The 144179-nt window shown below is 39.9% G+C and overlaps 1 protein-coding gene across 1 annotated transcript; it reads right to left on the bottom strand.

Annotated features, from left to right (window-relative positions):
- Positions 1 to 31960: 31960 nt before the first annotated feature.
- LOC136866917 (gastrula zinc finger protein XlCGF57.1) lies at positions 31961 to 104318 on the bottom strand. Its single transcript, XM_067144013.2, has 4 exons — positions 104281 to 104318; positions 100855 to 100972; positions 76018 to 76100; positions 31961 to 33201 (listed from the first exon to the last, which is right to left on the bottom strand). Exons 2-4 carry the CDS (start codon positions 100918 to 100920, stop codon positions 32544 to 32546), a joined length of 807 nt encoding a protein of 268 aa, XP_067000114.2. The 5' UTR covers positions 100921 to 100972; positions 104281 to 104318; the 3' UTR covers positions 31961 to 32543.
- Positions 104319 to 144179: the final 39861 nt, after the last annotated feature.

Genomic DNA, 144179 nt, shown 5'->3' with positions numbered 1-144179 from the left:
TGACCCATTATGTGAGTCGTGAGTGGAGGTTTGCTCCTGAAGCACTTGTAACATGAATGGATCACACCACGAACAACTGTCTTCCCACGTGGAATCCAAAATCTGTTACGCAAGGAAAACAATACAGCCTGAGGGCCGGAATGCAATAGCATCTCATGTTCATGTTTAACAATCAGTTTAGTAACAAAGTGTTTCGGAGGAAGAATGATGGGGTGTTTTTCATTGTATTCCAACTGAGAATTCATGAGTCGACCACCGACTCTCAACAACCCGTAATCATCGAGAAATGGATTCAAAGTTTTCAATGAGCTCGAAGAGGCAACTACATGATTAGACCTCAAGTCATGAAGTTCCTTTCCACACTCAATAGCTTGCATCAGACTTATTATTTTCATTTCACTAATCCTCAATTCTTCAGGGGTGAGTGGGCCAATGACACGAGCAACCTTAGTGGAGCGAACATTGGTAATAAATCTCAGAACATAGCTATAAACTCGCTTAAGTTTGAGAAAGGACAAAAACTTCTCTAACTCAGGTGGGTACCAGTGGCGAAGCTAGCTATATTACTTGGGGAGTCTAAGAATATTGTTCAAGCTTACCTTAAATTCTTTTATACAGCAAGTGTATGCGGCGCTCCTTTCTCTCTGCAAATGCATCAATGACACGGTCCCTGAAGCTCTGATTATTTGACAGTTCGTGCAATAGAGATTTCTCTATCGCAAGTGTACTTCAATTACATAGTCTACTGTTTGTCATTGAATTCCTCAGGAAGGTTTTTATGCGTTTTAGCGCACTCATACTTCTTTCACTCGAACATGTTGTCACTGGAAATGTGAGAACTAAACGAATCAAACGTGTTGTTTGTTCGTAAACCTTGTCCAGACCATTATCCAACATATACTATATTTTAGCAGTATTTGTGGAGGTAGATGTTTAGCTTCATCAAAGTACACATTCGCAAGTTCATTTGTCAGTTGTTCACTTTCGAAAAAAGGGTACATCTTCAGGAGTTGTTTCATTTTCATTGAGGGAAAACTTGTGTTGTAAGCCTTAAATTGATTCTCATCCAATAATTCTGCAAAATGGAAGTTTCCAAAGTCACAGAACCGTATTTCCATCTGTACCACGGTGGTATCAATTATTTCATATGCTAATGCTGTGAGGGTTGGCACTACAAATGATTCTGTTGCCGTTGCGGTATTGAGAGCTTTGCTGGTGTCTATGCATTCATTCACTGTTTCTTCATTTCTCAGATTTTTTAAGTTATTTATGGTTTGCTTTATCTCATGGTTGCAGATATTTACATTAGATGTGCATTTTGCTTGCAGCACCTTGAATAAATGATCCGTGTAGCAAAATATCTTGTTGAAGACGCACAACAGGAAGAGGAAATTAGGGTCATCTAATCTCTTAACCAGTCCCATAGCACCATTAACAGATTCGCCATCCCATTCTTCATCTTTATCAACAATGTGTGTAAGAGCTTCTTTCAAGTCCTTGAAATGGGATGCTATTGTTAGTGTTGCTCTGGAGTGGAAGTTCCAACGTGTCGTACATGCCGGGGGAAGTTTAAAGCCTTTATCTCTTAGGACTTGAGTTCTCTTTGATGACTTGCTGAAATATGTATGGAAGGCAGTCAAATCATAAGTAAAGAGACGCACTTTCTTTATAGCTTTTGCTCCATACAAGAGTACAAAATTAAGCTTATGTGCATACAAATGTATAAACATTGCATGTGGGCAAACTTGCTTTACGATAGTTTGAACACCCCTGTAGAACCCGCCATTATGGAAGCCCCGTCGTAAGTCTGACATATTAACTTCTTTTCTACGCCCCATTTTCGTAAGACATCCAATATTACGGCTGACAGTCCAGTGGCACTTTTATCTTTTGAGACGTCATAGAACCCCACAAACCTCTCGTGAACGTTATAACCAACACAATACCGAAATATAATGTTCATCTGATTCTGACAAGATATATCTAATGTTTCATCCGCCTGAACTGATACAAATTCACAAACAGAAATTTCTTTCTGAATCTCTTCATCCATCACTTGGAGTTACACAGTCAATAAGTTCATTCTGAATGTCACAAGTTCCTTTAAATCCTGAAGTTGCTCCCAGATGCTCTCTCATGAATTGTTCTTCTTGTGCTAGCAATTCCAAGGTCTCGAGGTAGTTACCTTTATTTACGGAGTCACTACTCTCGTCATACCCACGGAATGGAAGTTCTTGTTTTCCGAGAAAACACACCACTTGAACTAACCTGCCAAGAACCCATCTATTATGATTTACTAACTCATTATGCTTTAGAGCTGCAATACGAGCCGCTTCTGATATCGCATGATCTATTCTACTCCTGCCGAGAAGAACAAAACGCTCACTGTTCTGAATATGTCTTTTTGAAATCTGGTGTTTACGTGCTCTTCTATGAATTTTTTTAGGGTACTGATGCCACCCTCATTCCATTCACTATCACCTCCAAATAATATGCAAATGTAACAATAAAACTTACAATCTGTCACACTTGCTGTAAGCCATGTATAATCCTTATACCATTGGGACTGGAAAGTTCTTATTTGGTTTCCATCCTTTTTGCACAATTTTCAATAATGGCTGTGGCCGCTTGTCTTTCAGGGCACATTTTTCTTCGAAAGACAAAGAAGAAAATGGAGTTCGAAGCAAGTATGTAGTAAGATCATTACTTTCATTCATTATACACGGATTTAAAAAATACTGGCAACTCTTCACAAAAAACAGACCACTAATAATAAGTTGTAAACTTCACAGATCAACAGATCAGAACGCAAACATTAACTCGTAACTCGCGACTTGGAGACTAGACTCCCAGCTAGGTTTCAAAGCGAGCACTTACCGCTGCATGACGTCATACGTTGTCATAGCAACCAGTACAAGCCCCGCCCGCTAGCAGAAAGGTAAGAGTCTGGCTGAAGCCAGACTCAACGGCTAGGCTCAGTGCTCTGCGAGTACGCGGCAGATCGGAGAGCCGTGAAGTCTATTAAGTTTATTAGACATAATTTTCGTGCCTTATATCAATAATTTATTATTCGTATTTCGTCTGGGGAATCTGAGACTCTTAGATTCCCCCCAAGCTTCGCCACTGGTGGGTACATATTAACTAGCAAGACTCTCAAAGAGGGTTTCGATTCTGCATTCACAGCAGATGGAGTATTACTGGCAACAAAATCAGGGTACACGGGGGACAATTCGTGCAACCACGAGGGACCATGCCACCATACATCAAGAGAAAACATTTGTGAGGGTAAAACACCTCGAGACAAGTGGTCAGCTGGATTGCTGTGGGTGGGTACGTGTCTCCAATCTGAGACTGAAGTGAGGGATTGAATTTCAGCAACTCTATTAGCGACAAAGGTTTTCCAACAATTGGCGGGTTTCTGTAACCAACACAGAACTATCGTGCTGTCAGTCCAGCAGTATGTGGAGAAAGGAATGTGCAATTTCAGCGATTCAGTGACCTTACTCATTAGGGGAGAAAGCAACAGAGCAGCACAAAGCTCTAAACGGGCAATAGATTGCTGTTTTAATGGAGCAACTCTCGATTTAGAAGTCAACAGGATCACTGATACCTCATCATTATCAGATACTGTCCTAACATACACACAAACACCATAGGCAGCTTCTGAAGCGTCAGAAAAGCCATGGATTTCAATAACCTTATTCTTAGCAAAGGGCAGTACATTTCTTTGCACTCTGAGGTCATTAAGCAAGGGGAGCTCACTGTAGATAGCATTCCAAATTTCAATAATTTTAGATGAAGGTTCTAACACAAAATCCCAATCAATTTTCAACTGCCAAAGAGACTGCAGGATAAGTTTACACTTAACTACGGCACATCCTAACAATCCAAGGGGATCAAATATGGAAGCAATGATAGTGAGAATGCTTCTCTTAGTGACTTCCTTAGGTGCTTTCTTCAAGTTTATTTGAAACTGAAACTCATCACATTTAGGATGCCACACGATACCTAATGTTTTAATAGCTTCATCCTTAGTGAGGTTACAAGGTGACAACATTTCTTTATCCTCTACAGGGACATTGGCAAGAGCTTCTGGACAATTTGACGTCCATTTTCTAAGATGAAAATGTGCACTATCAAGCACAGAAGAGATTTCTGATTGAAGCTCCTTAGCTTCTTTAACTGAACTAGTACCTGTCAGCAGGTCGTCAACATAAAAACAAGAGCGAATTATCTCTGATGCAGTGGGGTGAGATTCCTTGTGTTCATCAGCAAGTTGAACTAGACATCTCGTGGCAAGAAAAGGGGCGGAACTTGTACCGTATGTGACAGTAGTAAGACGGTAGTCCTTGATTTCTTCATCAGTAGATTCACGCCAGACAATTTTCTGAAGATTTCTGTGGTCAGGATGAATTAGCACACATCTATACATCTTAGCAATGTCAGCCGTAAGAGCAACAAAATAGGTTCTGAACCTTAAAACAATGGACAGCAAGTCAGGCTGAATAGTAGGACCAACCATTAACATAGAATTCAATGCTATCCCATTTGATGATTCACAACTTCCGTCAAAAACAACTCTCAACTTGGTTGTAGTGCTAGAATCCTTGAGCACACAATGATGGGGCAAGTAAAAGCTTAAAGAGTTAGAGGTCTCTGGAGGTGCAATTTCCATGTGACCCATTTCACTGTATTCACGCATGAAATCTACATACTTCCTTTTCAAGTCTGGAAGCTTAGCAAACTTATTTTCCATCTGTTTGAGCCTTCTAACTGCATTATGCTTAGACTCAGCCACAGGTGGCACTTCAGCACGAATAGGAAGTTTGACAACAAACCTACCAGAATCATCTCTTTGAACACTATTCACAAAGTGTTCTTCACAAGCCCTTTCTTCAGGAGTAAGAACTGGTTGATGAAGTTCTTCAAGCTCCCAAAACCTTTGGAGTTTAGTGTCAATAGAATCAAGTTTTACAAGATTAGCACGACGAGCCTTGGCATTATTCTTAATGCATGACTCAGGGAAAGTGCCTGATAGCACCCAACCAAATTCGGTATCTAATAAGGCGGGATAACCCTTCTTATGCAAAATATTAGAAGACACAATTTCATAGTAGACATCAGCACCTAGCAAAATATCAATAGTAGAGGGCTGATTAAATGTCCTATCACTCAGAATAATATCATCAGGAATAACCCAATTGGAACAATCAATTTCCTGCGCAGGGAGTGGACTTGTGATTGTGTTCACGACTGCACAGTTCAACTTCAATGTATAATCTGATACATTTGAGAACAAAACAAGGTTACATGTGGAACTTACAGGAGACACATTCGAATTGCCTATACCAACAATAGGTAGACGACAAGACCTAGTACGAATACCAAGCTTCTTGACAAGATCGGAAGTCACAAAGGATAATTGACTCGCAGAGTCTAACAAAGCTTTAACTAGTATAATCTCTCCTGAGCTATTTTTTATTCCTACACACGCTGTGCTCAGCAAAACATTAGAACCTAGTCCTGAAACAACCTTCATGGCAGTGGGTGAAACAATTGCAGAACTTGTAGCATTCATATTATTATTGTTATTATTGGGACTTGTTTGTTCCTTGTGAACCAATAAGTTGTGGGGCCCATTACACTGGGAGCATTTGATTTGCTTACAATGTTTAGAAACATGAGAAGCGGAAAAACAAATATAACAAAGTTTATTTTCCCTCACAAACTTGCGACGGTGATCAATGTTTGTTTGTTTGAACTTTCTACAATCAGAAATGCTGTGATTATCAAGTTTGCAAAACCTACAATTCAAGGAAGTGCTATTGTTGGCAATGTGAAGGGCTTTTAGGTTGGATTTTAAGTCTCGTTTTTGCTCAATAACAGGTTTCTTGCATTCTGTTAACTCTAATGTTTGACATTTTCTTTCCAAGAAATCAATTAAATTATTTAGTGTGGGAATATCAGTAGAGGCAAATTTGTTTTCCCATTCACTTCTATGGTTGGACTTGATCTTACTTAGAATCAATTCCTGTAGCAAAATTTCATGTAGTGGAACCTGACCCTCTAAATTGTCAACAGCACTAAGATTAGATTTTATTTGGTTTATCAATTTGCGATATTCAACGGAAGATCCACTAGTACAATTATGGAGATTGAGCAAATGTTTTACGTGCTGTGAAACAATCAAGCGTTTGTTATTGTACCTTTCATCAATTAAATTCCAAGCAACAGTGAAATTATCAGCACATATGGATAGGTTATCTAACAAATCCCTGGGTTCGCCTTGAAGAGACGACAATAGGTAGTGTAGTCTTTGCACATTGTCAATGCGGGTATTGTTAATAACTAAGCTTTGAAAGGTGTTCCTGAAACTCAAATATTTTGTCAAATCTCCTTTAAAAACAGGCAATTCAATGGGCGGGAGCTTCAAGCTACAGTTGGACCGAGTAGAGTTATCAGAAATAATGGATGCATTGCTTGGACTTGTGGGTCTCTCAAATGAGCAAAGCAATTCTTGAATCCTAGCAACTATTGCATGATATCTGTTTTCAAATTCATCATGCTCTCCAAAGTGAGTTTCGCTAGATTTTGAGTCTAATTCACATTCTAGATACTCCCTAACAATGCTGAATTCCTTCCAAATTTCTGGCAGCCTATTTTGCCTAGAAATTAGTTCGTGATGGTTGATGTTATCTTGCTTTAAGTAATTTTCAAGGTGAGTTAATGACCTTTTAAGTAGACCACGTTTTTGAACAGCCTTTGCTTCGGATTCAAACACCATGATGAATGGTTCAGGTAATCAATTATTGACAAGATAACAATAGAAATCAATCTTACAACAATGGTGACTATACAAACAATAAGCCCTATATTCAGTGCACTGCATTCATTTTGCATTGTTGAAATGAGTGACAGTCATTGAATGGAACCAACAATGTAGGTAGATGAACAAAAGCATAAAATAACGTATAATAAACCACGTACGTTCTAAAATATACAAAATACACAAAGCGGCCCAACAAATTATTAGCACGAAATCGTATAATGCCCATGAGAAGTCAAGACAAATCTGTTATTCTATACACGGAAAGTGCTAGCAGTAGGGTTAGGATATCAGGCAGGATGTCCACCCTAGTCAAGATAGGAACACTAAAGACAAATGGAACAGACTTACAGTACATTGCGGTGCTGTATCATCAATCATCACTACCACTGGAAACACTCCTTGGCTGGAATCACATGCCCAAAGTGACTGGAAAGTCCAAAGGATGACGTCTGCGATGTAATGTTCACTGGAGTCCAAATTCCAAGTAGCATTTAACATCTCGAACATCAGGGTATCAGATAAAGGCTGGCGTAAACAGCTCACAAGAACAAATGCAATAAATAGCACGTGGTAACTTCCACAGATTGTTAACGTGCGATATCAAAGCAGTTCCAAAACAATGTAGACTTCGTTGAAATCTCAATATGACGAGTTCAAACATTCGCAGTAATTAGTATTGAGCACGATATTCTGGTGCTTTTGTACAATAACTGTTCACGATGCTTTTCGCGCCAAGCTCGTTGCTATGTTCAAACGGCGATTGCAGGCAGCAATTCATGACGATAACAATTTTTAGGTGACTAGCACAATGTTCAAAGTTCACAATGATTCTCATCGCGGCCCGGAAGGACCAAAATTTTATGTTGCGAACGACGAAACAACATATCGGCCGCACATAACAAAGTTCAGTTCCATAGGCGCACAAATACAATTTTGAAACAAATCAAATGGAGGACCAGACTGCCCCAAACGAGCAGACACAAACACATCACTCACAAGGTGATTCAAACATTTATTACACATGAATAAAACACTGCATATTTACACATTATGTACAACAAATTCGGAGGTACACCAAAACACGTGTACTGCTGCCGGTCGCCATGTTCAGTGTGTGTGTACAACAAAAACGCAGCAGCACATTGCCAACTGTTACAAAATGAAATGCGGCAGACGAGTACCAACACAAAAGCCGCAACAAATATAGTACGAATATATCTACCGGATCTAAGATTCGAGAAAACACATTTGCGCAGATAAAGAGTGCCTACAGTGTTGTTTGCAGTGTTGTAACGAATGTGGTAATAGGTTCCGTGAAAAAGACCAAAATGGATATACAATTTCTTAGACATTCTTATGTATACGCTGGAGAGTGGCCACACTCATTTGTTGAATGTTGAAGTGCGTTATTCTCACATATATTTTTCGGAAACACCTGTCCATCCATATTAGATGTCGCGATACCGTCGTATGTAATATGGGTAAAAGATTTCGTGAAAGGAGCACACCTAATGAGACATTCTTGTGGTGAACGTTCACATTTCAAACAAGGCTGCTCACTCATACTGTTGAGCGCCTACCAAATTGTAAAGAATTTGTAAATAAGTTCTTCAAAAATCTTATCTTCGTATACTCCTGGTCACATATATCCGAGAATGTTCACACCATTGTTCCGAGTGTGGTAAAAGCTTCAGTGAAAATCTAGTCCTGGAAACATGCGGTGAGTAAACACAAGTTACGGTCACGCTGTGGATATCAATGTGATGGCAAATTTTCGCAAGCGTGCAATTAAACTATCTTTTGCTCACTAGTACTGTGGAACAGGGACATTCTACTAAAGAAGTAGGTGAAAAGTTGTTATACTGTAGATCTCTGTCACAGTGTTGTAACGAATTTTGTGAAAGTTGTCACACACGTCTTTCACTGTAGTAAGTATAATGGTAAATGGTTCTTTATATAGACAACATCTGCTTACTCACTCTCGAGAATAACCGCTTGTTTGCAATAAGTGCTGTAGTAGGGTTTCATTGACACTAGCACTGCAGAACATTCGAACCATTTTAATAAGTGAATTAAAATATTTTCCCTAAAGTCTCATTTTCGGACAGACCTGGCAGCTCACTTTTGTTATGTATCACTGGTTGTTTGTTCCTTCTGTAAGTACACTCCAAATGTTTAGAGACTATTGGTAACGTCCATGTTGGTAAATGTTTGTTTCAACGTTACTTTAAGGAATTCTTAATCCTAAAAAGGATTTTATAGAACGGCTACACTCTTGTACACAACATACAGATATGTTTATGTCTGAAAAGTCATATTGTTTGAGGACTGTTCACCGTAGAATGGCCGGGCTTGGCCCCAAATACCCAGTAATATGACATTTTGCAATTTCACCAAAGCCTCAGGATTCAGAGGGCTGTCTTTCTGTGAACCTTCCTGTAATGGTGATAAGAATGCGATGCAGTTCGTGTATAATAGCTTTAATTGTTGGTCGTTTTCTAGCACTTGCGCAGAAAGCCAGTTGGTCTGTCAAGCACATCCCGACCGTTGACGTACCTAATTATATCCACCACGCTGACAAGGTTATTTCCCATGTTATTCAATGATGCATTTGATGAAGGAAAAGCTGAACCAGATTTTGTGATAACAAGTGGTCTTGAATCCAACAGCTAATTTACAGAAGGAGAACAAGAAGAAGACATCGGAGATGCAAATGTAGCTAATTCCAGTGTTACTGTGATTACAAAAGATTGAAATGCCGATAGTTATCCTCTAAGGAATGTGACCCGGTTGAAACTTCTCTAAGTTACCTGTTACATTTTTCTTACCATATTGAGGACCATTATGCCCATTTTTGGAAAATATTGTTAGATAGATATACTAAGTATATACACATTGTTTGCAGCACATTTTCATATCTGTGCGTGTATATAACGCTAAGTATTATTCTTCTGTTTCAGTGGATATTTTAAATGGAGTCGCCCTTCAGATATTTCAGGGTATTAATATTATGTCATTTCATTGTAAAATATAATTAGTGCAATATTAATCACTAAAGTGGTTTACGTGATTGTTTTTCTAGACCAATCCCTACCGTTCACTCTATTGTTCTAGGATTAAATCACTCTCGGCTAAGGCCCATCCATAGCGATTGTCACAATAGTAAATTTTCTCAGTGTTACAATCGTCGGTGTTATCACTCACGTGTCAAGTCGCACGTTTCTTGTGTACACAGTGCCACGTTTTTCTAACAGGTCCCTCCTTAAATAACAGCCGGGCTGAGTGGCTCAATAACATTATTGATAATATGAAATAACAATCTTATCTCTCTCTGGTGACGTGTCGCAGAGTTTTGATATGCCTGAAAGTTCGTCTCCCCAGTAAGTTCCTCTTAATGACTTTCTATCTACTTACAGTTGAGTATGGCTGGTTAAGTTTCCGATCTGTGGAAATATCTTGAAATGTGTAATTGTGTGAAGTCAGCAGTGGAAGTAGATGAATTTTTCAATGTTCCTGCCGCTCAGCAACGCTTCGACCTCGATGATTCTCAAAAATACTGTTATTTGCTCCATAAGAGTGATGCATTATGTGTTCTACAAACTGTGAATTTGTCTGAAATCTCTTAAATGTGTAGTCACCTGTATTGTTTGCAATTGTTAGGTGGCAGAAGGGCAAAAGCGGGCAACTCTAGTTTAAATTCAGGAATGGAAATAAGAGGAGAAAACATCTTTGAACTGTAGTAAACGAGAATACTGGAATTCATGTGAATGAAAGCAACACAAACGCGACGGGAACTTGAGGTAATAGAAATTGTAGGCATGGATATTATTATTTACTTACCACTAGGCGTACCCAATTCATGTATACTAGCAGTTACCATGGACGGACGTTTTGCATGTAATTTCTAGTTATTTGCTTTACGACGCACGGACACAGATAGGTCTTATAGAGATGATGGGATAGGAAAAGCCTAGGAAGTGGAAGGAAGCGGCCGTGGCCTTAATTAAGGTACAGCCCCAGCATTCGCCTTGTGTGAAAATGGGAAAACACGGAAAACCATCTTCAGGGCTGATGACAGTGGGACTCGAACCCACTATCTCCCGATTACTGGATACTGGCCGCACTTAAGTGACTGCAGCTATCGAGCTCGGTGCATGTAATTTCATGCCACATAAAATTTACATCATTTGCTCTCTGTAATTCGTGGTAACACATAATATCAGGAAGTAAAAAATAGTTCTCCTCAAGGAGCGCAAAGATATTTTCCAGTTTGTACTTGTTTACAAAGAAGTAATTCGGAATGTGTGGTGCAATGGATTTTTTATTACCTTCCTACCAGTTATATTATTTATTATTTCCCAAGCTGTGTTAAATTAAATTTAGAATCTCGAATAATTTCGTCACTGGCAATTATTTTCACATTTCCTTTCCATACAAAATGTTTAGATTTCTACCGCCCTTTCTCTTCAGAAATACCCTGCTTAGCTGTGCAATAAAACAGTTTCGTTTCTGGTTACTTGCAAGATGAGGAATGTAGCTTTTAATGGTAAGGATTCTTACTGAGTTGTTATGGGTTTTGTAATCCCTTAGTTTTTCTGGCCAGCATTTCTTTGAGGAGGAGCTTAAATTAATTTATATATTTCACTATTAAAATATTAGTGTGTTTCTGAGTTTCCTTCTTCCACTAAGATAATATTTTAAAGCGGTTAGTGTTACATGATAGTTGAAGGCAACGAACAACATGTGAAGTATATATTTTGTCTTCACTAGTTATTATATTTTCTAAAGTCCTTTCATGTCGGCTGAATATTATATAAATATATTATATAAATATAAAAATCGTGATTAGTAATATTTACACCGCAATAACTAACTGACACTCCTTTAGGCCATCCATCAACCTTAAGAGGCCATGAATTAACACAATTATATCCCAGGTAATTCGGAAGCTTTAACCCGCGGTCACTCGCGCATCGGCAAGTCCGCGATTACTCGCATTATTAGTTGGAACCAAACGTCTGCATTTCTCTTATGAAATAATTAAATACGTATGTTCCTTTTCGTTTTCATTTTATTTTAGTGTTTTTTATACTGATAATTAAAGATGTTTTATTGAATACGACATATAGCTAAACGTAAAGGTTACATTTATTTCAAATGAAAGAGCAGGTTATCAGCTTACCTACTAAATGACGTCTACAGTATATTTGTTTACTGTTAGGTTACTTTATCCTATCCTATTAATGTTATTTTCGGCACCTTCACACAAGCAACTTATAATTATTGCCAGGAAAATTCATGTGATCAACGTAATTTTCATCTAACAAGCAGCCAATAATTTGCAGTCTTTGACTTACAATCATATTGCCGATTATAACTGTACCGGGAGGTACACCTCAACCCCGCACATTTAACAGCAGCGCCTTAAAGAACGCTGTCTCTCATATAAATCTTGAAACAGCTACGGCACGAAATTGGGACATTGACCGGAAGATGTCACCATAGAATTATGGAGTAATTGTGTTATTAGTAGTATAATGGGACAGTTCGGGCGCCTCCTCCTCCGCCCGCGGCGCGGGAAATTTGAATACTGGCGGGAAATTTGAATTTTGGCGGGAGATTTGAATTTGTAAACAAAGCCACGTGCTTTTTGACAGCTGTCATCGACAACAACGCATCGCTAACCTCACTGCTGCCATCTTGACGGGCCTAAACGTCACTAGTGCCAACTTAACCTAACTAGCATGAGGTAAACAAAGCCACGTGTTTTTTGACAGCCACGTGCTTTTTGACAGACAACAACGCATCGCTAACCTCAGTACTGCCATCTTGACGGGCCTAAACCTCAGTAGTGCCAACTTAACCTCACTAGCATGAGGTAAACAAAGCGACGTATTTTTTGACAGCCACGTGCTTTTTGACAGATTTGTAAACAAAGCCACGTGCTTTTTGACAGCTGTCATCGACAACAACGCATCGCTAACCTCAGTACTGCCATCTTGACGGGAATAAACCTCGGTGGTACCAACTTAACCTCACTAGCTCGAGATAAACAAAGCCACGTGCTTTTTGACAGCCACGTGCTTTTTGACAGCTGTCATCCGCTATCTTTAAACTACAGAGCGCTGTGCTGCCCTCTTTCGTCACCTGTCATCGGCAGTGCTGTCATCTTGGCGGGCCTAAACCTTAGTGCTACCAACTTAACCTCACTAGCTCGAGATAAACAAATCCACGTGCAGCTGTCATCCGCCATCTTTGAGCACCGTGCTGCCCTCTTTAGCTACTTACCTTTGAAATGTGGTGGCGGATAATTTGAAAAATGCTTTTTGATAGCAGCCATCTTGCATCGCAAACCTCAGTGCTGCCCTCTTTAGCTAGATACCTGTGTTGGTAGACAATTCCACGTGACAGCAGCCATCTTTAATCAAGAGAGCACCGTGCTGCCCTCTATGTGGTGGCGGCAAATTGAAAAATTCCACGTGCTCTTGTTTGGAAACAAACTCACGTGCTTTTTTTCTGACAGCTACCATCCGCCATCTTTAATCTATAGAGCACAGTGCTGCCCTCTATGTGGTGGTGGAAAATTCCACGTGCTCTTGTTTGGAAACAAAGCTACGTGCAGCTGTCATCCGCCATCTTTAATCAACAGAGCACCGTGCTGCGGGCAATTTCATCACCTGTCATCCGCCATCTTTAATCCACAGAACACCGTGCTGCCCTCTTTATGGCTACTACCTTAAGCACGTAGTAGCGGGCAATTTGAAAAGTTCTGCTAGTTATCATCCACCATCTTTAATCAAGAGAGCACCGTGCTGCCATCTTTAGTTGAAATGTGGTGGTGGCAAATTGAAAAATTCCACGTGCTCTTGTTTGGAAACAAACTCACGTGCTTTTTTGACAGCTACCATCCGCCATCTTTAATCAACAGAGCATAGTGCTGCCCTCTATGTGGTGGTGGCAAATTCTACGTGCTCTTGTTTGGTAAACATAGCCACGTGCTTTTTTGACAGCTGTCATCCACCATCTTTAATCCAGAGAGCACCGTGCTGCCCTCTTTATCGTAGTAGATGTAAATTCGTCACCTGTCATCCGCAGTGCTGCCATCTTTAGCTAGATACCTTTGAAATGTGGTACGTCATCCGCCATCTTGCATCCGAAACCTCAGTGCTGCCTGGTAACGGCAAATTCCACGTGCTCTTGTTTGGACACAAAGCTTTTAATTCTACGTGCTTTACAAACTTATATGCTTTTCTGACAAACAATTCTGCTCTCGAGATACTTACCGAACTAGACGATACTATACTTACGAATCTGCTCATCACCTTCTTTCTTCTATGAGTAATAAACAAAAACTCTATCTTGCAAATAAGGAGCGGGAGGAAGGTAATACCTAACCTAAAATAAAAGAATATGCCAATTCTACATTATTTATTTACATCTTGTATGTACAAGTTTTATCTTGAATCGTTTTACCCTAGTGATGTTTGCGTACTTCTCGATGCAATTCTTGAATGTACAAGTTTAAACTTGCTGTACTACGCTCTCAGCGTACCTCTTTGTGATGTAAGACAGCGTAACGTAAGTACACACCTCTAGCATAATGTTTATGTAAAGTAGTACCTATCAATACTACTATGCCCCCAGGCTAGCGTGTTGGTAGAATTTGGAATGACAAACCGTTTACAATCATCGCTATTAAGGGCTACCTTACTAATTAAATGAGTGTACAACTGGTGCTTCTTGCTTCTAATGACAGACATTTGCTTATGCAAAACAGGTGGATTACTTTTAATGCAATTGTTATAGTTTTCAAAACTTAGCTGATTATGAACGACATTCTTTTTAACCCCCTTCAATCTCTTTATTTGTAATTCATGTAAGAGTTTTATGCAATATGACTTGGATTTAGTACCTACAAATGAATCGATAATATTCCCAGCACATTCATCTTTCATTTAACCTAGAACCTTTTTGTTCACTAGCGGTAGATGATATTGATTATCTGCAGGATAGTTACTTGTATCAAACCTACCCAAGTCCGGCTTTATACCATTGTAATAGTCATCAGTTTTGATTTGATAAATAAACGAATCGGTATCTGTGTAGAGCAATTGCGCATTATGCGCGTACTTCTTCATCATATAATCGTAATGGAATTCATACATGAGTGTTTTAGCCAATTCAAGTACTGCAAAGCCGACGTAGGTAGGTTTGTCATACTTAACCTTAACACGATTCATCTGTATAATAACTAAATTCTCATGTATGATGGTGCAGCTGTGGAAATTTGGTTTACTTATTAAATAGTTAGCACCATACCTTTTCTTAATATTATCCCAGTTTGTAATCAATTTTACATCAACGCGTTTGTCAACATTTTCCATAGTCTTACCAAACACACTGTTATTCATGAGCTTGTAGAAATCTTTTTCAAACTCGTTAACCGCATTCGTTCTTAAATTATTGTTCAGATCGATATATGGCTTTAGCCACGGTGACTGATTAAATTCTAGTACGCGGTGAATTTTGGATAACTTCAAACCATGCTGCAAACACTGTTTTAAATTTCGGTAATGAATGATATACTTAGATTTATCCCACAAATTAGCAATGAGCATTTTCGTCGTTGATGCAATGTACGGGGGCTTCATATTTTCAGGGCAGAACGGTAGGTCATTATGAGAAGTGTGTAACTCTTTAGGATACTGTAAGTCAACTTCGAGGAAATAGCCTTTATCAGCTTCATCACCTAGGGCGTGTAGCTGTAAAGCATCAATTTCGCACTGCGTCAGCCAGCGGAAACCACTCACCGGTAGATGCTGACTCATCGCCCACCCATACTGATTATTAGCATCGAGGTAAACGATATACCGAGATTCCTGACTGGAATCGAAACTCGGCATGTACTTATTATTAGCCCTCGAATACCGCCCGCTGCACTGACTCAGACCACCTCGAATTGATGATTTTATGAAGTGCACCATATCGATATCGGTCAGCAGTTCCAAATTCACATGCGTGTGTTTCAACATGGCATCCCAACTTAACCCAGGTGCAGTAAAATACTGACATGGGTCAAGGCTGTAGGTGTTCATGCAAACACAGCGAAAATTTTCAAAAACATCAGCTAACAAAAGTACATCTGTCTTTAAATATAAATCGGAGTATTCACCCAGCGTTTGAATGTGGAACTGCTCCCAGATATGTTGTGCATGTAAATAGTCATCATCACTAATATCTGCTGAATTCAGCGAGCTGTAAAAGGATTGTTTCGATGGTAAGGCACCTTCTTCGAGGCGGTCTAAGCAGTCGAGATATTCATAACAAAAAACACCCTTACGCCGAAGTAAATTAAACTGCGCTTCTTCGGGAAAAACGCGTCGAATTTCCGTAAATTGTTCAGACTGTAAATGACTAGAAAGTTTATCGAGGCTACTCGCCATAAAGCGAAACGAGTCAAGGAATCTCAGTTTTATAGAATGCTCAGCATCTACTTTTACAGACTTTGCAAACGCAATGTACCGCTCTTTATTCTGAGGGATTATATCTACTTTTTCATCTGAAGCTCCAAATTGTGAAATGATGAAATGAGAGTCGTAACCAGATAAGTTATGAAAAATTACAGGGATAAATTTAGGAACTCTATACTTAAGATTACAGCTATAATGAGCGGCACATCTGTAGAAACCAGTTAAATGATCATGATCAAAAACTTTAGGGTCATTTTCGGAAAATTCCCCATCACAAATGCTACACTTTGTAGCACTTTCATGATCATTTAACTGAATTTCGGTGAGTGGCTTCATAGGAATATTACTATTCAGAATACGACCGAGACGAACTGCATCACTTTCAAGTCTTTCTAAAAATACTTTAGCAGCATCATGTCCTCGATACAGCTCTAACTTGTTAAGCGTACTATCGTAACTACACTTGATGTAATACGCGAAGCTATACGGGACATGCATGTGCGTAGTATTAGTGAAAGAGTTGTCAGAATTAGGTGAGCATGTGTTGCATGGCGTGAGGATGGCTTCAAAGTCTGCATAAATCACGAACGGTACCCACATCTGCTTGTGAAAATTTGTAAATTTTAAAACATTATTGCCTGTAGTAGGTATCTCTGTACGTACATGATTGCAGTCATTCTTGGAATGCTTCGTTAACTGATCTTCAGTTCTAAAATACTGCAAGCATCCATCACATAACCACTTTTTACACCTTTCTTTGGATAACTGACTACCAACAAGTCTACTCAGATTTTTAATCCAGCAAAAGTGGCTATTCACACTGTTTTCAATATAGAGTAAATTAACATGAGTTCTCTTCTTATGACATGTATATGACATGTATAATACAGAGGACCTACTACAGACTTTTCTCTACACCATACACATTAATACTAATGTTATTTAGTTCCTCAAAGCGCTTAATATCCTTTATCTGCACAGGAAATTCTATACTATCGAAATTTAGCTGCGTTGAATAGTGTGGATACGATGATGTTCTATTCGCTACATTCCGTTTCACAGGATTTAAAGCTGACATCACCGCCCATGCAAAACATGCTTCGTCATTGTTTTGGATGTTTACAACAGCTTCTTTTCGCTGAATCCATGTCGGCAGCTCGATGTACGATGAACCTCGCATGGGATTGTACTTATTGATGTTAACTTCTAGATACATTATTTCAACTAAAGCCCACCCTGATTCCTTTTCCTGAAATTCCTCGCTCTTAGTTGAAATAATGTTAGAGACATCCCTAAGTACATCACCAAAATTAGTCGACTGACTTATGACAAAATTCTTCGTATTAAATGATTTAATGTCCGTTATTTCGGATTCATCCGTGCTTTTAATGTACAAGGCGAAAAGTTCAAAATTAACTTTAAATAAACTATGATTGGACAAAGATTTAGCAAGAAGCTGTTGTACATCCGGTTGAACGCAATTTAAAAAGTTTGAAGTGCTCTGAAACTTTTGACTGGTGCGAATTCGGTAACTAGCAATCCTACTTTTAAATGCTGTATTAATTTCCTCGATGTTTGCGTTACTACCACTTCTACATGCATTATTTTTACGTGCATTACTCCGTAAGTGTCCCTGAAAATGCGAAGATGGTACATCAGTGTTACAGTGCTCGCAGTGAATAGTTTGAAGTTCATGATTTTTTCTAGGTTTTTTACTACTAGTACTTTCTACAGCTACATCAGTAGCTGCACTCTTTTTCCCTACTACTACCTGAGGGCAAGTAGATATTTGATGTACCTCTGCTAAGTGAGCCTCGTATCGCACTACGTTAGCGAAATACACACTACAAACTTTACATAAAGCAGATGTTATGCTAGGGTGTTTTGATTTCATATGGCGCATGAAGTTATCACGCCTTGCAAACGTTACATTACATTCCTCGCAGCAGGGGAACATCTGAAAAGAGAACGACCGAAAGAGAATAGGTGAAAGTTTCAAGGTATAGAGGTTGGACATGGCTGTGAGTTAGGCCTATAGCATGAGGATTGAAGAGAACGACCAAAGTTACGATGTTCGGAAGAAACCAAGTTTCAGCCCGTTGAGGACAGACATAGCTATGTGTACGTGTTTGAAATTATACCACTTCTATAGTATGCGGATTGAAGAGAACAACTATTTATCAATAGCTTAAGGTTACGATGTTTTAGAAGAAACCAAGTTTCAGCTTGTTGAGGGCAGACATAGCTATGTGCACGTGTTTGAAATTATACCACGTCTATAGTATGAGGATTGAAGAGAACGACCAAAGTTACGATGTTTTAGTAGAAACCAAGTTTCAGCTTGTTGAGGGCAGACATAGCTATGTGCACGTGTTTGACATTATGCCGCGTCTATAGTATGAGGATTGAAGAGAACGACTATTTATCAATAGACTAAAGTTACGATGTTTTAGAAGAAACCAAGTTTCAGCCTGTTGAGGGCAGACATAGCTATGTGCGCGTGTTTGAAATTATACCACGACTATAGCGTGAGGATTAAAGAGAACAACTATTTATGATTAGCTTAAAGTTACGGTGTTTTAGACGAAACCAACTTTCAGCCTGTTGAGGACAGACATAGCTATGTGCGCGTGTTTGAAATTACACCTCGTCTATAGTATGCGGGTTGAAGAGAACAACTATTTATCAATAGACTAAAGTTACGATGTTTTAGAAGAAACCAACTTTCAGCCTGTTGAGGGCAGACATAGCTATGTGCGCATGTTTGAAATTATACCTCGTCTATAGTATGCAGGTTGAAGAGAACAACTATTTATCAATAGCTTAAAGTCACGATGTTTTAGAAGAAACCAAGTTTCAGCCCGTTGAGGACAGACATAGCTATGTGTACGTGTTTGAAATTATACCACGTCTATAGTATGAGGATTGAAGAGAACAACTATTTATGATTAGCTTAAAGTTACGATGTTTTAGAAAAAACCAAGTTTCAGCCTGTTGAGGATAGACATAGCTATGTGTGCGTGTTTGAAATTATACCACGTCTATAGTATGAGGATTGAAGAGAACAACTATTTATCAATTGCTTAAAGTTACGATGTTTTAGAAGAAACCAAGTATGAGGATTGAAGAGAACAACTATTTATCAATTGCTTAAAGTTACGATGTTTTAGAAGAAACCAAGTTTCAGCCTGTTCAGGACAGACATAGCTATGTGCGCGTGTTTGAAATTATACCACGTCTATAGTATGCGGGTTGAAGAGAACAACTATTTATCAATAGCTTAAAGTTACGATGTTTTAGAAGAAACCAATTTTCAGCCTGTTGAGGGCAGACATAGCTATGTGCGCGTGTTTGAAATTATACCTCGTCTATAGTATGTGGATTAAAGAGAACAACTACTTTTCAATAGACTAAAGTTACGAAGTTTTAGAAGAAACCAAGTTTCAGCCTGTTGAGGACAGACATAGCTATGTGCGCGTGTTTGAAATTATACCACGTCTATAGTATGCGGGTTGAAGAGAACAACTATTTATCAATAGCTTAAAGTTACGATGTTTTAGAAGAAACCAATTTTCAGCCTGTTGAGGGCAGACATAGCTATGTGCGCTTCGATGTTTTAGAAGAAACCAAGTTTCAGCCTGTTGAGGGCAGACATAGCTATGTGCACACCTCGTCTATAGTATGTAGATTAAAGAGAACAAGTATTTATCAATAGCTTAAAGTTACGATGTTTTAGAAGAAACCAAGTTTCAGCCTGTTGAGGGCAGACATAGCTATGTACGCACCTCGTCTATAGCGTGAGGATTAAAGAGAACAACTATTTATCAATAGACTAAAGTTACGATGTTTTAGAAGAAACCAAGTTTCAATGAATAGAGGTCAGACATACCTTAAAATCTTCGCGCTGCAAACTGTTACTCGGATAAATAAAATGCGTGCGTTCAAGCCTGAAACTCGAATGATAATATTCTGGTCGTACCTAAAAAGAAGAAACATATATGAATGTAGTGTGTAGGGGTACATCATCTAACCTAGTTATCTTTACAACTCAAAGTTCGAAAACATACCTTTAAAAAAATGCACGTGCTGCAGACTGTTACTGGGATGAATAAAATTGCGTACTTTCGAACGGTACCTAAAAAAGAACAAACATATATGAATGTAGATGTCTAGCGTAGAAGTTGCTTTGCAAATAAAAAAGTAACTAACAGTTCTACCTTACCTTAAGATAAAGGCTGAAGAATAATATTCACAGCAGACGGGAGATGTGTGTGTACGTAATAAACGCATACAGAGAACTGTGAGCACTTGGCGCAGACTGCAGCGACTAAATATGCTGCTTGTTACCAAGCGGATGTGATAATCGCTGACAACTGCGGTACAGTCGGAACGAAGTGTTTATGCAGCAAGAGCTCTCCCCCCTGCAGTCCCGCAGGCTGACGTATTCGAACCTCCTGTTGATGCCGAGGTGCCGGAATTTAAGAGTTCGAGCCTTGGAAAGTTAGCGCGCGATCCTCGACTTCTCGAGGGTACATCCGCGGTATTCCTTACCTGTAGGTATTGAGCTAAAGCTAGATCATGTAATGACGATCGCGCAGGCCCGCTCGCCTAGCATTTACGGCTTCTAGTTCGAACCCGCTATCTTCTGAAGTAGCGAGAATGATTGAAGAGTGATGAGGGTGATTCATTCGTCGGATGGAGGCGTTAAGCTATGTGCAGGCTTCTTCTAGTCAGGGTACGCGATTCAAATCCTGGCAACTTATGCCGTCGGGAAGGGCATCTAGCTAGATCATGTTATGACGATCGCGCAGGTCCCTCGCCTAGCATTTGCGGCTTCCAGTTCGAACCCGCTATCTTCCGAAGTAGCGAGAATGATTGAAGAGTGTTGAGTGTGATTCATTTGTCGGATGGAGGCGTTACGCTGTGCGCAGGCTTCGTCGGTAGGAGTAGGCTATGTCGGGATATCTAGTTATCGATTTAAAATCCTAGTCAGGAAGGGCAACCGGTCGTATAAAACTATAGTGTGAGGCGGGGTGTGCAAAAAAGCCAGCATTAAGTAAGGGCTGTTGATAGGGGGTGTTAAACCTTGTGCAGGCTCCTTCGAAAATGATTTTTGAGTACAAGACGTTGATGGTGATTCATTTGTCGGATGGAGATAATAAGCCTTGTGCTGGCTTCTTCAGTAGGAGTAGGCTATGTCGGAACATCGATTTAAAATCCTAGTCAGGAAGGGCAACCGGTTGTATAAAACTATGGCGTGAGGCGGGGTGTGCAAAAAAAAGCCAGCAATAAGTAAGGGCTGTTGATGGGGACGTTAAACCTTGTGCAGGCTCCTTCATCAGGAGAAGCCTACATGCCGGCACCGCGCAGGCTCTTTCGATAGGAGTGGGCACTGTGTGTGTTTTAACCTCTCCGTACAATCATGATAGTTTACGTTAGGAACTTACATAGGCTAAATGCTACACATTCCGTGGCAGAGCCGGGAATCGAACTCGGACCTCCGGGTGTAGCAGCTAATCACACTAACTACTACACTACAGAGGAGGAGTATTTCAGAATATTTTACAACCTTAATTAGTACTGTGTTTTAAGAGCTTACATGGGCTGAATGCTACTCAGCTAAGAAGACGTTCGGGAGTTACAAGTCGCTTATCAGCACACCGTGTTTTCGTTCAAGGTTACACAAGCCGGAAGATACGTGTACAATTTCAGCTAACACATGCATTCCACACTCGCTCAGAATGACTGTGCCGATACTTCAAGGACTGTAGAACAAACCCATAGCCTACAGTATGGATGCCTCTCACCCAGTAGTCTCGGGTTCGATTCTCTTGGGAATAAAAATGTGTTTAAATCGCATGAATTTGTTGAGTTGCCCTTCCTGACGCAAAACTAGCAGTATCTAACCTCTTACACTATAGTTTTCGATCGGTTGCCCTTCCTGACAACTCAGATTAAGAATCTGTTTTACAACTTCTAACACGGGAATCGGGGATATACAGCTAGATGCGCTTCTTAGATTTTAAATCATGAACTATTGTTTTACAACCGGATGCCCTTCCTGACGCAAAACTAAGATTTTAAATCGCAAGAATTTGTTGAGTTGCCCTTCCTAACGCAAAACTGGTAGTATCTAGCCTCTTACATCATACACTATGGTTTTCAACCGGTTGCCCTTCCTGACGTCAAAGAACTCGGATTAAGAATCTGTCGAGAATCGGGGGTTTTACAGCTAGATTTTTAATCGCTGTATCACGAACTATTGTTTCACAGCTGGATGCCCTTCCTGACTAAGATTTTAAATCGCAAGAATTTGTTGAGTTGCCCTTCCTGACGCAAAACTGGCAGTATCTAGCCTCTTACACTATGGTTTTCGACCGGTTGCCCTTCCTGACAACTCGGATTAAGAATCTGTCGACAATCGGGGGATTTACAGCTAGATGTACTTCTTAGATTGTAAATCACGAACTATTGTTTCACAGCCGGATGCCCTTCCTGACTAAGATTTTTAAATCGCAAGAATTTGTTGAGTTGTCCTTCTTGTTGCAAAACTGGGAGTATCTAGCCTCTTACACTACGGTTTTCGACCGGTTGCCCTTCCTGACGCTGAAAGACCAGGATTTAGCCAGTTACCCTTCCTGATGTAACAAGACTAGGACTGCACTTGGCTAGAAATAGCCACACGAAATTAGTATATAGAAAGAGAATTGCTGGGCGGATGACAGCTCTCAGAAAAGCATATAAGTTTGTAAAGCACGTGGAATTTACCGCCACCGGGGCAGCACTGTTCTCTCTGGATTAAAAGCTTTGTTTCCAAACAAGAGCACGTGGAATTTGCCGCCACCCGGCAGCACGGTGATTAAAGATGGCGGATGACAGCTGCACATGGGTTTGTAAAGCATGTGGAATTTACCGCCACATAGAGTGTAGCACTGAGGTTTGTGATGCAAGATGGCGGATGACGGCTGCACGTAGCTTTGTTTCCAAACAAGAGCACGTGGAATTTGCCGCCACCACATAGAGGGCAGCACTGTGCTCTATAGATTAAAGATGGCTGATGACAGCTGTCAGAAAAGCATATAAGTTTGTAAAGCACGTGGAATTTGCCGCCACCGGGGCAGCACTGTTCTCTCTGGATTAAAAGCTTTGTTTCCAAACAAGAGCACGTGGAATTTGCCGTCACCAGGCAGCACTGAGGTTTCGGATGCAAGATGGCGGATGACGTACCACATTTCAAAGGTATCTAGCTAAAGATGGCAGCACTGCGGATGACAGGTGACGAATTTACATCTACTACGATAAAGAGGGCAGCACGGTGCTCTCTGGATTAAAGATGGTGGATGACAGCTGTCAAAAAAGCACGTGGCTATGTTTACCAAACAAGAGCACGTAGAATTTGCCACCACCACATAGAGGGCAGCACTATGCTCTGTTGATTAAAGATGGCGGATGGTAGCTGTCAAAAAAGCACGTGAGTTTGTTTCCAAACAAGAGCACGTGGAATTTTTCAATTTGCCGCCACCACATTTCAACTAAAGATGGCAGCACGGTGCTCTCTTGATTAAAGATGGTGGATGATAACTAGCAGAACTTTTCAAATTGCCCGCTACTACGTGCTTAAGGTAGTAGCCATAAAGAGGGCAGCACGGTGTTCTGTGGATTAAAGATGGCGGATGACAGGTGATGAAATTGCCCGCAGCACGGTGCTCTGTTGATTAAAGATGGCGGATGACAGCTGCACGTAGCTTTGTTTCCAAACAAGAGCACGTGGAATTTTCCACCACCACATAGAGGGCAGCACTGTGCTCTATAGATTAAAGATGGCGGATGGTAGCTGTCAGAAAAAAAGCACGTGAGTTTGTTTCCAAACAAGAGCACGTGGAATTTTTCAATTTGCCGCCACCACATAGAGGGCAGCACGGTGCTCTCTTGATTAAAGATGGCTGCTGTCACGTGGAATTGTCTGCCACCACAGGTATCTAGCTAAAGAGGGCAGCACTGAGGTTTGCGATGCAAGATGGCTGCTATCAAAAAGCATTTTTCAAATTATCCGCCACCACATTTCAAAGGTAAGTAGCTAAAGAGGGCAGCACGGTGCTCAAAGATGGCGGATGACAGCTGCACGTGGATTTGTTTATCTCGAGCTAGTGAGGTTAACTTGGTAGCACTAAGGTTTAGGCCCACCAAGATGACAGCACTGCCGATGACAGGTGACGAAAGAGTGCAGCACAGCGCTCTGTAGTTTAAAGATAGCGGATGACAGATGTCAAAAAGCACGTGGCTGTCAAAAAGCACGTGGCTTTGTTTATCTCGAGCTAGTGAGGTTAAGTTGGTACCACCGAGGTTTATTCCCGTCAAGATGGCAGGACTGAGGTTAGCGATGCGTTGTTGTCGATGACAGCTGTCAAAAAGCACGTGGCTTATTTTACAAATCTGTCAAAAATCACGCGGCTGTCAAAAAACACGTGGCTTTGTTTACCTCATGCTAGTGAGGTTAAGTTGGCACTACTGAGGTTTAGGCCCGTCGAGATTGCAGTACTGAGGTTAGCGATGCGTTGTTGTCTGTCAAAAAGCACGTGGCTGTCAAAAAACACGTGGCTTTGTTTACCTCATGCTAGTTAGGTTAAGCTGGCACTAGTGAGGTTTAGGCCCGTCAAGATGGCAGCAGTGAGGTTAGCGATGCGTTGTTGTCGATGACAGCTGTCAAAAAGCACGTGGCTTTGTTTACAAATTCAATTCTCCCGCCAAAATTCAAATCTCCCGCCAACATTCAAATTTCCCGCCAGAATTCAAATTTCCCGCGCCGCGGGCGGAGGAGGAGGCGCCCGAACTGTCCCATTATACTACTGTTATTGTGATGTTGCCTAAACTGTCTGTATTTATTGGTCTTGTTGTGGTTTACGTCAAGAATTTTGAACTTTTTTCCATAGATGTCATCACAAAAATTTGAGGTAATGCACTGTGGTGCAAGGCAAAAGAATTAATTATTTAAAGAAGTTTTGTGTCATAATGTTTTCTCAACTACTATAACATTAATTTAGTTTGTTATTTCAAGGTTTGCAACGCTTCTTTCACATTCCGCCAGTTTTTGAATCTGGACAATCACTAATTTTCTGTAAATATTTTTCAGCCAATCACTGGCTTGTTGTAGGTTTTTGGTTTACCCAATAAAAATGAGAGGGTGTGTCCGGATTTAGTCCAGAATCCTCTAGAACTGTCCCCTCGGGTATGAGCTGCGGCCTTTTCGGGCTACCTTGTGTTTCGATTGCCAAATTTCTGAGAGTCTTTGCCAGGCAGTTCACCAGCCAAGGTAATGGCCACCAGTCATATCTCTCCGTAGCTACTTCCGCAGGCTTACACGAGGGAAGGTTCGAATTTCTAACTATGTAACCACCTGTTTTCTAAAATGCAAATTTTCATTCGGCTAATGTAAAATTTCATACTGTAAATCCGGGATAGAGAGTGCGTTACCCTCTCGAGTTCCTCTTCAACTTAGAATGAGGTGACTACGATTTTGTAACTGTGTCTCTTTTCTGTTAAGCGTTTAATTAACCTTCATTCTAGTCACCTCAGTAGCTTGGGATTAGCCTTTGCTTCACCGGGCCGAGAGCCCAATTAGGGTTTTATATTCAATTTTCTAGGAGCGCAAGGGTACGGCTCCACTCACTTTGTGTTCGGGCCAGTAATTTAACCTGCTTTTTCTTTTCCACGAAGGCCCAGTAATTTTGGTACTAGTTACCCCTGTGTACTAAATTGTAAAATGGCAAGTTGGGCCTAGAGAGGCCGTAAATTTGTAATATTTTGTAAGAAATTGGGAACGCAGTCTCTATGGAGAGCATGTATGCTCTTTTCTGAGATTGCTTAATATTGAGGGGTGTCTTTGGAAGGCCGTATTTGTAACCTTTGGAGCAAGGTGCTCTTGTTTTGGGATATTTCTCCTTGTCTATGTAAACGCTAATTGGCGATATTGTAAAGTTGGAAATTAGGGGGTTGGAGCCCAAATAGGTTAAATTCCCTATTCTTGGGTTTTCCAATTCTTGTATCAAGATTGTTATTGTACCTGATCTTTCTTTTCTTCGCCTAGTGAAGAAGCTTGTTCATTTAAAAATTTGAAAAGAAATATAACCTTCATTTTAAAGTTTTAAGTTAATCTTTGATATAGTAGATAGATCCCTTCCACCCAACACCTTCTTTCACCTCCCTTTGCTGCACGAAAACATGGTAACAAGTAGTAGCAGAGCGTGGTTGAAGGGTATTAAGCCCTTTTTGACGGCTAATCATAGGATCAATTTGGAACTCTAAGAATTTTCTCGGTTGCTGCAAATTTTTCAAAATTATAAATTTTTTGTCAACATGTCTGGACCTCGCGAAGTCCTCGCTCCCGGGTACTTGCGCAAGGAGGAATTGATCTATGATTTACTAAGTAGAAAGGTCCAATCTGGAGGCACGGTTGTGGCAGATATTACAAAACTTAAAGAATCCTTAAAACTTCCTATTTTTATCCCGGTCTTTGGGGAAAAAGAAATTGATGAGGCTCTATCCACTATCACAGACAGTACCATCGGGCTAGCGTCTGTAGTTAGTTTTTTGAAGTGAGCGATCCATTTGCTAACCAACTTAAGAGAGTACAGGCTAGACTGTTTCATTTTTCTAACAGAGCTTGGGACTTATTGTCCCGCAAATTAAAAGAGGATCATGCCAAGGAGGCTAGTAATCTGGTTGAACATCTCTCAGATATTGTTGACTATTGTTGACTGGGTCAGCTGCTCCCAAAACCTACCAAGTCCCTTTGATAAACTTGACTACTGAGGAGGATTCTAGTAAAGCTTTACAAAGTAGGAAATCTGTGGCAACTCAGCAAACCTCTGCCCCATTGGAAACTGAGTCTGATCATCGTAGACAAACTCCACCTTTCTTTTTAAATAATGCTCTGTTAGAGATCTCTCATCCTTCTATGCCGGCACCAGTTATGTCACCCGGTTTCAGTAGTCTGCCTCATCCATTGGCTATGTTGCTGGATATATCAAAATTTTTAGTCAATTCAACTAATGAAGTTTCTAAGGTTCTTAGTTGAATTTCAAACTCACGCCCTAGTGTTTTTTCTCTCTCTCTCATTATCAAATACTTCAAATTATGTATCCATATTCCGTAGGAGTCCTTTCAGAAAAATAGTTAAACCTATAGCCGATAGATCATCCACGCCTACCTCCTGGCAAATTTTATTCCGGCTAGAGCAGTGTCATCTATGATACAAATGTTTTATTTCAGAGTACAGCGATTGGATGAGAACTTTGCAGACTTCATCCAAGATATAAAATTTTACACCAGGGTGTTCGTCCTTCATTTTTCTCAAGACCGAACAGTGCAAACTCCGCCCTGTTTCGCGTCTCGTCCTCAAACCTTTTCAGAGTTAGAGGCTATGGCTGTACGAGTTGCGGAGGAGCCCCCTGTAATCGGCCTCCACCTCGCCCAACTTTCACCACCCGCAAATGTTATGCTTGTGGAACATCTTCGAGATACATGCCCAGTGATAAAATCGAGTGGAATAAGGAATAGAGCAGGGTCATCTCACGGATGTGGCTCATTTACTCACCTCGCCAAGAATTGCACTAATGTACATAGCACCCTCTCCTGCTCAACCTCTGTGAACTCGGATAATAGGAAATGACTAGTGTCATCGGTTGAGTCAGTGTGTTCACCTTCGAGAGGCTTAGCCCCTGTTGAACCCAACAAAAGCTCTGGTAAGTGTGAAATTATTTCTAATTTATCATTTGAAGGCCCCAGAGAATGCCTCAGAATTGCAGCAGGGACACCGGCATTTGTACCATTCCTTAAAATTGAAGTGAACAATGAACCCATCACCGCTCCATTAGACTCAAGGAGTGTGTGGTCCATAATTTCGCAAGAATGGTACTCTAAATTAAAACTGTTTGTAAGTTTCCGGACTATAGTTCATCTTCTGTTAAATGTGTTTCGGCTAACTCATATCCATTAGAAATTTTAGGTTTCATTTTTGTTAAATTCGTGTTTCGGAGTTTACTTGGAAGATGAAGTTATTTGTTGCTAAACACTTGTCCTGCCCTGTAATATTGAGGGCCGATTTCATGTCTTATACTGGTCTGCTGCTCGACATTCAGAGCAAGACTTGCGCCTTCAAATTTGCTAGTAACTATAACATCCCCCGTCTAAAAAGTAATTCTGCATCATGTTCATCTGTTTCGCCTACCCAGGATGAGATGTTGTTAGATCTTAGACATCTACGAGAGGAGCACGCTGAAAGTATTCGTAAGTTGTGTCAGTCCTTCCCTGATGTATTTTCTGATACTCTTGGTATTACTGACCTTATCGAATATAAGATTGAGGTTACGGATTCGATTCCAGTTATTTTTCCGCCTTATAGACTGTCCCCACCCAGAATGAAGGTTGTTCTTACGGAAATCATCAACCAGATGTTAAAGGATGGAATAATTCGACCTTCTAAGTCGGCGTATTCATCGGCGATTTTTCTTGTGCCGAAACCGCTAGGTGGCTTCAGGCCTGTGATTGATTACAGGGCTTTGAACCGTAAGGTGGTGTTACAATCTGTGCCCCTTCCTGATCTTCACTCTTGTTTTTCATGGTTTCGGAAAGCCAAGTTCTTCACCATACCTGATATTAATCAGGCGTTCAACCAGATCCCTCTAGCTGAAGAATCGGAACATCTAACGGCTATTGCCACGGATTGGAACTTGTATGAGTACAACTGCGTGCTTTTCGTGCTCCCCACGGGTGCAGCTGTGAATACTAGATTGCTAAATAGGGTTTTCTCGGACATCAAATTTGAGTACCTGTATCACTACCTCGATGATGTCGTGGTAATTTCTGAAACATTTGAAGAACACCTAGATCATCAAAAGTAAGTATTCAATCGCTTTCGTAAGGCACGGTTGACTGTCAAATTACCTCAGGTAGCTTTTGCTAAGACCTTCCATGTCGTTCTCAGGGCATACTGTATCGCCCGATGGTGTTCCCATCGATCATTCCAGAACACAGGCTATCCGTGATTTCAAGCCTCCTAAGGACAACAAAGGCATTGCCAGGTTTATAGGCATGGTGAATTTCTTCAGGAAATGTATTCATAACTTCGCTAACAGAGCGGCGCCCTTGAACTTACTCCGCAGAAAATGTGTCAAATCTGAATGGGGGCCGTCCCAGCAAGCCCGTTTTGAAAATCTGATATTAGCACTTTGTAACGTCCCTGTATTTGCTATGCTAGAATTCTCTAAGAAAAGGGCGGAGTTTCTAAGAGGGAGGGAGGGGGAGGGGAAGGGCGATATAGGCGGGACTATAATCAGGTGGGCGCGGAGGGCGGTAGGGGTAATACTTGAGCGTGTTATGTATTGTTTTGTTTAGAAACTCCGCCCTTCTCTGCACTCGTGCAGATCCGCCTTTACCTTCAGTTAGTCCGTTGGTTCCTCTCTGACACATCTAATACTGGCTTGGCATCCGAGGTGAGTCTCCTACCCTTTTATTAATAATATACATTCCTGGCTTACGTAATTCTAAATTCGCGGATTATATTTTCTTATAGGTTCCGTCTTGGTTCAAGATCTTTCTCGAACAACCTATGTAGTTGCAACGCAAAGCACAAGAATCTCTTCAATATCATCACAACAGAACTGCACTTAATCCAAAATGCTCTATCAACTAATATGATATAAACATATAAAATTAGAGTACAAAAACTTATACATAGAATCTACCAACGGACATCCTATATGCCAACATCAAGGTGCAGTGACATCCAATCTATTAAGTCCAAGCTCAAGCCACATTCGAATACTTTCTAGATTTTACTGTACATACTTTTATGTAGAAACACTCATAACTAAGCATGTGTCTACTTCTTTTATAATGTTAAACATGGCTACAAAGCCTTCATAAACATAACCCTACTGTTCAACAGACAAATATGACACTAAAAGCTGATTATTATACTTCACTTTCAATACTTTCTCCTTTTTTAACCAAAATACTAAGGTGTACACCTTATAAAAAAATATTTTATCACACTGACTGTCAGCTTATATATGTACATACTTTTAATTATATTCATGTTTATATTCAATACTATTAATGTAATATTACTGTAGGAGTCACGATTAATGTAATATATCTTTGTATAGTTGTCCTGGCTGATGATGACATCAAACATTGTCGAAACCGGTACCAAATGTAAATAAACGTGTGGTTTTAAATGTAAACCTTCACGTAACATATTGTATTGAAAAGGTGGATATTAACTTTCCCATTTCTCTATTGTGAATCTTGATTCAATACGGAACTTGAAGAATGAAATTCTTAATGTTAAATCATTCGTGGATGAAGAGCAGACAGACAATACTTTATCGTGTTTCATCATCATCAGTCATCGGCACTGACACAGGCAAAATACTCGATCTGCAAGTGGTGAAAAAGTTCGGACGATTTTGTGCCATTAGAAAAATGTGACAGTGTACAAAATTAGACGAAATGGCGAAGTGAACGCAGAAATGGGTGCAGTGCAAATTACTCAGGTTCCAGTGGTGGAATGAAACCCGATGAGATTAATCATATTTTTAATAGAAGTGTTGAAAAATATTGGTCATTAATGTGAAATACCTTAGTCATGGTGACTCAAGTTCGTTCAAAACTGTCTTAGAACGTAAAACTTATCGCCCATATTGTAAGATCGAAATATTAGAATGTCTTGGGCATGTTCAGAAGAGAATAGGCGATGACTTTAAAATTGAAGAAGGGACTCAGGGGTAAAAAAACGTTACAATAACAAGCCTCTGGGGAGCTAATAGGATTACTGATAAAAAATACATACTTTCCAGGTATATTATGGACAGGGCATAAGAGGGAACTCTAGAAACGTTAAGGACATGCAAAGAGTTGCCTGGGCCATTAACATCTACAGTCAATTGACCAAAATCCTATTCATAACCTATGTAATATTTCATGGTGCAAATTCAAACAAGCTAAGCAAGATGGCACTACTTATTCCCACAAGCATATTCTACCTGAAGCTTTCATGAATGTAGAAAACCTACTTTTATTGTTCTGGCCAATCCATATTTGTTAGAGAAGTGTGTGCATGGCAGAACACAGAATCCTAATGAAAGTTATTCAAAAGAGAAGTCCCAAAACTGTATTTGTCTCTTGAGATGTGGTGAAAATAGTAGCATAAGATGCAAGTTTAGTGCTCAACAATGGAAACGCGAGGAGGATAGGGACTTTGAAGAGAATGGGACTGCAGCCAGAAGCTTTCGCAGTAACAATAACAAAACGACAGAGATGACAGGCAAATTGCTACAGTTGAATACACAATGATGAAATAAGAAACGAAGAGGCATTGAAGGAGAAAGTGAAGGAGAAAACAACTGGAGGATGTAGAGGAAATTCAGAAATATGGTCAATGTCTGCATCAACTAATTAGACGAACGGAAAGACAATATGAACAATCTCAAATCTTTGATTCAATTTCTACGTAACTTACATTTTTGGAAGATTGATCTACCTTTCATACTACATATTTCAAGATAAAAGAATGGAACCTGCTATGCTTCCATTATTATAAATTACTTCCCGGAAATAAAACATTTTAGAGAAAATATTTCGGATTGTATTGGGTAACAACTCAGGATATTTATTCCAAATTTAGTCCGTCAAATTGGACTTGCTCTAAAAAATAAAAGTAAATAACATATCAAACCTTCATTCTAATCTCCAAATTATTCTTCAAATGTTATGTGCCAAATTTGGTAACTTAGATTTTTGTGGTTTCCTAAACAGGGTATATGTTTCAGAGTTCAAATATTCCAAGCATAGGAACAATTTAAGAGATCACCATAAAAATTAACAAACATATGCCCAGAACACTGATGTCCATGCATATCAAATTCTATAACAATATTTTGAAACTCAGGCAGTTAAAATAATCGATGTAATGAAGTGCAATTTTGCACACGTCCGCCCTTAATCACAGGATTTTGCATGTTCATGAGCATGTGTTGCCAGTCAAAGAATAAACCTCGTAGCAAGCTCAATACCGCATTGGTCAATATATATCGACGCTCTAAATATGTTTAAGCACGTGTTGGCGAAGCTTATACTTTCGATAAAACGTCTTAGCACATTGAGCACAGGCAAAAGCTTTGTATGAGTGAGCAGGTGTTTTTGAAGTGTACATTCTGAGAGAGATTCCTGCCACATTGAGGACATCAATGACGACGAACATGAGTACGATTGTGTTTCCGCAGGGTCGATTTTCGAGCGAATTTCTTATCACATTGCTCACAGGAGTATTGTCTATCTCCAGTATGGATGGTGAGGTGGTCCTGTAGGACAGCTTTGTTAGAAAATTTACGACCACAGTGGTCACAAGAAAATTGACGTTCACCAGTGTGGGTAGGTAGGTGTCGGATAATTTGGGACCTTGTTGAAAACTTCCGAGCACATTGGTCACAGGAATAGGGACGCTCTCCGGTATGCGTCAGCATATGCACTTGGAGGTGCGACTTCAATATGAAACGCTTACTGCACTGAACACAGAAATGGGAGCGCTCACCGGTATGTGTAAGAATGTGTTTCGTAAGGCTCGACTTATGGGAAAACTTCTTATTACATTGTTTACAGGAATGTCGTCGGTCCCAGGTGTGGATAAGGAGGTGTTCCTGAAGTCCATGTTTGGTAATAAAGTCACTGCTGCATATATCACAGGAATACCGACGCTCACCAGTATGTTTAAGAAGGTGTCGTCCTAGACCAGACTTGGTAGAATACTTCTTACCGCATTGAATACAGGAATTAGGACGCTCGCTAGTATGTGTAAACATGTGTTGTCGAGGAAGTCTCTTATTCGGAGCGACGTTCTCAAGTCTAAAAAAAAAATACAGAAAAAAAAAGTTATTACGTTTTCCAAGTAAGATAACTAAATCAAACACAGTAAGCTGAAGCAAACGCTATGTATGTACCAGTTTTTTCATTTCATATTAAAAGGTATTCATATTACAAGGTAATAAATAAGACACCAAATATCAATAATTTCAGATAAATGCCCCAACAGATAATCCATAATAACTTTCATTTGCGAAAGCGGATGTATTACTTCCCAAATAACCACAGCACATACGAGCAAATCAAGAGAGTTCAGAATGGTAGCAATGACTGTGGGAATGCTACTCTTAGTGATTTCCTTCCATGCTTTATTCTGATTTATTTGTAACTGAAACTCATCACATTTAGGGTGCAAACAATACCTAATGTTTTAATAGCTATATCATCAGTGATGCTAGAAGTTGACATGATTTCCCTATCATCTACAGGATATTGGCAAGGGCTTCTGGACAATTTGATATCCACTTTCTGAGATGCACAGGTACCATGAAGCACAGAACAAAGTTCTGAGTTAGCTCCTTAACTTCTTCAACTGAGCTAGTACCAGTCAATGTGTCATCAATGTAAAAGGAAGAGGATGCATGTTGAGCTAGAAATCTCATAGCAAGAAAGGGGGCAGAACTTATAACAATAGTAACAATGATCGCACAATCAGAGAATTCATGCCACACAATTATCAGACGACTCCTGCTGTCGGGATGTATTAACCCTGCAGTGCCCACACGCGGACTCATAGTCCGCACGCTGTTATTTTTATCTGTAAAGATGTCAAAAACGGTACCTTTATAATAATAAACATGTTATAATATAATTTATGTGCAACAGCTTTATATGTATTGAAAAGGTGGATTCCATTATACTAAATTACTTTTGTGATTCTCAGTTCAATACGGAACGGCCACGAAGTTCTTAACTTTAGATGACACAGCTTACGAGGCAAAATCAAGGGCCCATCATTACATGGGACTTAAAATCAAGGTCGCAATATTGGGCAAGGATAGAGATTTTCTAAAGCAGTGTGTAATACACAATTAACACCAAATTTCCTCAAAACTAACGCAAAAAACATCGGAATAGTCCCCAACATACAAAGACTCAAATTAAAGTAAACAAAATCTGTCTAAAAATGAAATTAAATTTTGTATAAGAAGAAAACCTAGTTCTTAATAACCGACTTTACGCGACTCACCTTGAAGGATCTTGCTTGCTGAAAGGCGCTCAATGGATCTGTCTCAGACCCAAGTTAATAACAGATTATTTGAGGTCTTATCTATGAAACAGCTTACGGTACCTTCGAGAGGAAACTTAGTACACTCAAAAATAACTTAGCATTTAATCACGACATTGCAAGAGTAACCAAAAAATTCTCGATCCCTCACAACCTCATTGATCACTTTCATCCCCCGGTAGTTAACTTATCAAAAACACAACCAAATGATTTAGAAAACGCAATCCTTGCAAAAGACTCTAAACACAACTGGCCTAATTTTAATAAAGTGAACATAGCTTCCAACTTAGTCACAGAATCAGAAGTCATCATTAAGAACATGCCTCTAGATTTATAAGAGGAAGTAAGACTAGACGTAAAAAGGAAATTGAGTAAAATACACACCTCCGAAAATGAAATGACAACCCCTAATAATAATAATAATAATAATAGAAGTTCTTTCGTTGAACGGGAATAGGTCCTTAAGCTTAAAAAGAAAATTAAGGATAAAAGTCTCATCACTAAAGCGGACACAGGGAATACAACTGTCATTATGGACAAAGACGGGTACATGAATGAAACAAGATACTTTAATTATAGCTCCTTTATTATAGTGAAGAAAGATCCTACCCAGCAAATTCAACGTCATTTAAAACAAAACCTAAAAAACTTCTCGTCTCTTTTCACTGATCAGGAAAAAGCAAAACATTGCAAAGTAAATCCAGGTCTGCCCACTGCCAATGCATTCCCTAAGATCCACAAGGCCGGTACCCCCATCAGCCCAGTTATTAACTGTAGGCCTAGCCCACTTTATAAACTTTCTCAGTTCATTCAGAAATTCTTAAAGAATAACTACAGGTTTATGTCAAATCTGTAAACAACACTATAGATCTGATCAGGAAATTAGATAACTTTGAAATACAACCTGATTATTGCATCCACTCGTTCGACATTACTAATATGTGTCCAAGTACTAACCCCAAAAAATTAATTCCCATCATTGAAGAAAATCTAAATACACACAGTTCCCTAAGCAAACTTGAGATACAAGACTTCATGAATGTCCTGATATTAGTCAATAATAACTTGTTTATCTCTGACAGCATCATATATCAACAGCATGGACTAGAATGGGGTCACCGGCCTCGAGGATCTTAGCGGAAGTATGTCCAGATTTCTTAAACATACAATAATTGACAACAATGACACTTTTTCTAATATTCTATTTTGGTCTAGATACGTCGATGATACTTTGATAATAGTAGACGATAGGACTACTAGTGCTACCTCTACTCTTGACAATCTCAATAATATAGATCCAGATATTAAATTCACCTTCGAGTCGGAATCCAACACACAAATTAACTTCCTAGACCTCACGATAAGCAGGCTCCCACCCTCCCTAACATGCAGTATATATAGAAAACCCACACAATCTGCTACAACCATAAGAAAGGACTCTACACACCCTCACACACGAAAATGCGCTCCTTATAACAGCATGGTCAACCACGCATTTAAAATACCAATGACAAAAAACAAACTTAAAGAAAAAATTAGACACCATCCGTTCCATTGCCAAATTCAATGGATATAACGACTGTTTCATATAAAGAATAATTAAAAAATTCAAGCATCGACTAAATACGTTAGAAAAAGAAAAACCCAACCCTGACACATATTCTACGTTCACTTCCAACGAATACATTTACAGTGTCACCAACATCTTTAAGAAGCATAATGTCAACATATCCTTTCGTACCAACATTAGGAATATTGAAATAATACACAACTATAAAACATTCTCGAGGTCAGGGGTATACTGGTTTAGCTGCAATAACTGCAATTCCACGTACATACGACAGACCGGACGAAATTTCAAAATTAGGTACACTGAACATGCCAATGCCATTAAATAAATAGGTTTTCGGCAGTGGGCCAACATATGCATGACGCGAAACATATTTTTACCACCATAGAACAAGACTTGGAGATTCTCAGAACATTAGGAAAAGGCCCTCTCCTAGATGTCACCGCAAATTGCTTCATACACCTTGATCAGTTTTTCAAACCCTATTTAAACTTAGATGAAATTTCTAAGCAACCCAAGGTTCTCTACTACTTGCTTATTACGGTTCTTAAAGACGTTAAGTTTACGAAAAAGCATTAGATCTTCCACGCATTACATAACACATTACGTTGCTGTCCGCACTGCATAGCCCTCAAGACCCATCCCCAACACCTCGCACGCAGGCGTTTCCTCTCCAAGTCCCTCCCTTCAATTCCTCCCCTCTGCCAACTGCCTCTATCCACAAACCTGCTCCAGTTGTCAACTCCTTTCCATAGAGTAAACTTCGTGACACGCTGCTGCAATGTGAGTTCCTTCCTATACCTTTGCTTCATTTGACTTGCTCTATACAGAACTCCACATTAAAATCAAGCTCTCCGTTTTCTCTAGGCTCCAGATCTGCGTGTACTGAGGAAATTCGCTCCTACATAGCATCCTAGGACCCACATGTACACCAAAAACCGCCTTCCGACGCACAGAGTATATCTTTAAAATAAGAAAACCATGACACCAACAGTGCTCAGATTTTTCCTCAGTGCCATAATTTTCTATCAATAAGATACTTATCAAGATCCTAACGTGTTCATAAAGTTTAATCATACCAAAGCACAACTTACAGAAAGTGCCTCAACTCATGTACCAAAATAATACACGACTATTAAGCCACCAACGCTTATATCCTCCGATATTTTATATGAACTATTTTAAATGTGTCATTATAAGAATTTGAACTAGCATGTGTGTATTGTTGCTATACGTGAATTTATTCTCTTGCTTGGTTTTACGTAAGGCTGATGATGACATTGTAAACATGTCAAGACCGGTACCTTTATAATAATAATAATGTTGTAATATAATTTAAGTGCAACAGATTTTGTTTTGTACGTAAATCACTCACTTGATTAAATAACAACATTTATTACACTTACGACACTTATATAACACATTATAATACTGAGTATTGATGGGCAGATGCCCTCGATAACAGTCAGTCACATGTTCCCGTGTCCTCCCGCTCGAGGCACCCAAGCATAACAGTCTCTCATCCGCTTCCATCCACACGACTTCCGGCTGAGGGCCATCAAAATAAGGGTGCTGCTCAAGGTAACTACACTGTTAGGTAGGCTACTCCGGACGTTGAAGCTCCCATTGGCTGGAGCGCTATGACGTCACGCGGTATGAACGACAGCGAGTAAGATACACAGTCGCTGTACAGCAAGCCTGTCAATTCTCGCGCCTGTGAAACATCTTCCGAATCTTTCATCATATAATAATCTGGTTTACTCCGATTCGATAAGTAACGGTATTTCCAATAGATTTAAAAACAAGATGTGTGAAAATGCGTTAAATTTTATTACATGCTGAGTAGGCAGAACATCAACTATCAAATAAAATATTGCCATGCAACTCAAAATGATTAATTCCTTTCCTGATGAAGTAAACATTTAGATCAAATGGCGTAGGAAAATATGCATCATGTGTCTGTTAGGTCATTAGCCCAAAGGCTGGTTGGATCCTGAAATAGCACCACCAAAGGTTATGCGGTTATAAGGAAACCCCAAAACCAATGGCAGCAACAAAATGAGGCGTACTGGGCAAGATGAGGAGTGAGGTAGTTTGCCATTGCTTTCCTCACTGGGTAATTAATTTGATTCCGTGTGGCTATTTCTAGCCGAGTGCAGCCCTTGGAAGGCAGACCCTCCGATGAGGGTGGGCGGCATCTGCCATGTGTAGGTAACTGCGTGTTATTGTGATGGAGGATAGTGTTATGTGTGGTCTGTGAGTTGCAGGGATGTTGGGGACAGCACAAACACCCAGCCCCCGGGCCATTGGAATTAACCAATGAAGGTTAAAATCCCCGACCCGGCCGGGAATCGAACCTGGGACCCTCTGAACCGAAGGCCAGTACCCTGACCATTCAGCCAACGAGTCGGACACCTCACTGGGTAAGAAAGTACTATTGCAGCACGACCGACCCTATGAGCAGCACCTTTCATAACACTCAGATGTACTAGTCATGCTCTGAATGTCATCACTCAGCACTACCCATACCCCAGCAACTTCCATATTGTCACAGCCATGGATGTTGACGGGGTCTTCGGTGGAAGCTACACTTTACTCTGGCCTGTGCCAATAGATGGATGCAAAAGTACTGCATCCATCAAGAAATGATAGCAGGCAGATATGCATCATATCGACATCTTTATAGAATTATATTTAAGTATTAAACTTACGTGTCAGGAGACTTAATTAGTTGATGAACCAGCCCAAATCTTAGCCTTCTTACTGGCATATTTTTTCAGTGCTAACTCCTTACTCTTTGCATTTAAATGCCGTATCCTAATAAATGTCCTGGTCCTTACGTAGAGACAAATTATTTTGTAATGGAATACTGGAAATTTTGACTTAATAATAGAAATAAGAGTTTTCATTACGTTTTTGCATCTGGATACAATCTGACCGTGAAACACACCAAATGTAATTCCGAACTGGGCTATGTTTTTCAACCACTGATGACTGGGATGTGTGAGGCCCCCTTTTGAAATAACCGAGATCCAGTTAAATTTTCATTCATCATTTATATCTGACACCTTTTTACCGTACGACTTGTAATAATGGAGATATTGAAGAGTTTATTACAAAGTGTATCAACAACCAAACATTGCTGACGAGGAAGTATTGTTAGTAGCAAACTAACTGGCTATGATGGTTGTTGTCGGAATTGTCTTTATAATATGCAAAATAATAATAACGTTATTTGTGTTACATCTCACTAACAACACTTACGGTTTTCTGAGACTCGAGGTGCCGTAATTTTGTCGCACGGGAGTTCTTTTACCTGCCGACATTTATAGCACCACACACGTTTCCATAGTATGTTGACTGCATTTTCATCAGTACAGTGGTTCTACTTCAGATACTGACAACACGAACACGTAGTGGACTACTATAATATTATTATGTGCTAATAGCCGGGCTGAGTAGCAACTCAGATGGTAGAGCGCTGGCCTTCTTAGCCCAACTAGGTAGGTTCGATCCTGTCTCATTCCGATAGTGAAGGTGCTCAAATTCATAGTTAGTGGGACGTAAAATCCAATAACATTAACATTATTATGTGCTAATAACATATATTTCTGAATATATTTCGAAGCTCGTGAAATAATACAGTATCCCTGATCCGATATACCGTAAATACGAAGAGACAAAATGGTCGAACGGTCGGTCACTTGCTTTCTTGGCTTACGCTGCCTGAACCGTCAAGGATAGACCCCAAGTGTAAGCGTACGAAATGTAGAGCATATAAACCTCTACAAAAATGTCCGCGATGGTATATACCTATTTCCAACCGGTTGCCGTGTAGAAGCGATTTTATGCTAGAGTCCGAGGTAAAATAATTTAGCTCCTTAAAATTAAATAAATATTTCGATATTATCCTCGAATTCCTCATCGAAATAAGTTGTTTGACCTCCTCGAGTATTTTATAAGGATTGCAATAACCTTGTCAGGACATTATTTGCATGAATGGTTCAGAAGTTATGACCATTTTAGACTGTAGAAGTAACACGTGTTAGCAGGACGGGCGAGTGCTGTTTTCACATCCCATGACGTCACGCAGAAAGCGGCCAGGGAGAGAAACAAGTGAGCGCGATGCGGGAAGACAACCCCCTGGGTGCTATCTGTCCTAAAGTGGTAGCGAGTAACTTAGTGGTCTAGCCTTAGCTAGGCCGGAACATGCTCCCCACCATTGAATCACCGTGATTCAACCGAATTAAATTGTATGATATGAGAGTTCAGTTCACAGGCACTGAGTTCATGTTCAGTAACCAAATGAGTTGATTATTCAACAAAGCATACATATAAACATAGGCAAACAGCAACACAACACTGTTAACAGAAGGTACTAAGTAGGTTGACTGTGTCCTCAACCATTATTATGCACTATGAATTAAGCACACTATAAGTTTCGCAGTTCAAATCACACACAACACCATAATTACACTCTGAAATAAACAAAGAAAAATTATTCACATGAAACACATTATGTTTTAGCCACAACGATCCTGGTTAGTGTTCAATAGGTAATGGAATTAACTTCTGAACGGGTCGTTTAAAAAGACCACTGGTTGTTCTGATAGTAGCCACTCGTGCAAGTCCATCCTTCCCAGGGTGAACAGTCTCCACTACAGCCATCTTCCAACAGAGAGGAGGAAGAATGTCCTCCTTCAGAAGAACAACTGTTCCAGTAGCTACGTTCTCCTTGGGACAGGTCCATTTCTTCCTCTCCTGCAGTGAGTTCAGGTAATCGGCAGACCACCTCTTCCACAACTGTTGCTGCATTGACTGGATACGTTGCCATTGAGACAATCTGTCGATGGGCAGGTCAGTAATGTCAGGATCAGGAATGGTTGTAAGGGGACATCATTTAGGAAGTGAGCAGGTGATAAATAATTAAGGTCACTGGGGTCATTGGATAAGGCAGATAGGGGGCGAGAATTAAGACAGGCTTCTGTCTGTGCAGTAAGGGTACATAGCTCCTCAAATGTCAGTAGAGCATTACCCGCAACTCTTCTCAAGTGGTACTTCATGGACTTGACAGCTGCTTCTCACAATCCGCCAAAGTGTGGAGAGCTGGGAAGTATAAAGTGCCACTTGATGCCTTCCATCGCTAATGAATTCCTTACCTCGTCACAAAGGCTGGTTGGAAGGAATAGTTTTCGAAGATCCTGCATTCTTCTGTTGGCATTAATGAAGTTAGTCCCATTATCACTATAGATGATGGAGTATTTCCCACGTCGAGCTATGAATCTCCTCAGGGCTGCCATAAAGGCATCAGTAGAGAGGTCACTCACCACCTCCAGGTGAAGAGCCTTGGTAGCCAGACAGATGAACAACGCAATGTAGCTCTTCGTTGTCTGTTTGCTTCTCACATTTCCCCTCTTGACGAAGAAAGGACCAGCATAATCAGTTCCTACATTAAGAAATGGGCGACACTGTTGCACTCTGGTAACAGGGAGCTGTCCCATCAGCTGTTCACCTATTGACGCCTTGAATCTAAAACAGGTCAGGCACTCGGAGCGGTTTTACAATAAAGGCTGTCAGTTCCCTCTTAGCAGTGATAGTGTGCAGTTGAGTGGACAGTCGCTGTGACGAGGTAGCGTGGACGGTATTGAGTAGTGATTCTACGAGTGTAATTCGTACGTTATGGGGGAGCAAAGTGGTGGTGCGGAGTCTCCTGATCCTTCAACCCTCACAGTTGCTCGGGAAGAGACAGTTCAAATGGATCAGGATGAGGATGATAGTTCAAGTGAGAATAGTGGTACAGTGAGTAAATCGAATACAGCAAATGCGGCTGTGAATAAGGAGACTGACGCTTCGATTTCGAAGACTGAGTCGCAGGAACTTTACCCCAGTACTCATTATGGACCCTTCATTATTTTTGTGGAGTCCACAGCAACAGGCCATGTCGGTAACATGCATCCTATGACCTTGGGTAGAATTTTCTATGAGAAAAATATTCCAGGAATAAAATCAGTGGCCCGCAAGGGACGAAATAGGGTACACATAGAATTTGTTTATGCCGTACAGGCAAATTCATTTTTGAAACACCCTTTATTAGTTGAGCTTAAGCTACGGGCATACATACCGAGCTCTAATGTATTGCGGGTAGGAGTTATCAGGGGAGCAGAGAAGACCTTGAACGAGGATGCTATATTAAAGCAATTAAAGTCTACTGCTGCTATAAAATCTGTAAAGCATTTGAACCGTAGAATTGTTAACGAGGAAGGAACTCAGTATGTCCCTACTGGATCTATAAAAGTGGTTTTTCGTGCGCAGAAACTTCCACAGTACGTGTCATTATATCAGGTGCATTCAGAGGTAGAGCCAAATGTTTTTGCTCCCATCCTCTGTAAAAAATGCCAATGGTACGGTCACGTTGATAAGCATTGCAGAGCGACAAGTCCAAGGTGTGGGAAATGTGCATTGCACCATACTACGGCGAACTGTATGGAAACTTTCCTGCAATGCGTGCATTGTCGTGGCACCCATTCAACTGGAAATGTTGACTGTCCAGCTCACCAACAGAAAGTCCACATTAAAAAGATCATGAGCAATCAGAACTTATCGTTCAAGGACGCTATACAGAAAGTTCAACCTAGTGAATATAATGTAGTAGACAATTCCCAAAATTTTCCCCCTTTAACTGGGGAGGAGCAGACTCCTACACAGTCGAATCCCCGTAAGAGAAAATTTACACAAGTAATTTTAAAATCACCGAGACCAGTACCAGCCCCAGGATATGATAAGGATGGTTATCAAAATTTGGTTCGAGAGATTCCCCGCATGGAGATGGCAGCTTCAAGAGTTACACCTGTTTCCAATGGCGCAAGCCGGCGGATGGAGGCACCTTTGGACGAACCTGTTGCCACGAGTAGCGCCTCAATGGCGCAACCGCTTTCGTCATTTCATAGGCAAAGAGAGTATCTTCAAAGTGGTTTTTATCAATCTATTCAGCAATTGGTGCAATTATTGGGTGATCACCCCGCGTTAGCTCATAATGTATTCCAGTTAAGGGACAAGGTTTGCAGTTTCATTCAATTCTATGATCAGAATCACTCAATGGAACGCTAGAAGTCTCATGAACAAGCGTCATGAGCTATTTAAATTAATACAGGAAACAGTACCTCACTTTTTAGCCATACAAGAAACTTGGTTTAATCTTGAGACTCGCATTGCGTATCATAATTACAAAGTTTTACGTAATGATGGACCCGGTTACGGTGGGGTTGCCTTTTTGGTCCACTCGTCCGTGACATATAGCATTCATTCGAATATTCAGGCCATACGCCATACATATGTTATAGGATTATATTATATGCATATTTTACTTGTGAATATCTACTGTCCTCCTGAAGTTTCCATTAATGAGAGACAATGGAACCAATTCTTTCAACAATTTACTACCGAACCATATGTTTTTATTTTTGGGGATTTTAATCTTCATCACACACTGTGGGGAGGAAATTTGGATACACTTCAAGGTACACAGTTCCTTAGTGCAGTAAATAACCATGCCCTTGCTATTTTGAATGATGGCTCTCCTACGCGTTTGACTGCGCCTTCTGTCCCTCCTAGCGCAGTAAATTTAACATTGTGTAAGCGAAATATGGTGTCTATCACTACATGGCATACGTTGAGTGATACTTATTCCAGTGATCATTTCCCTATTGTTATTTCTTATGGTGTAGGCAGACCCATTTCTCCACCGCAGCACACTTTTCAAAATAACATGATTCGATCTTTGAGGAGATTTAAACCGCAAATATATACCGCTTACATTGAGGATGCGTTACAAAAAATACCGGAAAATATTTTTTCATATCAAACTTTACTGCAGATTTTAACAGATTATATTAATCTTCACCACCCCATCATCGTTTCACCCCCTTTATCTTCTATTAAACCTGTGCGTGTTAAGTGGTGGGATGAGGAATGTCATTTGCTGATTCAAACCCGCAAAGTACTTTTTCGACAATATAGGCAGCAAGCAACACCTGAAAATTACTTCCGGCTCAAACGACACATAGCACAAACTCGCAGAATTTTCCACCAAAAACGTCGTGTCACTTGGAGGGAGTTTATATCGTCCTTCACGCGTCAGGTTCCAATTGCAGACTTGTGGAATGCCATCAGGGCAATCACAAGAGTTACGCAGCACTCCCCTGCCAAGACCATCCCAGGTCAAGTATTATCAGATTTTCTTGTTAGAGAGACGCCAGATTTTGTTGTACCACAGTATGTTCATTCACAAGACGCACGTTTTTCCGTATTGCTACAACCCTGCGATTATCAGGAATTAGAGGCAGTACTCCAATCGTGCTCAAATTCCTCCCCAGGTCCAGATAATGTATCATATCAAATGCTCAAATTATTACCTATTAGAGCAAAGAAGACATTATTAAACAGGTATAATGATATTTTTCGCAATTATAGTACACCGGTTAGTTCGAATGATTTTTTTCTGATTCCCATTCTTAAAAATAAGCAGTTACCCACTGAGGTTAGTAATTATCGCGGTATAGTACTCGGTTCGTGCCTCCGTATAAAGTCCTTCTAAAGATCTTACTTCGAAGAATCATATGGGTATTAGAATACTATAACTTGACGCCTCGATATCAATACGCAGTACATCTGATGCATTTAATAGTTTTGTTATCGATTTGCTATTAGCTCGTCATAGAAAACATAGTACCATAGCGGTTTTCCTTGATATTCAACGGGCTTATGATTCCGTACCTTTGAACATATTATGGGAAAAACTTGCAACTCTTAAGATTCCTGAGGGATTTATCATCATTCTCAGACAACTTCTGACTTATCGAACTTCTTTTTCTTCTTCTTCTTCTTTTCTAGCCTATTTCAATCCACTGCTGGATATAGGCCTCTTCCACGTGCTTCCATCGTCTTCGGTCTTGAGCCACTTGGAACCAGCGTGTTCCAGCCAACAGCTTTATGTCGTCGAGCCATCTCTTCAGGGGTCTTCCAATGCCTCTCTTGTGTCCCCATGATCTCCAGTGAACAATCCTAGAGGTCCACCTGTTGTAGTCTTGTCGAGCTACGTGTCCTACCCATTGCCATTTTAGTTTTGCTACTATCTCTAGGATGTCTGTTACATTAGTTCTTCTCCTGATGTCCTCTGAACGGATCTTATCCCTAAGGCTGATCCCTAGCATCTGTCGCTCCATGGCTCGTTGTGTTCGCTGAAGCTTGCGAGCACTTTCCTTCGTCAGAGTCATCGTTTCCAGACCGTAAGTTGTAACTGGCAGCACGCACGTGTTATAAACCTTGGTCTTCAGGTTAATTGGAACATCCTTGTTAGTGAGGATGAATCTTAGTTTTCGGAATGCACTCCAACTCATACCTATTCTGCGAGGAATTTCTGCACGTTGGTTGTCTTTTCCAAGTTTTATCTTGTGTCCAAGATAGATGTACTCATCGACAGCTTCTATATATTGGTTTCCCGTTTTAAGTGGTCGACTCTCTGGGCTTAGTATTTTCGTTTTATTAATGTTCATTTCCAAACCAATCTTAGCAGAATCAGTTTTTAATTCTTGGATCATGCTTTCTAGCTCATCTAGATTTTCACTTATGAGCACAATGTCATCGGCAAAACGCAGGTGGTTCAAATATACCCCGTTGATTTTTATTCCTTTATTATCCCAATGAAGGGTTTTGAATACATCTTCCAAGGCAAGGGTAAACAGCTTTGGAGAGATTGTGTCACCTTGTCGAACTCCTTTGCCAACTGGGATTTTATTGGTGATGAGGTCTTCGTCCACTCTGACTACCATTGTTGCTTGATCATAAATGTTTTCCAGAAGCTTTATATACCTTGAGTTTATCATGGCATTTTGAAGTGCCTTCATGATTGCCCAGATCTCCACTGAGTCAAAAGCTTTTTTATAATCAATGAAGGCCAGATGAATCTTGATGTTGTACTCAGTGGTTTTCTCCAGAAGAAGACGAATAGTCTGGATGTGTTCAACAGTTGAGAAGCCTTTACGAAATCCCGCTTGCTCGGCAGGTTGATAAAAATCCAGTTCTCTTGTGAGGCGGTTGGTTACAATTTTAGTCAGGAGCTTATAAAGGTGTGATAACAAACTCACAGGACGATAGTTCTCTAAATTTTCCTTATCACCTTTCTTGAAGAGAAGTATCACTTCAGCATTTTTCCAATTTTCTGGTATTCTTCCAGAGTTAATACACTTGTTCATGAGTATTCTCACGGCTTCTAGCAGATCTCTTCCACCTAATTTCAGCATTTCATTCGTTATTTTATCCTCCCCAGGGGATTTTTTATTCCTTAGTTGTTTAAGAGCACTTTCAATCTCAGCAGTGGTTACTTCCGGTGTTACTTCATGTGTATAATTCTGGGCTAGTTGTTCATCACTGGATGGTTTATTAATGGTTGATGTATACAGCTTGTAGTAGAAATCTCTAATAACTTCAGTAATCGTTTGCCTATCTGTGACTATTTCTCCATTTTGGTTCTTAAGTTTTGTAATTTTTGGTCTTCCTGTAGACATGCTGTTCTTTAAAATCTTCATGTTTTTATTTTCTTCAATTGTCTGTATGATCATGTTATTATTAAATTTCCTTAGATCTTTTCTTATTTCCTTGCGAATGGTCTTGTTAAGATTTTTGTATTCTGCTGTATCCCTGTCCATTGTCTTCCTGTCCTTAATGAGCTGCATGGTACTGAGTGAAAGTCGGCTCTTCTTATTAGTTTTCTTCAATGGGATCTCCTTTGCTGCATTTTGAATACTGACTGTAATTTTCTCATTAAGTTCGTTCACGTCCAAGTATTTCAAATCTTCTGTTGGGTTAAGTTTTTTGGTAAGAGCTTGTTGAAATGATGATTGATGTGTTTCTAAGTCCTCTACACTTGGAAAAGTGTACCCCCTTGTCATTTTGGACCGCTCAAGTTTGAGGTCAAATGTAAAGGTTGCTCGAACTAGCCTATGGTCGCTTCCTGTATCAAATCTATTGAGAACAGTAACATCTGTACAATATTTCTTCTTGTTGGTCAGGATAAAATCTATCTCATTCTTGGTTTGTCCATCGGGGCTCTTCCATGTCCATTTTCGTTGGATGGGCTTTTTAAAGAAAGTATTCATGCAATAGAGATTTTCGGCTGTGAGATATTCTAGCAATCTTTCTCCTCTTTCGTTTCGATCGCCTAGTCCATATGTACCAATGTTCTCTGGGTCTCCGATTTCCTTTTGACCCACTTTTGCATTGAAGTCTCCAATGATGATACAGAGTTGTGTCTTTTCTGAATTTTTCGCTTTGGTGATATCTTCATACAGCTGTTCCACTGCCTCTTCGTCAGAAGTACTCGTTGGAGCATAGACATGTATGACTTGTATGGAGAATTTACTATTCAATTTGAGGACGATATATATCACTCTGAAAGAGACACAAATCATCTTGTGTATGAATTCTTTGATATTTTTATTGACAAGAATAGCAACCCCATGTGTAGAAGCATCCCCGTTATTACGTAAGATGACATGACCTGATGGAAGGGTCTCAGCTTTTTCTCCTTGAAGGCGAGTCTCACAAATACCCAGAATATCCCATTTTATGTCATGCAGTTCTTGTTCTAGCCTTTCAAGGTCTTCAGCTAGTCTCATAGTTCTTATGTTGTATGTGGCTATTCTTACTTTTTTAGTCGTTCTTTTCGAATTTGTGCCTCCCCCAGAATCCTTGAGGCAGACTGACGTATTGTCAGTGTGAGATTCTGAGTCTTTCACTCTACTCACCTGGGGTAGTTTCGTTTGAAAATTCGAAGTCATAGGAGTTTATGGAAGGTGTTCGGCAATAAAACACCACGCTTGCCAGACGTGTTGGTGAGTTGTGATTCAGCCGCCCCTAACATGGGGAACAGACGCTGTCGGGGTACCGCCACTAACATGTGGAACCGTCGTGCCCTTTGTGTGTTGTACACGTATTAATCCCCATGTACAGGGCTGCCTCTTCCAACATCTCCGCCGTACCTCAGATTTAAATCGTCACATTATTCAATCCAGCCCCGGCAGGTAAGTAATGGGTTACCACAGGGCGATATTCTGAGTGGTGTTCTTTTCGCTCTTTTCATGAAAGATTTCGAAACGGTCATTCTGCGTCATGCTCGACTACAGGCGTATGCTGACGATTTTTTGCTTTATTATACACATGAAAATATACAGCTCTGTAGACAACATTAGTTTCACGCTTCATGAAGCTAGAACATGGTTAGAGGCCCATGGGTTAAATCTTTGCATAGCGAAATGTCGAGCGATGATATTTACACATCACCGAACCTATGACCGATCACCACTTTCCTTTGATCAGTATGAAATCCCCGTGGTTAGTCACCATAAATATCTTGGGTTATTTATCGATCAGAAACTTACATGGAAACATCATTTTTTATATTTGCGTTCGAAAAGCGAACGGTATATTCAGGTAATACAAGCTGTAACCCGTAGGCAATGGGGGGCAGATCCAGTTGTGGTGCTATCCTTGTACAAAACCACTTTTAGATCGATACTGGACTACGGATGACATATTTTTGACTTGGCATCGTATACTAACTTGAATACTCTTAACATTTGTCAATATAAAGCAATAGGCTCCTGTATTGCAGCTTTAAAGTCCACACCTACCAATGCACTTTTAGTCGAATCCTGCGAAGCTCCCTTACATGTGCGTAGAAAAATACTTGCTACGCAATATTTACTTAAAAAATTTTCTTTAACAAGTCATCCTTTAATTCCGAAGTTACAGTTACTCTCAGAGTATTATTCCTTACGGCGTCAGGGTTTACGAAGATTGCCAGTTCTGTTTCATGCTTTTACTACATTGAAGTCGAAACAGTGTACCTTAATACACAGTGTTAATTTAATGCCCTATACCTTACCCTATCCGGTTTCTTATTATAAGCCTCAAATAATATGGCCTATACGTAATGGCTCCACTAACGTTACTTGTTTGCAGGTGACCGAGATTTGTCCTGTTAAAAGAGTGAAACTTTCCAATATTCCACGAAGCATAAACATTTTTACAGATGGAGCAAAGAACATTAATGGAGTTGGGTCCGCTTATTATATACCTTCTCTAAATGTTAAAGAACAATATGGTTTGCCTAGTGATTGTTCGATTTTTAAGGCGGAGCTATTCGCTATACAGCAGGCTTTACCTTTTTGTTCAGCGACAGGGATATACGCGAGTTACAATCTTTACGGATTCGCTGAGTGCATTACAATCTTTGGTTTCGTATGAGTTATCCTATAATTGGTATGTATACAATGTCAAGAGTCTCCTTTATATGCTTGACAACTTCGGTATTTACATAACTTTAGTATGGGTACCAGGTCATCTGGGTATCGTAGGCAATGAAAACGTAGATTGTCTTGCAAAACAAGCTTCTCGTCTTCCTGTTCCGAATACTAACAATATCGTTCCTGCTTCTGATTATGTAGTTGTTATCCGACAAGATGGACGTCAAGAATGGCAGAATTACTGGAGACAAACTGCACAAGTCAAAGGTAACTTCTATTATCATTTACAACCAACACTTTTAGTTAAACCATGGTTTATACGAGGATCATATTCTAGACGCCATATTATTAACATCATTCGGTTACGGTTTAATCATGCCCTTACTCCACAATATAGATCTCGTTTCCATTTAACGCAGGATACAAACTGTTCGTGTGGTACAAATATTATTAATGGCCACTCCAACCACATTTTATTTGAATGTTCCTTATATGCCAACCCCTGTAAAAAACTTATGACTAATCTCAAGCGACTCAAGCAGGTCTTTCCAACCAGTGTTTCTTGTTTGCTCTGTAATCCTACAGTCGAGATTATTAGAGTGCTAAATTTGTTTCTAGATGAAGCCAATATCGTGTTATAATTCTGTCCACAATATATGGTGAGATTTTCTCATGCTTTTGATGGTTCCATTTGAGTGATTCCTCATATCATTAGTGTATTACTTGAGGGTGCTATTTTGGATTATCAGAGTGTGTGAAACTTTAGAAGAAGTGTGATTGCAAGACTGGAAGTTTCCCGTATGAGAACAGTCTGCTCTAGCAAACTAGGGTTATTATGTGATATAGTGAAGAATAGTGTTTTGTGTTTTCTACTTGCAAGATCAAGCATCAATTATTGAACTGAAGTTTTCATTTATACTAGTGTTTTTACATGAGTAAGGGAGTATTGACTGGGTGAAATGTCGTAGACACAGCCCATAAGCATCAGCAAGCAAGCAAGCAAGCAAGCAGGTCAGGCACTTGTGGATGACTCTTCAAACAACTGCCCTAGCCGTGGGAATCCAGATTCTTTCTCTTAATGATGCAATTACTAATTGAGCACCTGCATGTAAAAGCCTAATGTGTTCTGTCATCAAAGCAAGATTTGTGAGAGCATGCTGGGGAGGAAGGATAAGCTGGTGCATAGTGTCATAAGGTAGTTTTGAATGTACTAGTCTTCCTCCTACCCTTAGCATTCCCTTATCATCTAAGAAAGGATGTAAATCTGCAATTGTACTCTTCCTTGAAATGCAGCATTTAGAGTTGAGACTGGCTACCTCTTGAGCATAACACACTTGTTGTCCAATTTTGATACAGGAGTGCAAGGCCATCTGCAGCTCTTGTGCACTTAATATCCCTAACGTCTTGTCTTGAGGATTGGCACTATTGTGAATAAATCGCCAACAATATGCAGTAACTCGAGTCAGTCGGGACAGTGACGAGTACTTCAGCATAAGTTCATCCCCATTTGTACCTATCAACATGACTACAGGAAGTGTGCTACGTGACTCAGGTAGTTCCTCTTCTGCATGGGCCGAGATTGTGTCTGGCCATGATTCAGTGGGCTCAGTTAACCAGGATGGTCCATGCCACCACAGGTTCATATCTTGTAGTTGTCCTGGACCAGCACCTCTGGATATTAAATCTGCTGGATTGCAACTGGTAAGAACGTGTCTCCATTCTGCCTTGTGAGAATATTCTTGAATTGAAGAGACTCGGTTGGCCACAAATGTTATCCAGCGAGTAGCAGGAGATGCGACTCAGGCTAAGACAATGGTGGAGTCCGTCCACAGGTACAACTTGCTCACTGGCAGAGACAAAGCTGGAAGGGTATTGTTTGGGAAATTTTTACCTTTTCTTGTAAATATTTGTGTTGGTACATATATCAAACAGTTGAATGTTAATAAATATGGTGTTCGAAGATACATTCCTAACATTGGTCCTCCGGCCTGGATGTGGATTTCAACGGCAAACTCCATGAACCTGGCAAGTTTTGGTATTTACAAGGTATCAAAGGATATAATCTAATGAAATACTATTACTTACTGCATCAATTTCGTGAAACATGTTGATTTTTGTGTGTTTTCAACGCATTGCCTTGGACATTTCGATTACGACATCTACCGCAGTGTTTACAAACTAACTTGTGCCAAAGAGAATAAGCGACCTGTACAAAACAACGGATTGCACATCGTTATAATGACAAGTAGCGTCATCTAGTGTGACATATGAGAACTATTATCCATGGCACGGAAATTCTACACGGTTACATTCGTGCCACATGATTTAGAAGGCGGAAATTAGACGGAATTGACACGTCGTAAAGACGACACCAATCATTCGTATTAATCTCTACAAATGCAATATGGATCCCGATACAAAGAGAGCTCTAATGAAGAAAAGATCCGTTCTTAAAGCCGGTTTAACACGCATACAAAGCTTTGTGAGCTCAGAACTTGATACGGCAGACGCAACCTTAATCGAAGTAAAACTGAATAGGCTACTTTCTCTTAAGGAAGATTTCAAATACATTCAAACTGAACTCGAGCTAAATGATGACGAAAATATCGATTCACATATCGATTACCACCAGGAATTCGAAAATAATAGCGATCTTCTGGAAGCTAAGCTTAGAAAGGCTATCATTTCCCAGACTTCACATTTAGCTGACGAAGTACGTTCTCTTTCAACCAATGATGTAGCAAGGCAAATAAAATTACCAGAAATCAAGCTCCCTACATTTGACGGTACATTAACAACTTGGCTTCACTTCAGGGACACCTTTCAGAACCTGATAGTTAATAACAATGATCTGTCAAATGTTGAGAAGTTTCATTACATGTTATCCTCGCTTAAAGGTGAAGCCAAGGATGCTATTAGGAATATTGGCATTTCAGACTCCAATTTTACTGTAGCTTATGACCTTCTCGTAAGCAGGTATCACTCGCCAAAATTAATAGCTGCTGAATATATTAAACAGATCCTAGAATCACCGGGTAAAGTATGTTCAACCGAAACAGAGATACGCCAACTCGTAAATAAATTCCGAGGTAGCATTGATGCGCTGAACGCACTAGATGCTAAGATAAGCATTCTAGATCTTCTCCTAAATGAGCTCCTACTATCGCGAGTGGATAAGAAATTGAGACTAGAGTTCGAAAATAAACATTCTCATCTCGAAGCTGTAGAGTTTAAAGAACTTGTTAAGTTCTTGGAGAGACGTTGTCAGACATTGCAACTTTGTGCCTCCAACCCCTCTCCCAGTCTATCGCAAAACCATCAGACAAGTTCAAGGTCAAAAATCGCAGCTCAACAGTCATACATTACAACGTCAAGACAATGTTGCATCTGTTCAGATGAACATCAGCTTTATAGGTGCCCAGATTTTCTTAAATTAGATTGTGATGAAAGGTTCAAAGTAGTAAAGGATAAAAATCTATGCAGCAATTGCCTGAGCTCATCCCACACTTGGAAGGCATGTACATCAAAAACATCATGTAGATCATGTAACAAATATCACCACACGTTGTTGCATCATGAGAATGACCATATATCATCTCCTGCAAATCAAAACAACAATCCACAACAATCATCTTATCATTCTCTGAGAAGCACATCCAAGAATCAGATACTTCTGAGTACGGCTTTAGTAAAGATCAAGGACGGTCAGGGAAGATTCCATTTAATTCGTGCCATACTCGACAATGGTTCGCAGAGTAACTTTATATCCGAACACATGGTGCAACAACTGAGACTGAAAAAGAAAAAGACCAGCGCCATAACACTGCAAGCTTTTGGTGAACTCACATCCCAAGCAAACACAGCAGTGAATATTGAGGTTCACTCAACAATCAACGATTATCACTTCAACATGGAATGTATTGTTCTTCCCAGAATAACTGGCAATATACCTGTCTCACATATCAATTGCAAGGACTGGAACATTCCACAAGACATCACTCTCGCTGATCCTGACTTTCACATCCCTCGGGCTACCAATTTACTAATTGGCGCACAATTTTTCTTACAGCTCCTGCAACCCGGAAGAAAAAGCCGACAAGGGTACCCATGCCTACAGAACACACAGCTAGGATGGATTCTCAGCGGAGAATATTCACAACTCAATCGAGAAAGGGAAGAGGAGACACCAACCAAATCGCTCTTTATCAGATCTGACCTCAACTTAGAAATACAAATTCAGAAGTTCTGGAGCCTCGAGGAAGTGAACCATGTTACACACTCACCTGAAGAGAAGGAATGTGAAGCCCATTTCAAGGACACCACAAGAAGAGATGAAACTGGGAGATTCATCGTAGAGCTACCCCTTAAGAGAGAGTTGCAACTTGGAAACTCAATGCAGACTGCCAGCCGACGTTTTCATCTATTAGAACGGAAACTACAAACTCAAGACGACCTTCGTAAAAATTACATCACCTTCATGAGAGAGTACCAGACCCTTGGACACATGACGGAACTTCCGTCAGAACCCGTTGAAGGAGAAAGATATTATATGCCTCATCACGCTGTTGTCAAGCATTCTAGCAGCACTACTAAAACAAGAGTCGTATTTGATGGATCAGCAAGGACTGACAACGGTACTGCCTTAAATGATATCTTAATGGTAGGACCTACAATTCAAGAAGATCTTTGCTCAATAGTTATGAGATTCAGCACTCACAACATTGCTTTCACCGCTGATATTGAAAAGATGTACCGCCAGATAATGGTTCATCCTAAACATCGACACTTACAGTGCATCCTATGGAGAGAACATCCTCAAGATAATCTAAAACCTTATGCTCTTAACACTGTCACATATGGCACGTCTGCAGCATCGTTCCTGTCCACAAGATGTCTCCAGCAATTAGCACTTGAAGAAGCGTCCGAATTCCCGAGAGCGGCCGCGATCCTCAAACGTGACTTCTATGTTGACGACTGTCTTTCTGGAGCAGATACTTTAGAAGAAGCCTTGGAGCTGCGAATCGAGTTACAACAGCTTCTCAGTCGTGCAGGGTTTCCTTTGCGAAAATGGTGTTCCAATAGCCCTGAATTACTGAACTCCATCCCAGAAAGCTTACGAGAAACTAAGCACTCGTTAACTGACAACGTTAGTGACATGGTAAAGACATTAGGGTTGACTTGGCATCCATCCACGGACAAGTTTCAAATAAACTGTAACGCAAATTTTCAAGAATTAATGGGTGATACGACGTTCACAAAGAGAATGGTGCTCTCAACGATATCCTCAATTTTCGACCCACTTGGATTTATAAGCCCTGTAGTAATCAGCTTCAAGGTTTTCATGCAACGTCTCTGGCAGGAAAGGTCAGGATGGGATGACCCTTTACCAGTAAGCTTACTTGATATTTGGTTGAAATTATATGATCAGATCCCCACGCTTAATAGCATCAAGGTCCCAAGGTGTGTTCTCGCTGAAGGGAAAATCAAGTCCATAGACATCCATGGTTTCTGCGATGCTTCACATCACGCTTATGGCGCCTGTATTTACGTGAGGTCTGTGAACAACAATGGTGACGTTCTTATCAGATTGTTATGCGCAAAATCGAGAGTCGCACCTTTAAAGCAAGTCTCAATTCCCCGACTAGAATTGTGTGGTGCCTTACTGCTCTCCCATCTCCTGAAGAAAACACTTGCCTCTCTACAACTGCCATTCACTAAGATACAGCTTTGGACTGACTCGACAATTGTACTAGCATGGTTAAATGCGTGCCCCACTAAATGGAAGACGTTCGTAGCAAATAGGGCTGCAGAAATTCAAGAAATTGCTCCCTCGAATCACTGGTCTCATGTTAAATCACAGGATAACCCAGCAGATCTTGTCTCGCGAGGCATTGAACCAACAGACATGAAGAACAACATGCTGTGGTGGCACGGTCCAGCCTGGCTATGCTTAGACCCCTCAGCTTGGCCGAAACAAGAAACTATCTCCGACCCTAACAAGATACCAGACAAAAGACTTGTTATTGTGCAACATAACGACTCATTTCTAAACACATTCTCTTCGTTAAACCGACTACTCAGGACGATTAGCTATTGCCTCAGATTTGCTTCAAACTGCAGGAGAAACCCCGATGATCGCGACATGTCCCCGTTAAGGCCTCAAGAAATAAGTAATGCCCTCAATGTATGTATCAAGATTGTTCAAGCAATATCCTATCGCGAAGAAATTCATTGCCTCGAGCAAGGAAAGAACATTCACTCAGCTAGCAAAATTAGGAATTTAAGCCCGACTCTGGACCAACATGGCTTTCTTCGTGTTGGTGGAAGACTGTACAATGCATCATCCATCTCTTACGAAGCTAAACATCAACTTATATTACCTCCCAAGCATCACCTCACGAAACTTATTATTTTAAGTGAACATCAAAGATTACTCCACGCTGGACCCCAACTTCTGATATCATCATTACGTGGGAGATATTGGATTTCAAGAATTCGACAAGTCGTTAAAGGGTGCATTCATTCATGCTTGCCATGCTACAAATTAAAATTGACAACAAATCAACAGAAGATGGGAAATCTTCCCAAAGAAAGAATCACCCCTGCAAGACCATTCCTGAACGTGGGGGTAGACTATGCAGGTCCATTTCTTATAAGAATTGGAACACTGAGAAGCAAACGAACGGGCAAGGCCTACGTCGCCATCTTCACTTGCCTTGCCACAAGAGCTGTACATTTGGAAGTTGTCTCAGACCTTACAACGGATGCATTCATGGCCGCACTGCGACGTTTCACGTCACGCAGAGGATGTCCATCAAATATCTATAGCGACAATGGCACTAACTTCGTTGGTGCTGCAAAGGAGCTGAAAGAACTGCAAGAATTTCTCCAAGATTCTGATCAAAACAGAAATATTGTCGAAGCTGCAACCACAAAGGGGATCGCCTGGCATTTCATCCCTCCATCAGCACCGCATTTCGGCGGAGTTTGGGAGTCCATGGTGAAATCTTTCAAGTACCATCTGCGAAGAACTATGGGTAGCACGGTGCTTACCTTTGAAGAACTAACTACCCTTTCTTCCCAAATAGAGGCCTGCTTGAATTCTCGTCCTCTAACAAGACTCAGCGATGATCCTACAGACTTATCTTGTTTAACCCCATCTCATTTCCTAATTGGGGAACAAATTACTGCACTTCCTGATCATGACCTTGTTCACTGTTCCATAAACAGACTTTCCAGATGGCAACATCTTCAAAAGATGACCCAGGACTTCTGGAAACAATGGCATAAGGAATATATTAACACTCTGCAGCAGCGCCACAAGTGGACTGAGAAACATCCTAATCTTCGAATTGGAGATCTCGTGTTCATCAAAGATGACAACCTACAACCTCTGCAATGGCGAATGGGCATAATAGAGTCTGTTCATCCTGGTGAAGACAACCTCGTACGGGTCGCCACTGTGAGAACAAACTCCGGTATCATAAAACGACCCATCAAGAAGTTGTGTGTTTTGCCTGAGAATGAGAAAGAATACTAAAAGTTTCGAGTTACTCAGTGATGTGATTTATACATTTATGAACTCCCTGACTATCTGTGTTATGTGTTTATTCCTGAAGTGAATTATCTTTCTTCTTCCCTTCTTAAAAGGCCAGTGCCTTTTGGTGGCCGGTATGTTTGGGAAATTTTTACCTTTTCTTGTAAATATTTGTGTTGGTACATATATCAAACAGTTGAATGTTAATAAATATGGTGTTCGAAGATACATTCCTAACAGGTCTTGTGGAGTAGTCGGGCAAGTAGTAGCGCTCCACACGGTTCAAGTCTTGGTACTGTCAGTTTCTTCACCGGTGCTACTCTGGATTTAGAATATAATAATCTGACACAGGTCTGTTCTCCTTTGTCGACAGACCGTACATAAAGACAAGCCCCATAAGCTTGTTCTGAAGCATCCGGAAAAACGTGAATTTGTACATCAACAGGGGGTCCCTTACATGTGACTAACCGCTCAATATAAAATTATCTTACTGCCTGTGGCTTAAAGTGAACTTCCTCCCATTTTCTGACTAGTTGAGATGGTAGTCTGTCATCCCAGTTCAGATTGACTAGCCACAGTTTCTGCATAAAAATCTTGTAAGAAATTACCAAAGGACTGACCAACCCAAGTGGATCAAATATTGATGCAATAGCAGATAAGACGTTTCTTTTAGTTACACGAGTATCAGCTTGATAGGGACTGTCTCAATACAGATTGCAACAAATGAGAAAATGATCAGTTACTGGATGCCATAATAGGCCTAAAGATTTCATGCTAGTGCCTTCATCAAGACTTAAAGGCAGTTGGGTTTCCCTGTCCTCTTCTGAAACTGCTTCTAGTAATGCTGGGTGGTTTGAACACCATTTCCTGAGGTGAAATCCTCCACTCTCTAGTAAATTAATAATTTCAGACTGCAACTGAAGAGCATCCTAGATATCGTCACAGCCGCTTAATAAATAGTCAACATAAAAATCTCTGCGAACAACTTGTACTGCTCTCGGAACCTCGATTCTTCATCTTCAGCAAGTTGCTGCAGGTATCTGGTAGCTAGTAAGGGTGCTGATGCTGAACCATACGTTACAGTTGTCAGTCCATAGTGAGAGGGTGGGTCCCTAGGCGATTCCCTCCAGATAATCCGCTGAAGTTTCCTATCATCTGCATGAACCATGACTTGCCGATACATTTTAGCAATATCTGCGATGAAGGCAAAGGTATGCATTCTGAATCTTAGAATGATAGAGTAAAGATCCTGTTGTATTGTCATTCCAACCATTAATATATCATTCAATGAAATATTGTTAGAAGTTTTAGAAGATGCATCAAATACAACCCTAGTTTTGGTAGTCGAGCTACTAAGCTTAAAAACTGTATGATGGGGTAGATAATAGCTTCCACCTTCATTCCCTGAGTAGATGTATCCACCTTAACCATATGCCCCATCGCCTCATACTCGCGAAGAAAGTTAGAGCACTCGTGCTTAAGTGAGGGCTGCCTGCTGAAACGCCGTTCTAATTGAGTTAGTCTTGACATGGCATGATTGAAGGAGTTTCCCAGAACCTCAGGTTTCTGCTTGAGGGGTAAGCGAACTATGAATCTACCTGTAGCATCCCTAGTAGTATTCTCTGTAAAATGTTCTCCAATGGCTCTCTCTTCTCTTGTCATGACTCGTGACGTAAGCTCTTCTATTTCCCAGAACCATTGTAGTTGGGTGTCTAACCTGTCCTCTGACTTCCAGAAACACGTAATTAGATAAGATGTTTCACTTCCCTATGATGGTAGTGTCCAGCAATAATCAATCCTAGTTCAGTGTCTTGAAGAACAGGATAATCTGGTGATGGAGTTCTGCGCCCAGGTTTCAGTAATGAAAAGAAATGTCCTGCACCTATTAACAATTCAGTGTCACCTGGCTGGAAGAACTTGGGGTCAGCAAGCTTCAAGTCAGTGGGCAAGTTCCAGTGCTCATGCTGAATGTAACTACTGGGCATGTTACCTGTGATAAGTGGAAAGACAGAGCAAGTCATACTCACAGTGAAGTTACTTACAGTGGATTGCAATTCTAACTGAACACTGTACCTTGATTGAGAAATGGAATCATTTATGCTGCTGATTGGTATGGGATTCTCCATTTTCTTAAGGCCTAATCGCTGTGCTAGACTTTCAGTGCAAAGATTAACCTGGCTGCCACTGTCAAGAAGTGCCCGGCAGACCTGCATTTTCCCCCTAGAATCTAGTACCTTGACCATGGAAGTGGACAGCAGAAGCCCTACAGGGTCTCTTGTATTGCAGTATGTGTGAGAGGAGTTGGAAGCAGTTTGATGGGCTGTACCTCCCTCTCTACCTGATGGATTATGTAATGAGGTGTGATGCTTCCTACTAAATAATTTACAACCACGTGATTTGCACTGTTTGGCAGAATGCTCTCTGCGCAAACAGTTAAAACATAAGTCCATTTCCTTAACAGTTCTTTGTCTATCTTCCACACTGAGAGCTGCAAACTCTTCACATTTAAATATCGGGCGATTACCATGACAGCAGGGACACTTTATGAGACTGGTAGTGGTGTAAGTGTATTGTGGTTGAGTATCCCCTTGAGGTTTAGGCGTATTTCTGTCAGCTTGTTGTCTGTGCAATGGTGCAGTGACCTAGGGAAGTTCTCCAGAGCTTGCCGTTTGTGCTCAACAAATGACAGCAAGTCATCAAGTGATGGAACCCGAGTGTCTGCCTGTGATAAATCCCAATCTCGTCTAGCACAAGCATCAAGTCCTTGAGCATACAGCTGAGTCAAAATAACTTCATGCAATGAAATGTTAAGTTCTACGGCCTTGAGTGCATTGAATGACTATTATAAGTGTTAGAGTACCTTAACAGTTCTGTGGATGTTTCACTGCAGACTGATTTTAAAGTTAAGAGTGCCTTAACATGAGTAGCTGATATTAGTTTCTTGTTCTCAAATCTGTCCTTCAATATTTTCCACGCTACCTCATAATTTGCCTCTGTGATGGGTAAGTTTTGAATTAATTGGCTGGCTGGGCCCTTGAGAACAGATGCTAAGTAGTGAAATTTCTTGACACTTGGCAGATTACTGTTGTTATAGATCATAACTTGAAAACTGTCTGCGAATGAGAGCCAGTTTTCGTATTCTCCATCGAAATGTGGAATGTTAATAGCCGGCAACTTTAAACTTGCGACACTGGTGACCTGAGTTCTTTCTGAATCTACCGTGTCGCGTGATGCCTCTACAAGGTTCGCTATTATGTTACTCATTTCGCCCTTTACCTTGTAGTATTTGGTTGTGAATTCGGCACGCGCTTGATCATGAGCTTGCTCGTCTCCAACGTCTCCTAATTCTAATTTTGGCTGCACGTCATCAAACTTCGACATTAATGCACTCATGTCTTCGTACCGTAGTTTAATTTCACGCGAATTCGAATGTTGTTGAGCGATGAAATTCTCGAAGAAAGTTTCCGAGCGGGTAAGTTGCGCGTTAAATCGCGACCTCTGCTTAAGAAGCTTTTGCCTTGTTGAGGATTCCATGATGGAGGGGGTTAGACAAGAACAAGGAGCAAAAAGAGTAGTGACCTGCCTTCTCAGTTTCGTTTACCTCTGGCGCTGGAACATCGAACCCGGGACTGCCAGATGATGTCAAAGTGAGTATTTCAATGTGACTGTTGAAACTAGTCGTCCATACTACATGCCACGCTGCTTTCAGGAGGTCCTCATGGTGTAGATCATCCGGCCCGGTATTTGGACCATGTTTTGTACGTAAATCACTCACTTGATTAAATAACAACATTTATTACACTTACGACACTTATATAACACATTATAATACTGAGTATTGATAACAGTCAGTCACATGTTCCGGTGTCCTCCCGCTTGAGGCACCCAAGCATAACAGCCTCTCATCCCCTTCCATCCACACCACTTCCGGCTGAGGGCCTTCAAAATAAAAACACACTGAAGGGTGCTGCTATCTGTCCTAAAGTGGTAGCGCGCAACTAGTTGGTCTAGCCATAGCTAGGCCGGAACAGCTTTATATGTGGATTCCATTATATTAAATTACTTTTGTGATTCTCAGTTCAATACGGAACGGCCATGAATTCTTAACTTTAGACAATCTGTTCGTCTCTAGATTCGACTATGGAGTGGCATGACAACGCAACGACAAGTGACAACATAACAACATCAACAGAAAATCAACAGAGAGCACCATCAGTAAGACATCTACCACCTGCAGGAAAACCATCTTCCATGGTGTCTGGATAGTCTACACCACCATCACCACCATGAGGAAAACACTTTGCAATGGAGGAGTACACAGGAAATCAGGCTAGGAGATTGGAAGGCAGTGATTCTCTAAGACCAAATCATTGCAAGTAGTTGGCCATTGCTCCAGAGGAATAACTCCCACTTGCATCAACTGGCAGTACATACACACCACTGTCAGTCAGTCATCTCTCAACATCAGAGAGTTCCCTTTACCAGCTGCGAACTGCCTGTCGGGATTTATGCTATAAATATCAGGAGCTAAGCAGAGGCTGCAAAAACACAGCAACAAACACCGATCTTACTACCACATTATAGGTACGAAGTTGAGAAATCCGAACCCGGAAATCAATCTACAATATTAACACCAAGCTTCAGCTCAACGCCACATGAGAAATTCAGTGGAGCAATGTAGACCACACCATGACAACTTCCACAGTCCTAAGCAATAAAAGAGGACTGGCGCACTATGGACACATCTTGGCTCATCAATGCAGCGCAACCATCCACCATCGCGCCTAGCATCCGCCTAGTCAGTGGTGGCATATGAGGTTGGTAGCAGCTACATGGAGGACGTTATCGCTTGATGCTTGTTGTTTAAAATGGGTCTTACATCGAAGGTCATCGGCCCGAGGATGTTATCGCTGCCCATCTTCAGCTAAAGGGACACCAAATAGTCCAGGCCATTCAGATTCAAAATTGCAATGGACACACCTCGCTGATGCGTATTCTGTCCCGAAATCATTCGTTGAGGGATGGTGAGCTGATCTATGCGAAGCGACATGATGTGGAGACCACAGCGCAGACACTGCGATCGCTGCCCATTCTATGATCGTCCTACTATTGGATTCTTGAAAACACATCTGCGATTTTTAGTGGTCAGCGCACCTCAAGTGCTTGATCACTCAACGGCAAGGCTTTCAGCAAAGCTCATCCATCTTTCTCAGTTAAATGCAAGGATAAACCTCAAACTTCTTCCACTCAACCAGAAAAAGTGTTACCTATCACCCTCATTGACCTTCCTTCCCCCCCCTCCCTTTTCACTCTTCCCTCTCCTTCAAATGAGAACATTCTGAAAATCAGCAGCATGGTGCTCCGGAATATTCTCCCATTCCAATGTGCTGATGTTCTGTATCAGATCCAGCTAGTTGCGCAACTGATCTTCCACACAAACTTGGACGGATCATTCTCAGGGACAATGATGCAGTGTGAATTCTTTTCACTTGATCCAATCCACTACTGTAGTAAACGTGCGTTCCTTGAGGACCAAGCGACCACTGCCCAATAGATGTCACAGCAGTTAGTCTTCATAAATCAATCCATTCTCAAAAACATCATCATTCTTTAAATTAATACCTATCTGAAAACATAAAAACAGAAGAGACGATTGGAAATCAAATAACAGCTTTAGCTATTCCCCACCTCACAAATTTGTAGAATATATAGATTGTAAATACAGTACTTACATCATTATCACAGGTATTTACATTACATCATATACACAACAACTTCAAGCTATTTATGATCAACTATTACATGATATCTGGGGTGTTGACACACGCTTCCCTTCCCGTAGCAACCCTACATCAAGTACGACCCCTGAATTTTTTCATCCTCAGCCCTAACCTAGCAACGAACAGTGACATCACCATGCTACCCTCAATGGAAAATCACCATGTCCCTGCCCTACTGAAAATGAAAACCCACAACCTGTTTTCCAGTCAGTGACCAGGTCAGGGATGTAATGAATGAATCATATATATGCTATTATTATGATGGGGTCGCTACTCCCAAAGTGATATATTAATGAATGATAGATGCTACGAAATGAGAATGAAGAGTGTTGCTGGAATGAAAGATGACAGGGAAAACCTGAGTACCCAGAGAAAAACCTGTCCCGCCTCTGCTTTGTCCAGCAGAAATCTCACATGGAATGACCGGGATTTGAACCATGGTATCAAGCGGTGAGAGGCCGATGCGCTGCCGTCTGAGCCACGGGTGCTCCCTCCCTGCCCTACTAACCATAACAAATGTAATAACAAACCCATACCAACATAACATCGTCCCCCAACAGTCATACGGTATACATGAACCAACTGTGCAGCATACAGATAAACAATATCAGATATAATACGCAATACTGAACCACCTACTCAGTCGCCAAAATTACAAGATGAAGTTAAGAAATTAGAATCCCCACTACCTATTGTTGACCGACTCCATATTCCTTGCCACACCTCCCATCCATCAAAATCTCCCCTCCTCCCTAACCACTCCAGTTATTGAAATATTCTCATCCTGTGACCAAAATATTCTCCACAAACATAGAAATACCCTTAGACATGCTTGATCATTCACCAAAGGCTCTTAAAAGAAAAGCCTGGGTAAATATTTGCACTGACCTTTATAACATAACTGGCACTAACAAATACAGAACCAAATTAAAACAACTGACAAACATAAAGCAATCCTACCCCTATAATCCAATAATACATAACAAGTCTGCACTCAGTGATAATAAAACAAAAATGGATATTTTGGCATTATTCTCCATACTGGATTCTTCCCTCTACACCCCCACCCCATTGGGTGCATGCCAACTACCATCTCAATTAAATTCATATTGACCCATAAGTCTTCTAACAGTGTGTTCTAAAATCTTAGAAATAATCTTCGCTCACTGTATATATATCTACCTCACCTCCCTCCTTTTCACACCTCAGTCACAAGCTGGTTTCTGTCCACAGCACTCCATTCATGACAAGGTCTTTCATATCTCTGCATCCCTCACAAAATACTTACCTATGAAAACATGTGCAGCCTTTACCAGTCTAATATTGATAAGGCCTTTCAACAGACTGATATATAAACTCCAACACCTTCCAGTTCCTATGATAATCACCCGTTTCCTAACAAAAACCAATATCCATAACACATTTCCAATTAAAGCAGGAGTACCACAGGTAGCCCATTGTCACCACTTTGGTATGCCCTGTTTTGTATCAATATTATTCAACCTAAATCCTCACCTTGATTGTGTCAGTTTGCTGTACACATAAAAATACAGGTTGTGAAATCCAATAACAGATCCTTGTAATCCTGTCACCAAACCAATTTGAATGAACATGAAAAATGGCTCAATCTCTGACAAATCAAAATTAATGTAAGCAAAACAATTTATCATTTTCCTGATCATATGATGATGCTTGTTGTTTTAAGGGGCCTAACATCGAAGGTCATCGGCCCCTTCCTGATCATAAATGTAGATGTTTTCCTACTAACAAACTCTACTTCACACTAAATAATAATCATCTCCTTGCTGAAATCACCATTCTTACCTACCTGGGCATAATGTTGCAAAATAATTTACAATGGAATGTACATTTGGACCAAATTTATAAAAAGGCATCCCACAGGATGCACCTCCTTTGCTGGCTGTTAGGTCAAACCCGGGGATTAAAAGCCATACAAAACATTAAAATGTACAAATCCTTAGTTCGACCTGTTACCACATACACCTCATTATAGTGGATCTCCGCCTCCCTTATCCACTACTTAAGACATATTAAAGATTTACCAACTAGCTTAACAACTCAGACAAGAAACTAGACTCAAAGTAATCAACAAATTTTATATATTCCATAATGTCCTTTCCCATCTACACTCTATTTGCTTTCTCTATTTACAAAATATAGTTTCCCGCAACTCAAATCACCTTTTAGAAACACTTAGCCTTTCGCCCCTTAGCCTTTCTTACAAACCAACCAACACCTACTACCAAGCACCTCTTCTCACCTCTGAGTCAGCCCATAGATAAATTTAACCCCTTCAGTGGCACGCCCGAGAAATTCTCGGGTGGCGCACACCTGCCCATAACGTCACCGCCCGAGAAATTCTCGTTTAGCTGCAGTGTTCATTTCGCGATCGCCCAATAATTTCTCGGGTACTCTAATCGTTTGGGAAAATGTTTTCAAGTATTCTCAACAGATGGCGGGAGGATTTCCAGCTGTATTCACGTAGTGTCTGGCTTAAAATATGCCTTATCTTCTCTACTTTACATATACAACCTCTGGCCAGCTGACGAGGTAAACAGAAATGGCGAGCGCGAAACGGAAGAGAAGTTTGTCTGAAGACAAAATAAGGAACTACATCAAAGATGAATCACTAAGTGACATTAGTATTTCTGATAGTAGCTATAATGATTCTATTGATTCTTCAGATGATGACCTTAGTAATTCTAGTGAAAGTGAAGAAGATATTACGTCAGACGCTAAGGTGATGGTAGATGTTGAATATACATTCGATAAGCCTGGGGATAGTGTGTGAACTAATTTTATTCAATTTACGGGAAATCCTGGTGTGAGGCTTAGCTTATTACCAGAGGTGAGTGCGATTGACTGTTATGAACTGATTCCAACAGATGAAGTTGTAAATTTGACAGTGACCAAAAAAAATTCGTTGGCCCTATGCTAAAAGTGCATTGAAAACCTTGTAAATAAATCTCCGCACGGAAGGGTACAGTTTTGGAAAAAAGAAGCTCTTACAAAATTTGGCAATTTATTGCGTTAGTATTGCTGATGGGAATAATACAAAAGCCTGAAATAAAAATGCATTGCTCACAGGACAGTATAGGCCCTACTCAAAACACCAATATTTTATGAAACTATATCACAGGCCTACTCTAAGAAGTGTAAATAGAGTGTAAAGTAAGTTTTTATTAACCTTGAATAATATATGAATGTGTTCCCTTAATAATTGTTACTCATTCCTTGCTTCCTAAAAATAAATAAATTCCTCCGAAAAAACCTCACTTTTCTGGCACAGGAGGTCTGCCAAAACCCGCCACCGAAGGGGTTAAACTCAAAATGGATTTATGGACAACTGCAGATCGCACATCCCTGGGCGTGGTTCTTCTTGTTATTCTTCCTTTCCTCAGAAATTATTACAACTTGGCTTATTCATGTAGAGAAAAATTGGGTAATAATTGCATGTCATCAAATGTATACGTAAATTTAAAATATTTATAAATCTGTATAAGTAAACATACAAAATAAATATATTTAATATTGTTTCACTTCAGGAAAAACAATGTTTACTGTTATACCTGAAGTGATTCAACGAGAAAGACTCTTGTATTCCTATCAATGTGTTTTACAGGAGCAGAAAAAGTCTTAAAATTTACTTCCATAAAATGTGTGAAATTAGCACACAATCATATCAAAAACAAATATTTGTAAATGTAATCGGATAAAGAGTCCATATGTTGGACTGATGGTCTGCTCCCCTAGTGGGAAGAAAGAAATAACTATTAAACTAAAAAGATTGGTTCATCTCTCTTTGCCTCTCTCTGTCATTAAGAAAATATCTACCAAGAAACAACAAACTCTGGGTTATATTTGCAAGGAATGTGGAAGAGCCTTCCTCTTAGGGTACAACGAGAGACATCATGAGACGTCGTGTAGTAAAGTTTTTCGGTGAAATCACTGTAAAAGTCTGTTCTAGAACCCTTCCAATGCCAAACATCATGAAGGAGTTGTAGTATAGCTTCAACGAGAAAAAAGTTTAAATGTATTTTAGCAGATAATTTATTTGTGAACAGTAAACCATTGCAAAATATTTCAAACTCTACATCATTGCCTAGATTTACAAGTTCTGTTCCTACACTCTCATCTCATGAGGAAGAGAAGCAAGATAAAGAAAAGGAAAAAAATCCTAATGGTTTTTTCCATTAGAGTTTTTAATTCTACTTCATTGTGTAAGACTTCTACATGTTCTATCGCAGCTCAAACATCTAAAGAACACGAACAGCAAGATGAGGTACAAAATGAAGAAGGCAATGAAATAAAATGAGACCAAGAGGATCTCAACACCTTTTTACCAACAAAGCAGGTTAAATACAATTTTCAACATATTAACTATCTGCATGTAGTCTGAAATGTTAACAACAAGCCTCTGTTACCATATGTATGTGTAAGATCACAACCTACTTTTAGAACGCTTTTAATTGCTAAGAGCCGATCAAGATTGTCATTACACAAGGTATGAGGCAGAAATTCTAGAAATAGGGCAAGAATTACATTGTGTGGGTAGTAATATGACAAATTTCGCACAATGCGCATTTAGTTCTTACAGAAACTTGTCAAAGAGTTTTGTCTCTTGTTGCTCCGTATAATTTACACTTTCTGTTATCGTCCGGGTCATGGAATTTATCTGTTAGGCATATCCATGATGGAAACCGTGTACGGCATATCTTGTCAATGCATGACGTAGATCATATCTGGCTTGTGTCCATTCCCTATATATCATCACATCCGTTGAATAAAACTCTGGCCATATCTCTTGTCTCTTCTTATTGAGTTCCTGCAGTACATCCAAGTAGGCTTTGGTAGCGGGTAGAAGCAGGTCGAGGCGGAGGTCTTCAATGAAAAATTGCTCTCTTGCTAGTACATATGTAAGTCAGGCTAACGTGTACTTTGACAGACACAGTGCTCTTTTGAGGAAGTTGGCTTTGACCTTTTCTATGTCTTCGAAATTTTTCTTCTTCCAGTCCATATGTTATGATGGGAGCAATTTTTAAGCGAAACAGTGTGGTAGCTGTGGGCAAGGATAGTTGTCTTAGGTTCTTTATGCTATTAACTGCCGTCTTTGCTGCGATGGTTCTTTCTTTTATGTGAAGGTCATAGACATCTCCACTCGTCTGAAGTGTGATTCCTAAGTATTTGAAATGCGGTACGTTCTTCATCGGAATATTCATATACATGATGACGTCATTTGCTGATAGTCTGCCTCCTCTTCTGAATGTCATTTTTACAGTTTTGCTACTATTTATAGTAAGCTCATTCTTTTCTGCCCATGTTGTAAGTTTGCTGATGAAGGCTGTTCGAATGTTTTCCAAGTTGTGTGATACAATGACCATGTCGTCTGCGTAAGCGTAGATTTTCACATTTTCTGTGTCTATTTCTTTAGGTACTTCTGTGGTGGCAATTATGAAAAGTAGAGGACTCAAGGGATCGCCTTGTAGAACTCCATTTGTTTGATTCATAGGGTCTGTTATGGATACTCTATTGTCTATTACTATTTGATTGTTTGACAGGATATTTTGTTTCAATCTTGTTTCTTGGTTCTTTCCAACTATTCTTTCTACTTTCTCCATTATAAGTTTTCTATTTAACAAGTCAAAGGCTTTTGTGAAGTCTATAAATATTGCATGAAGTTTCCCTCTTGGTAGTTCCAACGCTGTTTCTATGTCTTTCTGCAAGCAACTTACTGCTTGGATTCTGGATTTCTGTCTGGTGAAACCAAATTGTTGTTCAGGGATTGCGTGAGATGTCATTTTGCAAACTCTTTTGGTCAGGAGGCCTGTCAGAATTTTCAGTGGAGAGCATTCCAGAGCTATCCCTTGTAGGAGTTCGGGTCTCTGGAATCCCCTTTTCCTTTGTATAATACCTTCAATGTAGATATCCTCCATTTATCCGGGATTTTCCCTTGTCGCAGACATTCATCGAAGAGCTCTGTCCATGTTTTCATGAGTTCTGGTGCTTTTTTCTTTTAGATGCTCATAAAAAATATCATCTGGTCTGCATGCCTTACCATTCTTTGAGTCGGTGATTTGTTTCCGTACTTCGTCTATTGAAAATGGAACCACTGACTCTACTTCTTCTTCTTGGTCTTCTTTTGCTGGACGTGTTTTTCTGTCCTGAAGGACCTTCCTGAAGGGTTCTTCACAAGTTTCGAGTGGGAGGTCCCCAGGGAAATAGGGTTGCTTCGGCATTAAGGCCTTGTACCATTGTGTTCGGCTTTTTGGATGAGTTTCTTTTCTTCTTCTGCCTGGTAGTAGTTTTTATGCTTGTTTAGTGTTTGTTTGTAGCATCTTCTGGCCTTATAATATTCCTCTAAGTCCTCTTGTGTTTGTGAGGATCATGCTTTATGAAGTGCTTTTAATGCGTCTTCTCTTGCCTTGTAGCACTCTTGGTTGAACCAAGGTTTTGCCCTCCTTTGTTTTCTATCTTTCTTTACTACTGCATGCATTAACTGTTCTTCGATTATGTTTAATGCTTTGTTTAATTTTCCTTCCATGATTTCTCTCGATGCCAGGATCATCATTTCCGTGTTTAGTTTGTCTTTATCGATTTCTCACGATAGAATGTTTGTTTTCTTGCACGTTTTCCCTTGGAGCGTGTTTCCCACATTTATGATGGTATGTATTGGTAGATGTTTTCTTGCTGGGATGTCTCTTTCGGATCTCCTGATAGGTCTTGTCGCTATTTGTGAATACTAAGTCAATAGTGCTGGTTCCATTTGGACTGAGGTAAGTTTTTTCTTTTCTGTCGTTCAGCAGCATTGGACCTTCCTTTTCTAAGTGGCTAATCATGATCTTCATCTTTTGTGTTGGTGTATCTATCCTGCAGTTTAAGTCTCCCATTATAATCAAGGTATCTGTTTCTTTTGTCAACCTAAGGGCATAAGTGATCTCTTCTAGTATTTCATCTGCTTTGTATTCTGGTTGGAAATATAATTCATAACTGTACATAATTTGGTTTTTACTAACAGAATATTTTTTGAGTTGAGCAATATCTGAAAAGGGGACAGTTTTGGTTTTATCAACATAGTTATGCCTCCTGTAAGTCTTCCTCTTTCTCCTTGACTGGCATATGAGTGAATGGAGTAGAAATTTTCTATACTCCATTGAGTTGTCAGGAACGTTTCTGTGAGTGATATTAAGTCGTATGCTTCAAATGCATTTTCTGGTATCATGTTTACTGCGTTCTTCAAACCTGCTATATTCCACAATAGTGTCTTTATTGTGCCTCTTCCTCCTATATGTTTATAATTGAATGCCTGTTCTCTGTCTTGAGAAACGAAAAGGCCTAACGACGACTCCTTTCGGCCAGAATGTCAGGTCTTCTGTTATTTTGTGATGTTTAAAGTCTATTCCAACCTTGAAGGCTTTGTTTCTTCTCATAATACTTAGTTCTTCGGCTTCTATTTCATCATCTATTCCACTTTTTGGCAAGAACTCTTTCACTTTTACTAGAATTGTAGAATTGTCTAACCTACCTATGTATAGCCATGCTCGTTTCACGGCAGCCTGCAGCTCGGCTCCTTCGTCAGGTGTTTCTTTCGACCCAATTGTAACCTTTTTCTTCGCTGATGATGTATTTTTTCTTATTGCCTGAACATATGATATTTTGTTTTCCTTTTCTTCTTCTTCTTCTTCACTTTCTTCCTCTTCATTTTCTTCAAGCTGTTTCCCCAAGTCATTCCGTACTTTCCCTAGTTCTCCCGTTCTTATTACATTGAGTCTATCCTCTTTAGATTCTTCATTTTTTGTTCCTTTCTATTTTTGTGCATGCTTTTGTTGCTGCCAGTTGAAGTTGTGTGTCCAAGAGTAGTTGCATTTTCTACAACATATTTTCGTTAATCATGTTTATTTTTTCATTTAATACTTCACACATTTCAGTATTTGCGGTTGTAGCGTCTCTCATTTCCTTGATGAAGTTCGTGTGTTCTGGTGGTGCTGAGTTGATTCCGTATGTTTCTAGCATATGACGGCAGTTGCTACACATCCATAGCAAGGAGCCTTTCTTCCCTTTTAATGCATTAAATTCAGTGGTTGTTATATTTGTGCAATCTCTATGGTACCATTGATTGCATCCTCCATCACACCCAACTGCACTGTCTGTGCTGTTGAAAACTTTGCCACATTTTTTGCACAACGATCCGTCTTCTTTTGTTTTGTTCATGTTTGCGGATTTATTTCACCTTTACTCCTTGATGAGAAGCGTATATCACAAAGCCGCGGGATTCACGTGTATTTACTTACTAATGTCGTTCTCGGATATTTTGTTTCTTTGACAAGATGGCGTCTACAAAATATACTTAGCGAATGACATCAAATTCACTCATAAATTCTATATCCGACTATTCCTAAGCTGGATTTCACACACTCACTAACTATAGCAATTAATGACACATGTAAACACTTATGTGTTTACACTGTGATGTATTTTGCCACCAAAACACCCTATTTCTATACTCCACGTAGTTTCTTGCATTCACTTTTTCTTTTATTACTGAGTAATAGCTTTTACAGTACAGTCAGTACAGTACCTTCCTAAACCTATGGTTTTCTCCATAGCATATAGTACATTTTAATGCTGCAGACTCTTCAATAACCTCAGTCTCTTTGGGTGTTAACTCGAACTCTATCTAAAGAGCAAGACTCAAGCCTGGCCTGGGTAATGCAAGAGAGACACCCTAAATAGTAGGCTAGATAAAATGGTAGTTTTGGGGGGAAAATAAAATTTAATTCTTGTATAACAGCATCAGTAGTCATTCTATTGGAAATTGCTACATAACTAAAGGTGTAAAACATAACATTTGAAATCATTTTTGTCCGAACATGAGTTTTTGAGTTTTCATAGAGCCTATATTAAAGCAGATAGTCATGAATTTAAACTTTTACTAAGTTATAAGAAAATAACTGTATAAAATGTTTAAAAACTTGCAATGCATATCTCATTAATCCATGCTTATTAGTCACTGCTCATTAGCCCACACTCAGTAGTAGCTGCTCAGAAGCCCCTGCTCAATTTCACCCTGATAATTTGCTATTGCTTTTTAGCCCCTGCTCATTAAAAAATTGCTCCTTGCTCAATGGCAACTATTCATTGCTGATAACCTTGCAGTTTTTAACAGGCTTGCCTCTCACCTAGGCAGTTGTTCAAACTTGGAATTTGGATGGGAGTTTATAATGTATTTAGAATTAGATGACATCTTCCCAGTCTATGCAGTTTTTCAAAACTCAAAAAGCTAGTGCTCTGCCACCTGACCTACTCAGCCTAAGTTAGTCTACAAAGACATGAAATGCTATGTTTCCACATCACCTCTGTCTTGTGATTCTTAGATCAGCCCTTTTGGCTAATGACAGTGAAGGTTTCAAGACCCAAACGGCTAGCGCTCAGCTCCTTGAGCTAATCAACCTATGTTAGTCTACACAGACTTGAAAGCTATCTTTCAACACATTTCTATTAGTTCTGAACCCAAAGCTTTAATCTCTATGTGAGGTAAATGTGATGGTATGCAATTAGAAGTCTGTAAAGTTCAAATCTATAAGCCCAAGAGTTAAAATCAACAAGTGAGTGACTCCATGGTCGCTCAGCTCTAAGACACTGAGATAAGCTTCATTATGTTCATATAAGCAATTCAAATGTGTTAGGCATTATACCACCTCCCTAGTCCCATACAAAAATATTTAGTCACCATCTTGTATAGAACTACAAGTTCAGCTCCACATCCATCAGGTTGCTTTTCATTATGCCCCTATAATTATTAAACCTTACACCAACTCCCTATTACCATTAGTAAAATGTGTAGCCACCCCTTTGTTCCAAGTTCTTGTGGCTGCATTCCAATGTTGTGCCCCTACGAGTAAAAAAATTGTATTAAGCCTTTCACCATCTCCCAAGTCCTACACAAGTACAATGTGTAACCTCAATCTTCTTTTAAGTGCAGCTCTGAGTCCCCAAGATCACCCTCTAATGTTAATGCCTCCATGATTTAATTATATGTATTAAGCCTTACACCATGACCATAGTCTCAATAGTACAATGTGTAGCCACCATTTTGTTGCAAGGTCAGCTCTGAAGGAGCTAATGCTTCTCCACATTGCACTAAGATAACTGGAGGTATGTTGTTCAGGTCATTAGCAGCATGTGGTCAAGTATTTTGAAGGCCGATAATTACCTCGAACTCTGTGAAGTTTGGAGAGGGAGAGTGATAATGGCCGAGCTGTGTTTGGGTACATATTTTTACTTTTCCCTGGCTCATTATTGCCCTTTTTAAATTTCTCATGGAACGTTGAGGCAATGGACTTAGGGGAGACGACTATTGTCATTCGAGTAGAATGCACTTTGTGCTGATTTGCCATGTTTGCTATTAAGGTTTTAACACACGACTCTGCTGTTGTTACTTATCTGGTTTATGTAGTTTTTGTATGCTTTGTGGATGATTTTCTTGGTCATATTCCTCACGCATTTATCTCTGTCTCACATAAGAGTGCTTGTATCCTGTTTCCGTTTGCTGTAAAGCATATTATTTTTGTTGCATATCATTTTGACTATTCATTTTGTGATCTATGGAGAGTTTTTCTTGGTAAAAATGGATAGATGGCTTCTTAGAAATTATGAAAGCAGTTCCCAGCCAGCTTTTTTATAGTAACAGACTTCTCTATTAACTTTTCTTTTACTGGTGGTTTCTTATATTTTATAGTAGCTGTAACTGCTAGGTGTTCGGAGAAACAGGGGATTACTTGTGTCTTCAGTACTGAGGATGGAAAGTTAGTCAGGACAAGATTATTTTGTTATACGATTTGGTACAGTAATTAATTGTTCAAGGAACACGTCATAGAATCCTAAAACGAAAGTTGCTGCTAAGGACTGATGGGAATAGGCAGAATGTTGGGGGCGACCATACTGCCAGAACATTTCCAAGATAAAATCACCAGCCTTCTAGATAATTTTGAATCAATGTTGTATATTTTGTACAGAGCTTAGAGACAGTAGTAGTTCCTCACTGATGTCACCAGGGGATTTCGGAGTTCAGTACATGGAACTCAAAAAAGAACTTGTTTTCAGCACACGTGAATTCCACCCAAACAAATTCTGCCTTTCTTTCCAGCTGCTCAAAACGCACAGGAGGAAAGCAGGTTTCATGGCAATAAGTGTTCCTCCCCGTGAGGTTTCCTAACTACTGTGTATGACTGAAGTACGATTTCTTTGTCATAGAGTGATGAATTTAGCCAGGATTCAGTAACACACACAACTTGTGGGTCTAAAGCAGCGAGAGTGGCCAGAGCTGCTTGTTTATGCTTCACATATTTCAGGCTGTAAAACACAGTAACTGTCCTGTTACCTGCAGTCCAAGATTCTGAGTTGATAACATCACTATTTCCACTGCTTGATGTCATGTTAAAAAATTATTCTTACATGGAGGAAAACTACATTTCCAACCTGTCAATGTCTGTACCCCCGAGTTAATTTTCCATAGGACAGACTGCACATGTTCTCTGAACTGGTGACCGACAAAATGTACACATCACAAATAGCTGACTCACATGACCTTCAGAATTACACACGTTACACAGGCATTTAAATGAGACTTCTGAGTTTGGTCCTGGGATCCACTCCACATATCCACTAAGAGCAACTGAACACATCACAAGGTTGAATTATGATACGGGCAGTTTGGCAACCTTGCTCCCTCTGCACCCCTACCCATCAGACGTCCTTTACCTACTCCTGCGGCGGACTGTAGACATTCACTTCCACAGCACGCCCTAGAATTAATTACACATTCAGATACTCATAATAAGTGTGTATTAATTTCTAAATATAATTCTCTTTTTGTTAAGGAGTACTTTCATACTATTCCTACGGATGTTAATACACATTTTACCATTAAGAACACTACACAAACTCAGAAAACACTACAGAGCTGCTTTCCCCCATTTTGAACTATTTTCTGGTTATTTTGTTGTGATGAGCTGCAGATTTTTAATATTCAAGAATAACACTTGCAAAACCAAACATTACATTCCCTCACTTTCATCCAACACACCCAGACAAGAGGCAGTGTTGCCAACAACTGTATCCCAAAATATACTTCCTAGCTGCCTCAACACTGAGGATGCTGAGGCCAACCTGTCGCTTTCAATCAAGCACCACTTAGTTTCTCTTTTATTCATTTAATTTAATCCTAACAGGATGCATTTCTCAAATAGGTTGCTTACCTGTTACGCATGACCATATTTCAGTGTTATTGATTTGATGCTTCTTGGAATATTGTGATGAGTGAGTGAGTGGTATTTTGCATATCTACCATACATTGCCCATGATCGCCAGATTTTGCAAAAAAATCAGCTACTACTTAGAAGGTCAGATGTGAGAACAATGATTGTGAAAGAGCAACAGGAGGCCAAGTTAAATGTCACAGAGGAATAAATACTCAATATTCAGACAATTAAATACCTCCAAACTGCATAGAGCAGTGTTTATAATGAGGTGAAAGAGGTGAAGAAGAATAAACAAAATACAGATGTTGGAATATAACACACCTGCCTATGAGGATCACTGCTGGTCTTTCAGCCACTGGATCCCAAGAAAGATTTTCAAAGGTCAGAATAAATTCTGAGTATGGAAACAACTTGAGTATAACATGACATGGTCATCTAACTGCAAATAATCTCAGACCTTGCAATATAAAAATGATTCCAGGCAGGTGTATGATGTTATTTGTCCATCCAAAACAATTTAATAAAAATATGGACCTGAAAACACAAAGATAAAAGTCTACATGTCATCGTAGGAGCTCTGAAAGTTAACAAGCTACAGTAGATATATGGATATCACAGAACGAAGATGTTTGCTACGTGTCACTAATGAGTGCCTAATTCAAGGCAGCTTGATTCACTGGACTGGTCACGTTTCAGGAAATGCCAACAGCAAAGTCATGGTCAAACATCAACACCATTACAATATGGAGAACAGAACTGGGATGGTAATATTAATAATCATTGTGCTGGCTCAGATACTGAGTGGTGCAATCTAGGCAGCCTGCTGGTCACTAGATACTATGGGCTGAGTTATTTTAATTTTGTGGAAATTTCTCATGAGCCGTGATCGAATCAACAAGTTCAAAACATGTGTGAGGCACAGGTGACTGAATTTGAGAATGACCTGGTTGGACCTGTGCTCGCTTTGAACTCATGATATTGGGATATGGAAGTCCTCACTCAACCACTTGTGTCTGCAGAGGGAGGTACTGAACATATAAATAGCAAATTCCATATTTTCAAGGGTTAGGGGAGTAAAATCTAATTAAGCTAAATCGTACTTACTTGTCTTCTTCTTTGCAACAGGCGACCAGCTGATGAACTATGCATTCATCCACGGATATTTCATCCTTAATATTGGTAGAAGGCTGGAAGGAACAAATACGCTCAGCAAAGTAACAAATGTAGAGTAAACAGATAATTAGAGAAAACATTTATAAATGGACATGACATAGCTAACAAAATAAATTTCATAGTTGCACAACAATAATAATATTGATTCATTCTCCCACTGTAAAAAGGAAACAAACAAACAAGTGTCAAGTCAAAATTATTTGAAGGACAGGAACAAGGAAGGAACTCATAATAGGACAGAGAGGAGAGCACTGGAAATGGGAGCAAAAGAAGAAGAAAAACTTGAAGGACAAGGATAATCTCCACATCTCTTGTCTTCTCTTCTTACAACATCCTGTCAGTGTGTTCTTCCTGATATGTGTTCTTAAATGACCATTCATGTGTTTGTTTCTAGGTTCCCATAGATGACTCTTATTGTCAAATATACATTGCATCTTAACCTGCCTACTATGTCCAAGTACGGTAAACAAATAGTCAGTTGTTGGACTTTACACTGACTCTAGACAATATGAAGGCTTTTTCAATATAGACTTACATTTACATTCAGATTTTAAAGGCCCTGTTTTGTAGGGATAGCGAGTACACCACATTCCTAGAAGACGAGTGTTGATTCTCTGACAAGTCAGGGATTATTACCAGACTCGGACGGTTAGTTGATGGTCCAGTCAGACTACATCAGAACAATGAAGGTGATAATTGATAGAGAAGTGAAGTCCTTAGTCTAAAAAGCCAAGAATAATGGCCCAGAAAATTTGTTGAGCTCATTGCACATCGACTTATAAAGTGCAGGCTATCAGGCTGAACAGAGGTCGCTCAGCAGGGTAACACTCATCAGAGCTGTAGCTCTGGGTTTTGGTTTGGTCTTTCAGGAACTCTGTTTAGAGAGTTAAAAACTACCTAATATGTTCCCTAGACATGATGAGAACAGCCTAACAATTTGAAAAATTATCATTCAACTGACATAGCCTACACTTGACTTGGTATGCGATGTTGAATTAATTTTATCTCCCGGATTTTTTAAAAGAGAGAAACCTTACATTTTGCTTACTCAGAAGTAAACTTTGATTGTTCTAACAAAGGTGAAAGGATTCAATTTAGTCAACTGTCACTGAGTATTTTACCAATAGAGCAATGGTCAAATAAATTCATCAATCTAAGCCTTACTAATGAAAGTTGAATCAGCATAACTAATGTCGTATATTTTGAAGCTAACAAGCAGCAAAAGACAAGAAAATCCCAATGTTTTGTGTAACAAATGCCACAAGAAGAAATCAAGGATCTGAAACCACCCTGGAATCTCTCAAAGCTCAATCCTTCTCAGATGAGTCTCATCAGGATCGGCTGCATATATGGATATGCCACATAGCACATGTAGCGTTATATTGACTTTACTGTAAAATTTTATACTGGAAAGGCAACCCCATTTGTTCACAACAACAACACTTCAACCAACAATTTATATTAACTTCATGAGAAAACACACGCTTGCAACGGGCAATTCTCCAGATATACCCATAAAATAACTTCAATGGATTATATATACTAAGATAAAGTAGGCCACAGGTGGATAAAAACAGAAATGATGTTTAATTAGCTCTAGAAAATGAAGGCAAACTGAAGTATGGGAGATAAGACGGTTGGAACATTAATAGTGACAACACTGCTGCAGAGACGCCATGTAATGGAATCTAATAATGTCCTTGAGAGCACACGTTAGTTACATACCTACCTTACCTCAGAGCATACCTTCTCACATCACGTGCATGCAAACTGGCATAATGAACACAGCCTCGGGTCAGCTGGCAATCTAACACAGTGTTGTCACAATGTTTTTGAAACAGGAACAATGGAATTGGATAAAGATTTAATGTGCCAGAGATCGTAGAGCATGACAGTGTCACTAAGGTCTTCAAGAAGCTTGCGGGGAATTTGCATTGCCTTACAGGACAGTGGCAGGGCGGGTAAAAGCCTTCAACGATGGATGCCAATATGCGACAGACGTGCATCAGCCAGGTCATCCTAGTGTCAGTGAAGGAGAAGTGCATGTTAAAGGACAATGGTCAATGTCATATGATATGTGAGATGGCCCGAGACACTGGATTAGTGAATGCTACTGTGCTTCATATTTGAAGGAACACCTCGGCATGAGAAAATTTCCATCACAATGGGTTAGGCTTTCTTATGCCATATCATTACGCTGGATGAGACCTGGACTAAACTGTATGAGCCACAGCTGAAATTCTGACCAGACCAATGGCATCATTACGGGACACCACAAGGATTGAGAGTTCCTGAGAACCCCAGCCATGTGAAAGTTTGATTTTCTCATATATGACCGCGATAGTTTTATTCTAATACACTACCTTCCTCCACAGCATACTGCCAATGCATATTACCCATCATTTTCCACGACAATGTTCGGCCACATACAGTGCAAACCGTGGCTGAATTGTTCGGTCGATGGGGCTGGGAATTGCTGTACCATCCACTATAATCCACGGATATATGCCCTTGTGATCGACTTGATTCACAAGATGAAGGAACCACTTCGGGGTCTTTGCTCCAGATCTGTTTCAGAGATTTATCAGGTAGTAAACCGCTCCATTCAACTATCAACACAACAGGTGCTGCAATAGACATCCTATATGAGTTCTGCATCACTGGTAACAGGATGTAGACAATGCTGGTGACTACTCTGAAGGACAGTAAATCTTGATATAACATTGATCCCTTTGTAAGGTTGTTACTATTAAAACCTCCTATACGTCCAAAAACTTTCTATTTATAACTTGCTTCATGGTGCACCAAAATAGATAGGTCTTAGATGGGATAGGAGAGGACTAGGAGTGGGAAGGAAGCAGCCTTAGTGTTAATTAATGTATAGTTCCAGCATTTGCCTGGTTTAAAATGGGAAACAATAGAAAACCATCTTCGGCAGAATGGCTGAAAGAGAAGTGCAAGGATGTTCAAGGGTTTGTGGTCCTAGGAAAAGTAGGAATTCCATACAGGAGAATCATGGAAGCCTCTGGAGAAAGGAAAACTAGGTAAGAAGGGGAACCGATGAGTGATACGATAGTGCCGATGGATTGGATATGGAGAAACATAGTCAACAGTCTGCTGATAATCCTCTGGAACTGCAGTCAAAGGATCAGGCTCATTTCATATATACATCATTCCCACTGTATCCAAGCAAATCCCCTCCACAAGAGCACAGATGGAAAACAACATCTACGGAAGAAGACAAAGCAGAAATATGGCAGAAACATATCCAACAGTAGCATCAAGGTAAAGAAGTAGATGAAAGTGTTCTGAAACAGCAGGAGGCTGTTGATGCTGATGAACTGGGAGTCCCAATTTCGAGGTCAGAATCTGGCGAAGTTATGAGAGACCTACGTATGAACAAGGCACCAGTAATTGATGACACCCTCAGAATTACTGACTACCTTAAAAGAATGGAAAATTCTAAATTCCAATGAAGGTAATTAGATATTTTTCACCAATAGAGCATGTCAAAAACATATCAGATGTAAGGCTTTTCAGGCGTTTGCTCTATTAACCAGCGTTTTGTCTTAGGTCTGACACTAGACTCATCAGAGTGGGATGTGTCAGACCCTCCCACTGACGCTGGGTGTTACCCACATCCCACTCTGATGAGTCCAGTGTCAGACCTAAGACAAAATGCTGGTTAATAGAGCAAACGCCTGAAAAGCCTTATATCTGATATGTTTTTTACCTTAAAAGAAATCAGAATGGCGAGATTATTCCATTTAGTGTGCAAAATTCATGAGAAGTTCCATCTGATTTTTGGCAGAATGATGTTATACCTATTCCCACAAAAGCCGGTGCTGACAAGTGGGAAAACTATTCCACCATTAGTTTAGTATGTAAAGACAATTTTAAACCGAGTTGGAGGACATCAATTTGGCTTCAGAAGAAATCCAAGATGCCTCGCAGGGAGGAGTATTTAGTTGTTGTTCTCGGCGTCGAAAAGTTCCAATCCTACCTTGAGTATCGTCATTTCTGGATCGACAATGATAATTAGATATTATCACAGAGGAGCGCTAATGTCAAAAAGTTAGAGAGAATGGCTCGATGGATTCTTCGCTTGTCCGCCTATAAATTTACCACGGTTTATGTGAGAGGAAATTACAATGTTGTGGCTGGGTGGCTGATTGTCACGCATGTTTGATGGTGTGGAAGTACAGGACAATAGCAATGAACATAGTCCTGATTGCAAATTTTCGATCAATGTTCTTCAACTAGGCATCTTTTGAGATAAAGGGAGGTCTCATGAATCATAAGTGTCCCCGAAACAAGTCTGCAAAAGTGTTTAATCCCCGTGATATGAGACCTATGACTTTAAATTACTACCATGATTCATGCTTTGGTGCCCACCTTGGCCAATTTAATACTTTTCACAAAACTGCCTGAAATTGTTATTGGCCAAATTTAAAGAAGGATGTCTTTGAATACGTCAGAAGTTGTGACATTTGTCAAAACTATAAACTTGTTCGAAATAGTCAAGTTGGTTTCCACAACCACCAACATTGCAAACTCTCCTGGGGGAAAATTATTTATCGACTTCATTGGCCCAATAAACAGATCCCAGGACGGGAATATTGGTATACTATCTGTCGTCGATGCCTTCTCGAAATTCTTTTGCCTATTTCCAGTCCAGAAAATTAACTCCAATGTAAGTTATCTAAGCACATTTTCGCAATTTCTCGCCCTCCCTTTAGTGTAAGACAACGCCTCTGTTTTACTTGTTTTAGTTTCCAGAATATGTGCTTCATATGGGGCTTCACAAGTACACATACACTGTTCATAGAGCAAGAAAGGGCAGTCAATATTGTTGATCGGAACAAGGTATTTGAGATTCTGAAGGTGATTGGTATCAGATACTGAGCAAGAAGCTGCACAAAAATCAGTCTGCTGTGATATGAATTGAAGACTTTGAGGAAGCAGCAGCATTCCATAAGGGAGTGAGGCAAGGCTGCAGGTTCCCCTCCATTTGAATATTCATATAGAAGAGGTGGTTAAGGAAATCAAAGAGGAATTTGGAAGGGGAATTACAACCCAAGGAGAGGGAATCAAAAGCCTGAAGTTTGCTGATGATATTGTTATTTTATCTCAGTCTGCAGAAGATCTGGAGAAACTGCTGAATGGTATAGACAGAGTCATGGAGAAGGAGTACAAGACGAAAATAAACAAAATTCATATCAAAAGTAATGGAGTGAAGAACGAGTCCACTGATGCAGGTAATGTTAGATTAAGAAATTAACTTTTAATGGAAGTAGATGAATATTGTTACTTGGGTAGTAAATTAACTAAGGACAGCAGAAGTAAGGAGGACATAAATTGCGGACTGCAGACTAGCACAAGCAAGGAAAGCCCTTCATCAGAAAAGAAATTTGCACTCCATGAACATTGATAAACAAATTACTTAAGTGTTCTTGAGAACTTTTGTCCGGAGCATGGCATTGTATGGAAGTAAAAAATGGACAATAACTATCTCAGGAAAAGAGAGGGCAAAGGCTTTTGAAATGTAGTGTTAAAGATGAATGCTGAAGGTGAGATGTTAGATCGAATCACAAATGATTAGTTACAGATTTAAATTGGTGGACCAGAAAGTTCTATTGCCGCATGTTTGACCCTGTGAGTAACACTTTTATAAATCTCAGATGCTCGAGTCGTGCTCGGAATGTCATTACTCAGCACCACTCATACCTCAGCAGCTTCCATATTGTCACAACAATGGTATTAAAATGGGACTTTGGCACAACCTACAGTTTGCTCTGTAAAGAAGGATTAATGTATTGTCCAGTCTTTAGGCCATTCAATTGTTATCCAAACTTTATTGCATATTGAACATAAGACACATATGGCACTGTTTCCTTTCACTTTCAGCATTTCCCTTAAGATATTATCGATAACAGTGGGTTTGTTGTTTTTCAGATGTTTGATGGCGCCTTTGTTTTCACTGCATAGGATATAAGGTTCCATGTTATACTTTCCACAAAGTTCCTGTTCTTTGATGTTATCCAACATCTGTTTCCAATTTAGTCACATCCTTGTTTACTGCATATTTATTGTTAATTTAATTATGTAAAGCACTTCTTGGCCTTATAATTAGGCAAAAAATCCCTGATTCAGAGGAATGTTTACTCGTGAATATCCCTCATGAACTTCGCGACTACAGTGATTATTATTATTATTGTTATTATTAACAGTTGAAAACTGTAGGTTGGTACTGGTGCATATGCAAGGGAATTCATGGGATTATTGTATCTCGTACGTTAGGATGACTACTTGAGTCCTGCGTGGTGACCTAGATTCGTAGTCACTTGAGGCGTGCATGGTCTGATCTTTGTCCCACAAGAGGGAGAACGTTTTTAAGTACAACTGCTTGTACTTGCTTCCCTCTCTAATTACGCGCAATGAGCCTTCAGGCGTGCGAGCCAACAGAGAGCCACTCATGTCCCGATACGGGTGAAAAGTGCTAGTTTGGACACAATTTGTCGTAGACTCGCGCGGAAAATGGCATATTTCATCTGGGTATCATGACACGCTCTTGAGGATGTTATGAATGGTCACAATATATTAGGCTATTTTTTCAAACACATCTTTAAATTTAGTTGTATACGAGTAGGTTTAACAATACAAAATTTCGTAGTAAATGAGTCAGTTTCAGTTTTAAGTCTTCATTATCAATTTTCAGAAAATTTCCATGTTGAGTATCCTTAAAATAATGACAAATAAGAGACCTTCATGAGTGGAGTAATGTCCTGTTTAAAAGCTAACAGATATTTTTGAAGAGTTAAACAATTGTATAATATGATACCTACCAAAATAACACTGATCGATCATGAAAATGTACAAACTAATTTAGAAATAATATGCTTATAATAAACAAACCAATTCTCAATAATTAAGAACTTCACAATTTATCACTGTTATATTTCTTAAAATCTGTACCAGCAAATACAGCTCGACATATCTCCCGTTGTATGTGAGTGCTCAGCCTGAATGCAGGGAGGATCCTCAATAGCTCTACCATCAGCTGCCACAGAGAGGTACATGTCACTTAGGAGGCAAACACTGCTTTCTTCTCGTAGCCAGACAGTGCTGTTACATACCAGTCTCTCATGTTTATTGAAATGTGCGCATGGACCAACCATATGAATATCACTTTCATACCCTTTCCTACAGGATCTGGCTGTATTATGAATGGTGTTACTAGCACTGCTTATATCTCAGTTACTTTCATATTGTCAGAGACAAGGACGAGACTGAGACACAAAATACAAGTGACAAACTTGTTCAGGGCCAATCAAGAAGACGTTGGACACTTGGTATCTAACTAGAGGTGGATTAGGGCAGGCCACCTCATATGAAATTTGGAAAGGAAGTCACCAAGGACAAAAGCCCTTAAACGACATGAACCATACAAACAATTATTGTTACGAGTCATCTGAACCAGAACTAACTACAATATCACAGAGGGGCTGTATGCCTGACATCAGCGCTCCTTGTAAAGGCAGGAGAACATACGGTCAGCTGATAGCGATACTTCAATTTGCTTTATGTCACACCAATACATATAGGTATTTTGGCCATGATGGAATAGGAAAGGTCTAGAAGTGGAGATGGCCTTAATTAAGGTACAGTGAAAATGGGAAACCATGGAAAACCATCTTCAGGGTTGCCAACAGTGGGGGTTTGAGCCCACCATCTCCAGAATACAAGTTCACAGCTGCGCGACCCTAACAGCATGGCCACTTGCTCAATACAGGGATAATGTACAATAAGAAATATTCAATACTACAAAGTTGTCAAGTTATTAGTACATCACATATTTATTTGATCTCATTATTGGGACCGAATCCAGCAACTATACGTGCCATCATCAGCCTAACAAAATTGTTACAATGCATTCTGAAAACTATACTAACATAATTTTAAAATTTATGTCTGTACAACTTGTTCTTAAACTACACTTTTGTATTGGACCAAAAATGAAATTCTTGACATTAAACAGGGATAATGTGTATGGTGTATTAAAAAGCAAAAGGTTAGACTGTTGTCTCAAGAACGCCAACCCTATGTTCAGCATAAGCCTGGACTAATCAGTGTAACCAATCCAAGGATACATTTTAACTAAGTGTTTTGGAAAACTGACATAGCTTTTGTAATTCCTGTTCATGAATAAACCCATTTTAATGTTTATACAGAGAAAGTACTGTGAGACAAAGTAATCATTAAATTGATTCTGGCTGTGATTTCCTTTCTAAAGACAAGGAATTAACTCAACAATGGGTTGTGAGGATGAAAAGAGACAAATTGCATCCCACCCAACTGAGTCACTTATGCTCTGCACATTTCAAAGATAAGTACATGTATGAATTGACCGGTGGCGATTACTGCCAAATGCAGTACTAACCATATTTAATTTTCCCTCTCATTTGCAAACAAAGAAAAAAGAGTGCCCACTGCCAGTAAAACATAACCAAGAAAACCCATGCAAATGAATGAGGAACATCCTGTTAAAGTATATAAAGTGAGGACCATTCAATAATTCCACATTATTTATTCCTAATCACTTGTTACTCCTATTTATCATGCAATATAAAATTGTAATGACTTGGATGACATTGTTTTAAACTTATTTTATTTTTAACATTTAAATCACCAAACCAGAACTACAGGTTTTCTCCAAGCCCTAAGAATGTAAAGCAACAAATAGTGCAGGTTACCAGGAAAATAAAACAGCCGAAGTAATGGCAGAGCAAAGAAAGAGAAACAGGTGGAGAGTCTTCCATCAGCTAGAAATAATTGAAGGCCTTAACAAGAAAATGATTCAGGTCTGAATATTTTGGGTAGCTATTTCCAAGAGGTGATCAAAGACTTTGTCAGGCTTCAGGCTACCCAAGCTGTGCATGAATATCCCCAGTACCCCTATTGTTACCTCAGGAAATTGTTTACACCACAATATCTTCAAAATATTTGCCACTGGGCAACATCTATTGATGGCAGTCAAGGTTTTACAGAGGAGAGTTTTTAAAAGAAAGGAAAAACTTACGGCTATTTCAGAACCAATCCTTGGAACTTAGATGTTTGCTGAAATGCCTGTTAAGAAATACTTGGTGCAGGACAATTAACAGTTTTGTGTCTATGTTGACTTAGGTCAGGGATATTCAGACACTGGTGAGTATGAAGTGGCCAAGGAAGCATTAGACTTTATGGAGAAAGCACCGAAGAGGAGCTCAAAAATACCAGTGGGTGGAGGTCTCAAAGAAGTAAAATTTGGTGAAAGTGTATCTGAGAAAAGTGCAGGAGACAAGTACTAAAGAGCTGTGATGGGATTGGGACTAACAGCCTTAGGAATGAAGTTTGTTGGTCTGAACTCCCAGTGTTCTTTTCCTCATCCAGCAGACTCTGAGCAAAAGGCATTAGCTTTCCTTGGTGCTGCTCACAATATAAAACTTGCAGCAAATCTGCTAACCGAAAAGCAGGTTTTTTGTAGATGGTAGTGATCCCGACCAAGCAAATATTACTTATGTTCAATAAATGGAAAAACATGGTACTATTCCAGGAAGTGAAAGGCCTGCACACTGGTTACAGATTACGGAAAAATACACTGAAGAAAATGGAAATTGCAATAACCAGAAGGAGTAGTGCTACATTGCTGCAATTGAACATGCAGGACGAGTATTCGGTTGTGATACGATGATTACTCTTTCAGGTCCCTCTGGCCGCAAGTTTAGACAACAATCAATACAGGATGTGCCTACCATGAGCTACAATACATTGATGAATTTGTCGAGGCATGGAGCTAACAAGGCCTTGGGTCGCTTCCTGAGGAATTGTGGCCCATGCTTGCTCCACTGCACGGGTAAGTTGTTGCAGAGTTGTGGGTGGCTGAGAAAAGTTGGCCAGTTGTTGACCCATCATGTCCCACACATGCTCAATAGGACTGAGGTCCGGGGATCTGGTGGGCCATTCTAAGGTTGTGATGTCGTGGAGAGCTTCTCTGGAGATGCATGCAGTGTGAACCCGGGTATTGTCCTGCTGAAACATCCCACTAGCAATGTTCGCCATCATAGGGACAACCACTGGATTGAGTACCCTATCAACGTACTGTCGAGCAGTCATAGTGCCCTCAACAAGTAATAATTGTGATTTCACATTAAAGCCAATAGCTCTCCAGACCATAATGCTTGGTGTTGGCCCTGTGTGCCTCTCAACAATAAGATCCGGACGGCCCCTCTCCCCGGTACGTTGGCGCACACGATTCTGGCGATCACTGCAAGCAAGACAGAAGCGCGATTCATCACTAAAGACGACCCTATGCCATTCGTCGACTCACGTCGATCTTTCTCGTCACCAGGCCAGCCTTACATGTCGCTGTTGTGGGGTCAATGGAACACCTTCTGCAGGGACACGGGCTCGTAAGCCAGCTGCACGCAGGCGATTACCAACTGTTTGTTCTGTAACGTGGGGTGCCACAGCTGCTCGAATTTGCGCTGCTGTTGCATGGGGTTCCATCCGGGCCATCCGAATGATGCGACGATCCTCTCTCACAGTTGTATGTCCCGCTGGGCCTGTGCCAGGTCTACGTGTGTGGGTACCTTCATTTGACCACTGCTGCCATACATGTTGTACCGTAGATGCCTGTCGGCCAGCACGTGCAGCGACAGTCCTTAGCGATAATCCAGCCTCACTGAGCCCAATTATCCGAGCCCTCTCAAACGGCGACAGTTGTTGATAGCGTGCTCTTCTCTGTCGTCGAGGCATGTTTGACGGGGAACACTTTACTGCACAGACTGCAAGTTAACTACACTACACCAGAGTCCGTACACTGGGGTTGATTCATCCGTGACCTATCACCTGCGGAGACCTGTAGCAACAATCCAATGGGTCTGAAACTTTGATCGTTTACATACCTACATGGCATCGTTTCATATCTTGAAAATCAACACAATGACCAATGCCTTCATGGTGTTGCAATTTCCATTTTCTTAAGTGTAAGTTAGAGTGAGTGAGTCAGAAGATATACGTTTCGTTAGGTACATAAACTTTCAGTAATTCTGTAGCTAATACCCTTAAATTCTGCATAGATCTGTCTGTGTCTGGAAGTGTTTACTAATTGTGAAAGTACCATTCAGTTTGCCATGTTCTTAAATCCTTCATTTATTTTATAAATTCATGCCATCCTAAGGTTAAGCGAACTAAGGCTACAAAGAGATATTCCAACAAGGCCAAAATCTGTACTGATATTGAAAATGCATAAGTTTTCGTAATAATATTAGGCTAACTGATGGTTCATCCCTCTGTAACTGTAAGAAAATAACTTCCATGAAAGGTATAATTTCTTATTTGTTAAGAGTGCAAGGTCTTGCAGAAACATATGACTGGAGAGAGGATTCCGTTATAAAGTACCTGCTCAAATGGTGGTTAAGCCAGGATCAGCTGGAATAATTCTACTCGTGGATGAGGAACAGAGAGGGAAATAAAATGCTGCTAAATTCAAAACTGCATACAGGAAGTGTTTCTCTGGTCAGATCGACCTATTTTGTAATTCTAATATTTTTTCAAAAGATGCTGTTTTATTGAACCCTGATCTTGTACAGACAATTCCACAAGAAATTTGTTTTATTAGACTTGATCAAGATTATGTCACCAATTATGAAGTATTTCTTTATATAGTAAATATATTGATTATATCGCACGCAGTGTGGTAAATCAATAGCTAGGCACTTCCTTAATGGGTCTGTCTGATCAAAAATCACCATCACTGAGGTGATCTAAAAGTGAACCAACACTCAAATCAGATAGCATTTTTGTTATCATGTAATAAAGGCAATAAAGAGATGACTGTATGTAAGGATGCATTTAGTATTTTGTACCGCATGAAGTAGAGAGGAATCTTCTGGATCACTCCAGGACATTCTGCCAAAGGGGCAAACACGAACACTGCGCTAATGCAATTGTTATTCATGAGCACTTAAGAAATGTTCTGTTAAAGGAATACATACATACATCTTCATTATAGACTGTTATTCCTTTCAGTATTCAGTCTGCAAGCCTCTGTGAATTTACTAATCACCAAAACAATCCCCTATTTCTAACTAGTACTATATCTCTTTTTAAATCATTAGAACTGAGTCTAATCATCACCACCTTGGTCTCCCTGTATTCATCTTGCCCTGCATGACGAACTCCATCATTCTCATAGGTAACCTATCATTCTACATCCATCTAACACGAACCCATCATCGATGCAGTTCATGCATACAGCTACGTCTACTGAGTTCAATCATAACTTAGCCTTTACCTTATCATATAGAGTATCCTCCTGCCGTTGTTCTGACCTGCTTTTACTAGCAATCATTCTCCCTACATTCCTGTCTGACTTCTAACTTGTAAATGAGATATCCTGAGTCCACCCAGATTTAACTCCTGTAAAGCAAAGTTGGTCTGAGAAAACACCAATGTAAGGATTGTTTCATCTGGGAGCTGACTTTCTACGTCCAGAATCCTGTTGATTGCAACTGTGAACTCACTTCATTAGCTTGATTCAAATTCACTTACTATATTACCAGCCTGGGAGTACACACATCCTAAATATTTGAAATCATCTATCTGTTCCAAACTCTGTACCACCAATCTGACATTCTATTCTCTTGGATTTCTTATCTATATGAATTTGATCTTAGAAAGGCTAATATTCATACCATACTAATTGCCCCTATTTTGAAGTTCCATGATAGTAGACGGCAGGCTTTTGGCAAAATTTGCCATTAAGATTAATTTGTCAGCATATGCCGCATTGCTTATGAAATTTTCACCTTACTGAATTCCTCCCTACAACTTTATAGCTTATAGCATATGATCCATGTAAACTATGAGCAATAAAGATTTTTCAAAATTCTGGTGCATACTGAAAAATCTGATACTGACAGCGCCTTTGCGGTCATCCAAGTTCCTCTCATCCGCTTATCTCACCCTTCCTTCCAAGATGCCGGTGAACACCTTGACTGGTATACTGATCATTGAGATACCTCGATAACTGTTGCATCCTTCCTCTTTGCTTGCTTGTAGGTAAGTGCAATTCCAGCTTTCAACCAATCTGAAGGTACCTTACTAACACTCCATGATAATCTTATTTTATGAAGCCATTTCAACCCTTCCCTCCCACTATACTTCATCATTTCAAATCTAATTTCATCTATTCTTGCTGCTTTACGACAATGGAGATTATATACCATCTTTTCCACTTCCTTAAGAGTAATTTCAGCAACATCTTGACACAAGAGTTGAGAAACAATAGGGATTACAAGTAATATATGACACAGGGATGTTTCAGAAAAAAGACTGAGAAACAATTTGAAGAATATGATGATGTACTGCAAGAATGGGCTAAGATGGTATTGTTGAAAAAACACATCATGAAGGGGCTAGAGGTTAATGCCACATTCTACCTAATTGGGGAGTATTTAAGGACATTGAAACTATGTGAATTAGACCCATATTTGATGCATCCAGTAAAAGGAAGAGGGAGTTGTCACAGAATGACTGTATGAACAAAGGTCTGAACTTAACCAAACTTATTCCCTCTATTCTGTTTAGTTTTAGAAAGAGGCCGGTGGGTGTGATCTCGGACATAAGATGGGCATCCCTACAAGAGTCAGTAAAGAGGGTTGATTGATTTCTGTGGTGGGAAGATCATACTCATAAGAGCTTCAAGGTCTTTCGTCGTTGCCAAGTGGATGGGAGAGTACCATGCTTTTTCCCAGTACAGAAGACTCAGCCTCTCCAGTACTGAGGCTGCTAGGTCTTGTCATGAAAAACAGGAAAATTCATAACAAACCTGTAACAAGATGAAGTATTCTATCTGTCAAGGCGTCTTTGTCGCCATTGGTTTCTCCTGTCCTGAGACTGAAGGTTCTGTTGCAAGACAGTTGGGAGCAGATAATATGTTGGGACATAGAGGTACTACTAGAGCCTCCATGGCTCAGACGGCAGCGCATCGGCCTCTCACCGCTGGATACCGTGGTTCAAATCCCGGTCACTCCATGTGAGATTTGTGCTGGACAAAGCGGAGGCGGGACAGGTTTTTCTCCGGGCACTCCGGTTTTCCCTATCATCTTTCATTCCAGCAACACTCTCCATTCTCATTTCACAGCATCTATCATTCATTAATAAATCACTTTGGGAGTGGTGACCCCATCGTACTAACAGCCTATATCTGCTTCATTCATTACATCCCGGACCTGGTCAAGGACTGGAAAACAGGTTGTAGGTTTTCATAGAGGTACTACTAGAAACAAAAGACATCTTCATGAAGTGAAATGAACAATTACCTTGATTATTATCTTGTATTGCTATAACGAGACAATTTACTTTGGCTGACTGTAAGGAAGTCTTAATAACTTCCTACATTCTGTGATGCCAGTAAATACGCTTATGCTGCAGTTGTAGCAAGCATCACAATGAAATCAGTCTGCAGCTAATATTCACAAAAAGGAGGGTAGCACCATTTAAGGGAACTAGAAAAGCACAACTAGAATTACTTTCCTGCTGTATTGGAGTTTTAATCTTAACCACTGAAAAAGACAGTCTCAGGCTTGTTGAAGTGCAATGCTATTTTTGGACACTGCATTGATATGGATAAAGAAGGGTGTCTTTGCACGAAAGAGACTGAAGGAAATATTGACTTCTCCAACAGAGCAGAGTGGCAGCATTTACGACGAAGAATTTATCCAGCTAATTTGCCTTCATGAGGTTTGTAACATGGATATGTTTTAGATGAATCCAAGTGGTGGAAAGGTTCTGCCCTGGTGAAGCTGGGAGAAGAAAAGTGGCCTTGTGGTGAAGGTGCCATGCAAGAAGAGGAAGTCGATCATGAAAGAGATAAGGAAACTGGGACTTATGCTGTCCCCTCTGGGGAGCCTCCTTGTAATCTGGAATATTTTTCTTCTATATCAAGACTGCCAGAATTGTTGTCTGGATGTTGCAATTTACTAGTAACATAAGGAACGCGAGAGAAACACTTGTGGGAGGGACACCGATGGATGAAATAAAGGCATCAGAAAGCAAACTCATTTGATTAGTTCAAGATGAAGTTTTTGAGGGAGAAGGGATTTCCAGCTGGAAGTCAGTTTGCACATTCAAAGACTGTGAAGGAAATTTGTGAATAAAAACAAACAATATTTTTTTAAAAATGTTAGTGAGGATCTGAGATGCCCAATGGTCCTACCAAGTAAACATCGTCTGGTACAACTTCTCATTCATGAGGAACATGCCGGAATGTTACACACTGGCACATGCACGACACTATTGCACTTGTGAGAAATATTTTCATTTATACGAGGAGGAAACACAACAGCATTTTGCAACAACACCAAAATTCTCAGAATCCAATCTTACCATTCACTAGCATCTTTCGACATCAAGAATATGTACCCAAACATTCCTTTAGAAGAGACCAATTCCATCATACAAAGTAACTTGCAACAACATAGTAAACTGAGTAAACTTGAAATAGAAAAATTCATTAGTCTGGTTAAATTTACATTTAATAATAATAATTTCATTTTTACCGGAATAATATATTGAAAAAACGGCCTTCCAATGGGAACTCCAGTATCAGGTGTCATGGCAGACATTTACCTAGACCACCTAGAACATACACGCATCAGCAATATAGAACATATTTTTCTCTGGACCAGGTTTGTCAATGACATCTTCACAATTTTAGATGGAAGACACACCAACAGCCTAACCATTCTTGAGGAGATAAACAAAACTGAGTCACCATATACAGTTCAGATTAGAAACAGAATCCATCTGTTCTCTAAATTTTCTGGACTTAACTGTCACAAGAGATCAACACTCCCTCACTTATGACATTTAGAGGAAATCTACACAAACTATCAATGTTATAAAACAACACTGAATCCACCCTAGTTCCCACAAAAAGCAGACTTTTATAGTTTTGTCCACAGAGCTTTAAATATTCCATTATCTAGTCCAACCTAAAAAAAGAACCAGACACCATCAGGACAATAGCTCTTTATAATGGGTACAAGAAAAGGTTCATCGACCAAATTATATCTAAAATCCAAAACAAACCTAAATCTACTCTTATTAAAGAAAAGAAACAAAAGGACAGCTATTCAGTTTTTACCTTCAACAATGATTCTGTTTACCAATTAACAAACCTATTTAAAAAACCAGGGGTAAAATTAGCATTCAAAACGACCAACAACAATCGTTCCCTCTTTCGCACTTCCCCCTCCACACCTCAACCAACCCAAAGAAAGCCACATCCCATCCCCCACCTCTCCCTGCCCCCCTCCTATAGCCAACAATAAGCCACACACACACATATTTCCACAAACAGATTCCACATAACAGGTATTCAGCCATGGGTCTACATATGTACAAATCCAATTATAAATTTTCTGACATAGACAAAGACCTACAATCAATTGAAACCTTGGAAAAGGGACCCCTTCTCAATATCAAAGAAATGTTTTACATATCGTTAGACCAACAAGTTAATTTTAATCATAATCTGAATGAATCCACCCAAAAAACAAACATTCTTTACAAGGCCATTCATCCCCTCATCATAAGACATATCTAGACAGAATGGCTCGACAACGAAGCACTTCCCCTCTTTCACACTTCCCCCTCCACACCTCTACCAACCCAAAGAAATCCATATCCCTTCCCCCCACCTCTCTTGGCCAACAATAAGCACCACACACACACTCTCTCAAGTACAGTTGAACAGATCACAACCCACTCTTCTAACGGCAGGTCAGCCCGAGCAGGAACTCAGTAGGTAAGTAATACAAATATCACTTTACAATTTAACTTGAACACACACAACGTTTCTCATTTCTTTCTTTTATTTTCCTTTTTCCTCAGACACCTTCAATGCATGTTTTCATAAGCCAAGGCCATACCATCACCATTCTACATCAACAACAATAGCTGACGACAGTTACAACTGCATAAGCAAGCGTTCCATAACCAAGGATGTTCCCCCAGCTCTTCAGGCAATTTAAATCTACCAGTAAGTTTATTCTATACTATTCTAAAGCAATGCAAGATTACGTAAACTAAAACAAATAATTTCTACATTTGTTAAATGTTTCATTGTCAAATGCATTTCATTTCAACTATGTCATATATTCAAGTTGATTGAAACAGGACTGACAATTATGTTCCGTGTTCCACAAACACACGGCAATAATTTTAAATCATATTCAAGAACTTTCTTAAAATACCAAGCATTTCAAGTCAATGTACATTTCAACTGAATCATTTATCCAGTTAATGAAACAAATCCAACAAGTCTATTCTGCGTTCTTCAAACACACATGCAATGTTTTAGCCCAGAACCGAGAACTTTTTTAAATTACCAAATGTTTCATGTGATTGTGTGGTATAATTAGTCATTAAGACTTTTTTCAAAAGGTTCACATGTTTTCAGATGATTGTGGCAAGACTGATAAGTCTAAGCCATGTTATAAAAACATACAACAGTATTTTTAACCCAAAATCCAAGACATGAAAGCGCCATGTGTTTAATGTCAATGAATATATTTTTTCAACTAGTGCATTTGTTTCCAATAGATTGAAACAAGATCAACAAGTGTATTCTGTGTTCCACGAACACACAACAGTTTTTAAACCAGAACCAAGAACTTTCAAAGTGCCAAGTATTTTATGTCTTTGTGTGCATTTCATTTCAATGTGTATATATTTCATCTGGTTTAATTAGATAGAAACAGGACGAACAAGTCCAAGAACATTCTTGAAGCGCCAAGTGTTTCATATCATTATACGTGTTTTATGCCGATTTGTATATATTTTCAACCAGTGCATATGTTTCCAGTGTTCCGTGTTCCATGAACACACAACAGTTTAAACCAGAACTAAGAACTTTTCAAGTTCCAAGTATTGCATACCATGTGTACGTTACAATTCAAGGTGTATGTTTCGCAGCCCACTGATGTGGCAATTGCCATTATGTGTATAATTTTTTATTATGATGTCTTATGTCAACCAATCGAGTTGTATGTAGGCAACCCTAATGATGATTGTTATCAGATTCCCCTTGATTTGATATTCAACAGAAACTAATTATGACTCCAAAGGAGTCAAAACCGGTCTTTGCCCATTAAATTTAATATATTTTACAATGTGCTGAATGGTGGAACATCCCTCAAACTGTATTATATTAGTTATACGTCAACACGGAGATGAAAATCGCAACCTACGAGGAGGAAGGCACAGCCAGGCCATGCTGTCAAGATGTGTGAGAAATAAACGGCACAAAGCTAAGAGGGCGGATGATCATCCTGGAACTCTAGTGGAAAACAGAATAAAAGATGCTGTGGTGTTTGAGGTGACAGGTGTAGACATTGCAGGACTCTTGATACAGACAGTACGAAGGAAGGGATGGATTAAGCTCTTTATGTTTGCCATCTATAGGGCAGTGCACTTGGACCTGGTCAGCAGTTTCATAATGAATGGATTTTTACTGAGTTTTTGACGGCTCATCGCTCGATGAGAAAGACCAAAAGTTGTCTACAATGACAATGGAACAAATTTCACTGGTACAGATAATTCATTTTGAACTGTCAACTAAAACCACACAGAAAGAGAGTCCACAATGCAGCGAATACAGTAGAGCATTAACCCTCCCACAGCAGGCTGGTGGGGAGGTTGGTGGCAACATTTGATTCATTGAGATGTGTCCTTGGGAGAGCTTCACTGTGTTACGAAGAGATGACGACCCTACTGCGTGAGTGTGAAGCCGTGGTTAACTTCCATCCTTTTACCTACTTGCCTGAAAACTTTCACGTTCAAGTTTTTTTGCAAGATGATGTCTGCATGAGAATACTAGATTCAAATCAACTGGATTCTGTAAACTTATCCAGGAGACTTTGATTTCCACTACAGTTGTGGCAAAATTTTGAGAAGAGTAAGTTGATCCAGAGGCAGAATAAGATGTCTAGAAACAATGGAGAAGCGGAGTTGATGGGAAGAACTGGATCGATTGGCCATTAGGATGGGTGCCGGAAGTGCATCATGGGAAAGAGTTGGAAGTGTTGTGAGGTTGAAAAGATTATCAGGTGAGGTGACTAGTCCATATCAGTGACTTCCAAAACTGCAAAGGAGGATGCTGACAACTGCCCCACATCCACTGACCTTTACTGAAGAAAAAAAAGATCAGAAATATATATTATTATTATCATAATCATTAGAGTAATAGTTTATTGACCAATGAAGTATGCAGGCAGGCCAGTAGCTCTCCATTATTTTCAATGCCTTTATTGCAGCCACACAACCTCTAGTATTCTATGGAAATAAAATCACGGGACAAGGCTTTTATTTCAAACATTCCACATGCATTTGCTGGGATCTTTCTGAAAACGGACAATTCATTTCTCCTTTAGCAGGTTAGCAATCCCTATTTGTTAATACTGCGGGACAACGTAGTTGGTCTGCCACTGTTAAGCAGAGTCTTGGAGGGGCATGCCAATCCATCTGAAGAGCCCAATTGACATGTCTGAGCAAAAATCTGCAAATGCACACGACCTAACCACCCAAAAGCTAGTTCTATTCCTGAGATTTACAAATAACTCCAACTCTATTGTGACAGGCCTCGTGAAAAGGGGGCTGCCTTTATATTGAAAACTCCCAATCCCTATTGTTAATGGAAAATTCTAAATTCCCAATAGAGTATGTCACAAAAGTGAGTTTGCCATTATGGTATAAACTCCTTAACTCCGTTTTGAATGGTGGTAGGAAATAAAGCCTGCCATTATCATAACTCTGTTTTCAATGGTGGTAGGAAATGTTGCCTGCCAATATCATCAATTCTCCTCAACGCACACTTTACATTGGAAACATTGTATGGGGTCCTCCCCATTTTGTTTCTCGGATAGTGCTAGGGGATATATAATTTAATATAATCTTACCCATAGTGTGTACAATAATTTACATATAAATCCTTATACAAAGTAGAATACTACAGCGAATCATGAGTACAGTAGCTAGGTTGTAATATTTCTTCAAGGAATGTTTGGGATTATGAAAGCACATGTATAATTGTATGCCACTCACAATTTTTTTGGAGCTACTTGTTTCCATTTTGTCATTATTAGTATCATTGTTTCCTTCCTTTATTTTTTGATTTCTTGTTTAATGGGTAACTTGTATTATTTTCAAGGAAATCTTTCATTAACCAGGCACTGGTGGGTGGTAAGGGAATCTGTCAATCCTTGATTTTGTCGCATTAGCAATTATTTTGCACCCTTGTCTCTCCTTCTAAGTATTCCAGTTCATTATCTTCTGCATCAGTCCGCAACAGTTGCATGTTGGTGAAGGTTCGTTACTTTCGTTTGTGTTGCATTGTTGTTATCCTTGCAGTTCAGTGAGATTTTCCCTCACTTTGCATTTTATTACATTAGTATTTCTGGCATTGTTGAATACTGTAAATATAATGACTCTATTTGAAAATACCGAAGCATGGTTGTGAAGAATGCACAGAATCTGTTACAATGGATAGACCAAGTGGAAAATGAGATGAACAGGAATGAAAAAGCAGGTGTAGGTTTAGATTATATAATTGACAGTTGCTATTATAATGTAGGAAAAATTGAACTAAGTTTTCTGGAACTGAAATGGAACCTGTTGTTATAAACTCTGACCAAGTAGTAAAAAACAGACCCTATACACAGGGAAAGATGGAGGAACAATATGGGATGTACACTGCAGAAACACAACACATAATACTACACGTATGAATCTTGTGAGACATCTATCATGTGTCAGAGGAAAAGAACTAAATGAAAATTTGGCAATGGAAGCATGGCATTTATTTTTCCCTGCAGACACTACAAAGCTAACTGCATTATACAAGTCTCAATATGGCAGAGATGTGTGAGTCACCCATGAAAGAAATATTTGTGACACTGATTAAACAATGTAGAATACCCTACATTTATAACTAAAATAGTGCAAAACTAAAATAATAATTCTTACAAAAATAAATACAGAATGCTTTAATTAACCAATTAACTCTAAGACTAGAATATAAAGATTACATTTTTCGTTCATTTCATGCACGAAGAAAGATCCTACCATATGCCTACTTCTGTCCCTAGCAACCTTATCCCCTGGACCAGGATAAGGAATGAAATTATATATTAAGCTAATAAATTCCATGTAAGGCTTTTCAGTCATTCTGAATCTCCAACAACACTATGCTCCTATGATTTTCAAGCACTCAGCCAATGCTTCTCCTTATCATGGCTGCCCATATGTACCTCTATTCCCACTGTTATTATATTCTATCATCTTGAGTTTGTGTGTCTTGTTTGCCTTTTGTTTATTGGAAATGGATTGTTAATTGAGATTGATGTGTCTGTAATGGTGGGCATCAACGTATTTCTTTAATTGTGAGAAATCTTGGAAGTTTTTTCAGGATTTACATTTTGTGACCTTCTCTTGGTATTATTATTCAAATACAAATATTTTTCTTCTAGACAACATTATTTATTTGTGCCTTATTCTTGGTTTCAATGGACTGGGAACTTACTTAGGATTCTCCATTTTAATATACTTCAGATTCTAACCATGAGTTGTGAATTATGTTTAAATTCAACTGTTCTAAACATTATTTCATTACGGGTTCCCTAATCATTACCTTAATTTAAAGGAAATTCAATATTTTTATCCTACTTATCAACTTATCCTGAATCATGTAATGTTTGACCATTTCAAATGTACTATTCAAGTTATTTTAATTTATAAAATCTATTGTTAATGGTAATGGGTGTTCTCACATCTTTCATTCAGGTAAAGGGACAGAACTTATTACAATTCATTTTGTGTTCTTTTTCAAACCCTCCTTATTCTTCTCCAGGGAATTGGCCTGTTTTCAGCATCACTTCAGTTGGGCATTTCTTGAGTTCGGTTGCCTTCAAAAGGCAGGTCTATTATACAATATTCCTCGTACTTTTAATGTTCCTGTTTTTTAAATTTTATTTTTATGTTTATCATGTGGTGATGAATTTCTTGTTTTGACGGGCTTTGTTTTGCTTGTCCTACCTTATACTGCCCTTAAATATGTTGTTCACACACAGAAGAATTAAGGGGTAACATAGTCTATAGTGCTGGGGTGGTGCTAAATAATGCTTCCATTCTGTGGAACTAATAAATGACATCAAAGAAAGGACAATAAGTTCCACCTTTTCAATACTATATATTGTGTGAAAGTTTTACATAACAGTTAAAACATCACAGCTTTTGTACATTCGGTACCGGTTTCGACAGATTCCCTGTCATCATCAGCCAAGAATAATTAAACAAATACAAGTATAGATCATGACTCTTATGGTGTGATTACAATGGTGGATTAAAAATATACATTATATGATTAAAATAGTATATACATACACAAATTGAAGGTCAGTAAAATGGGAATAGTCATATTTCTATAAGGTGTACACCTTAATATTTCTAATTAAAAGGTTAGCTTGTTGAAATAAATTTTGTTCTTGGAATAGGTAGTAAAATTTGATTGTAGGCTTAAATCTGTAATATTTTAACTTTTTGACTAGTCGATTCGTTGAAGTCATGTAGCCATGTTTGACACACTAAGAAGGTAAACAAACATTTAGTCAAATGGTGTTCCACATAAAATATGTATAATAAAATTTGATTGGAGCTTCAATTTGGACTTAAGAAAGGAAGAATTATATTAAAATGTTCATTGCAAGCAGAAATAGATGAGTTAATTTTTCACTACGTATTGATGTTGATAGCATGTCCATTGAACAGTTCAATATGTCGACTTATATTCTGGAATGTTGGTTTGCATTATTTTGAGGAAATAGTAATTGAGGTTCTTGCTAAGGTGGTACTTAACGTTAAACTAATAAATCAAGAAAGAACATGATAAATCGATTATAATTTCTTACTGTGAAATAGAAAAATGTAACTATGCCTGTTTTCTTCCTTCACTAAAAAGAAAATGTTTTGCTCTTAGATGGTTGCCAGAGATAGATATCTTGAGAAAACTGGTCAATGCATCAAAATAAAATATGAAAAGATTCTACAGACACGAGGCTGACACCTTCAAATACCACTGGACTGAGCCAGAATCAAACTTAGTCACTCAGCCCGGCATGAACAACAGATCACAAGAAAAGTGAAGCTGAACTTGAGCTACAGAAGTGGAAATAGTTTCACAAAACATAAGGTAGAGACACCAGATGGTACTGATGACAAAATAATGAAATAAACACACAACTTCTGGATGACCCTGTTCAACAAGTGCTTACTCCTCGAATGCTTCTCTGTATTCCTCATTTTTAACCAACTATATTTTATCTTGATCTTATGTTTCTTCCCTTTTCTTGTATTTATCTGCCTTTCTTCTTTTCCTACACTTCGCACATCAAGAGTGAAGAACTGTCAAGGTGGTCCGTCGATGAGTGCTGATGCCCGCCCTCCTGAGGGAGCCGAGAAGCACAAACCAGCTTGTCAGAGGCTGAAGAGAGAGGGATGCAGAATTGGGATTGGTGAGGGGAAAGCCTGTAGCAGTATATGAAGATGTGCAGATTGTCATCTATCATTTGTGTTTTCGTGTTCGTCCTCATCTCCTCTTTCTTCCCACACTGAACTGTGATTATGTTCTCCTATTATGTGTTAATTTTCTTATGACAATTGTTCTTTCCTCCAAAATAATTATTGCACCTTTTGTGTTTGTCCTGTTTTTCTAAACATTTTACTTCCTGTATTTAATCTTCATCCTATATGTCTCCCCTATTTATCTTCCTTCCTGCTTTAAGACTTAAGATCTGTCAATATGGCCCCGGAATAAGTGTTCATGCCCACCTTCATGACGAAGTTAGGATGCAAGCTCACAGCTGTGCGCCCCTAACTGCACAGCCAACTCATCCAGTGAACAGTTTATATATTGCTTTGAAGGGGATATTCACAACATGAATAAGTGGACTCTGCATCAGATGTAGTGATTTATTGTTTTAATTTAGGTGAAGTTAATGCCCCATGTTCCTCATAATTTATGTGCACTCAGCACTGACACCTACACCAGACTGGTTGCCGTGAGGGAGCATGTCATAATTGTCAATAATATTAACCTAATGGTACTGAATTCGTGGCTCTCCCTCTACTCTTTGATAGTGATCAACTATCAATATGAACCATAAAGATATTTATAACTTATAAGTTGTTATCATTATTGATTCTATGTCATGCAAACCAGCTTTATGGATTTAAAAACACTCAGATGACGGATAAAGTTCCCGCAAGAAGCTGATATATTTGAGCACCTTTAATACCATCAGGGTGATAAAGGATTAAATATGCCTACTTGAGAAATTAAGCCCTCTACAACCTGACAAGAGCTACAAAGCAAAGAGAGATGAAGAGAAACCCACTTCTTCTCCAAAACCAAGTGAATAAATTCAGCTTTCAGACATGCTGTGCAAAATAAAAGATGCTTACTTGTAAATTCTGCATTTGTGTAATCGTAAAAAGAATATTTGGTTAATTTGAAATTAGTATAAAAATACGCATCTTAAAAATAGACCTCAAGACACTCATATATTAGCTGAACAACAGATAAAAATAGAGTTATGTAACCAGACAAATTCAGATGACTGCTATGGGTTTAATATTAATCACCATAAAGTTGTATGCAATGACACTTACGCATGAAGTATTTGATGTTTCCTCACAGCAGACTGGTTCCTCTTTGATCTTTACTTTAAAGTCCATTTTTAAATAGCAGGTGAAGGTATAGACGGTTTGGGGATGTTGATTACTTCCACTGAAACATGAGCAACAAACACTCTTATTGCTATTTTGTAGTCAAGTCCATAGTTTTAGGTGACTCTTAATATTGTGCTCATAGCCACAGGACCTCCACTTTCACCTCGAAACTGAACCTCAAGAATAAACGTTTTCACTGAAAAAACGTCCCATACCCACAGATTGGGATAAATTTGCACACCCCTTGTGAATAGCCTGTGAATATGCAACTTATACATCACCCACTACACTGGGAGTCTAGTGACTGGTTTGATGTAACTCCCCATATAACCATCTCCTGAGCTACGCTGTAGATGTACTCTAATCTGTTCATTATACTTTGTCCTCTATACCCCAACTGACGTTTTTTTCCAACAATTCATTTTTCATTGCACTGACACAGATGGGTCTTATGGTGTTATAACTATGAGCAAGAAGGAAGGTTCTTTATTTTGCTAGTTGCTTTATGTAGCACCAACACAGATAGATCTTATGACAACAATGGGACAGGAAAGGCCTAGGAGTTGGGAGGAAGTGGCCATGGCCTTAATTAAGGTACAGCCCCAGCATTTTCCTTATGTGAAAATGGGAAACCGTGGAAAACCATCTTCAAGGCTGTTGACAGTGGAATTCAAACCCACTATCTCCTGGATGCATGCTCATAGCTGCGTGCCCCTGACCGCATGGCCAACTTGCCCGGTCAAGAAGGAAGTGATAGGTGCCTTGAATAAGGTACGGTGATGTGAAAAAGGAAAAGCACAGAAAACTGTCCTTAGGGCTGCTACGGCCACTTCTTTATCACTCCTAGTCCCTTCCTATCCCATCGTTACCATAAGTCCTATCTACGTTGGTGCGACATAAAGCCAATAGTAAAAATAGAATTCCAGAAGCAAACTTTCAAAACTATTCATTTCTTGCCCAACTTGCAGGGCAAATAATCTGACACTGAAGACATAACCACAATCAAATCAATCAATACTGATCTGCATTCAGGGCAGTCGCCCAGGTGGCAGATTTCCTATCTCTTGTTTTCCTAGCCTTTTCCTAAATGATTTCAAAGAAATTGGAAATTTATTGAACATCTCCCTTGGTAAGTTATTCCAATCCCTAACTCCCCTTCCTATAAATGAATATTTGCCCAAGTTTGTCCTCTTGAATTCCAACTTTATCTTCATATTGTGATCTTTTTTACTTTTATAAACGCCACTCAAACTTATGCGTTTACTAATGTCATTCCACAGCATCTCTCTGCTGATAGCTCGGAACCACTTAGCTGAGCAGCTCTCCTTCTATCTCTCAATTCTCCCCAGCCCAAACTTTGCAACATTTTTGTAACGCTACTCTTTTGTCGGAAATCACCCAGAACAAATCGAGCTGCTTTTCTTTGGATTTTTTCCAGTTCTTGAATCAGGTAATCCTGGTGAGGGTCCCATACACTGGAACCATACTCTAGTTGGGGTCATACCAGAGACTTGTATGCCCTCTCCTTTACATCCTTACTACAACCCCTAAACACCCTCATAACCATGTGCAGAGATCTGTACCCATTATTTACAATACCATTTATGTGATTACCCCAATGAACATCTTTCCTTATATTAACACCCAGATACTTACAATGATCCCCATAAGGAACTTTCACCCCATCACCGCAGTAATTAAAACTGAGAGGACTTTCCCTATTTGTGAAACTGACAACCTGACTTTGTTTATCAACATACCATAGCCTGCTGTCCATCTCACAATATTTTTGAGGTCACGTTGCAGTTGCTCACAATCTAGTAACTTATTTATTACTCTATAGAGAATAACATCATCCGCAAAAAGCCTTACCTCCGATTCCACTCCTTTACTCATATCATTTATATATATAATAAAACATAAAGATCTGATAATATTGCCTTGAGGAATTCCCCTCTTAATTTTTACAGGGTCGGATAAAGCTTCACCTACTCTAATTCTCTGAGACTTATTTTCTAGAAATATAGCAACCCATTCAATCACTCTTTTGTCTAGTCCAATTGCACTCATTTTTGCCAGTAGTCTCCCATGATCCACCCTATCAAATGCTTTAGACAGGTCAATCACGATACAGTCCATTTGACCTGCTGAATCCAAGATATCTGCTATATCCCCACCCTGTTACTATGCTAGCTCTATTGACTATGAACATGCTGTACTGTCTTTACACTAGTGTCCAACAATAATTTAGTTACAATACAAATTTGAAAGTAACTCTTAGGAATGTTCTGATATAGTTCATTCAGTTTTGCTTTCAATCCACAAGCATTCAGATAGTAAATGGAGAGCCCAGCCTTTTTCATTACAGTATGCTACCAAATGATGTACATCATCTTGGATGATAATGGCAATTGTGTGTAAGCCCTGTGCCTTACATATTTTAATAAGCTAGTTTCGTACACAGATATAGGCATACTTCTCTCAATGCACAGGCCTCACATGGGCCAGCAGCCCATTTAAGAGCTACCACACAATATGACGTATTCAGTAGCAGTTTAACCAGATTCCTTACTGATCAAACAAATTATTTGATAGAGGATAGCCAGGTACTAACTGGCAACTTTACGCAAACAATTAAAATTACTGATTATGTTATAATATATACTCCAACAAACAGTTCCGAACTGGCTATGAACTACTTCAAAATTATCATAATGAGCATATGTGATTCAGAATGCTTTCAGAATTGATTGTTAATAATGTTTTGTTGGAATTAGCAAATGGCAACTATTAACTGTATCAAAGCCATCTACGAATTGTTACAAAACTTTTAACGATGGATAATGGCAGACCTCGCTCTTCCAATGAGAAGTACTCTTCGCAGTCGGACACTTACAGGTCGAATTAAATGTGCATGTATAGAACACATAGTCCCTGATATTGAATGAGAATGGCTCCAAAATGGTTCTGAATGTAGTTAGAACAGCATGAATTCAGAACTCACAGTTCAGAACCAGTTCTAAATCTCTGCTGCAACAGCATGTATACTGTTGAGCATGAGCAGGCTATTCAGAATCAATTTTGTACCGTACCATGTTGGAACAATTTTGCATATCGGAACGGTAGCTGGGTAATATTCAATGTAGACAGCCTACAGTCGGCTGTGCCGCTGTTCTTTTGTGTTTAAATACGACCTGAACAATAAAGCTTACCTGATTTCCTATCACATACCGTACGGTATTAGTTTCCTTATTGAGATGTACAAGAATGAGACTCCAAAGCTTTGGACACAGTTTAAAACGTGAGAAACTGCAATTATCTGATGAAGAAAATCTTACGAGAAACAGCACAATCCATAGAACAAACCTGCACAAGCTGCCGCAATATGTCCGAGATGCACAGTACAAAACAAATTAACAGGAACATTAAATAACTACAAGCCAACCACTTTGAAAGTAAGCCGGAAACAGAGAATAGGGCATCTCACAACTGTACAACCAGTGCGTCGTTCTTCTTGCCTTGTCTTGTCTTGTCTAGGTTATTTAATGGGCTTCGCTTGGGAGCGGTATACTCAGCCACGTATCTTAAAAACAAGCCAAAAGATAGAGGATGCGGAAACTTTAATGCTAAAGGTACGTTTGAATAGAGAAAAAAACCTACAAAACCTACACATAGCGTCGTTCTTCGACTGTATATTATCCGCGCACTTTTTAGTGATAGATTTTTGTACTCGTTGGAGAAGTAAGAAGGGTTCCGTTAATACTGCCAACTGAATGGAAATGAAATCTGAATTGAATCGATAATATGATCGATCGATATGAATTTTATAAATCTTTATTATTTTAAGCAAACAACTGTGTCACACACACAATATTTAATACTATATAACATTTCCCGTTGCGAAACGTGTTCCTAGCATGAATTCTATAGTTTGGCTTTGCTGTGTAAACAACAACAGTACGAGTACTTAAAGTGTACGCCAGATGGCGCACAGCGATGATAAGCGATTCTTAGTTTGTGTTTCAAAGGTTGCCAATACGAATCTCGAAGATAACCAAAGTCGACCGCTTCAGCACTAGGGTGTAAATCTATCACTAAAAAGTGCGCAGATAATACATACCGTTGCCTACGCTATTGACGTCCGAAACGGGGGAGTAGCTTACGGTCAGCTGTTTCCAATATGGCGGCGAGATAATGACGATAAATAAACAAGACAGTAATCGGGTGTGCATCTGTTGGATTTATTATTTGTTCAAAATGTCTTTGGTGTCGTATGCCCAACTGTTGAGAGTTGTCGGTGATTTCACGCGTTCATTAATGGAAGGGGAAGAAATATTCAAGCGTAATCACTTGATATGTGTAGGAAAAAAGTTTGAAACTTTGATGTTAAGTGCGGTGTAACTTGTTGGGAAGATATACTCTCCAATAATAAGCTGCTTTTTTGTCAGCTACCATCCGCCATCTTTAATCAACAGAGCATAGTGCTGCTCTCTTTAGTTTGAAATGTGGTGGCGGCAAATTCCACATGCTCTTGTTTGGTAAACATAGCCACGTGCTTTTTTGACAGCTGTCATCCGCCATCTTTAATCTAGAGAGCACCGTGCTGCCCTCTTTATCGTAGTAGATGTAAATTCGTCACCTGTCATACGCAGTGCTGCTATCTTTAGCTAGATACCTTTGAAATGTGGTGGTGGATAATTTAAAAAGAAAAATTCTTCAGCAGTCCTCTCTCGACGCTAATTGCATAAGATGGCGGCTATACATGACTCCTTAAGGGTGCTTACGCAAAATGGCTGCTATACACAGGTTCTTATGAGACGCCCTTGGGATGCTTGCGTAAGATGGCGGTTATACAAGACTCCTTATGAGACGCCCTAGTGATGCTTGTGCAAGATGGCGGTTGCTCTTATGAGGCGGCTTAAGGGTCCTTGGCTAGAGACGCCCTAAGGATGCTTGCGCAAGATGGCGGACACAAGATGGCGGCTATACACGTCTCCTTATGAGACGCCTTAAGGGTGCTTGCGCAAGATGGCTGCTGCTCTTAGCTTAGAGGCTAACACGTCGTGCTAGTTCGATTCATTAAATTTGGGGCTTAAATGCAAAATGTTAAATATCTCGAAAGCGATGCATCGTAGAGCAAAACGGACAAAAAATTTTCTGCCCAGTACCTCGGTTCGCAGTACGAGGAACAAGAAAAACATAGTCTAATGATGAGATCAACGGTTCGGTTCCTACTTAGGCCCTTTGGCATTCACTCTGTTTTAGCTTGTATTGAAGCAAGTCTTCGTAACATGATCAGGTTTAGCTATGGTAGAGAGTATAACGTGCCGTGCAGGTTCGATTCATTAAATTTGGGGCTTAAATGCAAAATGTTAAATATCTCGAAAACGGACAAAATTCTTCTACCTGATACCTAGGTTTGCAGTATCAGGAACATGATAGCATAAGAAAAACATAGTCTAATGATGAGATCGACGGTTCGATTCCTACTTAGGCCCTTTGGCATTGGCAGCTATCTATTTCTACAAGATGGTGACTATACATAGCTTCTTATGAGACAGCTTAAGAGCGCTTGCACAAGATGACTGCTGCTCTTATGAGACGCCCTAGGGGTGCTTGCGGGAGGTAGCAGCGACAAGACGATGACTATACACAGCTGCTTATGATACGGTCTAGAGGTGCTTACACAAGATGGTGGCTGCTCTGATAAAGAAAGCTAGCTTTGCATCGTGCGGGTATCTTTACAGCACTAAACCTCATACCTTTGAAATGTGGTGGCGGGCAATTTGAAAAATTCGACGTGCTTTTTCATAAGCTGTTAAGGCCTCCTCTTATGTCAAGGCATAGCTCTATCGAACAAGTTTAAACCTGCATCGGGATAGCTAGAGTAAGCGCGTGCTGCAGTGATGACGTCATTATGCATGTTTAGACTTGCAAATCACTAAAGAAACATAACAAGACTAGAATCGAACACCGCACTCTATGCCGTTAACTTTATCATGTGATCGGAACATTGATTGAAGTGTTTAGAACACTAAATAAGTGATCAAGACTATAATAGAACACTGTACTCGATACAACATGTGTTTAGAACATGTCAGGGGATACCTTTGTTCTAAGAAGATTAGATTACCGCACATTCCTTGGCTAAAGGGCTAATAGGCTAAAGGGCTAATGGGCTAAAGGCCTAAAGGGCTAAAGGGCTAATGGGCTAATGGGCTAAAGGGCTAGGGCTAGGGCGCCTCTCCTCTCTTTATCCGGGCTTGAGACCGGCTCTACAACTAGAGGCGGAGTTAACACCCTAAGGAAGGGAGAATGTTGGGAAATAATCTATACGAATATAGCTACTCGATCGACTATATACTACAGATGGATGACTTAGGTGAGGGTAAGCGCTTACTTAATAATACCTACACGACGTAATTCATACTCTATTTCAAAAATATCTTCTTTGTACTGTGTGTAACCAGCATCATGATAGGCTCTTAGCAGTTGTAAACGTTTTACGAGTACGTTGGGGTCTTTACAGTAGCTTATATCTACATAGGGTAACAGAGGCTTGTTGTGAACTTTGAGTCTATATGCAGACAGTTGATGTGCAGGGACTTGTTTTGATGTAATACGTGCTTCAGCAGTAGCGTTTCTAGGTACAAACATAACTTGTTTCGATAGCGATGAAGCGTTGAAATTTCCTTCTTCTTTACCTTGCATCTCTTCTTGAGATGTTTGCACTTCGACAGAACGTGTAGTAGGCTTAGGAAATGAAGTAAAATCATCAAGCTGTAATGACAATGAATTTTCTTCTTCTACTTTCCCTTTACTACTGTTTTGATCAACATCATTATCCTTATTATCATAATCATGATCTTGCCTCTCTTTATCTTGAAGTTTGTGCTCAGTAACAGAACTTGCAGCAGGCCTAGACAGCAAGGGAGAATTAAAAATCTCTCGCAGAGGTGTACTTTTTAAACATAAATCAGTGTTCGCTGGAATATGGTTGAGCTCTTTGTATTTTGTTCCCGATGAAGCTACATTACACGCGGCTTCATGACGTTGAGCGTTGTATGCGTTCTTGAACTCTCTTCTACAATGTTTGCATTGAAAAATCGTCCTACATGATATCTCATGACGTCTCCTGTGATAGCTTCGGGAAAATGCTTTTCCACACTCTTCGCAAATATACCTAGAAATAGGTTTTTCCATGACGGACTTTTATCTTCTGCTAACAGATTCTTCTTTAAATCTACTCGACATTTGTTACTCTCTACTTCGATGATGCGAACAGCTTAGCGATTAATAGTAAACTAACACAAAAGCGTATAACCAAGGTAGCAACAGTAAGGTTTAAGCCCATCAAGATGGCAAGAGTGAGGTTAGCGACGTTCTGCTGTTGGATTTTAAATTCCGCGCTATAACATGCATAAGGTGGCAGCCTTGAGGTTTACAGCCGTAAAGATGGCAGCAGTGAGGTTAGCGACGCTCTATTGTCCTTCAAAGTGAGGTTAGGGTTCGTCAAGAAGACAGCTGTCAAAAAAGCACGTGGCTATGTTTACCAAACAAGAGCACGTGGAATTTTTCAATTTTCCGCCACCACATAGAGGGTAGCACTGTTCTAAAGAAGAATCTGTTAGCAGAAGATAAAAGTCCGTCATGGAAAAACCTATTTCTAGGTATATTTGCGAAGAGTGTGGAAAAGCATTTTCCCGAAGCTATCACAGGAGACGTCATGAGATATCATGTAGGACGATTTTTCAATGCAAACATTGTAGAAGAGAGTTCAAGAACGCATACAACGCTCAACGTCATGAAGCCGCGTGTAATGTAGCTTCATCGGGAACAAAATACAAAGAGCTCAACCATATTCCAGCGAACACTGATTTATGTTTAAAAAGTACACCTCTGCGAGAGATTTTTAATTCTCCCTTGCTGTCTAGGCCTGCTGCAAGTTCTGTTACTGAGCACAAACTTCAAGATAAAGAGAGGCAAGATCATGATTATGATAATAAGGATAATGATGTTGATCAAAACAGTAGTAAAGGGAAAGTAGAAGAAGAAAATTCATTGTCATTACAGCTTGATGATTTTACTTCATTTCCTAAGCCTACTACACGTTCTGTCGAAGTGCAAACATCTCAAGAAGAGATGCAAGGTAAAGAAGAAGGAAATTTCAACGCTTCATCGCTATCGAAACAAGTTATGTTTGTACCTAGAAACGCTACTGCTGAAGCACGTATTACATCAAAACAAGTCCCTGCACATCAACTGTCTGCATATAGACTCAAAGTTCACAACAAGCCTCTGTTACCCTATGTAGATATAAGCTACTGTAAAGACCCCAACGTACTCGTAAAACGTTTACAACTGCTAAGAGCCTATCATGATGCTGGTTACACACAGTACAAAGAAGATATTTTTGAAATAGAGTATGAATTACGTCGTGTAGGTATTATTAAGTAAGCGCTTACCCTCACCTAAGTCATCCATCTGTAGTATATAGTCGATCGAGTAGCTATATTCGTATAGATTATTTCCCAACATTCTCCCTTCCTTAGGGTGTTAACTCCGCCTCTAGTTGTAGAGCCGGTCTCAAGCCCGGATAAAGAGAGGAGAGGCGCCCTAGCCCTAGCCCTTTAGCCCATTAGCCCATTAGCCCTTTAGCCCTTTAGGCCTTTAGCCCATTAGCCCTTTAGCCTATTAGCCCTTTAGCCAAGGAATGTGCGGTAATCTAATCTTCTTAGAACAAAGGTATCCCCTGACATGTTCTAAACACATGTTGTATCGAGTACAGTGTTCTATTATAGTCTTGATCACTTATTTAGTGTTCTAAACACTTCAATCAATGTTCCGATCACATGATAAAGTTAACGGCATAGAGTGCGGTGTTCGATTCTAGTCTTGTTATGTTTCTTTAGTGATTTGCAAGTCTAAACATGCATAATGACGTCATCACTGCAGCACGCGCTTACTCTAGCTATCCCGATGCAGGTTTAAACTTGTTCGATAGAGCTATGCCTTGACATAAGAGGAGGCCTTAACAGCTTATGAAAAAGCACGTCGAATTTTTCAAATTGCCCGCCACCACATTTCAAAGGTATGAGGTTTAGTGCTGTAAAGATACCCGCACGATGCAAAGCTAGCTTTCTTTATCAGAGCAGCCACCATCTTGTGTAAGCACCTCTAGACCGTATCATAAGCAGCTGTGTATAGTCATCGTCTTGTCGCTGCTACCTCCCGCAAGCACCCCTAGGGCGTCTCATAAGAGCAGCAGTCATCTTGTGCAAGCGCTCTTAAGCTGTCTCATAAGAAGCTATGTATAGTCACCATCTTGTAGAAATAGATAGCTGCCAATGCCAAAGGGCCTAAGTAGGAATCGAACCGTCGATCTCATCATTAGACTATGTTTTTCTTATGCTATCATGTTCCTGATACTGCAAACCTAGGTATCAGGTAGAAGAATTTTGTCCGTTTTCGAGATATTTAACATTTTGCATTTAAGCCCCAAATTTAATGAATCGAACCTGCACGGCACGTTATACTCTCTACCATAGCTAAACCTGATCACGTTACGAAGACTTGCTTCAATACAAGCTAAAACAGAGTGAATGCCAAAGGGCCTAAGTAGGAACCGAACCGTTGATCTCATCATTAGACTATGTTTTTCTTGTTCCTCGTACTGCGAACCGAGGTACTGGGCAGAAAATTTTTTGTCCGTTTTGCTCTACGATGCATCGCTTTCGAGATATTTAACATTTTGCATTTAAGCCCCAAATTTAATGAATCGAACTAGCACGACGTGTTAGCCTCTAAGCTAAGAGCAGCAGCCATCTTGCGCAAGCACCCTTAAGGCGTCTCATAAGGAGACGTGTATAGCCGCCATCTTGTGTCCGCCATCTTGCGCAAGCATCCTTAGGGCGTCTCTAGCCAAGGACCCTTAAGCCGCCTCATAAGAGCAACCGCCATCTTGCACAAGCATCACTAAGGCGTCTCATAAGGAGCCTTGTATAACCGCCATCTTACGCAAGCATCCCAAGGGCGTCTCATAAGAACCTGTGTATAGCAGCCATCTTGCGTAAGCACCCTTAAGGAGTCATGTATAGCTGCCATCTTATGCAATTAGCGTCGAGAGAGGACTGCTGAAGAATTTTTCTTTTTAAATTATCCACCACCACATTTCAAAGGTATCTAGCTAAAGATAGCAGCACTGCGTATGACAGGTGACGAATTTACATCTACTACGATAAAGAGGGCAGCACGGTGCTCTCTAGATTAAAGATGGCGGATGACAGCTGTCAAAAAAGCACGTGGCTATGTTTACCAAACAAGAGCATGTGGAATTTGCCGCCACCACATTTCAAACTAAAGAGAGCAGCACTATGCTCTGTTGATTAAAGATGGCGGATGGTAGCTGACAAAAAAGCACGTGAGTTTGTTTCCAAACAAGAGCACGTGGAATTTTTCAATTTGCCGCCACCACATTTCAAAGGTATCTAGCTAAAGATGGCAGCACGGTGCTCTCTTGATTAAAGATGGTGGATGATAGCTAACAAAACTTTTCAAATTGCCCGCTACTACATGCTTAAGGTAGTAGCCATAAAGAGGGCAGCACGGTGTTCTGTAGATTAAAGATGGCGGGTGATAGGTGATGAAATTGCCCGCATGATAGCAGCACGGTGCTCTGTTGATTAAAGATGGCGGATGACAGCTGTCAAAAATGCACATGGCTTTGTTTCCAAACAAGAGCACGTGGAATTTACCGCCACCACATTTCAAACTAAAGAGGGCAGCACTGTGCTCTATAGATTAAAGATGGCAGATGACAGCTGTCAAAAAAGCACGTGAGTTTGTTTTCAAACAAGAGCACGTGGAATTTTTCAATTTTCCGCCACCACATAGAGGGTAGCACTGTTCTCTCTGGATTAAAGATGGCTGCTTGTCGAAAAGCATTTTTCAAATTATCCGCCACCACATTTCAAAGGTAAGTAGCTAAAGAGGGCAGCACTGTGCTCTATAGATTAAAGATGGCGGATGACAGCTATCAAAAAAGCACGTGGCTGTCCAAAAGCCCGTGGATTTTTTTATCTCGAGCTAGTGAGGTTAAGTTGGTAGCACTAAGGTTTAGGCCCGTCAAGATAGCAGCACTGCCGATGACAGGTGACGCAAGAGGGCAGCACAGTGCTCTGTGGTTTAAAGATGGCGGATGACAGCTGTCAAAAAAGCACGTGGCTTTGTTTACCTCATGCTAGTTAGGTTAAGTTGGTACCACTAAGGTTTAGGCCCGTCAAGATGGCAGTACTGAGGTTAGCGATGCGTTGTTGTCTGTCAAAAAGCACGTGGCTTTGTTTACAAATCTGTCAAAAAGCACGTGGCTGTCAAAAAGCACGTGGCTTTGTTTACCTCATGCTAGTGAGGTTAAGTTGGCACTACTGAGGTTTAGGCCCGTCAAGATGGCAGTACTGAGGTTAGCGATGCGTTGTTGTCTGTCAAAAAGCACGTGGCTGTCAAAAACACGTGGCTTTGTTTACCTCACGCTAGTTAGGTTAAGTTGGTACTAGTGAGGTTTAGGTCCGTCAAGATGGCAGCAGTGAGGTTAGCGATGCGTTGTTGTCGATGGCAGCTGTCAAAAAGCACGTGGCTTTGTTTACAAATTCAAATCTCGCGCCAAAATTCAAATTTCCCACCTAAATTCAAATTTCCCGCGGGCGGCGGCGGCGGCGGCGGAGGCGGCGGAGGAGGAGGCGTGCGGCGGCGGAGGTGCCGCAGAACCATCCAATTATACTACTGGTGTTTTTACGGATTTTTTGACTGAAATTTAAAGTTTTTACTAAGGAATTTTTGTATGAATTGGGCCAATTTGTTTAATGGGCTAGGTCTATAGTTAATGATGGGGCGTATGGGGACGCCGGTCTTATGGATTTTGGGGAGAGCTTTAGCGGTAGGCAGGCCGGGATTCATATTAATTAATCTCATTTTTTCTTGTTCTGTAAAGAGGAATGATGTGTTTCTTAAAGTTTGTTTTAGGAGACGTTGGATTTGCTGAGTCGGATCTTTTTTGACTCTGGAGAAAGAACCATTATTGAAAAAACTTTTTGTTTTTTCGATATAATCGTTTTTATCCATGACTAGCAAATGTACCCGTGCTTCGCTACGGTATTCTACAATGTGTACGGATATCGACGTAAATTGTTGTACAGAGAAGTGAATAAGAAATTTTTAATTCCATGTCTCTTGGCGTTATCCGAGAAAAAGCATAGGGAGGTCCGCAGACGTTGTTTCCAATGTAAAGTGCGAGTTGCAGTGTTGTGATGATAACGACAGGTCCACTTGTCTGCCGCAATTCACTATGCGTAACGTCAGTCACATTTTGATGGGTAAATTTGTTTACAATCGGGGGTACCTATACCTAATGATAAAGAGAATCAGGTAAAAGAGTTAAAAAAAATGCACGCTCCCTTGCCTTCTGCTAGTCAAATCAAAAAGGGAATTATACATTACAATGGTACACAGGCGTTGGAGAAAGTCCCCATTCCTATTGCTAGTTAAAGTCGATGTGGGGAGTGCTGATTACAACATCAGACGCCCTCCTGCTGACAGTCACTATTGATTTGTAAACTATTAATTACAATGTAAGACACCCCCCCTTCTAGATCACTACAAATCGACTTAAATTAATAAATGTAGATCGACATATGGAAGTATATGCATGTTCACCTTCATTTACATAATAATTGCTGCTAAACGGTGCATTCATATTGAAAAACGAATTGTATAAAAAGACGACTCTGGCCTCATTTAGCTATCTAAATGGCTGGCCCTATGACATTTCCTCGTATCTCATCTATTTAAAGGCAAGATTATTTTAGAAACGTTGAATAGGGTGAAATTTGTGTAAGGTTTTCACACTGTGAATTACTTTCAAATACTTATGCGACAGCTTCAAACATAGAATTTGGCTCGGTGGGCCAATATTCGTGTAGAATTTGATGATCCCATCTTTCCTATAAGTGAATCAAACCATCAATTATAAGTGTACAAAGTGCAAAATTTAAGTAAATCCAGAAATAGAACCAAATTTAATATAAGGGATAGAGATACGACAAAATATCATAGGACTAAAGTTGTAGATCACTCCAAATTGAACGGATTATATATTTCACCCGCTTCCGTAGTGGTTCTTGGGGCGTCTTACTCCCACAGTATGTTTTCTAGGTAGTAAGTCATACTTGAAAGTCATACTGGAACATACACACGTCTATTACCTTGAGCATTTTTGACAATTTATTTTTTCACCCTTCCTCACCCTCTATGCCAAAGGGGGCTGAAATTGGAATTTAAAAATCCGGAATATTATTATTAATCTCAGCGACCCGGAAAACAATGGATTAGGCAGTATATTCGAATATTATTATTATTATATCTCACACCCCCTCCCCACTAAAGGGGGTTAAATTTTGAGTTTTAAAATATCGGGAGTGTTACTATTCATCTCAGCGACCCCGAAAACTATGGCTTCGACAATATTTTCGATTATTTTTACATCTGAATCCCCCTCACCCCCCACCAGAAAGGGGGATGAACTTGGACTTGTAAAATATCCGGGGTCTCACCATTCATCTCAGCGACCCCGATAACTATGGATTCAACATTATTTTCGTTTATTTTTATATATCACTCTCCAATTGTCACCCACTACGAAGGGGACCGCCCCTAAGGGTTCCTGTGCTGTCTTATCCCCACGTGGTTTATCTCCTGATACTAAAAATCCGAAGTGTACAATTCACCTCGGCGACAGTGAAAACTATGTATTCGACACTATTTTCGTTATATATATCACTCCCCCCACGCCCCCACCCCAAAGGGGCTGAACTTGGACTTTAAAAAGTCCGGAGTGTCACTATTCATCTCAGCGATCCCAAAAAGTGTGGATTCGACACTATTTTCGTTAATTTGTATATCTGTCCCCCTTGCCCCCCCGCCTCTAACGTTTCCTGGGCTGTCTTACCCCCACGTGGGTTGTCTCCTGATACTAAAAAACCGAAGTGTACAATTCACCTTGACGACACCGAAAACTATATATTCGACACTATTTACGATTAATTTTATGTATCAGTACCCCGTCACCCCCACCCAAATGGGAGCAGAAATTTGACGTTTAAAAAATCGGGAGTGTAACTATTCACCTCAGCGACCCCAAAACTATGGAAACGGCATTATTTTCGATTATTTCTTACCTACCCCCCTAACCCCCACCCCTAAGGAGGCTAGAGGTGGCTTACCCCCACAGTGCTCGTCTCCAGATAGCAAATAATAAGTTTCAAAATTTGATTGAAATTGCTCTAGTGGTTTAGGAGGATATGTGTCATTTACACAGATACATCCATCATCAGTCCCCCCTCGCCCCCACCCAAATGGGAGCATAAATTTGACTTTTAAAAAATCTGGAGTGTCACTATTCACCTCAGAGACCCCAAAAACCTATGGATTCGACATTATTTCCGATTATTTTTTTACCTGACCCCCCTAACCCCCACCCCTAAGGGGGCTAGAGGTGGCTTACCCCCACAGTGCTCGTCTCCAGATAGCAAATAATAAGTTTCAAAATTTGATTGAAATTGCTCTAGTGGTTTAGGAGGAGATGTGTCATTTAGACACATACATCCATCATCAGTCCCCCCTCGCCCCCCACCCAAATGGGAGCAGAAATTTGACTTGTAAAAAATCGGGAATGTCACTATTCATCTCAGTGACCCCACAAACTATGGATTCAACACTATTTTCGATTATTTTTTACCTGACCCCCCTAACCCCCACCCCTAAGGGGGCTAGAGGTGGCTTACCCCCACAGTGCTCGTCTCCAGGTAGCAAATCAAAAATGTTCAAAATTTGATTGAAATTGCTCTAGTGGTTTAGGAGGAGATGTGTCATTTAGACACATACATCCATCATCAGTCCCCCCTCGCCCCCACCCAAATGAGAGCAGAAATTTGACTTGTAAAAAATCGGGACTGTCACTATTCATCTCAGCGACCCCACAAACTATGGATTCGACACTATTTTCGATTATTTTTTACCTGACGCCCCTAACCCCCACCCCTAAGGGGGCTAGAGATGGCTTACCCCCAAAGTGCTCGTCTCCAGATAGCAAATAATAAGTTTCAAAATTTGATTGAAATTGCTCTAGTGGTTTAGGAGGAGATGTGTCATTTAGACACATACATCCATCATCAGTCCCCCCTCGCCCCCACCCAAATGGGAGCATAAATTTGACTTTTAAAAAATCTGGAGTGTCACTATTCACCTCAGCGACCCCAAAAACCTATGGATTCGACATTATTTCCGATTATTTTTTTACCTGACCCCCCTAACCCCCACCCCTAAGGGGGCTAGAGATGGCTTACCCCCACAGTGCTCGTCTCCAGATAGCAAATAATAAGTTTCAAAATTTGATTGAAATTGCTCTAGTGGTTTAGGAGGAGATGTGTCATTTAGACACATACATCCATCATCAGTCCCCCCTCGCCCCCCACCCAAATGGGAGCAGAAATTTGACTTGTAAAAAATCGGGAATGTCACTATTCATCTCAGCGACTCCACAAACTATGGATTCGACACTATTTTCGATTATTTTTTACCTGACCTCCCTAACCCCCACCCCTAAGGGGGCTAGAGGTGGCTTACCCCCACAGTGCTCGTCTCCAGGTAGCAAATTAAAAGTGTTCAAAATTTGATTGAAATTGCTCTAGTGGTTTAGGAGGAGATGTGTCATTTAGACACATGCATCCATCATCAGTCCCCCCTCGCCCCCACCCAAATGAGAGCAGAAATTTGACTTGTAAAAAATCGGGAATGTCACTATTCATCTCAGCGACCCCACAAACTATGGATTCGACACTATTTTCGATTATTTTTTACCTGACCCCCCTAACCCCCACCCCTAAGGGGGCTAGAGGTGGCTTACCCCCACAGTGCTCGTCTCCAGATAGCAAATAATAAGTTTCAAAATTTGATTGAAATTGCTCTAGTGGTTTAGGAGGAGATGTGTCATTTAGACACATACATCCATCATCAGTCCCCCCTCGCCCCCCACCCAAATGGGAGCAGAAATTTGACTTGTAAAAAATCGGGAATGTCACTATTCATCTCAGCGACCCCACAAACTATGGATTCGACACTATTTTCGATTATTTTTTACCTGACCCCCCTAACCCCCACCCCTAAGGGGGCTAGAGGTGGCTTACCCCCACAGTGCTCGTCTCCAGGTAGCAAATCAAAAGTGTTCAAAGTTTGATTGAAATTGCTCTAGTGGTTTAGGAGGAGATGTGTCATTTACATACAAACATTCATTTTTATATATATAGATAACCGTTGTATTGCCCTAATCGGCTTTTGTGATGATAATGTTGTGATCTTTAATTTTCCTCGCGAGTTTAGTGATGTGTTCTCGTTCTGCGAATGTTTTTTCATGCGAACTAGTATTAGTGGGTGTTTTTTTAGGTTATTGATTTTGTTTAATGTTCGTTTGACGTCCAATCTAACCTCATCTTGTACGTCTAAAGGCATTTTATTTATGGCTGTCTCAGATTCTATGACTAGTGTGGTACCGATATTAACTTTATTTGGATTAGGCCAATTGTGTTTTGGTCCTTTCTCGAGGTTTAGCGAAGGAGTAGATGGCAGCAGTGACGTTAGCGATGCTCTATTGTCCTTAAAATTGAGCTTAGGGTCCGTCAAGATGACAGCTGTCAAAAAAGCCCATGGCTTTGTTTACAGACAAGAGCAAGTGGTCGTGATATCATGGTCACGTGGTATGTTGCGTCAGAACCCGACGTTCAAAATCCATGCCCACGTGGTTAAAACTCGTCAAAAAGCACGTAGATTTCGTCGTTAAGTTAGTGAACATAGGTCATGCTAAGATAGCAGCACACACACTTGCGATCGTTGTACACTCTAGCGGAAGAAGTTTAGTATGATAGCTGATGCATGCTTAATCCACAGGTTATGTGTACACGCTCTAGCGGTATTAATGACGTAGAGCACTTACGGAAACCGAGTGTAGGAGGGCGTACCTTAAACAGCTGTAAAGATAGCAGATTCCTCCTCTTCCTCCTCTGACAGGACATAGTCCCCTTTCCTCCTCTATATTAGACTCAGTTTTACAGATAGATAGGCAGTTGTCATTTGCCGGTGTTGTTATTTTCCGGTTGCAGTGTAAAACTATGCATCTTACCTAGCTGTAAAATATCTATTATGTTTATGTGTGATCTTTGCAGTGTGAGTTTGTCAAGACTTGACAATCTTGAACGACAAAGCTGTATATGCATGCAAACAACGTACACTGACCTAGCAAATGTCATGGGATAGCGTTTGGAGCCTCCTCTGGCCCTGCGAACTGCAGTGAGACGCCGTGGAAGTGAGCCTGCGCAGACATGCTCGATAGGGTTCATACCGGAGCTCCTGGGTAACTGTAGCAGTCATTGGACCTCCGCTACATGTTCCTGGAACTATTCACGGGCGACGTGGGAGCGATGTGGCGGCGCGTTTTCATCTTGAAACACCGCAGAACCGTGTGGGCGCTGGAAGGCCAAAAATGGGTGGAGATGGTCTTCGAGCAGCTCAACATACCGCGTAGCATTCAAAATCTGTTCCAGAACAACTAGGGGGACATTCCATACCAGGAAAATGCACCCAGATCATAACAGAAACACCAGCGCAGTGGACCACACCTTCGAGGCAGCCGGGATCCATCGCATCATCTGGTCTGCGCCATACACGGTGCATCCCATCGGCATGGTGCAGTTGAAATCTTGATTCGTCCGACCATATCACGTTACACCATTGTTCCAGTGTCCATCCCTGGTGACTGGCGACAAATGCGCGTCGTTGTGCCCGATGACGTTGGTTTAACAGTGGCACCCGTGTGCGGCGCCGGATCGCATACCCCACAGAACCCATGTTCCTACGGATTGTCCATTGGGAAACGTGTCTAGCACGGCCTGTGTTGAATTGAGTCGTGATTTGTTGCACTGTTGCCCGTCTGTCACTATTGACAATCCGTCTCACATGTCGCCGCTCACGGTCATCAAGGGTGGCTGGACGGCCGGTCGTTCGTCTGTTTTGGACGGTGACACCCGCATTCAACTACTCACGATACACCCTGGACATGGTTGACCGGGTGAAGCCGAATTCCCGCACCACTTCCTAAATCGCACTTCCCATCCGTCGGGCACCGACCACCATACCCAGTTCGAACGGTGTCAGCTCACGAAGACGTTCCATTTCACACCTGTCACATGCACATCCACTGCTCACAAGGTCTCCTATACAACTGCCGCTGGCACAGGGGGCGTGTGGAGGGCAGGCAAGACACCTACGCATCAGTGCTCCGCTATACCATAACATTTGCTCAGTCAGTGTACTGCTATATTCAACTGACGTGATAATCTCACACGACATGTAAATTCAAAACACATTTGTTTATGTAATTTTCCAGTAGAACGCACAGAAACATTAATTAAATGTCGAAAGCGCGATATGAAGAAGCGTGATCGAAACGATATAACATCGTCACAGCTGCTACAACTTCTGTTACTAACCTCACACCACCAGATTAAGTGGAGATGCATAAGGAAGAAAAAGGACACAACGTTTCTTTTCCATCGGAGCTTTTTCATTCTACTTTATTTTCTAACCCAGCAACATGTTCTGTAGCTGTGCAAACATCTCAAGAAGAGAAGTAAGATGCATCAGTAGAAGGAAAAGAATAAGATTTAACCGGTTCTTTTCAATCAAACCGTGTTAAGGTTTTATCTGCTGATAACATTGCAGAAGCACATACCGCGTCAAAACAAGTTCTTCCCTTTTCTACACATCAACTGTCTACACTTATTAGCAAAACTCTGTTACCTTATGCAGATGTAAGATACTGTAAAGATGTTGACTTACTCGCTGAACGATTACAACTTTTAAGAGCTTATCTAGATGCTGGATGCACAGAGTATGTATGAGAGATTGAAGAAATAGGAGACGAATTACGCCTTAAGCGTATTGTTGTGTAACACAATCCCTTTTTAAATGTATCAGCTGTTAAGATGACAGTTCCCTCCTCCTCCGCCGACCGGACATCGCCGTGTTCCTCGTCCTCCTCTTCGCAGTTACTGAGGTTAGCTCAATGCCTCCTCCTACGGAATAGTCTTTTATCATCAACATTAGTGTGTGCTTCGACATCGTACGCTATGGAACAGAAAGAGTACAAGAAACAAAACTGTCAATGTGCATGCTCACACGCAACATCTTATTTATCTCACACGAGTAAGTAAGACTATCAAGATGTTCTAAAAACATGGAACCTTATCCCAGATGTCGAAACATCTGATTCAGTGTTCACCACCAGGATTTTTATCTACGTAAGCTGCAGCTTTCCTTCCTCTCCATAGTAAGATGTCAACATCAGTACAAACATCGAAGGGAAATGGTGATGATGATTGGGATGGATCAAATCCGAGGATTAAACACTGGACACAATGTATGGATGAATTTTTCCCAGTACATGATGACAACGATTCATAAAAGGAACAAAGCACATACATAACAACAAGGTAAGAACTGCATTATCATTTGTGTAAAGCATAACATACTTAGTCTAATATATTTCTAAATGTTTTGTTTAATTTCAATGTTTCAGGAGGTATTACAGAAAGCTGTTAAGAAGCATAGCCACCTTGTATTGCATTCCCTTTCCTTCTTACACCTACTCATTCCATCTATAAAGGCTTTACGAAACGATCAAGTCTAATCATGACGTCATCGCTGCAGGTTAAATAGCACGTGCTCCCTTTTGCCTTCGAGTCGTTATAGTAATGCATGTTTAAAGTTCTTCGATAAAGATATGCCTTAACAGAGGAGGAAGTGGAGGAGGTCATAACAGCCTATTTTTAACCGCCATCTTGTGCAGTAGGCCTCCTCAGCCGGCTTTCTCCATAAGAGCAGTCGCCATCTGGTCTATACGAATACAGTATAGCAGTTATCTTGCATAGTAGCCCTTACCTCAGTCCCTCGAACAATAGGCTGGTAAAACTAATAGGTCGTAAGATACAAGTTATGAGCCCCTGAGGCAGCCCTCTAGTTAAGGCCTATACGAATACAGTATTGCAGTCATCTTGCATAGTAGCCCTTGTCACATTTCTCGAATGTTATGTTGATCAAACTAATAGGTCATAAGTTACAAGTTGTGAGCCCCTGAGGCAGCTCCGTAGAGGTAGGCCTACAAGAACAATGTATCGCCATTAGCTCCTAGTCCAAAGTTAGTCACATATAACCAATGTACAGCGACGATCTTGCTTCGGGGCCCCTAGCACTAGGAAGTTGTACGCAGACGCCACCTTGACCAATCAGCCTTAATTCCTATGTCACACCTGTGCCAGGTTTCTCCATAAGAGCCTGTGTATAGCCGCCATCTTGCTCTGACCCAGTTCTAGGATTAGCCTCGTAAGAGCCTGTGTATAGCCGCCATCTTGCTCTGACCCAGTTCTAGGATTAGCCTCAGAAGAGCCTGTGTATAGCCGCCATCTTGCTCTGACCCACGTTCTAGGAGTTAGCCTCAGAAGAGCCTGAGTATAGTCGCCATCTTGCTCTGACCCAGTTCTAGGATTAGCCTCGTAAGAGCCTGTGTATAGCCGCCATCTTGCTCTGACCCAGTTCTAGGATTAGCCTCATAAGAGCCTGTGTATAGCCGCCATCTTGCTCTGACCCAGTTCTAGGATTAGCCTCATAAGATTCTGTGTATAGCCGCCATCTTGCTCTGACCCAGTTCTAGGATTAGCCTCAGAAGAGCCTGTGTATAGCCGCCATCTTGCTATGACCCACGTTCTAGGAGTTAGCCTCAGAAGAGCCTGTGTATAGCCGCCATCTTGCTCTGAGCCACGTTCTAGGATTAGCCTCATAAGAGCCTGTGTATAGCCGCCATCTTGCTCTGACCCACGTTCTAGGAGTTAGCCTCAGAAGAGCCTGAGTATAGTCGCCATCTTGCGCAAGCACCCCTAGGCCGTGTCATAAGGAGCTGTGTATAGCCCCATCTCGTCGAATTAGATATCCGCCATACTGCGCGAGCGTCCCTAGGGTGTCTCATAAGAGCCTATGTATAGCCACCATATTGTGCAATTAGATAGCTGCCATCTTGCGCAAGCGACATTAAGCCGTCTCATAAGGAGCTGTGCATAGCAGCTATCTTATGCAATCGGCGTCGGGAAGGGCATCCGTCCGTAAAACTGAGGTTAGGCTCCTCCACGCTGTTAGGCGTGCTCTCTTATGCTAATCTTCATTGCCCTACTACTCAAAATAACGTCTCGAGAATACCCATTGCCTACTACTCAAGATGACGTCGGGAAGAGCATCTGGCCGTAAAACTGAGGTTATGCTCTCCATGAGGTTAGGATTACCGTCTTGCTCGTAAAAAGTAAGGTTTAGCCCCTCCAAGATAGCGTCTGTGAGGTTAAGGCCGCTCTCTTAGGCGTCAGGAAGGGCACCTCGTCGTAAAACTGAGGTTAGGCCCCTCCATGAGGTTAGGCTTGCTCTCTTACGCGTCAAAAGTAAGGTTAAGCCCCTCCAAGATGGCGTCTGTGAGGTTAAGCTCGTTCTCTTAGGCGTCAGGAAGGGCATCTCGTCGTAAAACTGAGGTTAGGCCCATCCATGAAGTTAGGCTTGCTCTCTTACGCGTCAAAAGTAAGGTTAAGCCCTTCCAAAATGGCTGATGTGAGGTTAAGCATGCAGTCTTAGCCAGCGCAGTCAATGCGGAGGAGGCGGCCGAACTGTCCAAGGGGTATCATCAAGTGTGCTTTCTACAGTAGAATGGCGACAGTTACAACAATCATTATAAATCAGTAAGTATGCAGGTCTTTTCTTTCTTATACGTAACTTCTTTCTTCCTTATTTGTATAATTAATGTATATATTAATGTAAAATAGTATGTGCCACTTCTTTTCAGGTCCGTGTTGCTGTGATGAAGTGGAAGAAAGTGGATATTAAGGCTGGATCCGAAAATCAAGCATATTCAGTCATACAGAATCAACGATTGCAAGTACATCGAGAGGAGGAAGTCGACGTAAGTGCACAGCATGATCAAGATGAAGTGGGTCAGCTGAGCGCAGAACAGCAAGAACTGTCTGGTAATTTTATTGAACTATGGAACAGAGGGTGTGCACTCTTTAATTTTAACCTTAGTAAAGCATATGGAAGCCAACAGGAGGTAACAGCTGCTGTAGTGCGATTTCTCCTAACCGAGTTTTCAAGTACCGTAATGAACATTTTTTACTATTTGTTGGGTATAACACATTTGAAGAAATATACGAAGTAGAATTTTCCTTTTCCTCACAAGAATCGACTAAAATTTCTTATTACCGGAATACATTGTTAGGGAAGCTTCAGGACGAGTTTCTAAGCGAAGCTGTTCACTGTTCACTAGATGTAGTAGGGAGTGAGCTAGCTCGATGGTTGTACTGTGTGATGACGGATTGTACATTCTTGAGAAGTCGTTGCTACAGCAACTGTTGGATTTGACTTGAGAACGCAGAAAAAATTACCACCAGAAAGTAATTTGTGGCCACATTTTTTAATCATGGAGTTTCCTTCGAGCAAACGTAGAAAATTAGACATTAATTTACGGACGGATGAACACGAGAAAAGAATGCAAGCTCATTTTGATACAGCATTTGAACGCATTCGTGAGTTTATGAGGGAGGTAAATGGATCAATAGTAATTTCATATCAGTTCGAACATAGCGAGGAGCGAGAAGAAGAAGCTCAGTTCGAGCTGATTGAAAATCTTAACGAGCTAGGGGAAATGCGTAATCGGATGTTAGAAATTTATTTACACGCTCGTAATGTTAATGGGCTAAATTTTCAGATAGAAGATCTGTCTGCTTTCCAGTGTAAACAAATCGAGAAAGGTTTTCGGCGCAGAGTGTACACACTAGCGGGGGTAAATGTTAAAAGTGTGTTCGTACTTCGCGAAGAGTTCCTAGATAAATCTTACGTGTGGTTCAATAAATATGTGAAGAAAGCACTTAACACACAAGCAGAAATTAACGAAGGTACGAATTTTAGAGAGTGGTACAACGAGAATATAAATAAACCGATTCTGAAAAAATTGACACAGTTCGAGGCTCGTGAATCGGGTTGGTCTCTGCTACGAATTTGTGAATTGTGGGTAAACATGAATAAATATGTCGGTTTTCGCGTTGGCAAGTCGCTGAGTAGTCTAACGTTGCCTTCAGCAGTTAGAAACAAGAAAGCAGTTATTAATCTGCAGGACACATGGGATGCTTGCTTTGCATGGTGTAGTTGCTGACTTAGTTCCAGCTACACATCATGTGGATCGCATTTCTTCTTATCCACATTATACTTCAATTCTAAATTTAAAAGACATACCGATCCCGATGGAAATGGGATATATTAGAAAATTTGAAGATCAAAACGAAATTTTTGTGAATGTATTTGAAGCGCAGTACGATGAAAACAGCTGGGTGTGCATAGGACACAAAGAAGTAATAAAGAGTTTACTCTTGTACCTTTGTACGTTTCCCACAAAACGTGTGAAGAGAAAGCAGATATACTAATGCTTCAGATTGGCGACAGTGAGAAGTATCACTTCTGTCTTGTGCGCTCGTCTCTTACGAAGAACCGGAGTAGAATTTATATTTGCAGACGTTGTTTGTCTTACTTCCGAAACGAGGGAAAATTAGATTTGCATAGTAATTACTGTAAACAATTTCTGTTGGCAAGAAGTATAATGCCTAGGATAGTGAACGACTCGCCATTTTACAGAGTATAAGGTTAAAGAGACAGTGCCTTTTATTGTGTATGCTGACACAGAATGCACACTGAAACCTGTCTCTACTTGATTTCCAAATGATAACACGTCGCATTCAACTCCAATGCACGAACTTGTGCCAGACAGCCTGGCATATTGTTTACACTGTAGTTTTGACAGAGATTTGTCCTCTTTCAAACTCTATCGAGGTAGTGATTGCGTTAAATGGTTCGTGTATAACTTGGTAAAAACGCTTGCACCATATTATTTTGAAACGAAGCCGACGTTACCATTGACTGTTGAGCAAGAAAATTATTTTCTCTCGTCTACATTATGTCACATATGTGAGAAGGAAATCGCAGATGACGAAATTAAAGTTCGCGATCATTGTCATTTAACGGTGTTTACAGGGGATCAGCACATCAATCGTGTAACTTAAAATATCGTAAAATTCCTACATTGCCGGTAGCATTCCATAATTTGACAGCCTATGATGGTCATTTTATAATTAGAGAACTGCATAGGAAGTGAGGGGATGCTGCGAAAAATCTTGGAGGAAACATTAAATTATTAGCAGTGAACATCGAGCGATACAAGGGATTTTCAAACTTAACCCGTTAAGTGGGGAGGTCATAAAAGAGGAATTCCTGCATAGTGGGGAATCATTTTCAGTAAATTTTTTCTTTAGAAAAGAAATAGTTTTTGCCAACCTACACCCGCTTCAATATTATATTATGTTAAAATTAGCATAAAATTATACGTTGCAGTGTAAATTGTGTTATTATTTACAATTAAAACGATTTTTCAATTCATCCAGTGTCAGTGCAAAAATTGCTTATGTGCCATTTCATATTTACTCCGATTCAGAGTATTATTTGTGTTGCTTATAGTAATTCAAAGTTGAAATGCGTAGCGCACAAATAAAAAAAGTATCATATACTCCAAATAATACAGACACATTCACTCAAATATCACATTTTCCTGAAATAAAATAGAAAAATTTACTCACCACGTAAGCCTATAACTTGCCATTGAAGAGGGCAGCGAGTAATCCATGAGTTCATTCATCACAATTTTGTCACCACGTTACACAAAATTACACTACACTGTTCAACACTATTTACACTAATTATTTACACACAATAGCTATAACAAATGACTGGAGAAAAAATTGAAAAGAACTATTTCAGGATGGTCACTGATAGTTGCCGGCACGCAGAAATTACAGCGGTCACCGAGTGTAGACTACGATCTTCTCAGATTCCCCGAGTATGGAACCTGAGACTCGCTGGCATATTTTCAATGCTCATACTTCAACTGTATGGTATAGCCTGAAGCAAGGAGAGGGGCACAAAGCGACACTGCATACTACACAACAATACTGAGTGTCCCGCCGCTGGCCTTTCGCCACGCAAACAACGCATCTCTTATTTGCTTGCAGTCTTGATTTCGAGGCTGGATTGAAATCTGGAAAATGCCTTCCCGAGAATCGAGTTGACAAGTCAACGCGTGCGGGTCTCACTGATCGAATTGGCAAGGCTGCGTTAGGGGTAGCGTTCGCATACTTCTGAAATAGTTTCTGCACAATTTGAATACGAAACTCCAGCTGAGTGAATTTACCGCCGTGTTTCTTGTATATCACAAAAGCATTGAACACTGTTATATCCAGTAGGTGTCTAAAAATCTTGTGGTAATATTTCTTCATTCTTTTTCTCGCCATACTGTATGGCACGATACATTGGTCCGATAAGTCCACCCCTCCCATTGCGTCATTGTACTCAATACATACGACCGGCTTCTCTTTGGTTTCTCCTTTCTTGTTTAGAACAGTGCGCATTTCCGCGTCATGAATACTACTCAGCATGCAGACGTCTCTCTTGTCTTTCCACTTCAAGGCCATGAGTTTGTTTTTATAGGCAAAAGCCACCTCCCCTTTTTTCAGCTTTTTCCCCATGACGTCCTTCGGAAGATTTTTTCTGTTAGATTTTACAGTGCCGACAGCGTCTGTCTGAAACTCGTTGAGCTGATCGCTGAAGAAGAAAGATCCCAAATAAAAGTTTTATTTCTTCCTTGTTAGTAGGAACCCAATCCCTCTCCCTGCTTCTCCTTTTCATTTTAGCTGTTCCTATACTAGCTTGTATTGACTGCTGAGCGTACAGATTAGTTTGCTCTGCAATAAGTTCGCACAGTTCATCGTCAATGAAATGCTCAAATATTTCGTCCGGTTCTTTTTTATTTAAAAGTTCGCCCTGAATTCCACTTTGGTATGTAGCTGGAAATCGGGCTCTCCTACATCCCCTTACATCCCAATCATTAGGTGGAGAAGGAGGCAAATCACTCTCACTTTCTGACTCGCTACTCTCAACGGAGCTCGAACTCGACACCTGTCCACGGCATCTAGGCAACAGGCCTACTCCGACGGAAGCACTCGTGCTTGGAGCATCTAATAGCAGGATAGTTTCACCATTACTATCTAAACTAGAATCGCTGCAACTATCTTCCTCACTGAGCTCGAGAATATCCCGTATATCATCACTCGGAAGATCTACAATTCTTTTGGACATGTTGACTACAAATAGGAAACGCTACATGTAGAATTAAAACAATAAATCACAAGATAAATTTATATACCAACAAAACAACTTATGAGAGCTGAAAACATTCACACCGGGACACGAAATACTACGCTCGTCGCGGCACACTGACCGAGCTTCTCGCCAAGCGCCACATAGGTTGTTCTTGCGCTACGCAGCTATGTAGCAGATAATAAGGGGATTCCTAGACGAGAACTGCTTAGATACACGAAGGTGAAAAAAATTCTGTCAGATGGCAGCACCTCTCGGAACATACAGAGAAAGTTTCAAACCTACCGCTTGTTTCGTAACGGAGATAAAAAATAAAAACTTTCCGCGCTTCACATGACGCGCGCCCACCATCGGGCTCGCTCCAGCCGCGTCACCTGAAGCGAGCCCCACTCTACGGGTTAATACGTTATAACGCAAGACAAAGTGTTGATCTGATATTCATAGACACATACTACTTTATTCCTTTTTCGATGGACAAAATGGTACTATTACTTGGTGAGGACTCTAAGCTTGTAACGAGACGGTATTTCACGGATGATTTACAGTTTAAACTTGCTTCTCGGAAAGGAATATTTCCATACGAACATATCACTAGTATGGAGGTGTTAGGCGACACTAGTTTATCGCCAAAGAGTTCATTCTTTACCTCTTTGAAGGGTTAAACTGTGTCGGAAGAAAACTACGCGTTTGCTCACCTAATATGACATACGTTTAACTGTAAATCTTCGGGTGAATATTCCGATTTTTACTTCAAAATCGATACTTTACTCTTGGCTGATGTATTTGAATATTTTAGATTGAGTGGATAAGAGACATATGGAATTGATGCCGCTCATTTCTACACGGCACCGTCTATGGCCTGGAGTGCTATGAAAAATAACAACTGTTCAGCTAGAATCATTTCAAGATGTTGACATGCTGCAGTTTTTCGAACGCTCTATACGCGATGGAAATGTGCAATGCGTTATGCGGCATGCAGCAGCAAATAACAAGTACATGTTAACATACGATGAGTCAAAACCTGAATCATACATAATGAACTTTGACGTGAACAATTTGTATGGATTCGCTATTCAACAGTTTCTTCCAACGGGCGGCTTTCAATGGGTAGAGAACGTTGAGAATTTAGACATTATGAATGTAGGAGATGAAGCAGATGTTGGGTTTATGGTAGAAGTTGATTTAATCTACCCGGCCAGAACTTCATGATAAACATGCCGATTATCCTTTGTGCCCTGAAAAATGTACGAAACTAATGAGCACACTCTACAACAAGGAACGGTATGTTCTTCATTATAGGCTATTAACCAGTGTGTAGAATTAGGTATGAAAGTACCTCGCATTTACAGAGCGATTCAATTTAATCAGAGCGCATGGTTAAAATGCTACACTGATTTGAACACAGAGAAACGAAAGCTAGCAAAAATTTGTTCGAGAAAAGTTTCTATAAATTAACGAATAACGCAATTTTTGGTCGTTCATTAATGAACGTAAGGAAGCTGCACGACATCAAATAGGTCACACAGTGGGAGGGTCGTTCTGGTGCACGTACGTTGATCGCAAAAGCAAACTTCAAACGTCGTATTATAGTGGACGATCAGTGTATGATTATCGAAATGAAGAAACTTCAATTTCTTCACATTCAACCGGTTTACCTCAGTGCTACAATTTTAGATTTGTCAAAATGAACGATTTTCACTACAACGTTATTTTGAGAAACACAGATTCAAACTCACAACTACTATACACTGACACCGACAGTTTGATATACAATTTTTCATTTGATATATACGAGTTCGTGAAGGAAAATTCAGTTTTTTGACACAGGATATTATGAGGAAAATAATCCTTTTTCGAATTGAAAGAAAACATTCAGGTGAAATAGGTTTAATGAAGGATGAAAACCGTGGAAGTATTGCTGAAGAATTTGTAGGTTTGCGACCAAAGATGTATGCTATTAAGTTATGTGAAAAAGAGAAACCAACATGTAAAGCTAAATGTGACAAAAATGTCGATCACCTTACAATTGATCAGTACAGACGTTGTGAACTACTACTACAAACTACATGCGTGCATGACTTCTACTTCTCATTCTGTGTTCACAGTTTGTCAAAATAAAATAGCACTCTCATGTAATGATGATAAAAGGTACATCACAGACTACAAAATAGATACATTGCCATTTGGACATTACAGTCTTGCAGAGAAAATCTTATAATAACAAATTATAACCAATGTATAGCAGATATTTTTGCTTCGGGGAGCTATCTTGCGTAGAAGGTTCCCTTGTGTGTACCCTTTTATGTGAGCACCTCCTCCTCTTCCTTATCGGTTTATCCTTCCGTATGTAAAAATAATGTAATTTACTCTGTAGGTGATAGTAGAAAAGTGTGCATCCTCACTATCAAGTAATAACAAGCTTTTTAAGAGAATTGCTTTTTTGTTTTCTCTGTATTTAATTTATCAATCTTTTCACTTATATAATTTCTAACTAGATAAACTTTAAACTTATTGTTCGTTTCTTTTTCCTTTATACTTTCTACTTTAAAGTACACGGTAAACATTATTTTTTTCTTTATTTAAACTGTGTTCCTAATTTCTTTATATTAAAGGGAATCGCAAACCTTTAATATTTCTTCGAAAAATAAAATCCAAACTAGATTATCAAAAGTTGATAGATATTTTTAACTATCCTAGCTTATGAGTTCCTGCGCCACCTCTCTTTTATTCCTTTTATTCTGACTAAAGTAGAAGTAGAAGAATTAAAACAGGATAAACTTCTTTTTAAAGTACACTCTAATTTATTTTAACTGGAAAATTACATAGTTAATTACAGAATGTTGTTTTGTGTAAATCAATTTTTGTATAATCTTCGCACTTCTTACACCAAGAGGAGACCTGCAGAGGAGAAAGAATAGATAATTGATTGATAGCAGAATAAAACAGAAAAGCAAGCAAGAAAATGGAAACCATTATCTATCTCCTTCACCTTAATAATTGTTGAATTAGTAGCTGATATCAAGGTCGGACGTTGTTGTCGTTGTTAGCTCCTGAATCCTGACAAGCAAGGTGTAAGTTCGCCTTCAGATGATCGGGTAGATACTGCCAGAGCGCACTTAACTGATGTTGTTCGTAAATTGTTAATGTTTTCAGGGAAGAAAGCCCACTCAAATTTATTGAATCTGCTCATACATTTTTCTTGAATTTGTTTATTACTGAACACTATTCTCATGACACCATCTGATGATTTTAACCAACTATGAACTGCGTGAACGTTGAACATAGCACAGCTGCCTGAACGTCTTGCAGCATGTGGTAAATGACGCGGACAGTCAACAGGGAAGCACGCGTTACGCATTGTCCTTATATCGAGTACACCGTCTATAGTGTTCAAGTCAATTATGCATGTACGAGGATACTCTCGCAGTGCTAATAGACGTAATTCATTAACACAGTTGCACACAGCCAGATATTGGTATTGTTGATCACTGAGAAGACTGAAGAACGACGTAAGCGTGAAATCTAAATCAGGTACACTCATAGCTAATAGAGCTGCAGATAACACATTTGTAGACGAATCTATATTACAACAGGCTATCTCGTAACCTCCAGTAGTTAACTTCTGAATGTCAACTATCACTCCTCTGGGTTTTGCACTCATGGTGTGCTTGATATCGAAGAACTGAAGCTGAGAATCCTCTCTCACTCGTTTATATATACAGTTAGGAAAAAAAAGAAGATAAACTTGCGCAAGATTATTGGAAGAAAAATACTTTATTCGTTAGAGGTTTATAATTTATTATGAGATCATGAATAATAATGCAATGCAGAGTAGTGTTGGCTGGAATAGGTTCGCTTGTTCCAATTTCAAAGCGAACATGTACAGAGGAAGATTTTATCGATTCTAGCTGTTCCATGCAATTAATAATAATAATAGTACAATGCGATTAAAATTCACTTCCTGATATATACGGTTCGGAACGATTATCATCAAGCTGATAGTACGCATTACGAAACTTGATGTACATACATTTAAGAAAATGGAAATTGCAACACCATGAAGACATTGGTCAATTGTGTTGATTTTCAAGATATGGAACGATGACATGTAGGTATGTAAACGATCAAAGTTTTAGACCCATTGAATTGTTGCTACAGATCTCCCAACGTGATTGGTCGCGGAGGATTCAACTCCAGTATAAGGACTCTGGTGTAGCGTAGTTGACTTGCAGTCTGTGCAGTGAAATGTTCCCCGTCAAACATGCCTCGACGACAGAGAAGAGCACGCTATCAACAACTGTCGCCGCTTGAGAGGGCTCGTAATATTGGGCTGTGTGAGGCTGGATTGTCGTTAAGGACTGCCGCTGCACGTGTTGGCCCACAGGCATCTACGGTACAACGTGTATGGCAGCAGTGGTCAAATGAAGGTACCCACACTCGTAGACCTGGCACAGGCCCAGCGCGACAGACAACTGTGAGAGAGGATCGCCACATCATTCGGATGGCCCGGATGGAACCACATGCAACAGCAACGCAAATTCGAGCAGCTGTGGCACCCCACGTTACACAACAAACAATTGGTAATCGCCTGCGTGCAGCCGGCTTACGAGCCCGTGTCCCTGCAGGAGGTGTTCCATTGACCCCACATCAGTGACGTGTAAGGCTGGCCTGGTGTCGAGAAAGATCGACGTGGGTCGACGAATGGCATAGGGTCGTCTTTAGTGATGAATCGCGGTTCTGTCTTGCGCGCAGTGATCGCCGGAATCGTGTGCGCCGACGTACAGGGGAGAGGGGCCGCCCAGATCTTATTGTCGAGAGGCACACAGGGCCTACACCAAGCATTATGGTCTGGGGAACTATTGGCTTTAATGTGGAATCACAATTAGTGCTTTTTGAGGGCACTATGACTGCTCGACAGTACGTTGATAGGGTACTCAATCCAGTGGTTGTACCTATGATGGCGAACATTGGTAATGGGATGTTTCAGCAGGACAATGCCCGGATTCTCACTGCACGCATCTCCAGAGAAGCTCTCCACGACATCACAACCTTAGAATGGTCCGGCAGATACCCGGAGCTGAGTCCTATTGAGCTTGTTTGGGGCATGATGGGTCGACAACTGGCCAACCGTCCTCAGCCACCCACAACTCTGGAACAACTGACACGTGCAGTGCATCAATCATGGGCCACAATTCCTCAGGAAGCGATCCAGGGCCTTATTGACTCCATGCCTGGACGAATTCATGAATGTATTGCAGCTCTTGGTGGGCATATTCTGTATTAATTGTTGTCCGAACTTGCGATCAGAGGGACCTGAAAGTGTAACCATCGAAGCACAACCGAACACTCGTCCTGCATGTTCAATTGCAGCGATGTAGCACCACTCCTTCTGGGTGTTGCAATTTCCATTTTCTTCAGTGTATCACACAATTCACTGCAGTCGCCATTGTTAAAATTAGAGACAGCTTTTTCATAGGGATAAAAGTTTGAATTTAAGAATACGGCAACGGATCGAATATTACAGTGATCGAACTGAGAAGAAGAAGCATTAATTTTCTTTCTATCGGTTTGGAAAGCAAGCATGAAAACTCTTGGTTTTTCTATTTGTGACGTAGTCACAACCGTCCAATTAATTTTCATTGAATTTGGAATAGTAGGTAACTCGTGATAACTCCACGATCGAAATGCTACAGGAATAGAAGGATTTTTTGGATCAACTTTATGCGTTTAACTTCTTCCTCGTCGGACAGTATTAGAGTTGGTAGCTTTATATACATAATGCGTACTTTAACCTTAGCTGTATCATTCGCGTTGGCTGTGAACAGTGCACATTTGTCAACTCTAGAACGAATAAAGATAAATTAAAGTTTACAGTTTATAAATGGTTTCCTGTAGTCCTCAAATAAACCGCAAAGGACAGGCAGTGGGGTGATTGTATGGAACAGCATTCAGTTGCGCGAGCAATATTCGCTTCGTTTGGTGGTGTAGAAATTGAGGGAAAATAACCAGCATTTTGCAGCGCTGGCATTTCATTTTTAGAATAAAAGGCGAAAGTTTTTATAGCACTAGTTGTACCTACACGCCGAGTTCTTTCAATCTCTTTCCCATTCAATTCAACACGAATTTCATCGAAGAGATTTGCTGCAAAGTTTTGATCGGGAGCGGCTGTAGCTGAAGGTGTATTATCTGCGCTTGATCTAACTATTTCACCTTCGATGGGAACATCAGCTTCAGAGGGTAAAAGGATATGTTCTTGGTTGTGTACAGGAACTCGACTTTCATCGTTGCTTTCATATTTCGTGCCCCTATATGGATGATAGCTCCTTACTTCCCGCCTGGCTAATCGGTTGTCAAATACAACTTTGTCTGTTACGTAGAACATAATTCTTGTTGATGTTACCTTGATTTCACACGAAAAGATAATAAAGTAGTTTCTGAAGGAGACATAGAACTTATAGCAGTCGGTAGCCTAGCGACTGCAAAAATCTTTACTTTCTTGTGGGTAACATATGAGTAAACAACACAGTAAAGTTTTCCACCTATTCAATACAAAATATATTCACAATATTTTAAAGTTACATGGAACTAGTTTCGACCCATCTAGGGGTCATCATCAGCCACATCAAAGCAATGATCACTCTTGACGAAATCCTAAGAACATGTTAATTTTAACAGTAAGATTATTATGGAATAACAAGTGAATGTGGTAATCTTTTCCTGTAGCGTACACGAGGAGATCGTTTTTTAGCTTGACTCTATATTTTTCTACTCTAGCTGCTTCCTCTTTTAATCCTCGGTTTTTTTGACTGGTTGTTATAAATTAATACCATGATGTTGTTCAACTGTTCTTTACTCAAATGATAGTACATAAGTGTACGCTTTATGTTATATATGATTACTGTATTTTTACTGGACGAATAATTAACTTTACTGTTACATCCTCATTTTGTAAGTCGAATGGGTTTTCGAACTGATCTTCGAGTACGACGGATATATGTTGAATAACACTAGTGTTTACCGGTAAGAAGCTTATAGTTGACGGTTGAACTACAATAGGATAGCCTTCTGGAACAAGCGGCTTAAAACTGTATAACGAATGTGTTTGTTTACCGTTGAGGTAGGAACCGGAACCTAACACGAGATTACAACATACGCGAATTGAGTTTACGTTATTAATTTTAATAATCTCCCCTGAAATATGTAATTTATTAGCTTCATATTTTTGACGTGAAAATCCTAACAAATCAGCAATTGGGTCAGAAACATCAAAGTCTACGTCTAGGTTTGAAGACATTTTACACTGAAGATAGGTCTTTTGATAAGTAATAGTAATAAGTTTACTATCTCTCTCTAGAGGGTCATTCTCCTCTTCGAGAACAGGGAAGTTGTTAATTATTGCTTCTTGAACTAGAGCTCCTATTTCTGAAAAAGTGTAACTACCTTCAGGTAATGTGATTACAGTTGTTTTGTCTCCCTTCATGTTAACACCAATCTGGTTATTTGTGCTATTAACGCTCACGTTACCTATTTCATTCAGCTGCGATTCATGGTTAGCATATTACTCATATACATTTAAAAGATAACCTAAGCTACTACCAACACAGTTCGATACATTGAAATCAATGTCAAACGGAGAATGCATAGTGGGTTTGTTGTTAATATTTGAGATCAGAAACTAAGTTTTGGTGTGTACTCTTGCAGAAATAGTTTCCCATGTTTATAGTTAGCAAACTTTATATTTCTGCAACGAGGCCTTCGAATTCATAAATACCTTCTGCTGCACTCATAATAATTTTTTATTATTCAAATATATAGCAAATTTATTATTTTTACTAGTGACATTTCGAATGCTATTAGATGTAAATAGTGCGGTTAGTCCTATGTCATAAAAGAGAGCTCAATTCAAGTGAATCGGGGTTTCTAATACTACATCAATTTTCGAGCCTTTACCTTCGAGTGTGGTCCGTCTTTCATAAGGCATCGTGAACACTGAAAACAAATCCTAATGGGGTGCTTTATTTATACAGTGTAAGAATATTAAACACAAATGTCCACAAATTGGTGAATTAAAAGTTTGATAAGAATGAAAATTATACCGAATGTGACAGTTTTTCAAATATTCTAATACCTCTTTATGGGGACGTAAATGACCTAAAATATCGAAGTAGCAAACATTTGCACCTCGTTTAATGAACGCAATCCAGTGCGAACCAGATTTACTTATCGGATCTAAATTCAAAGTGCAACTTTAATTTGTACGAGAAAATTTCGGTAACGTATAAACACACCTCTGAAGTAAGGAGGTAACGATATAGATCTATCTCTATTCGGCAGGCCTTCCATTACCTTTTGTGTGCTGGAGGAGTTAAGTAAATGCCCTTTCCGTTGTTTCGAGTAGAAAGACCTTTCCCACGCATCGCTTCTAGCATTCGATTGTGTAGCTTCATTTCTTTTAATTCTTCCTGTGCGACTTTTGCCTTGTTTACAGCCGATGCTATGCCCGCAGCTCCACTTGCTAGACCGCCCAAGCCCGACAAGGCTGCAAATATCGGAAGGAGTGGAAGGAAACCACCTTTCTTTTTTACAGCATGCTGTCTTTTTTTGGTTTTACATGTTCTCTTAGTTGATTTGATTTTCTTCTTCGTCTACCCCTACCAACTTTAGTTTTCACTTCATAATACCCGTAACTGCTAGTGCAGCTGCTCTTTCTCCTAATGATGCGTCCTGAGAGTTTACACGAGACCAAGCCTTAGTGGCTAAGATTTCATCTGCTTCTTTCCTTCTGTTTTGATCTTTGTAAGTAGCATAAGCGATATCTTGAACTTTCCATGCCTTATCTAATAGATTTATTCCTTGATCATCACGCTTAAGTCGTTTTTCTAACTTTGTCCCAGGTCTACAGAATTCATAACCCGGTATGTGCAATTCTACAGGTAAATTATCTATAGCTTTATTAAGAACTTTGCGTATTATTCCTCCTTTCCCTACTCGTTTACATGGAGCTGCAACAACGTTGCGTCTTTGACGCAGCATTCTCATGTGAGAGCTCCTGCTAGCAAGTGTGTTATTATATACGAATTACATTTTTACACGATGTGCAGTTGTTGCATACTAAAATGTATTTAAATTCAGATATTTTTTATAGAAGGTAGGTAAGATATGTAAATAAGATATACTTTCTGCTCTGCTCATTTTACTTCATCATGGCGTACATTCCTCGTCCGCTAAATTTAAAATCTGAGGTAGATCGGATAAGGATTTTTGCTAGATGGCGTGTACCGTGGATATATCCCGTAAGTTTAGCTAAAGCTGGATTCTACTACACGGGATACCTAGAGGCAGATTTCTTTTGCGGAATAGAATTATTTTCGTGGGGGAAAAGATGACGATCCTTTAACAGAACACAGAAAATGGCCACCTTCGTGTCAGTATATGACGGTTGTGAAGTTGGCAACATATTATTAGATCACTATAACAGGACAGCTGTTCCAGAACTTCTTAATACTACGTGTAGTGTGATGCACGAACCATCTTGGAACTAGATAAGTAAAACAGAAGGTAAAAAAGTTCGTGTTTATTTAGTAATCAACAATAACTTTGAGAAAAATAAATCCACTGTACGTGTTGGTCCTGTGCACTCGATCGTTGAAAATTTTTATCATCAAAAGAAAGTGATGGTAAAGGCAATAAAAAAATCGTTACCTTTACCTTTGACGAATCTGAACGAAACAAAACGTCCAATAAGAAGGAAAAATAAACATAGTAAAGTGTTGCCGGACACAATACGCAGTATCATATGCGGTCCAAGGAATACAGAGAAGACCAATGTTATGATTAATTTGTTATTGCAACCGAACGGGTTACGATTTGAGAATGTGTATGTTTACTCAAAATCTTCGTCGCAAAAGAAATATTTTGAACTAGAGAAGCTTTTAAAATCTATTAAAAAATAAAAAGCTAGTTTTACTCTGATCATGAGCAAATAATACCGTCAGAAAAAGTTTTAAGTAATTTTGTTTTTATTTTTGACGATGTAGCAAGCGACAAACAGCAGCACATGAAAGACTACTTTAGTGAAGGTCGACACCATATCGTAGATGTTTTTTGCTTATGTCAAACCTATTCCTGGATTCCCAAACAACTTATTAGAGACAACGCTAATTTCATTATTCTGTTTAAACAAGATGCAAGAAATCTTCGTCATGTCTACGACGATCACGTGAACACCGATATGAGTTACAACCAGTTCGCTGATTTATGTCATCGTTGTTGGTCACAGTCGAAATTCAGCTTTATCGTTATCGATAAGGACAGCGAAATAAGCAATGGTCGATATCGAAATGGATTCGATATATTTTATGAGATATAATTACCACAGTGTATGCATTAAAGAACTCATTTTCGGATTGTTGAGTAGAGAAAGAACATCACGATGGCATCAAACAACAGAACCAGTAACGTGTATGTAACGCGACCATCATCACGTCATGATATTGCTACTAAATCATATGTAGATGAAAAAATGTTGGTTAATACAAATTACGTAACATCAACATCTGACGGAAACTTAAGTATTCATAGTAAACGTTTAAAGAACGTCGGCAATCCTATAAACATGGAGGATGCTTGTAATAAAAATTATGTGTTAAAAACCGTTAAGGACAGTATTAATAAAGAAGAAATACAACGTGACATTTTAGATCTGAAAAATGAAATACATGACATATGTGAACTAGAAGAGGATACAGTTGATTTTAAGAACAAAAGGTTGAAAGGAATAGCTCCAGCGATGAATGGAAACGAAGCAGTTTCGCTTGACACAATGCGTACGCACACTAACCATGTGCAGAGAAATTTGGAGAAACGAGTCAACGACGTTTCTGCACGCATAGAATATGTTGACTCTCTTTTACGTGATATTATGGATGATCACCTTCCTTTAACTGACAATAACCTCAACATGAACAACAAGAGAATATCGGGTGTGGCAGATCCTGAAGAGAAACAAGATGCAATTTCGCTTTTATTTTTAGAAAAGCATACAAAAGGTAGACTACTACAACTGAATGACGATGGATCGATAGATATGCAAAATACACGAGTAACAAACATCGGCAAACCTATTCATTCGACGGATGTGATTAATAAAGCATACCTAGAAAAACATTCAGCAGCGCGTAAAGAACTCGAAAAACTGAAGAATGAAATAAGCAATCAACAGAAACTAAACGTTGATGTGGGTGGCACGTTGAGTATGGAAAATAAGCGAATTACTAACGTACATAATCCGTTAAATGAGAAAGATGTTGCAAATAAAATCTTTGTAGAACAGTATGTGGCTGCGCGGAGAGAAGTTGACGAGTTAAAACTTGTCATATCTAAACTTCAGAAAAATTCTCTACCAGTAGAATCTAACGGAGAATTAAATATGAAGAACAAACGAATTACAAATGTTGATTCACCTATTCACGAGCAAGATGTTGTTAACAAACAGTATTTAGAAACGTTTTCTACTGCAAAAGAAAAGTTTGAAGTGATGAAAAAGGAACTGCACAAAAAACCAAGAAAAGCTCTTTTTCAAATTACCAGTCTACCATCAAATCAGTCACCAATATATACGCTACAAAACTGTCGCCTTATGTATAAGCTTCCCTACACGGGTACACTTACACCGTTAACAGTTTCACGTGGTTCTCTGGTATATGCGATGATTAATCACGTGAACAATCCAATCGAATTAGAAGTAGGTACACCAATTGCTGTAAAGGAAGGTGATGAAAATAAATTTCACCTAAACATCCAGAGCAATGAAATACTAACGATCTTCCGCTCCATATACTCTCTGGATATACTTTAAATAAAACAATGGATGTTTAACTTCAGTTAGGAAAATGTAGGCGAACATCAAGGCAAAAAGTCGTGTAAAGAACAAATTAGCTAAATTAAGAAAATATGTAAACTAATATAACTCTCTTAAAGCAGATATAGCATTAAGCCAATTAAAGTTAGAAGAAACATTAAACTGCAGCTGCTTACTGTTAACTCGAATGGATTAACTGCAAAGAAAACTCGAAAATTAATTAGTTATATAAGTGATGAAGAAAAATCTGAAGAAGCAGCTGTGGAAAGAAAGGAAACAACTCTCCTGCAAAATTATCTTTACCCACAATTAATACGCAAAGTTGATAGAATATTTAGGGTACGAGTAGTTCATGGAGAACAATATTCAGGGAGTAAAAACTAATGTTTCGCGATAACAATCTCATAATTGACAATTACAACTATCCTATAACCGAAGGTCTCCTTGAATCACTATTTCAGAAAGATCCAGACGCAAACTTGTAGGATGATAATGATCTGTCAGCTTACAGTCATATATTAAATAACACTAACGTGCACAGGAAACAGTTTGACGCAGGCAAGCAAATGAGTGGGACAAAGTCGTTCAAATTTCAAAAAATTACCAAGCCATTAGCAGAAGATGCAAGGGTGAGAAAAGGAAGGAACACACCAAAATTTGTAAATGTACCCAAATACAAACGAACAGGAAGAGGAACAAAAGTAGCTAAGTGAAAAAATGAACAAAGAAATAAGATAGAATTAATTCATTGGAATGATCCAAACAATCTAGTGGAGAGAATGAAAAAGTTAATATCATCTAGAAGTGCAGGTCATTCGCTACTTGAAAACGAAATCTTGTCAATCGAAGAAGAGCTTCGATAATCAGGTTTTATTGAATAAATGAACACTGCGCTGTGGGACGAACTTCCGTTCGCAAATGAATTTAAAATAGTTAGATTCTCTATGGATATATCATTAATCAATGAAAGTGAATGAAAACAGAATGAGCAACTGGCAACAACTAGCTATATACAGACTCCGAGTTAAGAAAGGCATAGAGACATAGAACGAGATCTTTTACCCATACTTTACGAACAAAACCAGAGAAGAAATAGAGAAAGAACTCCAAGCTCCACTGCGAAAGAGTTTTGAACGATGGAGTGTAATTAGTATGAGAAAGGATGACCTTCACCAGGATGATCTTGTTGATATGTCTCTGTTTTCGAAAGTTAATAGTGGATTAATGTTTATTCGAAGTATGCATGGGCAGTTCCACTTAAAAGAAAAGCAGGAAACGAAGAAGTAGAAAATCTGGAACGTATTTATTCAAAATGTAAACGCTATCCGAAACATCTTCAAACTGACAGAGGAAAAGAATTTCATAAAATTTTTCAACAGTGGATTACAAAAAGAAAAAAATAAACACTATTCGACAGGGAGGAGATTGAAGGCAAGCGTAGTTGAACGCTTCAATCGAACACTGAAGCAGTGGATGTGGCGGAAATTCTCTGCATGTGATTCTTACCACTGGCTTCGTATCTTACCAAAACTATTAGACGAATGTAATAATCGGAAACATCTTACGATTGGTATGAAACCTATTGAATTCACAAATGATCCACAACAACTTGCAATTGTGTACAAATTACGACAAATGAAGAAAAAGGAGTCTTATCCACCAAAATTTGAAGTCGGTTACATAGTACGAACAAGTAAAATTAAGCGATATTTTACAAAGGGCTGTAATAATAATTGGAGTAATGGATTATTTGCCTTAAGAAAAGCTTCACGACTATCAAAATAAACCAATATATCGAGCGTTTTATGAAAAAGAACTGAAGAAGACAAAACATCCTAGAATACACCTCAAGATAAAATTTTACGCAAAAAAAATTGTTGGTGTCGTGGCTGTGTTTCGACGCCAGTCATAATTCTTGGATTCCGAAGGAATATGTATTCTAAAATTCGGCGGTAAGTACGCTAGTATATTTATTAGTTTTTTAACTTCTACTCTAATGTCTAGTAGATTTACCTTCTTACAGTGACCTCTCTCTATTGTTGCAGACTTCGCTCTCTCAAGAAACAGTGGTGTTTGTTTTGTTGATGTCGACGTAGGACATTACCTCAAGCAAGGAGATATTTACGTCTCAACTATACATAATTCATTCAAAACATTTATGTAACATGTATCTTAGTAAATTACATTAAACAAATTGACAAATAGGTATCCTTATATTTTCTTCTCCTAAATTAGACTCCCTTCCTTATTTCCTTCCTAAGAAGAGAGAAGGAAAATAAAAGACAAGAAAGATATACATAGAGCTACGCTCGCTTTCTTCGTACCCCTTTACGTATCTGTGTTGGTGCGACGTGAAAAAATATCCTAGATTAGTTTGCCTTCCTAAGAGGAGAAACAGAAAGAAAGAAGAAATAATATAAATGTGAACAAAAGATATATATATATACTCACCTATAAGAGTGGGAATAAACTAAATTCTCCTCCTTCTTTATGTTCTTCTGCCTCTTCTTCGTCTTCCCCTATATCGGAAGGAAAATTTAATGTAAAATTAAATACGCTTATCACTCCCGATCCTACAATAGACGTATTCTTGAAATAACAAAAAATTAAACCTCACCTATCATGTCTTCTCCTCGAAAAGTGTCGATGATCTCCCCGAGTTTCATCAGCATGGTGCTGCATTTCAGAAAGGAGAGTGGGAAGTGAGGACTATCAGGCTCAGAAATAATGTGGGCGCATGTACTGACGAGGAGGTAGTACTCTTTATTTTATTTACAACAGCGCGTTCAAATGCGCCCTCTACTTCGCTAATATTTCGGAGTTCGCACTCCTTTTTCAGTCTTAAAATCTCCTGCAACGCCACGAGTTTCTCAATGTGGAGATCTGGCAGTGTGCGTTGTGTGCTGCGATCAAAATTTGTCGTACTTTCAACAAGCGAATCGCACTCTATATATCCGTTCTATCAGAGACATGTAATTTGATAAACTATTGTCCAAAAGACCTGCTCGGGTTCAACCTGCGTCCAGCGTCAACTTCAGTTCACTGCCTCCACCAACATTTCGTTTTTCGTAGCCTGAGGGGATAGAACCACGATCAAGACTCGACCCTGACCCGCAGTGCCCGCGGAGGAGGAGAAAGCTGTTCGCAGGTAACGTCCGGCTTAATATTCGTGACGAAGCGAAATAACTGTATGGCCGTTCTATTTGAACATGTGTACTAAATAATATTTTTACACGTAATAAACTCAGGTCTGGTAGTATTAAGTAAATTTATCTCACAACTAGCAATAAAATATATATATTAAACAAGCGAATTCGCTCATATCTTTAGTTGGACATCCAGAAGAGAGTAAGTTCGATCCCCCACTGTTGCCGATCCTAAAATAGTTCTCTGTAGTTCCCTATTTTCACACCAGCCAACTGCTAGGGCGTGTACCTTAAGGCTACAACCGCCTCTCCTCGTTTATCCGCACCATAAGACTTGTCAGTGCCGGTGTGACGTAAAGGCAATTGTAGCCTACTATTAAAATGTGTGTGAATAAATAGGAAATGCCGTCGCCGTGTTTAGAAACTGTTGAATATCATGGATCGACAAGTAAGGAATGAGTTTGGCGAGAAAAACGCTGAACCTAACACTAAACACCACGCTAAATGTGAAGTTTGTACGCCAAATATTAAACCTGACGCGTTGCGTAGTATACGCTTCTCACTAGCAAGTGACGCCATCTCAGCATACTACGCACATGGCAGTTTACTTCGAATGCCACAACATCTAATTAACTGTTCACCATCTAGTTTTCTTTCAACATATGCTGCTCACATGGGAGGAACTGCCGTTCTACACAAAAGCTTTGTCTTATGCCTCCGTTGCATACGTCACTATAAGCATCGTGGAGATAGTGGAGTTAATTTTCACCGTCCGAATACAATGCTTAAGGAATGCGAAGATGTAAGGAGGGTATTTTGAACAAACAAGCAATAACATATATAGTTAAAAACTCAACACGCTTAGATGGTGAAGTATCGTTAAGAACTTTTTCCTTATCCCCTTCTTGATCTATATCTTGCTTCTCCTCTTTCTCATCTTGATTTCTTCTCTTCATGCTTTTCTTGTTTATGCTTCTCTTTATTATATTATATTATATTATATTATATTATATTATATTATATTATATTATATTATATTATATTATATTATATTATATTATATTATATTATATTATATTATATTATATTATATTAATATTATATTATATTATATCTAAGAACAATAAATAATGTCATCATAATTTATTTATTGTGGTTGATATATTACAGTGACGTACAGGCTACGTGCTGCCACATCGAAATCGCAAATGAACAGGCCAAGAATATAAGTATGGCACCACGGGGCCTGAGAATTGGAGAGTGCGCGTGAGTCCACAGCAGACTCACGCGGCCCGACTGGCATTAAGCTCTGTGAGTCAACGTTGGTCTCACGTGGCACTCAGGATATTAAGGTTGACTTCAAATCACAACCTGTTTCGATTAGACCATTGCTTAGATTTTCAACAAGGGATCTCCTACCGAACGTACGTTATGAGTCTGATCAACCTATAACACTTTTCGATTATCATCATGTGAGCATTACTTGTAACATTATTACAGACTTGAATTGTAATCTACAACCTTCGCACGTCCTTCACAACTTTATCATTACAGAGGAACGCGAATATACTATTCGTGAGAAACCGGCAATAGTTCTTTATCATCCTGTGTCTGTAAAACATTAGTAACGTAACTCATAGGGTTGTAAATAAACATAATCTGCTTATTAATTTAGATCGGCACGCGCATGTAGCTTACAAACTTCATTTCAAACCAGTATGAAAAACATCTATAAGACACGTTGTACATTCCGAAGACATACTACATGTTTGCGAAGACTCACCGAGTTAACGGGATAACTATAAGCAGATACCCCAAGACTTAAGTTATAGGCTACAAGAACAAAATGTAGGAAATGCTAGACATTATGAATA

The sequence above is a fragment of the Anabrus simplex genome, chromosome 3 (assembly GCF_040414725.1).
Source record: "Anabrus simplex isolate iqAnaSimp1 chromosome 3, ASM4041472v1, whole genome shotgun sequence".
NCBI lineage: Eukaryota > Metazoa > Arthropoda > Insecta > Orthoptera > Tettigoniidae > Anabrus > Anabrus simplex.
The sequence above is the reverse complement of the archived record's forward strand: the minus strand, read 5'-3'. Positions and strand labels throughout refer to the sequence as shown.

Coding starts and splice junctions, on each gene's coding strand:
- LOC136866917 (XM_067144013.2), bottom strand. CDS start 100,920: ATGGACTTTAAAGTAAAGATCAAAGAGGAACCAGTCTGCTGTGAGGAA. Junction 76,101..100,854: donor AAACATCAAATACTTCATGC/GTAAGTGTCATT, acceptor TGTTCCTTCCAG/CCTTCTACCAATATTAAGGA. Junction 33,202..76,017: donor TGTTGCAAAGAAGAAGACAA/GTAAGTACGATT, acceptor TTTTTTTTTTAG/ACTTGAGAACGTCGCTCCGA.